At 36.1% G+C, this 144,179-nt stretch overlaps 1 protein-coding gene across 1 annotated transcript; it reads left to right on the top strand.

Annotated features, from left to right (window-relative positions):
* The first annotated feature begins 39,156 nt into the window (after positions 1-39,156).
* Positions 39,157-112,766, top strand: LOC150109687 (tumor necrosis factor receptor superfamily member 16-like). Its single transcript, XM_090409721.1, has 5 exons — positions 39,157-39,272; positions 57,811-58,318; positions 93,630-93,920; positions 106,716-106,832; positions 112,416-112,766. Exons 1-5 carry the CDS (start codon positions 39,216-39,218, stop codon positions 112,631-112,633), a joined length of 1,191 nt encoding a protein of 396 aa, XP_090265847.1. The 5' UTR covers positions 39,157-39,215; the 3' UTR covers positions 112,634-112,766.
* The last annotated feature ends 31,413 nt before the right edge of the window (positions 112,767-144,179 follow it).

Raw genomic sequence — 144,179 nt, 5'->3', positions numbered from 1 at the left:
AAGCGTGTTTTACAGTTGATTTTGTTGAGTAGCCAGATAGCAAACCCGAGTTTCCGTAAGGCAAAAACCCTTGAAGGACTGTTCCATTCTAGTTGAAGTTCCATTCTAGTTGCTCACTAGAGGAAGTTATCAAGGCATGTTTACAGCCAATTCCCAAGTCAGTTCATCATTTACACAGCCAAGTACGATTTTGCTTGAAGTTTTAATCCAACAACTCAAGACAAGTCGACTTAAATTTCTTTTTTCTTTTTCCCTATATGATAATAATATATTTTTCTCTATGATAATAATATGCACTGTTAGCAGAGCCGGCGCTAGGGTCTTTGTCGTCCGCATGCAATGTCTATCTAAGCGCCCTTGTAACGATCCGGGCGTGTGTGGTTCTTTTACGATAATACAAATTTAAATTATTTGAAATTTCTTAAATAAATTTTGACAGAACAGCCACACGTTGGTTCGCTAAATGTAACGAACCGAGGTTATTGACTAGGCAGGATAATCGTAAAAAACCGGAATATTCAAAAAATTCTCAAAAGTTATTCTCAAAAGGTAAAGCAAATTTTGATAAAGCCACTTCACTTTTATCGTTGAATATAATGATACAGGGATTATAGCCTTCTCACCGACCCGAATCGCTAACAAAATTAAAATGAATTTTAATTAAAGTTAAAATTTATTTTAACTAAAGTTTGCATTTTACTAAATTCTTAGTAAGTTGTAAAAAATTTTTAATAATTTTTATAAGTGGAACTATCTTTTAGGAAAATAAAAGAAACTCAAAATAGATGAGAAAATAAGAAAATAATTCAGAAATAATTAGAACATTTAATATAAGTATTCAAAAAATAATATCTTTACAGAATGACAGAAAATAAATTAAATTATATAAATATACCTGAATTTTTTTAAATTAAAATTTTAGGGTTTTTGGTGTAGCTCAGTGGAAGTGGTGCTTGTGTCCTCTGCGCTTGGAAGCTTGAAGTTAGACCTAGGTTCTAGTCTAGTCGCTGACTGGAGGAACTTTTTCTAAGCCTATCTTCGACCGTTTCCCGAGTTAGTCGATCTCTGGCACAGGCAAGCGGGTTTTTCCCCCCCGGAAACTCGGGTTTTTCGTCCCGTAAACTCAAGAAAATCGACCGTAGTACCCACATTATTTCAGACAGTGACATATCTTGTTAGGGTTAGGTACCAAGAGATGGCAGCACTTGCTTGCCAGCCTCTTCATCGGCGGCTGCTATAATTAGTGATAGACATGGGCCAGCTATCTCTGATTGGCTACCGGTGGAGATTGAACTGCCCACTCTGTCTCCAAAAGCTAGATAGGGTATAAAGGCCTCGCCTACTCCCTATTAGGGAATAAAAGGCGTTAGTTGATTTTTTTTATTTCATATTCATAAAATTAGATATAATGGTTTTAACATCTAATTCCACATATACATTGTTTTCAATAGCTATTAACGCCAAACTAACAAGCTTTTTTGTCACATACTTGTTCTTAAGTAGGTTTTAATCAATTTCAACTTGGAAAAGGAACGTTCACCGCTCACTACACTAACAGGTAAGGTTAATAGTAGTCTTAAAGCAATTGAAAAGTTAGGGAAAGATAAATTATTGGACACAATAAAATTAAGAATATCGGGAGGGTTTTGAATATTTAAATTATCCTTTAAATTTAAAAAAAAGCACACAACTCGTCATATAGTTCTATTGCATTTACGTTTTTATTGTCGCAGCCGTTCAAGAGAATCTCTAAATCATCACAATTTTTTCGTAAATCTTCGTTATTAATTTGTAGTAATCTATACAAGAAATTGAAGTTATCATAATAAGTTTTTGGCTGTTCAAAACGTTCTATTAACGAACACATTGCAACGTCTAGAAGTGTATAAAACACATTCACTCTAAATTTATTTTCTGGCGATTGTGGCGTTTTGTCATGATGCTCGTAGTCAAATTGTCGTGTCTATTTTCGTCATCGAACTTCCGTACCAATTTTAAATTCCTGTTCTCCATCCACCTCTTCACTCAGTTCTTTTGCCGTTTTTAGAATTTCTTTAAAATTTGTATCTGATCGATACTCTTGTAAGAATATTTTTAAGTTTTCGATAGATTCTAAAGCAAGTGTAATGTTCACATTTTTTCTTGAAGCATTTTACTCACAGGGTTTATTCTGTTAAGTAAATCATGCCCAGTTATAAGAGAGCAAATAAATTTGTAGTCTTTTATTTTAGCACATAATGTTTGTGCTACATGTTGAGTTTCTTTATTAAAATTTTCATTATTTAAAATTTCAAAAAGGGCATCGTAAATTACTCGTAAATGATATCGCAGAGGGCGGATTGCATTAATTTTACTTTCCCGTCGCGTTTCTGGTGGCTGTTTCAATGTTAATTTTTTTACCAACTCAGGATGAAGGACATTTCATTCTCTTACAAACGTTGGGCAATCCTTTTAAAGGATTGCCCAACGTTTGTAAGAGAATGAAAAGAAATTGTATATTTCTTGAATAATTGCAAAGAAACTAATTGTATCTGCATTCATTTTGGCTGCATCGTTAATGATTAAATTTAGAGTATGAGCAGCACATGGCACGTAAAATGCTCGAGGAGTTTTGTTTAAAAGCAAATTTTGGAGCCCATATTTTTTCCCTTTCATATTTGCCCCATTGTCATACCCTTGACCACGCATGTCTTCAATGGGAATGTTCCATTTTTCCAGTTGTTCCGTTATTGTTGAACATAAACCACGTCCTGTGGAATCTGATTATCTGCAAAACCTAAAACGTTTTCCCTGATATTGACCATTCCATTGTCACAGGAAACAAAGCGAATAATAATGGTCATTTGTTCTGTTTTACTTGCATCAGGTGTGCAGTCTAAAATTATGGAATAATATTTAGATTTTCGAATTGATAATACAGTTGTATCCCTGATTGCGTTACTTAAAGTTTCCAATATTTCATTTTGACTGTCTTTACTCAAATAGTGTACTCTATTGTTTCGTTGTGGGGTCCTTTCAACATGATTTTCCATAACGGGATCAAACTTCCGTTATTCCTGTTATATAATTTATCAGATGATCCGCGAAAAGCTAAATTTTGGCTACCGAGGGATTTTATAATTTCAATCAAGCGTTCTAAAACACTGGTCCATTGTTTCTTTTCCATTGAGTCTGGCAATCAATAGTAGTTTTGTTTTTTAAAGTTTTATCGACTTCCTTCCATTTTAAGAAATTTTTCATGTGAGTTAAACTAGTCTCATGTCTATGCAAAGTTGTACTTACATTTCTCCAATCGTTATAACCTTATACAAGACTACTTGATTCGGTAGGTGCGAAAGATTTGCAACAAAAGCAAAAAAAAAAAACAGAATTTAAAGTTTCGGAATAAATGAGCCATGTTCTTGGCACGAGCTCCCTGTTTTCTATTTTTCTATTATAATACGTGTCGCCAAATTTACGACCATATGTATCTCTGGGATATATTATATTTTTATTTTGAACAAGCCCCATTTCAATTAAAACAACTGGTAATTTTTCATCAATATTTCCCCATTCACCTGGATCTTCTAAATTTACAGAGACTAACAATGTGTTAGTTTCGTGGTCAACTACAACCAAATCTTCTCCTAACTGTTTTTCACTTAAATCCTGCGTCTTGTTATATTGTTCAATAGTTGCAAACTCATGCAAACTGGATGATGTGCACGGTTCTTCAACCCTGATTTCTGATGTATCGAGTTGGTTGCAATCTGCATCAGAATATTTTAATATTTTAACAAATTTATTAAGAGCCCCAGTTTGTTTCTTAATATCTGCTTCTTTCGCAGCATGACGCTTACGATTTTGTGCACCGGATAACTTTTTTAAATTTTTGATTCCATTTCTATTTTATACCCACAAGAAATTATTACACAACATCAGAGACGAAATAATAGTCCGTACTGCGCTACTGTCAGTAGCCTACTGAGATGCGTACCATATGACTGGTTAACTAGCAACAAATGTTTTGTACGAAAATTCGTTTCTGCACATAAAAACCGTTCACCATTTCTCTTTAGATAGACTGCACTAGACACAACATTCTGTAGGCAAGCATTTAGCCTGTTCTCGCTGCAAAACTGTAAACAGCTGGCTGATCAAAGAGGCGGCAATACAATTTTTTAAAAAGTTTTATTCGGTGTATCCGGCCTTATTTATTTTAATATTGATCATTCTGAGAATTTTTTGTTTTCATGATAAAAATTTTGTTTCTTAAAAATGAACTTATGAACGGTGCCTCGGTGGCGGTGCCCCCTTCGTAGCGGCGTTCGCATGCTCTGCATGCCCGCTTCCGCCGGCCCTGATTGTTAGAATTAGAGAGTACGAATGGTGACGGTTGTCTGCCATTCATCTTCCTGAATGCATATGAAATTGTCAATAGCCTTGAGCCATCCATCAGTGACTACTGAGAATGGAGGGTGGCTGCCCACAGTTTTCAAAAAGTTACGATTTAATAGCCTTTCTCGCTTTTGGGGTGGGGGGGGGGGGAATAAAAGGCGTTAGAGAATTTATTTTTATTTTTATTGATATTGTTAATTTTTTTGTCAACAGATGGCAGAAGTAGCAAATTCCCTTTCCTCTTGCAGAGATGTAAACTTGTTATATTCAGGAAGTACAATACTTAAAACAAAGTAGTCCTGAATATACAAAGCATGTCCATGGAGAGGGCATAAAATCACAAAATCAATTACCAACAACCATGATTTTAGAAATTTAAAAAATAAATAAAAATATATTTTTTTAAATATTTAAAAAAATAATAATTAACACTACTGTGAAAAAGTTATAATTAAAATACTGCATTAAAATACTCTCTCTGCGAGTCCAGTAGATTGGTCACTGACAGCGAATTGGCTATTGCTTTTGCATGAAAATGCAATTGCTTTTCTGCAAATCCAGAAAAGCAACTGTGTATATTTCGAGAACGGTGATATGACCTTCTCCCTTAGTTGGGGAAAATAAAAGCAATAATAATAATATTATTAATTAATATTAATAATAATAAAATAACATTTATTATTATTATTATTATTATTATTATTATTATTATTATTATTATTATTATTATTATTATTATTATTATTATTATTATTATTATTATTATTATTATTATTATTATTATTATTATTATTATTATTATTATGTGTAAACCAATGTACGTAATGTAAATATCACATGTAAACAAATGTAAGTAATGTATCATATATAAACAAATGTATGTAATGTATATAATAACTGTAACAAATGTATGCAATGTAAAAAATAAAAATAAAAAAATAAATAAAAAAATTTCTTTTAAAAGTAAATCATGAGTTTACACCGTATTTTTGTGAAAATAAGGAAACATAATATTTAGATTGCATATGTGTAAATACTGTTGTATAATCACACCTTTTCAAACTTGGAAAAAAAAAAAAAAGTAAACCACAACATGTAATATTATACAACTAATGTAACTCTGAACAATATAATTGTAAATTATTATTATGATTGTTATATATATATATATAACTGTTATCATCATTACTATTTAAATCTCATTATATGTAGCACAAAGTGCTGAACCTTGTAAAATAATATACTGAATAGCTGATCATTGTACATATGTAAATATTTGAAAGAACAATATATATATATATATATATATATATATATACACATATATATATATATATATATATATATATACACATATATATATATATATAATTTTATATTTATATATATATATAAAATTTACGAACTAAAGATCAAATCCTTATTGATAAAATGGTTCTCAGAAATTCAAAAAGACGAAAAACTAACTTAAACATCGCATGGATAAACTATAAGAAAGCATTCGATTCCCTCCCACACTCCTGGATCCTAAAATCACCACAAATATTAGGAATTAATATGTTCGTTTCTGGCTGCTGCTATGAAATCATGGAAAACAACTTTAATAGTCAATAATGAGCGATTCGGAAATATTAGCATTAAACGTGGAATTTATCAAGGTGATTCCTTGTCAACATTGCTCTTCAACATTTCTTTTGCCTATGAATTTGAAGAAAACAAAACTTTGATATGAAATTCTTAAATGTAATATTAAAATTTCTCATCTGTTGTACATGGATGACTTGATGTTATATGGAAAATCGGCCCAGCAAATAGATTCTTTATTGAACACGGTTCACATTTTCAGCCAGGACATCGAAATGGAATTTTTTTTGGATAAATGTGCAATTTTATCTACTAATCAAGGAAATATTAACGACACTGACAATTTTAATTTTGATCAAGAGAAATATATAAAAACAATTTCAGCTGATGAACACTATAAATACTTAAGAATATTAGAAGCCAATGATATTCTCCACTTGAAAGGGTAACAGGCAGCAAGGAAATGAGTAGTAGTATGGGAGCCACTAGTGACCAAATGCTTCCGGTGGGCATGGCTTCCTGACGGCATTGTGAGTGACGTCATGAGTTTGAAATGTTAGGAATTTCCCTGTGGGCATATGTGTGAATGGCTTCAGGTCTTGTGTTTTGGTTCACGTATGAGATTATGGGTGATGGTTGAGATAAGGATTCGTGTTGTGATTGGTGGGACACTTTAAACCAAATGCTTCCGGTGTGCATGGCTTCCTGAGTCAGGAATTTCCCTGGGAGCATATGTGGTCAATGGCTTCAGTTCTTGTGTTTGGTTTGTTTGTAAATAAAGTGACGTTGTTGTTTTGAATGGAAAAGGGAGATATATTAGAGATAAGGATTCGTGTTGTGATTGGTGGGACAGTTTAAACCAAATGCTTCCGGTGTTCGTGGGTTCATGGGTGTGGAATGTTTGGTTGTTGTCAGATGAATATCAGTGACGTCATTTGTTATTTGTAAATAAATGTCATCATTTGTTATTTGTAAATAAGTGACGTTGTTGTTTTGAATGGAAAGGATGATATTAGTGGATAAGAAATCGTGTCGTGATTGGTGGGACACTTCTGACAAGATCAAGATCAAGATAACATTAGGATTCGTGACATGAATGTTTGTTGTTATTGAGTTTGGAATGATAATTTAATTTAACTATATTCTATGTCACACAAACATACAGTTTTTTTTCTTCTATAGATAGTTGTACTAATTTTCCAATACATTTTGGGTATTTCTTTCCTGTTAAAGTGTGGAAATTCTTAGAGAAAGTCGTGATGGCTCTCGTGTTTCGAGTTTTTCTGAATAATTAATTATATACTTAAAGTACCTGTCCTTAAACACACACACACACATACAAATTAGACATAAAAAATCGCTAATGTGTCCATGTTGATACTCTAATATATACCCTATGATTATTCTTATGGAAAAAAAATACTATTCAGTATTATAATTACGCTTACCAAACAACATGCGATCAGATATGTTTAAGTTAAAAAAGTACTTACAGCTTTCCAGATGACTCTTCTAAATACGAATATTCCAAAATAGTTCAATTTTATATCCACAACACAACACAAACACAAAAACCACAAAGAATGAAATTTCTGTAAATACTGTAACCTGAACTAGTTACTTCGTCCTTTAGATTACAGACCGTAGATGCTGGGGTTTCGTCATTTGCAATATCCCCGAGCGAGCGGTTTTCTTCAAAGGGGATGACATGAGTCACATCCATAAATTGGGGTATTGTTCAGAAGGTAGCATTTCCTCAAGTTTGGATATTTCTCAAATAATTACATATGACTAAGGACTTAGTATCAAGATGTTTGAATAACACATATCCTAAAATTATTCATTCTTCGTTACCATCGGGATTCATTGGTGTTGTTAATTAATGCTTACATTTAATTTTAATTTAGAGTAGTATCCGATTGGTTGACTGTATTAATTCTTTCCCACTTGGAAAAGTCTATGCGCCGTTTTGTTTAGGGTAAGTGTTATTTCCGGTTTCGAATTCCGATTGCTGTTAGAGTATGGAATTCAGACAAGTGAAATTTTTATTTTATTTTTTTTCAATTGATTCGTTATTTTCTGTATTTTACTTTTACAGGTCATATTCTAACAGAATAACTGAGCAAAATTAATAAATATATAAAGTATATGAGAATTTATTTTCCAACACTGTATATTTCTGATTAAGTCTTACCTTTAAGTATCTTTAAGGTCGCCTTTTATTGTACGTAGGTGAGAAATCGTGTGTTTTGTTTTGAACTCTTGGTTTCCATTGGGAAATTACCAATATAACTATTAATTTTACCTTCGATTCCTTGTGCTCTTAACCTATTTCTGTAAGTAGAATTTATTTGTGAATTATTTTCCCATACTGTTAATTTTCATTCATTAACCTTGTTTGTAGATAACGAAGAAATAAGACTTTTAATTCAATGAATAAAAAAAAAAATTCTCTGGTTACTTTGTGGCATGAAATTCACAAGGAAAAAAAAAAAAAAAAAAATGTTATCTTCCTTCTTAAATTTGTATAACACATATACGACACCCAATTTGTTCATTTAAATTTACACATTTTATTGAACGAAATATTATTTACAAATTGTATTTACTGAATCTAACAATACAGAAAATAAATAAATTAAAAAATACATCAAAGGTTCTTCCATGGTTGTGGAATTGCCATTGTATGGTTTTGACAATGTGACTCTCATCTGAAAGTTAATTTTTCGTTTGGCGTTCGTTGGGAATTTATTACTGTAGTAAAATTAAGGGTTGTGTATTTATTTCTTTGAAACCAATACGTATACTTCAGAGAATTATTAAAAGCACAGAATCTTTCATTATGTTTCCAAAAGCATTTAAAAGTACACGTTATGTTTTCACGTTTCGGGCATCCAATTTTATTTAAATCAAGAACAGGCCTCCCTATTAACTTCGTTAATGTTTTTGATTTTTCTCTTCCTTTGGTAAGTAATATATGATATTTGCATGTTGATTCTATCATCCAATCTCTTAATTTGTCCAAAGCTATTGAACCAATTTCCCACTTCAGCTGATGGTTATATTTTATTAACCAAGAATTCTGTTTTTTAACTCTTTCAGGTAATTCTTTCCAACTACAAGGTGATTTTGTCACTGCATATCTTACACTAATTCCATCAGAAATACAAATTTCTTTAGGAAATAAATTTGAACTCTTATTCAACAAAAATTGTACATCAATTATCCCAATGATAACTGAAAATTCGTATTTTTCACCCACTGTCGATTTTTCATAATCGTTTTCCTTCATTCTTCTTCTTCGATTACTTCATATGGCACCACAAATAAATAGTTATTTATTATTATTTCACTGATTATTAGCTCTGATCGTATACTTTATGGTAACATTCGTTTACAAAATTCTAAACAATTAGAACTTTTCACAAAGAAACTTTCAAAGAATTTGTGGCTCACCCATTATTTTTGCATTACCAAACACAAATCACAAAACAGCAGCTGCAGTAGATGAACGATTACCTTAAGTCCAAAGTCACTTGACTCTCTGGTATTTTCTTATAGTACTGTTGACACTTACCATCCCCTACCCTGACTGTTCCTTCAAAAATGAACCTTTTGTACAGATGACTCAACGACATGTTTTCACATGCTGTTGGATATACTGTTGGTGTGTTTTTATCTTACTTTGTGTAGGGAAAGGTAAAATTTGTATATGTGTTATCTGGAGAGTACAAACATTTTCTCTATGCCAAACTTTAAAGAAGTGTTAAACTCACGTTTTGTTAGTTTAATTAGGTGCTTCTCTCTCTCTCTCTCTCTCTCTCTCTCTCTCTCTCACTCTCTGTAAAAATAACCAAATTCTAACAGTTCGGATTTTCGATTATGTGAACGATTTGTTTTCAGATAACTCAAATAATGTCAATAGGTAGCATTAGACAATTTCTAAAATAATCAATACATGGATTTTCGTTTTTAACACTTTTTTTTTCCTGTCCTGGCATTAATTTCACAGTTGTGATTTTTTTTAAATAATTAAACAGAATTGCATTAAGATATAAAGTTGTGGATTTAAATATCAAGATCTAATCAGAATAACTGAGTAAAAATTCACTGTGGAAAAACACAACAACAAAAACACACATCTTTGTTCATTTAAGTTTACAAATGCACATTTTATTTTGCTGAAATACTATTTACAAGTATATTCACTGAGAAAAATTCGAAACATGTAATTACCTAAAAGTATTTCACAATATTTAGTTTAGACTCTTAACATTTTCCAAAGAGTTCAATGAATAAAATTTTTGTACTCACTGTTTCTTGGTTACATTACATCAAAATAGCTGGTCACGCAAAAGAATTTTTAAATCAGATACCATGGTAACCACACTTCCATACGTTTGATATTGTGTCAGTCTGGAAATGACAACATGCCTCGCTAAACATTCTGTGTATTCTTTTGTCAGCAAATATACACAAACAGTTTTTGTAAAATGTTCGTAAATGTCCCAAAATAAAGAATCTTTATCGAATTGGATAAAATCTTGAAAGTCTAATTTTACCATTGATGAATTTAAATGTTGGGCAATAATTTTTCCCATTATACGAACAGATGGTAATTCAGTTTCCAAAAATAGTAAATGATTATCAATGTCGTACATTTTTGTTGAAAATCTCTCAGCTTCTTCACAACTAATAGAAAAAACCTTACTTCCATCAGCTCCTGTATCATCAAGTATTAGTTCCACATCTTGGCATTTCAGAATATAACACTCACCGAGGTCCATTTCGTAGTCAACTCTTCTTTGCAAGTAGCCGAGGATATCAGACCACTTCCTGCGTAATTTTTCCCAAGTGGTCTGGGATAAATACATCACAATGTACTTGTCTTCTAAAATAATAATCGGTTTCCATCGTTTTAGAGCTAGGTGAAGAGTTTTGTTTCGTGCTATTTTCCTGAAGAAAGAAAATTTCAATGACTTTTGTGGCTCACCCATTATTTTACTTTACTTTACTTTCCTGGATACCAATCACCACAATCACCATAATGAATAATTTTAGGATATGTGTTATTCAAACATCTTGATACTAAGTCCTTAGTCATATGTAATTATTTGAGAAATATCCAAACTTGAGGAAATGCTACCTTCTGAACAATACCCCAATTTATGGATGTGACTCATGTCATCCCCTTTGAAGAAAACCGCTCGCTCGGGGATATTGCAAATGACGAAACCCCAGCATCTACGGTCTGTAATCTAAAGGACGAAGTAACTAGTTCAGGTTACAGTATTTACAGAAATTTCATTCTTTGTGGTTTTTGTGTTTGTGTTGTGTTGTGGATATAAAATTGAACTATTTTGGAATATTCGTATTTAGAAGAGTCATCTGGAAAGCTGTAAGTACTTTTTTAACTTAAACATATCTGATCGCATGTTGTTTGGTAAGCGTAATTATAATACTGAATAGTATTTTTTTTTCCATAAGAATAATCGTAGGGTATATATTAGAGTATCAACATGGACACATTAGCAATTTTTTATGTCTAATTTGTATGTGTGTGTGTGTGTGTGTGTGTGTTTAAGGACAGGTACTTTAAATATATAATTAATTATTCAGAAAAACTCGAAACACGAGAGCCATCACGAGTTTCTCTAAGAATTCCCACACTTTAACAGGAAAGAAATACCCAAAATGTATTGGAAAATTAGTACAACTATCTATAGAAGAAAAAAAAACTGTATGTTTGTGTGACATAGAATATAGTTAAATTAAATTATCATTCCAAACTCAATAACAACAAACATTCATGTCACGAATCCTAATGTTATCTTGATCTTGATCTTGTCAGAAGTGTCCCACCAATCACGACACGATTTCTTATCCACTAATATCATCCTTTCCATTCAAAACAACAACGTCACTTATTTACAAATAACAAATGATGACATTTATTTACAAATAACAAATGACGTCACTGATATTCATCTGACGACAACCAAACATTCCACACCCATGAACCCACGAACACCGGAAGCATTTGGTTTAAACTGTCCCACCAATCACAACACGAATCCTTATCTCTAATATATCTCCCTTTTCCATTCAAAACAACAACGTCACTTTATTTACAAACAAACCAAACACAAGAACTGAAGCCATTGACCACATATGCTCCCAGGGAAATTCCTGACTCAGGAAGCCATGCACACCGGAAGCATTTGGTTTAAAGTGTCCCACCAATCACAACACGAATCCTTATCTCAACCATCACCCATAATCTCATACGCGAACCAAAACACAAGAACTGAAGCCATTCACACATATGCCCACAGGGAAATTCTTAACATTCCAAACTCATGACGTCACTCACAATGACGTCAGGAAGCCACGCCCACCGGAAGCATTTGGTCACTAGTGACTCCCCTACTAGGAGCTGAAGCCATTGACACATATACCCTCAGGGAAAAGCCACGCCCACCAGAAGCATTTGGTCACTAGTGGCTCCCATACTACTGAAATGTACCAAAAGAGTCAGAAAGCATTACACACAATTAGAGCAATGAACTCTTGGACTATACCTGATCCGATAGACAGTTGGCATAATAGATTGGAAGAAAGGAGACCTGCACAAGATCGCAAAACTAGAAAATTAATGACTATACATCATGCAATACATCCACAAAGTGATGTTGATCGGTTGTACCTACCAAGGAGAATAGGTGGATGGGATCTTTTGCAAGTGAGACAGACTGTGGAAGAAGCGGAAATTAGTTTAAAAAATGACATCGACAATAGCTCTGAGTAAATGCTTCAAGCCATTTTACAAGGACTTCTAAAAGTAATAGGAAACAAATCAGATTACAAAAAGGAACAGTAAAATAACTGATATGTGGGCTGGAAAAATAAAACCCTTGGATGGCCAATGTCTTCGAGATGTTGAGGAAAAAACTTGATGTAAACAAGACGTGCCAATGGCTATAACATGAATATATTAAAAAAGAAACAAAAGATTTATTCTTGCCTCTCTGGAACAGGCGTTACAAACTAATGCAATTAAAGGAAAAATTTTTCAACATCAATAATTGCATAATCAGCAAATGCAGATTATACAATCAGAAAGATGAGAATGTAGTCAGTGCCTGTAGCAAGATAGCTCAAAATGACTATAAATACTGCCCTGATCAAGTGGCCAAAATAATTCATTGGTATGTATGCAAAAAAAATATGGTTTTCCTACATCTGATAACTGGTGGCAGCATAAAATCAGGAGCGGCTCGAGCATAGGCACTGCGGAACTGCAGCATCCCCAATTTTTCTTGATATATAACTATATTTATTAATTTATTTATATTTGCTTGTAATATTTCATTTTATCATCAAAAATCCTATACAATTCTCTTGTTTTGTATGAAAACAATAAAAATCCATCTTATAGCACTTAGCAGGGCGCTAGCAGCACTGTGTTTACCACAGTGTCATATTGCTACGCGCGCAAGCACGTCATAAGAGATGCGAGCTATTAACGTAATGCGGCGCTGTCCGTCGCGCAGTTCCACTGTTGTTTATATGCAGTTTGCGCCAGTAGTACAGTGTTCGTAGTGCTTATCGTGTTTACTCTGTCTCTTTAAATATTTGGACATCACAATTAAAGACATAACATTTGTTATAGTTTATTTTAGAACATATTGGGGTTATGATAATGGATTTTATTTTTAAGTTATTTTGAATTATACTAAATTGTATAATTTTATCAATAATAAACAATATTTTTCATGTTTAATTTTTTTTTTAATTTTTACCATAATTTTGATATTTTATCCAAACACGTCGTATACACTGTACTTACAGTGTGTATGAATAATTCAAAAGTTGCAGCAGCCCCACGATTTCAAGCCACGAGCCGCCACTCCATAAAATAGAGACAGTATTGGACAACGAAACAGCAAAATTTCTCTGGGACTTTAGAATACAACGTGATCCGCATTTGAACACAAGAAACCTGGCATCAGTTATCGAACATCAACATGTTTGGATTATTGATTATCGATATCTCAGTACCCAGTGATAACAACATCAACAACAAAGAACTGGAAAAAATGACTAAATATCGAGATCTGGCAATTGAAGTTGGCCGGCTGTGGCTTAAACACACCAAAGTCATCCCAATAGTTATCGGTGCAACTTCAAAGAAGCTATCCAACTATTTACAGCAATTAAACATCAACGAAGTGACCCCATATGACCTACAAAAAACAGCATTACTTGGAACAGTCCATATTTTACGACGCTACCCGACAGATCATTCTTAGATTCTTGGGTATTGCGTCAGATGACTTTGAAAAATTTTCAAAGTCATCTGACGAGTGCAACATCTTTGTTTCGTCATTTAAAATAATTTATTTTATCATCCTTTTATCGCAGAATTTCCATACGGCTTAGGATTTTCGCTATCCTCTGGGTTGTTTAAGGTGTGCAAATACATACATCTTTAAAATTTAAATATTTTATACTTTTGTCATTTCAAATAATAAAACACGGCGCAATATTTTAAACCTATATTACAGTATATAAGAAATGGTGGAGAGCATAATATGAAGACAGATAGAAAGGTATACAGGCATTGTTCGGTGTACAGCGTTGCTCTTAGATAAGTCCTTGATGATATCACGTAATAAAATACAACTCATTTTGAATTATATTATAAAACTAGATTCTGTTCGTATTAAATAATTTCTAAAATGTTTATATATTTTTAGAATGTTAAAATGTATTACGATCGTACGTTTATCATCTAAAAAATTCAAAATTGCCGTGAAAATGCTTTCACTTTGTAACTTAGATGATTCCGGAGATAATCTCTTGCCTTTGAGGAAAGTTCACATCTGGATGAACCCTTCACACTGATTGAAATAGGAAGCTGAAATAGTTGCTATTCAACAGTAATCAACACGAAGCACGCCTTTAAGTGGACTAATAAGTATTACAACTAAAATTTCGGGAAGATCTACCTCTCCCCTCAGCAAACGTTTTTGTATAAAGGTTTGTTGAGGAGAGATACCGCTTTGTTACTTGACTTGATACCTTTCGGCAATCAAGTGATTCATGGCACACAAGAGGCCAAATATATATTAATGGGAAACTAAATCAGGCCAGTGAAACATTATCAAAATGGTTCAATGAAAGGTGAATATACTTGGGCATATAGAAGACATGATCTTGTCTTCTATATGGTCCGCGCTAGGGTAACGCGTAAATGTCGGCGAGTGTATTCCCGTAAGCTCTCTGGTAGACTTTTTTTTAGGAAATTTGCATAGTTTCTACATTCGGTTTTGAAAAAAGCTGGATTTAATATCCACTTGATTTATGTAATTTGGCATCGCCGAACTGAAGCCTTTTGGCTCTTTATTTCAGTAAATAACGAATGCTAATTTCCACGGAGGAAGGCGCGCTAGCGTGTTAACTAACGAAAAACTTTCGCTTTCGCTTCGGAGCTACGTTGAATTCAATATTTCTGCACATCGAAATGGTTATGGTGGAGTATTATTAGCAAGACGTATGTCAGAGGTTACCTCCAAATGTTTTTGAGAAAAATAGATGTTTTTTTTAATGTTATCTACTAAATTTACTACATAACTTTTAATGTATATTTGAAAAAGATCACTTGATTACTTACTAAACATGTCAGTCTGACTGGCCGAGTGGTGAGCATATCTGCTCTCCAGCCAAAAGGCTGTGGGTTCGAATCCTGCCGTTGAGCATGGATGTTTGGAATTGTCTGTGAAAATGTTAGTGGTGGGCGGTAGATGGCGTTGGTTTAGATGATTAGTTGCGGTTCGTTGGCAGATTGAGTGGTGGAGGCAGAGAGTTATAGAGTAGGTGCCCTCCCTCGATGAGTCTTTGGACTCCTTGGAGGTGTCATGAAATAACAATAACATATTTCCACGTTATGTACAAATAATATTCATTGTAGCTATAATTAAGTGCGTCAAATAATTATACTTGAGGTGATCTGATGTGAAAATCAAATATTGAACGCTTAGGCAATCTTATTCCAAAAGTAGTTCGGTTCATTTGCCGATATTCGTAACTTTCAAGTCATGAAATAACACTGCCTGAGATTGTTGTTATAGTCTAGAATTTGGATATCTGTTAATGAACGAGGTGTCCATGGCGCACCTAGAGGGAATGGCCAAGGGGCCCTGCCTCTCCCCCCAAAGAAAAAGAAGAAGAAAAAAAACACTAGAAAATTTTCCAAAAAATCTTTTGGAAAATCCTAATTAAAATTCATTTTTTATTTATGTTGTGTCGTGTCTTCTATTTCTATACTACTTATGAATTAGCGATCATTGCAGATGCTCAGTCATAGGTCGTATGTGATGCTTAGTGAGTATTCTCAAATCGTCTGCTCAACTCGCCCCTCCCCCCAAGATTAAATCCTGCGTATGCTCTGATGTGTGTGCGTGTGCGGGGGGGGGGGGATTACCTCCTTTTTCTTTAACGCAATGGTAATCGCGGAAGTACCATTACATTAGTTTTACAAGCATGGTCGAAAGGGTAGAGTACTCGTTCTCCAACCAACAGAACTGAGGATTCGAATTTCCTTCAAATAGCAAAGTATTTCACTTTTCTCTCTATATAGTGGGATCTTGGAATATTGATAATGGAGAATCGAAGTTTAAAGGATCTATTATAGAAATGATTAAAACGGCAAAAAGAATTGCTTCTTACTGTAGTAAGAAGAACGTTGACAACTGAAGATAAAGAGATTATCATTCCAGTGTAGAAGGCTGTGATTAAATCATATCTGGACTATTGGGAACAGATTTAGTCTCCTGGATTTCTAGGAGAACAGCAAGCTATGGGAAAGGTTTAGGCGGATGGCAAAGGAAGTATCAGGTTTGTAGAATACTGGCTTTGATGAAAGGTTGAGGGATGTAAATGGTAGTTTGGTAAATAAGCGAATGAGAGATAACATGATTGAGACATGAATTGTTAAGAGGAGTTTATCAGATAGATACTTGGAATGTTTTTCTAAGGGATGAGGGAGAGAAAGGAATAGGGATAAGAGTCATTCTTGGAAGTTGTATAAAGTTATGGTGGTTTTTTTTTGTTGTTTGTTTGTTTGTTTTAATGGCGAGCGATTGGTGAGTTAATGCAGAGAAATTGAATCAATTTTAGTGGAGTCGTGATGTACATTATCCCTGTTGAACTGCTTCATGGTGTTACCTTTCTGAATGAATCTTGACACTGGGAAGAGTTTATTAATAATAATAATATATAAAAAAAGGTTCCATTTATGAAATCCACAAGTTTGTTCCATGAAATCCACAAAAAAAAAAAAAAAAAAAAAAAAAAGAATATAGAGATCCTCACACTTTCAGACTCCTAGCAAATCCGGATCTGGTATAATTGCTTGCAGTTTTAGTTAAGAATGTGCACCTCAATTTCCGGTGTGATTCAAATAGCCAAAGGGTCTGTTGCATGTCTACCTATAACGTGGATCTGACCGCGCAATTGCGATGGAAAAAAAAAAAACATTGTTGCATATGTTGAGTGCATTCACTATAGCTGTCGTTGAAGTTAGACTGAAAAAATGAACCAACTACTACTTTCAAGAAAAACGAAAAGATTTTACTTTGGAAGATCAAATTTTATTGCTAAAGGATTTAGACAATACAGCGTACAACTATTTTAAAGATGCTATAGAGAAACATACCAGCTTGGAACTACTTAGATTAGTAAATCTATTTAATAAAATTTGAAAAATCAGAATATCTCCCCCGGACTGTTATATCTGGGGATAAATCAGTGTTGAGTATAGAGAAACAAGTCTACAAGACTCTGGATACAAAATAACTCAGCACAGTTGAAAAGAAAATGAGAAAATCATCCAATATTGATTAGTCTTCGCGCTAAAACAGTTTAATTGAAAAACACAAAAAGAATTCAACTTAAATACTCTCCTCTTCATGTAGTACATGTTTAATGAAATATTAAAAGAATGGTAAAGTGTAAATATCACAGGAATGAAGTTAGAATCAAATAACCTGCTGGATGCATTACTAGATGCAGATTTAATATTAATTGTTAATACTAAAGACGAACTACAATCAGCACTTCACAACTTTGACAAGATTGTTATCAAACACAATATACTGTATATAAGAATTCTTCTGATGAGGAGATATTCTTATACCGTTCGAATAGGGAGCTAGTAAGAAGCAAACTGTTTTTAATGTTTTTAGTGATGCAGATCGTAACGTGAGCTGTATTAAAGACAGTTCAAAACCCAAAAATGACAAATTTATCTAATTATGGACAGCATTAATGATTATTTTAAACCAAATGTAATACAAAGAAATGCAAGGTTAAGGGTATTCAGTTATATCTAAGCTGTTACATTATATGGAAATGAAACATAGAAAATGAATTGGGAAAAAAAAAAAAACATCAGCTAAATGAAATACTGTACTTTTATTTATTTCATGTCGGCTCACACTCACGAAAGGCTATTTGCAAAATTATAGTACATTTGAACCGTTGCGTGAGCTAAGACTTTTTTTTTTTCTATGTTTATATATATTTTTCAATAGTCCGACAAACCTACAAACATGGAACTTTTTTCAGTATATTTCAGATCTGCAACAAGCAGGGCGATTAGAGAGCAGATACGCTAACCATTCGGCCAACCAAGCTAAGTGAAATATGCATACAGTAGTACAACCAGAGGGCGGGCCAAGGTCCTTTGTCCCCCAAAGGAAAAAAAAAAAAAAAACTAGAAAATTTTCCAAAAATCTTTTCCTAATTAAAATTCATTTTTGTGTCGTGTCTTCTATTTCTATCTATACTACTTATGAATTAGCGATCATTGCAGATGCTCGTCATAGGTCGTATGCGATGCGTAGTGACTTATTCTCAAATCGTCTGCTCAACGGCAACCCCCCCCTCCCCCAAGATTAAATCCTGAGAATACATACATATGTATTTAAAAAAAAGAGAGAGAGAGATAGGTAGATGATAGATAGAGAGAGAGAGAGAGAGGGAGAGAGAGAGAGAGAGATCACTGTCAAAATTTAAATTTTGGTTTCTATATTTCGAATCTTAGGGGAATTCATACATCATTATCATCAAATTCCTGACATTCACCCTCAAAGGGTGTACAGGATATGATCATTACTAATTTCCTACCTACAATTTTCTGCCAAATCAATCTGTTACCTATCAAATTTACAACGTTGTCAGATCTTATATTTATATATCTATCTTTTAATGCACTTTTTACCGTATCAATCCACCTATATCTTGGTCTTCCTCTGGGTCTTTTTCCTGCCAACCTGGCAGAGAACACTTGGTTTTGCTAAACTTTCCTCGGCGAGGAAATGCACGAGGAATGCTCGCCCATTCTGTTTAAGTGACCATACCACCTGAGATTAGCTCTGCTAACGCATCCCTGGATGCTGACAATGTCAAGTTCTTTCCTAATATCCTCGTTTTTAATATGATACTGCCATTGATACCATCTATTCACACCTCTAATCTTTCTCAGGACTCTCATATCTGCGGTCTCTAGTCTTTGGTCAAGCGTTTTACTTCTGACCCAGCTCTCAGATCCATAAATTAAACTTGGCTTGAATTAGAATCTTGTATGTAGCTAATTTAGTGTTCCGACTAATTTCTCTCTTATTCCATATGAATTTATTCTATTGACTTCCTACCATACCAGCTTTGCTGATTCTCTTCTCTATTTCCATATTTAATTTACCATCTTCAGTAAAAATCGTGCCTAAGTAGCTGAAATGTTTTACTTGTTCCACAGGTTGCCCGTTCACAACACAGTTGACATTTTCAACAATTCTACCTATTTTCATTGTCTTTGTCTTTTTAATGCTGACCTTCATACCATATCTATTACAACAGCTATTCAATTTAGTCAGAGAATCTTGCAGACTTCTAGCGGATTTATTTAGAAGTATAACATCATCTGCATAAAGCAAAGAGCTGACATTAACATCTCCAATTTTGATATCAGGTTTAATACCACTTTCCTTCATAATGCGATCCATATAGATAATGAATAACAGAGGGGATAATGTACATCCTTGTCTGACACCAGATTTAACATTAAACCATCTTCCTGTACATCCTTCAATTCTAACTGCTGACTTACAACTCAAATTCATACTGACATTATTCAAATTAAGGGGATATTAAATCCCACATTGTTTTAAAACCGAATAAGAAACTCAAAGATTGGAATCAGAGAGTTTCATGCCGAATATAATAAACTATAAAAGTATCGGCGGCCACTAGCGTGAGCTAATGCAAGTAGTCCTAGTACGTAGTACAAACTCGGGCAACTCGTTGCAAAGGTGGGGAAAGTTCTGATCGCTAATCTTGGTATTTTCCATAATGTAAAAACACATTTCCTAGGAAATCTATGCTGTTATTACATTATGGTAGGAGGTCGCTACCAGACCGGTTTCAGCCTTTTTTGAGGCTTCATCAGTGAGTAGCTAGACCAAATAGATACCCCCGAATATCGCCGAAATGAAGCCTATTGGCTCTTTATATTTAAGTAATTCATACTGACGTTTGAAAATCCCTTGTTTTAGAAAGCAAATTCCATAAAAAAAAAACAATGCAGCAGTACTTCTGGCCTTTCGACAAAAAACAGGAACTGAAAGAAGTGATCCTACAACTAAAACTAAAGACCACTCCAGGAATAGACAAAATACGACTCACAGACCTTATAACACACTTTGAACAAATAAATCCAATACTTTTGAAACTCGTGAACATAATATTCGACACAGACATTATTCCACAACAACTAAAAACTGCAGTAATTACGCCAATATACCAACACGGCAAAAGAAACGATACTCAGAACTACAGACCAATAGCTACACTACCAGTCATCTCAAAAATTCTAGAAAAAATAACACGCACCAGACTACAGAACTATTTACAGAAGTACAACATCATCTCATAAAACCAATACGGCTTTCAGAAAACAAAAAGCACCATTACTTTATTAGAAGACATCGCCGACACAATAAACAAAGCTCTCGACAAAAGCAAGTACGCCGTCCTTATACTGCTGGACCAAACAAAGCATTTGACACACTTGAACATGAAATACTACTCACCAAACTATACTCAATAGGTATAAGAAGAACACTGCATACATGGTTCAAGAACTACCTCTCAAACAGAACACAAGTAACAAAAATAGATACATATCACAGTCGGAGTATACAAGTAAAACACGGTGTACCTCAAGGTGCCATATTATCACCCACTCTATTCAACATATACATTAACGATGTTCATAACATATCCATAAGAAGTCAAATATTTCAATACGCAAATGACACTGCACTACTAGCAGTCCACACAGACATTAACACAGCTCTCTGTGTTAATGTCTGTGTGGATTGCTAGTAGTGCACAACAAGACCTAAACGAAATCATAACATACTTCCACCAAAACGCAATTCTAATCAACGGCACCAAAACACAGATGTTGATAATACACAACCCAAGAATCATACGCCCTGCATCACTATCGATACATTGTCACACATACCGCTGCATTAACAGCAAAAATACCTGCAAGTGTTCCGAAATCAAACCTGTAACACACGGAAAATACCTCGGTCTCTATATAGATTCCCACCGTAAATGGACAAAACATATAGAATACCTACACACCAAACTCTGGATCATCGAAGCGAAACTCTTCCAAGTTAAAGACATTATTCCACCCAACATAAAAAAACTCCTATATCACGGTATCTGCGAATCCCTACTCAGATACGGAATAACAGTCTATGCAAATACATCAAACAGCCACCTAACAAATTAGAAACACTATACAGGAAAATCGTGTCAACAGTGATCTGGACACCTTACACGCAACAACCAATGTCCGACAAGCACATGGCGATACACAGAATTCTGAGCATTAAAAACCTGAAACACTACAGGAATTATTTCAACATCACCTATCGAAACACATCTACAACCTATCTACAACAACTCTCTACATCCCCACACCCTTCAACAACTCATACGGTTCTTTTGTGAGATCATATCAGATACCCACGCAACTCAACAACCTACCAAGAAAGTTAAAACACGTAGATAACAAAACTGAACATTAAAAAACGAACTCTGGAAAATATACCAACAAAGTTAAGAAACCATTAACACTAATATACACATCACAAATCACTAGCATCCAATGCCTACATCCCATACATAAACAGTAGCAACAACACAAAGAGTGAAGGCTAAATCCCACTCTCTTCATAAAAGCTAACCCAAGCTTCGAAGTAGGTGGGATTAACTTGCCTCACTCATCTACAAGTAATCCTTATAAGCAGATGCAGAAATTCGTATGTATAATCACTCTTTCTCAAACTTCAAAAGATAAATAAATAAAAATAAAATAAAAAATAATAAAATTATACAAAAAATTCTGTTTAATCTTCATTGTTAATATTAGAAGAACATGTGTTGTAAAAACATAATATAAAGGCAAAAAAGTATTACTAAAAATTTTAATTGAAATCCAATGTACGAAATGCAGCACTTAGTGCTGAACTCTAAAATTATAAGGTGCAATTCACACAAGATGTTTATTGTGTGTATAAATATTTTAGCAATCAATAAATATATTATTAAAAAAATAATAATAATTCGTGACACCTCTAAGGAGTCTGAAGGCTCATCGAGGAAGGACCTTCAGACTCCTTCAAATTCCTCTACAACTCTCCGTCTCCACCACTCAATCCACCAACTACACCGAACCGTCATCACCATCATCATCTACACCAGTGCCATCTACTGCCCACCACCACTGTATTTTTTTTTTTTTTTTTTTTTTTTTTTTTTTGTCTGTGAAGTGCGTGTGTTTTGAAGGCCGATTTGCCTGTATGCGGGATCAAAAACCCGAGATTACAGTTTGAGAAAAATTCCTCCGACCTCCATGTGAGATCGGCTAACTCACCTTCAATTGAAAAAACCATATTAATGTTTTTTTGTTTTTTTTTCAATTGAAGGTGATGGAATATAATGCAATCGGATTGCATTATATTCCGTTTAGGGACAATTAGTTGTTGTACGTTTACATTATCGAAATCAAAGTTGTGTCTGCATTTTGCAGGATTTAGTTAATGAATTATTTGAAGGTTACAAAAGGAATCAACTATCCCAATGTTAAATGCCTACTTGGGTACGTCAATCCGGAGATTGCTTGAGGTAGCAATGCCACTTCACTAGAATAGACATTACAAAACAAGGTGGTTTCCCGTTGAGTTCCTTACTCTGGTTTGCCTATTTTGAGGGACGAAAACCCTGAGTTCCAGGGAGATCCCCCAGTATGAGAATGTCCACAATGCTTCTATGTCGACACAGAAGCATTACGGACACAAAAGGAACTTTTATAATATAATATAATATCAATAATATTTAGAAGAGTGACTGGTGGTAATTGAACTACAAAAGAAAATAATTTAATAAAAAAAATAATGTAAAAAAAGTAATAATTTATGGATATAAATTACATAATGTGGTAATTGCTTTTACACTAAAAAAATATCGCACTTCTTCAAAGCTGCTCTGGACATGCTGACATTGTTAAATCATTAAAGAAAAACCCTGTTAGAGGCCATAAATACACCTTCATTACCCAACAAACAGGTTTCCAAAAAGCTTCAGAAGCCAAAGTTAAGGAAACTATATTTGCTCGACTAAAAATTAGAGAAGTATTAAAAAATAAATTCGAGACATGAGAATAGTAGCTGCAGATGCCAAAGATTCAGCGACGTAAAAAAAAAAAAAATCTTCAGCCTTGGTTAAATTTGAAACTAAATAACGGTAATGGAATTCAAAAATTTAGATTATGAGTTTAATTTTAGTGAAGACTTTTTTCTTTATTGTGTACGATAGAGCAGTCATCATAAGACAACAATATCAGTCAAAATAAGACCAAAAAAAAATCATCTAAATAATGTTTACATCGCCGAAATGAAGCCTATTGGCTCTATATTTTAAACACATCTATTTTATTAATTATATGAAGAGCCAAAGGCTTCAATTCGGCGACATGAACTTATTTCAGTTAAGGGATATTACATCCCATATTGTTTCATAGCCGAATAAGAAACTCAAAGAGTTTCATGCCGATTATAGTAAATATATAAAGTTCGGCGAATCCAAGCGTAAGCAAATACCTGGATATCCAGGTATTTGCTTACGCTTGGACTCGCCGAACTTGATATAGTTTCTATATTCGGCATGAATTCGGCTATGAAACAATATGGGATGTAATATCCCTTAACTTAAATAATATCTCTTTTATATTTTAAGGTGACTCAGTTCGCGGTTGGTGGTCTCAGTCAAAAGATCACCCGTGACCCTGTATCACAGCGCCCTCTATTTAAAATCTCTAATTGCGTCCAGAAGAACTGTAGTAAGTAGTCATCATCATCATAAAAGTGGATTATAAACACATCAGGCGCCGTTCTACAGATCCGACTTATTTTCACGGTCACCGCGACCTGCCCACCATTGTCCTCGCGAGGGTATTGACTACGCCCATCGCCAGACGCTTTCGTTGTCGGTCGAAAGGGACAAAGAGTGCCGCTTGGGCAGACAGGAAGTCACAGTGTTCTCGGAGACCAATAAAGTGATTTCGTGAAACGGTCAGGTTATAAAACGCGGTTTATGGGGGGGGGGGGACTGCTGTGGGAGTGGGTAGGAGCCGGACAACGAACACGAGTCTCCATACCCCAACGGACGCGAAATAGTTTACGACGACACATTTCACACTGTTCTACCACAAAGGTTAGAACAGGTCAGCGAAATAAATGGATAATTTCCTACTTTCATAGTCCGAACATTCTGGTATCAACGTGTTGCGGAACTCCTGGCCACGAAGTTATGATTTCGAATTGGTATGCATTTACTGTAGGTGGGCGCACGGTGGGTGGGATGGTAAGAGAATGCAAATCATAGGTCCAATGATTTTTTATAATTAAATTCCACGTTGATGTTTTTTACGTGCGTCATTAGCGAGGTGGCGCTCAAGTGTTTTGGTTGCAAGAAACATGCTGGAAGGATTAACACTGTGCACAAAAAAATAAATAAAATAAAATAAATAATAATAATAATTACATACAAATACGTCAACTAATATTTTGCGTAGTAGGGAGAAAGGATTTGTATTATTAATAATGTTATTCGCCACTATCGTGGCTAAGTGATGGTGAGCTATAGTTATTTAGTTTCGTATGATGATACAACATCCGTGAGTACCTTTTAGGGGAGGTACGGCACCACCTCAATTCCCCCAAATTTTATCAGGACTCGGGACCGGCATAGCTGACGAATTAGGCCTATGGCTGGGTCCTGACGGATTACAGTGAGGATAGGATACACATCCTATCCCATCCTTCTTGTCCATCCTAGGGCGGGTTGAGTCCCTCCTAATGAGGGGTTACTGGAGTATTAATGCAGCAGGTTGCCACTCCTCTGCTGCATTCCCCTAAAGGGGATTTCATGCTTGAATTTCAGCAAAGGGGATTTCATGCTTGCGGGATGAAAAACCGCAGATAAACTAGCGGAAAAAATCCTGCTGTTCACGCCCAAGACTATGACTGAGGAAGATCCTTAAGCTCCTCAAGTCATCGACGGGAATCGAACCTAGGACACTCCTTCCCCAGGCATGTGGTTGCGAAGCGCAAAGCCACTAGGCTAACCGCGCGGACTCAATGGTGCGCTATAAAAATACACTATTAATAGGAGATCAAATACACCAACCACTCGGCCAACCAAAAAGGCTTTTTGGCACCACACAAAACTTTTTGATAATGAGAATTCTCGTACAGAAACTAGAAATGGTTAAGAGTATGAAGAAAAATAGAGGACTGTTTCTTAGACTTCGTGAAAAAAGAGAACTTATAAAAATGTAGCAACAAAAATTAAGATTGACTATGGATTACAAGGGATTATTTTTATCGCCATACTTATTCACCATTTTTGTAAACTACGTATTCAATGTACATAGTCAACTTTATTAGTATGCAGATACCACATTACTTATCCACACACGCACACATGCGCACGCGCGCTTGTGCGCGTGTGTTAATCCTTTCGTCTCCATGTATGAGCAATATAAAGGAATTTGGCATTGAATAGTTTGTGCCTAATCGGATTTAAGAGAGGATTTATGAGGGTTCGCTTCCTTTGCAGACCACACAGAAAGCGATTTCTTATTTAAAAAAAAAAAAAAATCGAATGTAAAAAAGTGCTAGAAGAATGAACACTCTTAAGTTAGATACAATTTAAAAGCCACCTGCTGACGATGTTTTAATTGTTAAATTTTGTGGCTTCCTCTCTGATATTCGAGCATTGCTATACGACCAATAACAACAAAAATATCAAGTATTAAAAATATAGTGCCACACTGATATTTTTACTCGTATAAAGCAACTGCTGTTCAATCAGTCGACCCCTTCAGTGCGTGACTGTACACGTTTCTTCTCGTTAGTTTTTCTGTTTTGAGGGATAATGAGCCAGAGGCGATGGTATTTTCCTTTACAATATATATATATATATATATATACAGTATATATATATATATATATATAACTTGTAGTGTTGACTTAGAATTGGGATATGTTCATGCTTTTTATTTACTGACTGAGATCCGAGAATTAGAATAAATAATGAAATTTATTAAAATATGCAACGTTTCATCGGAGTAGCCGACTTCTTCAGGCATAAGAGAACACAGAAAGCCAATAAAAAACACTGTAAAGAAACATTGAGTCACTATAAAATCATAAATTATAAAAATATAAAATCGACTATAAACTACAGTTATTTTGAACTGGAGCTACAGTCCGTGTTAAAGTTCTATTGCGAGAAACCTGTGCGCGTGTGATTTCACGAGTGCACCAATATCTGACAGCAGAGCTAAAAGAGTCAGGCAAATTATAGCTGAGGTGACTGTTTAAGTGAAGAGGGTCCATGACAATCTCTTTAGACTCGATTATGCGGCGTTCCATCTCGTCGTGGCATATGTGCAGGTTTGAAGTTGTTGTCCAGTTTATCTCATGTTGACGGCCTTCATTATTTGTGTTAACCAAAAACAGGACATGGCTTGAGAGGGCACGTGCTCTACTTCTTTTGTAAGCGATGTCTCTTTGGTGTTCCTCGAGACGTAGGAGGATGGGGCTTTTCCGTTTGGCCATAGTATGGTTTCCCGCAGTCACACGTGATTTTGTACACACCTGGAAATTGTAGATGGTTGTGAGCTTGTTTGTGATTGCTTAAACTTGATCTTAATTAAGGAAGAGTAGAGAAGCACATTTTTATGTTAAACTTTCTTAAAATTCTGCTCAGTTTCTTGGAGAGCGTGCTGATGTATGGCAAGGAGATATAGCCTTTGGGGTCGTCCTGTATTTCTATGTTGATTTATTGACGGACATCCTGCGTTACTACGTTGTTTTGTTGACGGTGGTATAGTTGTTTATTGATACTTTTTGAAAAGTATCCATTGTTTTTGAAGGTCCTTTTGAGATGTTGTAGCTCATTTTTTTAGTTCCTCTTCATCTGACATTACAGATTTACCACGATGGGCTAGAGTTGAGATGATACCCATCTTCTGTGCCCGATAGTGATGTGAGGACGCATGCGAGTATCTGTCTGTGCGTGCGTGTTTTCTAAAGATGGAGATTTTTATGGACTCAGATTTTTACTCCCCTAGGGGAGTAGGGGGTGGGAGAGAAAAAGAGGGACATAATTTGTTCTTGTTAGTAGCTTCTATTAAATGATCTAGCTAATAGAAAGTAATAAAGCATTTTCTAGGGAAGAGCTAATTTTATAGAAAATTCTTACCTAATAAGTGTCTGCAAAGGAAGTGAACCCTCATAAATCCTAGTCCGATTGGACACAAACTGTCTGCATACTGATACTGATAAATTTGACTATGCAGGTGTACATTGATTACGTCGTTTACAAAATTGGTGAATAAGTATGGCAATAAAAACACTCTCTTGTAATTTATAGTCAATCCTAATATTTGTTGCTACATTTTTATAAGTTCTCTTTATTCACGAAGTCTAAGAAACAGTTCTGTATTTTTCTTCATACTCTAACCATTTCTAGTTTCTGTAAGAGAATTATCATTATCAAAAAAGATTTGTGGGGTGCCAAAAAAAAACAAAAAACTCCTGGTTGGCTTAATGGTTCGTGTATTCGATCTCCTATCAAGAGGCTATAGCTTCGAATCCCGACTTATTTTGGATTATCTTTAGATGGGAGATGAAATTCATGGTCTAATAGATCGCGATAGCGAAACAGCTTAGCTTATAAAAATATAAATAATGCCATGATAAGCTTTACTCCATAGGCTGTTGTGCCCGTAACCCATGTGTTCTTTGGTCGATTATTTATTTCTTTCAGGAGGAAAACCAGAGTTACCTCGATATCTTGACCTCTGACTTAACTTCAGCTGCAAAGATGTGTTGAATATATCCATCCTCGTAGATGCGATTTGAGCACTGGTCTTTTCAAACAGTGGACATCCTCGCTACAGACTATTCTACGGGGCACCTGTTTTTTTCTTATTATTATTTTTTTAATAAAAATAGATTCGAAATATCGACAGCAATGGTCGGCTCGATGCGTTGAAGGATCTGTGGATGTAATACAGAAACTTACTTGTTTGCTATTTGTGAATAGGGCGCTGTCGTGTATGCATAAATCATGTATCCACTACCAGTCCTACGCGTTCAAACAGATTCCAAATTCTGGTTTATCAAAATGTATTGGTTCCTGGCACGAATTTCACGCGAATTACAGACAGCACATGATTTGGTCTCTGTGATAGACGACTTAACTTTTCTGAGTATCACTTTTGAAAAAATAAAAAATAAAATAAAATAAAATAAAGTGGGGTCTTCTTCAGAGAACAGCTTATGCGACCAAGCATCTACTATACTTGCATGACATGTGAATATCAAGGGAGACACCATCATTAATCAGTGGCGGCTCGTGGCTTGAAATCGTGGGGGTGCTGGAACTTTCGAAATATACATAAACACTGTAAGTACAGTGTATGTGTTTGGATAAAATATTTTTACCAAAATATTTATGGTAAAAATTAAAAAAATAAAAATAAAAAATCAGTTTGTTTATTATCGATAAAATTATACAGTTTGGTATAATTGAAAATTACTTAAAAATAAAACATATTCTTCTTGTTTTGTTTCATGAAAAAATATTGTTTATTATCGATAAAATTATACAGTTTGGTATAATTCAAAATTACTTAAATTACAATTTTTGGACATTACAATTAAATCCTTTAATTGTAATATCCAAATATTTAGAGACGGAGTAAACACGATAAACTACTGGCCCAAACTGCATATAAACAACTGGCCCAAACTGCATATAAACAACTGCGCTACGGACAGTGCCGCATCATGCTAATAGCTCGCATCTCACTATGACGTCCATATGCTTGCGTGCGTAGCAAATACTAGCAATATGATACTGTGGTAAACACAGTGCTGCTAGCGTCCTTCGCCCTCGTAAGTGCTACAAGATGGATTTTTATTATTTTTATACAAAATAAGAGAATTGTATAGGATTGTTGATGATAAAATTAAATATTACAAGCAAATATAAATAAATTAATCAATATATTTATATATCGAGGAAAATTGGGGATGCTGCAGTTCCGCAGTGCCTATGCTCGAGCCGCCGCTGTCATTAATTATCTGCATCTGAAACAAAACAAACAAAAAAAAAAAAAAAAAAAAGCCATTTAACTCACAACACGACAAGAAGTGTACTTAAAAATACTTTCCACCTGGATTTCCAAATACTGTTCCTGATTGCAGAAGAATAGATATCGCCTCCTCCTTGAGTACGCAAGAATTAGCTACAGATCTTTAGATGAAGATCCACACCACAATTTTTAATGAAGAAACTAAACTCATTACAAAACAGACCGGCACCAACAGCAGCTTAAATGGGGCAGTAAGAGATGCACTCAAAGCTCATAGAGACCAAGTATGGGATGAAAAGGTATCCTCCATTTCACCTAATGATCACTCCATCTGGGGACTACTGAAAAATATCAAAAACAAAGACAGATCTCTTCCCCCAATATTCTCTGACCAGGGCCTTGCTCACACAGATGTAGACAAAGCAGAAGTTATAGCACACAACTTAGAGGAGCAATGCAGGCCTTCGTATGGAAACCTTGACTTTGACCACATATATAAGATTCACAGCAAGGCCAGACACTCACTCAAACTTCCTCTCACCAGCACTGACCATATTGCACCAACATCACCTGCTGAGATATATGACATTATTAAAAAATTAAAGAACAAAAAAGCTCCTGGGCCAGACGGCATTACTCGGGTGATTAAACATCTGCCCCGAAAAGCAGTAGTGCACCTGACCAGTATAACAAATGCAATTTTAAGATTTCACTATTTTTCTTCCACCTGGAAACTGGCTGACGTAATTCCTATACATAAGCCAGGCAAAGACCCACACCTACCGCAAAATTATCGTCCAATCAGTCTCATCTCAAATCTGGGTAAGGTTGCAGAGAAAGTCATCCTCTCACGACTCCAAACCTCAGTAAATGACCTAAACATCCTCCTTAAAGAACAGTTTGGTTTTAGGCAACACCATAGTACTACCCAGCAAATCCACAGAATTGTCGAATACATCACCACCAGCTACAACTGGCGCCAGTGCACAGGCGCTGTTTTCCTAGACTTATCCAAAGCATTTGACAAAATCTGGCATTTTGGACTCCTGTACAAACTTATCTCAGCCGGTATCTCACTAAAAATGGTTCATTTAATCCATTCATATCTTCAGAATAGATCAATGCAAGTAAAAATCAACGGTTCTACATCCTCCCAGCGCCACATCTTTGCTGGAGTGCCGCAGGGATCTCTACTGGCTCCATTGCTGTTCTTTATATACATGTCAGACATCCCGCACTACCCAGCAAATCCACAGAATTGTCGAATACATCACCACCAGCTACAACTGGCGCCAGTGCACAGGCGCTGTTTTCCTAGACTTATCCAAAGCATTTGACAAAATCTGGCATTTTGGACTCCTGTACAAACTTATCTCAGCCGGTATCTCACTAAAAATGGTTCATTTAATCCATTCATATCTTCAGAATAGATCAATGCAAGTAAAAATCAACGGTTCTACATCCTCCCAGCGCCACATCTTTGCTGGAGTGCCGCAGGGATCTCTACTGGCTCCATTGCTGTTCTTTATATACATGTCAGACATCCCGCACAATCCGATGACTTCCATTTTGGCCCTGTATGCGGACGATACGGCAATACTAACCAGATCTCTCAGACCCCATTTCATTACCAGAAAGCTTCAAGAAAACATTCTCAAGCTGGAGGGTTGGTTCTCTAAGTTCAGATTGGAAGTCAACCCCCAGAAAAGCTCAGCCGTTCTTTTCTCAAAAAGGCCAATGTCTCCTGCAGGAGATGTGTTACTATTCAATACTAAAATTCCCTGGCAGACAGAAACAAATTACCTGGGTGTAATTCTCGACAAAAAGCTATCTTTCAATCAGCACACCAAGTCTGAATGCACAAAGGCATCTAAAGCCATAGCTCAGATCTATCCGCTAATTAATAGAAATAGCAAGCTCAGCAACAGAATCAAATTGCTACTATACCAGATGACGATTCGTCCTATAATCACCTATGCCTCTCCGGCCTGGAGCCACACCTCTAATGCTAACATTATCAAAATACAGGAGTGCAGAACAAGTGCTTGAGAATGATTCTGAACGCCCCGTGGTATGTTAGAAACAATCAACTCCACAGAGACACAAATATTCCCTATATTTTCTCTTTTCTACAATCCTTAGCAACCAAGTTTTTCCTAAAGACGTCCACACATCCCAACGATTTGGTTCAGCAAGCTGCAGCATACGAGGCAACGAACATATTCAAATATAGAAGACCAAAAGCTATATTAGCCTCCTATAACGATGCATAATCTCCATACCCATTCAGGGCGAGCAAACTGCTCATAAATTTTACCCTCAGTGTAACCACAACAGATAGCGAGGAATATGAAAAGCATCTTGCTTCACCCCTAAAGACATAAATGGCAATTGTCAATTGTCAGTCAACAGCAGCTTTGAAGTGCCAAACCGGCATTTCTCTTTTCCGGTCGTCAACAATTGACTTCTGACTGCATCATATTATATCTTAGGCATTACTTTCAGCAAAATCCCAAACAACAATATCTACCTCATAGGAAATCAGACCTCAGCATATACATAAGTAATTATAGTAACACACATGGAAAATGAACTCGGCAATTCTATGTCCTAGACCAGTAAAACTTCTATACAATATACGTGGCTTCTGCGTAACCCTAAAGAGTGAAAGAATGCTTTAGAACCCCACTGAAGTTATTGCTGAATTTTTAATAGTAATGCCTCATATTATTATTATTACAAATGTTAAAAAATTATCATTAGGCTAATTATACAAGAAATATACAAGAAAGTGATGATGATGCAAGTGAAAAATGGAAGATTCTGAAGGAAAGCATGATAAGCAGTTAATACTAAAATAGAGGAGAAAAAAAGCAGTATAAAGACTTGAGTAGGGAAGATACAAACAGTGATAAGAAGGGAAAAGGAAGAGTTGTTGGATGAAATAAGTAAAGATACAACAGCAAAGGCAGAAACAAATAACATAAAAGGTGTTTATAGAAACATAAATATGATGACAGGAAGGAGAAAGATGCAAAGGACTAGAGCAGTCAAGAATGAAAGAGGTGAAATTCGGATAGAAAAAGAGAAGATATTACAGAGATGGGAAGAATATGCAAGTAAACTTGATGAAGACAGAGAAAGAGGAGAAATTCAAATGAAAGAACATAGTGGGAAGAGGCTGTACATCATGAGGGAAGAATTGAATCTAGCAATTCAAAAGCTGAAAGAAGGAAATTCCCCTGGAATAGATGGTTTACAGATAGAACTTATAAGGAATATAGCTGAAAAAGGTATGGAAGTGTTATGGCAAATTATTAACAGAATTTATGAGGGACAGGAATTACCAGAGGAGTTTAGAAGATCAATTTTTATCCTCATTCCAAAAAAGACGGGAGTTTTGAACTGTAACAATTTTAGAACGATAAGTCTTATAACTCACACAGCAAAAATTCTGGCAAATAATTTTGGAGAGAATTAAGAGTAAAATAGAAAAAGAAATGAATGAGGAACAGTTTGGATTCTGACCCAACAGAGGAACTAGAGAGGCTATAACTTGTCTAAGAATTATTGGGGAGAAAACACTAAACCATGGTGGAAAGTTGTTTTTGGGATTTCTAGACTTTGAAAAGGCATTTGATACAGTGAAACATGAAAGGCTTTTTGACATTCTAGAAAATATTGATATTAACTCTTATGACTTGGAAATCTTAAAGAGATTATATTGGGCACAAACAGCATCAGTATGTGTTAATGGAGAAGGAATAGGAGAATTCCCAGTGGAGAGAGAGGAGTTAGACAAGTTTGCAAGTTATCACCATTATTGTTTAACCTTTATAGTAAACAAAAGCTTAGAGAGGCACTTGAGGATGTAGAAGAAGGAATAAAAATAAATGGAAGAATCATTAATAACTTAAGACATGCGGATGATGTAGTGGTGATGGCAGAAAGTGAAAACGGATTACAACAAATTGTTCAAAGAATTGAAAACTCCTGTAAAGAGTATACGGAATTAGGATTAACACAAAGAAGACCAAGATAATGATAATGGGCAGGAAAATAGGAGATAATGTAAAGATAAGATGTGGAGGAAAGATTTTTGAAGACGTGGATAGATTTCAATATTTAGGTAGCTGGATCTCAGAGAAAGGAACTTCAGAGTTGGACATTAGAAATAGAATAGGCAAAGCTAAATCGGCATTTATGGAAATGAGGAGAATTTTAATAAACAAGAATATTAAAATAGGTGTTAGAGTTGGAATAGTTAAAGCAACAGTTTGGAGTATTGCAAGTTATGGAAGTGAGTCTTGGACACTCAGAAAGAGAGATATGGAAAGAATTAATGCATTGGAAATGTGGTGTTATTGAAAGATGGAAAAGATTAGCTATACAGAGAGAATATCAAATCAAGAAGTTTTAAGAAGTGTTGGGATGGAAAGAACACTGCTAAAGAATATTATGCAAAGAAAGACCAGATTTGCAGGACATCTTCTGAGAGGTTCTTCGGGACACCTGACAAGAACTATATTACAAGGGAAAGTTGAGGGGAAGAGAAGACGTGGAAGACCAACTAGACAGTGGTTCAATGACATCGTGGAATGGACTGGTTTAAGAATGATGGAAACGACAGACAGAGAGAAATGGAGAAGAGCTGCTCATCTGCTGCAACCCTCTTGCTAGAGGATGCTATCGGATGATGATGATGATGAAGGGCATCCGAAACTTCTTCAACCTAGTATAAGCCAAACACTGACTTCGAAAGATTCGAATATTGTTGCGTTTATCATCATCATCATGTGTATTGAATAGAAAATGTAAAAAATAACATTTTTCATATATATATACGTACATATTGTGTATTGTATATATGATGATAACTTCGTTATTATTAATAAATAAATAAATAAATACCAACTTAAAAAGAAATCTTCAGTTCACTAAGTGAACGGTTTTCCATGGCAACAACATAAAATCCACAAATTACTCAATTTCCACTGTACTTTTTGTATTTTTCAACTTTTATTTATTTATTTTAAGGAAGCTCCTAATATGTTCCAGTTCTCAGCCAGAAACCACCGGGAATGGCATTCGATTCTCGTGCCCAAAGGAACAAACGGATTGAAATTTAATTTTAAAAAATACAATGTTTTTTCTCTCTTCTGGTCGATGGGCTTTTGTGGGTACAGTTCCCCCCCCCCCTCATAAGAACGTATTCGATAAGCGAATGGTTCGTCGCATCTGTCCTAGGAGGGTGGGATGGAAAGATAAGAAACAATAAATCACCTCAAGTTAGTGAAAATAATAATAATAATAATAATAAAAAACTCCAATAACAAATTCTCATTAAAAATAATAAATAATAATAATAATAAAGACAAACTGACACCAGTCATTTGAAACATTCTGAAATGTTACTGACAGTTTTATTTGCATTCAGAAAGCTTAAAATATTAATTCATTGGGAAACAAACAAAAAAAGATCATTCTAAATCTAGTAGAGTCTCTCCTCATAAAACGTACGCTGTTCCGTTTCAGGGACCAAGAGTGCTTTGGATGTTAACTCTTCTACGAACGAAAACTGGTAATACATGCTTTTCATCATCCGGTGTGATGACATCCTATACTTCTACAGGACAGGTCTTTTTATATCGGCTCTGCGGTTATAAATACAAAATTAAATAAAATTAAAAAAATAAAGAATTAGTTCGAGTTCCTATTTTGAGGATTTTCCTGCAAACTCGAGTTTGAAGAAAACTTCTCCATCTGAGACCGTCAAGATTTTAGCAGCTTTCTCCAAGGACAAATGCACTACCGAGAAACTCATGCATGGAGTTGCAAAATACGAGAAAGTGCGCTGAAAAAAATGTGCGCAGGGGAAGCACACATGAATCCTTATATCCAAGCGTTATCAGTACGTCGTAGCGCGAGGTCGCCAATTTCTTACATGTGCGAATATGGTTTCTCAGATGCGTTTGTCAACATTGCATAAACACCGATCATGTTGTCTGCCTGTTTATAACAGCACTGCTCTGGATGGACGGTTTTAATGGAATGTCTTTCGATTGTCCACTTTTGGTAGACGATGGTATAACCCAGTGTTTCTCAAACTTTTTTCATCTACGGAACACTTCACAAATCCTGAAATTTTCACGGAACACCTTGCTTATTTTGTAATGTATAAATTAATAATTAATTGGTAATTTAGCTGATTTTTATTATTAATCAATAATTAATAATTAATTATTAATTAAAAATTAATTAAACATCAATTAAACCATTATTAAATTAATTTGTGCTGACAAATTAATTTAATAATTTAATAAAGACTTTAAATCTATAAATTTATTTTTTTATGTATCCATAATGGCTGGATTGAAATACTGAAACATGAAATATTTGGCTTAGAATGTTTCACTGATCTCCTCCCCCCCTCGTATATTCATATCGTTTATTGGTTTTTATTCTGGTAATATTAACCTCATATAGAAGATTAATAAAAATCTTAGGTTACTAAAGTTACATAAAAGATATTAATGAACAAAAATAAAGAAGCATGTAACACAGGTTCTAAACAGAATGTATCTAGCATTTCGTGTTATTTATTTAACTATTTCAGTTATAGGAGGCTTCTAATATTAAGCTTCACAAGTTAATTCTAATGCGCTGATATTTATTATATGGCTTCATATTATTGTTTCAGAATCTTTTCGACGTATTATTATTATTATTACTACGGGCGACTCCAAGGAGTCCTTAGACTCATCGAGGGAGGCCCTAAATATCATGTTCACACAACTATGCGATTACATTCTCACAGTATCTATCATACCTTGCCTTGAACTCGCTCACTGTCATAGCACCCACAACAGACTCTGGCAGCTTATTCCATTCATTCACCACTCTCCAAGTAAAGAACCCAGCTCTAACACCCTTACTAACCACGCTCTTTCCCAGCTTCCATAGATGTCCCCTAGTCCTCCCACCACCAGTCCTGATCTCAAAAATATCCTCTGGATTAATCCTATAGAAACCCTTCAGTAACTTCAGAATGACTCAATCATATCTCCCCTCTTCCGCCTATCAACCAATTTCTGCAACCCACAAATCTTCAATCTGTTCTCATAGGGTTCATTCCATAGACCTGCTATCATCTTGGTCACTAGTCTCTGGATCCTCTCCACCTCCTCCCCATCAAGAAGAAACCTAGGTGACCAAATCTGGGCACAGTAGTCGAGATGAGATCTTATCAAGGCTCGGTACAGAGGAACAACAACTTGTTTGTCTCTGCTCGTCAAAGTATTTTTCAACAACCAAGTGAGTCGATGAGCTGATTTAGCCACTTTTGCAATGTGCCCCTAAACTTCAACTCCCTATCCACCAACACTCCCAAATCCCTGGCCTCATTAATCTCCTGGAGTACGGTTCCACCAATGTGATATACTGCTACTAATCTTTTGACCCCAAAATGCATAACCTTACATTTTGTCACATTAAACTGACATTCATTCTCCTTAGTCCAGACCTCCAGTCTATCCAAATCATCCTGCAAGATTTTGACATCTTCTGCATTCACTATTGCCCTACCCAACTTTGCATCATCAGTGAACAAATGAACAGTTCCTCAGATCCTTCCCTATATCGTTAATGAACAAATTACCATCAAAGTATATTCAAAGTTTACCATCTATAAAAAAGGCAAGAGAGAACATGGTAGTTTTTCACATCACTTCAGGCTTCTAATAAGAATGGCGTGTGGGGGTTTCTCAAGGGGGTAATGAAATGCACTTGCCATCTAAAGAAATTCACAAAAGAAACGCTGCGATCCGAACAGACATTAACTTTTCAGACTGCTGGTTGAAAAGTTAATACACTAGCCACTCGGCCTACTTGGCCGAGTGGCTAGTGCTGAAATATTTCCCAAGTGTGTTTTTGTAATTTTTTGAAATTATATTTCTGATTGATCTGCAGAAACGAAAAAGTTAAGTAGTCCTGTCTCTAAAGTTTCTGCGAACCACTTGCACATTGCGATTGTTTTCCAGGAGAGATACACCAAGGGCCCTTCCTAAATGAATTCCCAACTTCCTGGTAGCGTCCATATAATGATAATAAAAGCATCGACCATGAAAAGATTCGAAAATCGTACTTGTATATTCTGTCTTCTACCGCTGGATCTAGTGTTAATACTGCCCGCCAACAAATGAAGTTCTTTAAGGATAATAAAAATGAACGTCAACAAAGCCTTTGAATTGCTATTAAAATTAAAACTTATTGAACTAAAAGATCCTAGCTTTAGTTAGAGATCCCAGTTTTAGTTTAACAAACGAAGTTTCGGCTAAGCCCATTCGAAGTCGCGTGGTATATTTATTATTTTTATTCTTCTCATATTTCTATAATATTAACAAATACTGTTTAATGATATTTCTTTAGCCATCTGCCATTTTACTTTAAAAAAAAAAAATTTATTCAGACGACTGGAATTTCACAGCAACGAATATGAGAATTCATTGAACTATGAAGTTTGCATACATCAACGATTTTATTTTCTTTTTCTTTTTATTTATTTATTTTCCATTATAGTGTTACAGCAGCACCAAAGTAACTGTGTGATTTGCGCATGGAGATTTTTATTTATTTTTCTCGTAGGAGTGAATAACTATGTATTTGAATATGATGTAATAAGTTTGGATTTCTTCGGTCGTCTGCTTTTAATTCTCTCTTCATTCAGACAACTGCAATTCACAAGTCAGCACACAATAACTTTTTTTTTCCTTCTACATTTGTCTTTCGTATTTTCTTTCTTTTATATCTTCGGCTGATGTAACTAACTGCATCTTTTACTTACCACCCATACCCTCAAAGATATTGTTTGTGCATATTTTTTCTCACCTTTTGACCTTGATTAAGTGACTCAATCAAGAGTTTTTCCCACCAAATAAAAAGGAGAAAAAAAAAAGAAAAAAAAATTCTGTTGAAGTTTTTCTACCAAAACGGTGAGAAGATTTCTTAAGAGAGTTTTTCTACGTGGAGTTGTGCGAAACAGGCGGGACGACCACAGAAACATCCCTATACGTTGGCTTTCCATCCCCCGAGGCAGTACAGCGTAACTCCTCATACTATCCGAACTGATAATTAGGGTCCTCGCGGTACGGCTGCCCGGTAGGCGGGCGAAAGAGAGAAACACGTGATTTGTGTCCAATGACGGCTTACGGAAGACAATGAACTGAAGAGACGGCAGAGAGCGAGTGAGACGGATCTGTTGTCTCGGAGATCTTCGAGCTTTCGCACTGCGTTTGACGGTCAGCTTTTGCTAAACGCCACTGAACTCTTCTTCACAGAGGGGTGGCCCGCCTCCTAGAGTGCGGCATTTGTTGCCAGTCGGGATCTCCTGATAAGGACAAAACGCAACTTTTTAAAAGTGCCTCGAACAAGAAAGAGCAGCAGGATGCGCGTGAGATTAAGTGATGTGTTTGGAGTGGTCGCGATGCTAGCAGCACTTCGGGTGAGTTCTTCATGTAAATTGTAATTTAAGTCGTAAGGTTCTTGTTCGTGGTGGCAGGCATTCTTCGAGTTGGTTAGTGGCCGAAGAATGGGTGTGATGACCATGGAAAGGACCCTTAGGTGATGGGTGGACACAGCAACTTATTTCCATAGCAACTGTGGTACATCTTTCCATACCTGTTCGGTACCTTTTCTGCATAGCAAACATGAGGTCCGTCTTGAGGAGTGGTCTTCGCTCACCAATTTCGTCTCCAGTTATTTCCTTCAGATGTCTCAGTGTTCGAACAGCATTCTTGTAGTTTTCCCTTTTGTCGTTTCTTTTAATTTTTCATTATTTTATCTGCGTTATGGAAGATTTAATTCATTTTTCATAACTTTTTCTTCTATCAACCAAGTAAGTTGAACTTCGAGTGTGTCATAACTCATTTCCATAATTCTCTAGTTAATAATACTAAAAACAGAGTAGTCTATGATACAAGATTTGGAATTTGTCTTGTTTGTTGCCTTTACTTATATACGAATCCTCCAATCTTCCAGCGGTAACCAGTGTTGGAGAAGGTTATGTCCAAACCGCTAGAGTCCAATTCCCTTTTCTGTTCCTTTGCTTTTTTTTTTTTTTTTTGATTGGGCACATAATGTGAATCATTTCTAATTTGATTGTCTCTATTATTTTTAGCTGATTTTATTTAGTTAATTCGATGTTCCTATTATTGAAAGTTTTGGCAATTCAAGTCCAAATCAAGTAAACTCCGTTGATTCTGTTGAAATATTGTTACATTTTTAAATTCTGTGGAATAATGCCAAACGTTAATGTGTCGGAAGCGTCTGTAATACAGAAATGATCGTATTCTGCGTTCGAAATAAAAATCAGAAATTTAAAAAGATATATTAAATGCTAAACGATGTTTATGGAGACGATCCGATTAAATTCAACTTTTCATTTATTATTAAGATCTGCGGTTTTGTTATCAACAGGTGGATCATGGATTTTATGGCGCTGCTCTTTTCATGATTTTTCAAGGTTTCATTATTCGTTTTCTGATAATTATCACATCATCAATGTATTTCATAGGTTTATGTGAGCTACAGTGTTCACTCGAACTCATGGAATATCGTTAATTCCCGACTCCTCCTAAAATGATAAACAGAATTTTTGGCATACTGATAATTATCACGTGATCGGCGTATTTGATAGAATTTTTATATACTACAATATTAACTGTAACCTTAACGTGTAATATCTGTTAATATCCCTTCTATTTCCCCGAAAAGATTATAAACATATAATGAAGAAGGCCTTTCTTAATACATATTTCTTCTATTATTTATTTTCTGCTTTTATAATTGCTAATTTCAATGTATAAAAATTGGTAAAAAAAAAAAAAAAATCCAGAATATGCTCAAACGTCATCTCTTTTGCAATTGACAACAGACAGCATGCGCACAATTTCATCATTGAACATCAACGAATTATAAATTTAGCACAAAGTGAAAAGCATTCCGATCATCAGCGGCTTTTTTGGTTTGCCGCATGCCTTACTGATAGTTCTCGTACTATCCAAGTGTTCGAGCTTTTTTTTGAATGTTTTTTAATGTTAAATGAGTAATCGAAAAATCAGTGAACATGAACAGCATTCGGGTACGATCATTGCCTTCCCCAAATATCAGAAATATTTTTCATTGTGGTCCTTAGTTTTCGTGAATTAATTTTTACAAAAGATAATCATAAGAATTTCATTTATCGAAAATGTATTAATGAATTTTAGTATTAAATTTGAATTAAGATATATGGAAGATTAATGCGTAAAATTAGTTCACATACTTAGTAACCGAACAATAAGTGTGAATCCAATCCCTATTTGTCATTTACGTCATATAGAAATGCATTAATAATCGGTCATGTTTATCTTGATTTACAAATTCAAACACAGCTTGGACATGAATACAACTTTTAAAATACAAATTCCTGCGGATGGTGATGTGAAGGTTAAAATAGTGACCGACACTAATTTTGCTGTTAATTATCCGAAGTAACATGCTCACGACGCGAAATTTATCGCAGAATTTATACTAATAGTTATGGAATTACTGTTGAATTTCGATCGTATATTCTCTTGCAAGCGAGATTTTAACTTCACTCTGTTTATTTTAAACGACCTTCAGGGATAAACGGCAGTTGCATATTGTACTGTGGTAAACAATGCACATGCGCAGGACTATGCAAATTGCAGTTTGATCATGACTTTGCGCTTCTCCGCTCAACAGATTTGCGGTCCCTTACGGAGGCACACTTCATAGATTGGAAAAGTGGCACGTGGATCCCGATAAAGCTAAAATTTGAAAACAAGTTTCCTAATTACTTAATTCGTATTTCTACACGTAGTATGCTAAGCATATACATGTAGTAATACGAATAAAAACATGCTGACATGTATCACCGATAAACTAATTGATTATATCTTATATACGTTAGCTATGGTCCTTAGATCACAAATGCCCAACCTCTCGCAACGTGCCATTTATAGCATATTCTACATGTTAAATGTGCTTACTTCATTTGATAACACGGAAAAGCTTTACTAGTTTAAGTAAGTGATATTTCGTCGCGATTCTGAAGTACTGAAAGAAATTTTTTTAGCTTCAAACATTCAGTCTTGTTAGCAAAATTTTTAAAAGGAAATCAGGTATTTTATTTTTAATAATTTTAATATTTTCTTGATTATTAAAGTACATAAAACTGAAAGAAAAAATCTTTACCAATAGACCTTCAAATAAATCGTACGGTTTGTTGAATTTTGTAGACTTCAATCAGTCAAAATCTGTTTCAATTCTTGTCTAAAGTTGAAGAATTTAAGAATGCTAAATCGCGTTCACCCAAAATACTGAAAACCAAATATTCAGATCAAAGCCATTCAAATATTATTTTTATTATATTGTTTAGAACGGCAAGTCGTTCAAATAATATTCCACTATGAATTTCTCTCAAAAAGAAAGTATCCCTTGATTTAATAATTCGAAACAAGATTTTGAAGTTTTTAACAGGCTTTATATTTAATTATATGTTTATTATCTGTGGAATGTTATTAAAAGGTGTTCGATTTTATTGAACTTCCTGAGCTCAGTCGGTATGATGGAAAGACCCGAGTTCGATCCCATATAGGATACAAATAATCATTATAAGGGCTTTTCGAATGAAGATGTCATACGAAAGGAATGGGAATTTTTCTTTCTTCAAAACAGGCAAAGTGGCCTGCAAACACGGCCATTAACAGACCAAAAGTGCATTTGCCAAGTATGTAAATGTGGTTTGTTTACCTTGGATTTACAGCCGAAGCAACTCAGGCTATGAAGCCAGTGTATTATGTCCGTAAATCGCGCTTATTCTTTTAAGCTGTTTGCCTGTTTTGAGGGGTAAAAAACCCGAGTTTTCGTGAGGAAAACCTTTCCAACTCCGTACGAGAGATTAGTGTGGGGCAGTACGAGGTAGACTGATGTCGTCTGGAGTGGCTTCCTGTAATGAGTTCTGAAATCCAATGCAGGTGATGATAATAATATAAATAAAATCGACACTTGGCCGAGTAGATAACATTTACGATCTCCCACCAATTGGTTGTGAGTTTTTGCATGTTTGTGAATGATTTTGGATGGTAGGTGATTTTTCATCGCTTGGTGTGAGGTTACCATCTCACTTATTGGAGGCCTGAAGGTCTTAAACAATTACCGTGTTTGGTAGAATTCTAAAACAGGGTTCTGAGATTATCTCACCCTTAGAACTCAATAATACTTTATGTAGATATTATTTCTGGAAAATTTCCCATGTTACTCCTCTAAATTAATATTAATTTTTATGGCTATTTTGCCTATTTTTCTTTAGAAGTACATTCCCGCAGCTAATTTTTGATAATGAAATTTCGAATGGTCACTGAATGATTTTCTGCCAAAATGTCGCAGTCCTGTCCTGACGCGGCTCTTTCTCATTCACTTGTTTGGAGCCCACTCATATTCATCTCACTTGACTAACAAAACCCCATACTTAAGCACAGATAAAAGTTCTCATTCATCTAATACTACAAGTCTGTTTAATGATTTCAAATTATATTTTCTTTCTCTACGTCAAACTCTTTTCAAAATCTCTTTCAATATTTTTCAACTTTATTAGCGTAATGGAATCTTTCTATCCATAAAATAAAATAAAATATATCAAATAAATTCATCCCTTAAAAATTATATATATATATATTTTTTATTTTTTTCAAAACACGATCTCTGGCCGAATAACCCTAGTCTAAAGCATTCGGCATTGCTATAATGACCCGGTTCCGCAGAGGGACAGCTGAATTCAACTTCTTCGACATATGTAATGTTTGTTGTATTCACCTCCCTACAACTAATAAGACAGAAAGATACACCAAGAACACCCGTAAGGAAAGCAATTAGCGATTGTGTATAAGAAGGCATTATGAACAAGGTGCCCAATGAATGAACTGGAGCAGTGCAAATATGCTGAAGTGTTAATAAATCCAGTCGAAAAGAAGAGGAGGAAATAATAACACGCCAATCGTGTTATTTATATTTGAAAAAGCAGCTGCAGAAGCGAGAACTTTGAATGAAATAATAATAATAGCAATAAATAACCATGGAAAAAATAATAGCCATTATTATTTTTTATTTATATTTTAATTTATTATTTATCTCATTTATAAATATTAATTTATATATATTTAATAAAAATAAAACGGTCATTTTGCTGTGTATTTTTCCGTTTACACATGATTATTGTAGAGACATTTTGGAGTTTGTTTTCTTCCACTGTCATGAAATAGTTCTAGATTAGATTACTTTAGATTTCCTTAAAGTGAGTTAGATTACATTTGGCACGTTAGCGTTAGGTTAGGTCAAAGTACGATTATAATTAAATAAGATTTTCAAAGCTGTAATAACGGAAAACTAAATTAATCAAATCAGCATACGACAAAAACTATGAAATATAATCATTGTCGCCAAACTATCCATTACGAATATATTGAGCCCTTCCGCGAATGATTTCTCAACCCTCTCGTGGACTTATTAATAAATATTTATTAATATTTTTTCTATTAATGTATTTATTAACATTCTTAATATTAATATTTATCAATATCCATTTTCTTTAGAAAACGTTTTAATAAAATTGATTAGCTATAAAAATTAGAACTTAAAAATTCGCGAGTTTTTATTATTATTATTATTTATTTATTTATTTATTAAATTCTGGCTTGTGCTTATTTATTTTCCAATCGTTTGGGTAATAAATATTTTCAGAAATTTTAAATATTTCTAGTTGTATCCGGTCGAGCAAACGAAAAGTTCGCTCCTAGCGTCGGGATTTTTCGGACTAACAGTATGTTGTCGTAAGCCCCAACTGCCAATTATTGAACTGCAAAGCTTCTGTTACTAATGAGGGAGGGAGGAGGAGTGAGAATAAAAAATAGTAGAAAAAGATAGAAGAAGATGCCCGAGATGCTTCTAACTTTGGACATCATTTTTAGAGTAAGTTGGACTGCCACTATGTGATATCCCCTGACTGACGACACATACTGATTTGCCCCACGATGAGGATGGTTGTGGCCATTGGTCAAGGTGAACCAAGGCACATGATAATAAATTTGACTCTTGAGAATCTTAGAATCCTGACTACAAGTCTGTTAAATGATGTCAGGCGCTATCAGACACTGTCCTAAAATATGGTCTGTATAGCAACCGAACAAATTCCATTAGCAAATCACGATATTTTATAATTTTTTCAAGCTCTTTGCTGTTGGTGTTATTGTCACTGGCACTGCAATGCCAGTAATCCAAACTCGGCGATGTTCGATAAGTGAAATATCAGATCTGTTGTGGTCCAAAGGCTGATCAGTTTCTATTCTAAAATCCCAAAGAAATTTTGTAGTTTAAGTTTCCGATGCTGTCTCGATGTTATGCTGTCATTAGATATGATAGGTAGGAAAGCTGTACTGTTTGCATAAATACCAGTCTCTTGATCAAGTCGGTATTTGTAATCAGCTTGAGCAATTTTGCTGCAGGAAATGATCTGATGTTCGACGTATAATCTGCATTTATTGGTATGGAATAACAAGAAATGCATGTTATGCGTAGAACATCAGATCATCATATCAATTTTTGCTGTAATTGCTATGTTCTTGAGCGGCTAGGATAGATGTAGCCATTATCCTATATATTATCCATAATCCTATATATTAGTAAGCCAATTTCTTATACTTGAATAGTTTTTCTCACTTGCAGGCCTCGCCCGCGTGTTTTATATGACCAGTCAACATCACTTTGTGGATATAATGCATAGAAATTAATTCTTGAGTTTTGTGCTTCAATTTGTCCAGATCTTTTGTCCAATCCATTATGACAGCAGTGTTCAATCCATTAAGTTTTCTTCTCAGAATATTTCGATGTGTTCATCTGTTGTTTAACTCTCGAGTGGAGAATATCATTTGCTTCTAATATAGTATTTTATAGTATTTTTGTTGAAATTGCTTTTATACATTTCTCCTGGTCAGGAGCAAAATTGCTGTGTCATGAATTTTTCCTCGTTTCATAGATTCCCTCATCCAAATTCCATTTCGATGTCCTGACTGAAAATACAAACCGAGTTTTGTAATGAGTCTGTTTATAGGTTTATTTGCTAGAAAATTTCAGATGAGACTTTAATATTCTTTTTTAGAAATTTCATATCCGAGCAGTGTTTTCTTCAAAAGAGGTCAATGAAATGTTGAAGAGTCTGGATGACAAGAAATCACCTTAGAAAATCCTCCGTCTAATCCCACCATCTCTAAATTGTTTATTATTGACTATTAAAGTTGTTTTCCATGTTTTCTTCAAAAGAGGTATCAACGAAATGTTGAAGAGTCTTGGTGACAAGAAATCACCTTAGAAAATTCTCCGTTTAATCCCTCCATCTCTAAACTGTTTATTATTGACTATTAAAGTTGTTTTCCATGTTTTCATAACAGCCAGCACCCAGAAACAAACATATTCTTTCGCTAATTCGGAATATCTCTAATAATTTCAGGATTCAAGAGTGTGGGAGAGTCAAACTCCCCCCCCCCGTTTTTTTTTCTCTTTTATTCCTCTAACTTTTTTAAAATTTCCTTTTAACTCAGTCGGATAAATTTGATTGTTTGTTAAGAGTAAACGGAATTCCTCATGATTGCAGTAAACAGTTTAAAACGTAGTTGGAAGGAGTGTTGTTGAACGATAGCTACTTTAGGTGAACCTGACTGCAACAAAGATAGATTGTTACGTCATTCGGCTATGCTGGTTCGATGTTTTATCCAAAATTCACATAATTCATCTTTGCCAAGTGCGCTTAAGTGTTTCAAATTTTCTAGCTTGTACACTAATTATTTCTTTGATAAGAATTTTCGCATTTGTTTTTCTTTTCATTTGTGATTCTATTTCCTTTAATACATGAGGGATTTTATTATATTCAACAAGATTATTCCAGATTGACTTCCAAAATTCGAGTGTTTCTTCTTTTTCTGGAAAATTGATTGTGTACATTTGCCCGTCAAGACTGCGAGAACTGACGTTGGTTCAGTCAAAATGATGTTGTGTACATATTGGTTGATTCTTCCTTCATACATAAATATAAATACATAAATTCACATGAATTATAATCTTGTTTTTGATCTTATTATTTTATACCTGATGTTCTTTACGATTCTTTATGTAGCTAAGATCAGAAAGCAGTTTGTGGACTTTTATTCTCACCGGATCGGATTTTCTATAGTGTAGATTGCTTCATCTTCGTCTTCTGATCTTGCAATTAGCAACCTAGTCTGCTGTAATGATATACGCCGTGCTATACAACATCTGGATTTGTTTCCTTTAAACTTTCAGGTGTAATTGCTCCTATTACCACACGTGTTCCAATGTGGCAGACTTCCAGTTCACATTGCATTTCTTTCAATAGTCTGAGGTATGCCATCAACTTGGTTAGAGTTGTATTTCGAAACTATATACAGCTACGTAATGATTTCTTGCCACTGGAGCTATTGATTTATTATATTTCTTGATCTGTTGCCCGCCAAGGAGTGCTGGGTCCTGTAGCCCGCTTGTCTCCTGATGCCTAGGAACCCAACATTCGACGCAAACCGTGACGACTCGGCTGCCATCCGATCCACCATGGATTTTTTTTTTTCTTCACCATTCAGATGTGTGGGTGGAATCCCCTTAGCCAGACTTGGGTGCAGGACCACCCGAGTCAGCAAAACCTGTCTGAGCTTGTTTAACTTGGGTGGTCCTTCTGGTAGTTACGTTACCACCAACTTACCTCTCAACATCATTGAAGCAAACAAGCCCTCTCGCCATAACAGGGCCGTGTTCCTTGGGGGGGGGGAGGTATTATTATTATTATTATTGTTGTTGTTGCTGTTATTATTATAATCACGGATTTTCAGGAACTCATTAAAGCTTTTCAAATATTAGCTAATCATAATATAGTTTGGAAAAATTTACTATATAGATATTTAAGCCCAACCAGCCCATTCGAAGTCAAATTATATTACAGTATGGCTGTCGAAAGCTATATATTGCATATTTTAGACCATCGATGGCTGTCTTGCCCGTCTGGTTGGCAGAGTGGTTAGCGTATCCGTTCTCCAGCCAAGAGAATGTGAGTTTGAATTCCTCAGTGGGTATGAATGTTTGTAATTGTCCTTCTAGTTTGTGTAGAAAGGGCATCTGCGACCCTACCACTTCTTGTAATAGAAGGCTTCACTCCCTAAAGCCTATGAGGCACGGGAGTGATTATAGGGTGTCTACAGACGTCAAATGTGAATAACTAATTGCTGACTTAAATTACTCGTATTGCCATGCTTGAACTGACAACTTAAAATGGTTTTTCTCGTAAATTTGTTTTTCCAGTTCTTTTAATTAGCTTAATAATGCAAAGACATATTTACCGAATCGGTTAAATATTCAATAAAATGTACAGCAATATCTGTGAATGTTTTTTCATTTCTAGTCAAAACTATCAACAGTTAAAAAAAAATGGTGTAACAGTCTCTAGTTAATGTTAATTGTTATGGGAGGGGGGGGGGATACTGACCTTAGTGGATAGTCCTCAGGTCGGCTTCCAGTTTTATGTCTACTTCCCAGACACCTTCCTATTCAAGATCCCAACATTTTATGATCTTTCAATCCAATTTAATTCAAAACATTTTAGTCCCTAGATCATGTTAGTAATATTTTTTCAGTTTCCCATACTATACATATCCCCACTCCCCCCAAAAAAACCACCTGGACCATCTTAAATTACCCTTGAAACAATACTCAATCAAATGCTGTAAGACGCTTAGACGGGGAGCTTCCAACTACTCTTAAAAAGTATGCTGAGCTTAAGTTCCTTACAGATCATTATACACGTTAAGGTAATATGTTTTTCTAACATTTGACATCGGTAAAAATGCACTCAAATTAATGAAGAATAACAGAAATTATATAAACCTATGATAATTAATTGCTAATAGCTTATTTATCAAAGTAAATAACTTTACGGGGCTTTATTTATCTTAGTTTCGAAACTGTTCAACAAAAGATATCCCCGTGTTAATTTATAGTCAAATAAGGAACAGCATTTTCTTTGAAATTTGAAGTCTCAAAATGGTGATCAAATTTTAGTGACCTGACATGTTTAGAAATGATAGTGAATGTTATTATTCGCACTAATGGCAACAATCACCTCAAAACAGTAATAATAGTAGTGCGAATAATAACATTCACTAGCTTATGTCTGAAAGTTATTTATTTTTGCTCTCATAAATGTTCCGAATTAGTTACTAAATCGCACTCATTGAATTAAACCTCTCTGTAATCAAACCCTAGCAAACATTTCTTGATTGCTTGGTTGCAACAATGGATATTTATTATCATTTTTAATGATACCCACAACTGGGTGAACGCTGGCATCAGATGTTTTTAGTTGTTATCTGTAGTAGTGCTAAGAATAAATGTCTATCTCTTAAGATAAACGCAAATTTCCTGATGCATAAGCTTAGATATGAAGACAATAGCTCTTTTATCTTGAAGAGTTTGATGGGAAAAGGAGTAGTCGATATAATATAGCTTGATTAAAATTGTTGTTATTCCATTTTATACATTGTCTGAGTTCAGATATATTCTTGTCGAAACATTTCAGTATTGTTTCGACAAGATATAAGATCATTATAAGATTAATAAGATATAAGACTACAAGATTATTATAAGATATTACTTAAATTGGATCACTCTGTATAGTTCTTCTGTATTAAACTTTATTTCAATGACAGATTCACGGAGCAATACTGAAGATCACCAGCCTCAAAGAAACCAGAACGAATAAAAATGTGAATTTTTAGTTTTTAAAAAAAATGCATGCTTTTCTGATTTATAATAAAAATTAATATTTGAAACGTCACCGAAGAATTTAAGTACGTTTCAATGTAAAAATGCATATTAAAAAATATAACAAGCATTACTTAATTTGTTTCTGATTATCTTGATCGTCAACTTAACCTCCCTCAAAAATATATATATATATATATATATATATATATAAATCTACTAATAATGGCAACTGTCATAAGTTTCTTGTTTGTATTCCTTATCGCGTGAACATTCATACGTCGTATATCACAAAGAAGTACACGGATTTTAGGAACAGTCCATTTCAAATCTCAGAAAAAAGTATTTTATTTTTTATTTGGCGCACAGAAGCAAAAGATGTCCCACGTGACCACCATTTGCTTCTAGCCGAATGACAAATACACCAAGGTAAACTGCTAAATAAATAAATTCGGTGTGATGATACAGCGTTCCCACTTTTTACGGGAGTTCACGGAACCATCTATTCCCCCCCCCCCCCCCAATTTTATCCGGCCTCCGGAACCGGCATAGGCTGACGAATCAGACCTATGGCTGGGTCAATATTCCTGACTGTAATATCCGTGTGTCCTCGGACCGGTTTGCCTGCTTGCGGGATGAAAAACCCCAGCTAAACTGGCGGAAAAAACCATGCTGTCCACGCCCAAGACCGGCTAACTGGCTATGGCTGAGGAAGATCCTTGAGCTCCTCACGTCGTTGACGGGAATCGAACCTAGGACACTCCTACCCCAGGCATATGGTTGCGAAGCGCAAAGCCACTAGGCTAACCGCGCGGACGGTAAACTGCTGAGATTGGTACACATCACTTCGCTTTCTTTACTTAGTTTCGAACTTATTTAGTTAGTGGACTTATTCTTTTAGATAGCCTCACAAGTCAGGTTATTTGTTGTTGGTCATTTCCTCTGAAGCAATAAGGCTACGAGGCAAATGTTAATTTCCTGTTCTAAGGCCAGTTTGCATGTTTCGTAGGAGTGAAAAACCCTGCATATCCTTATGAGACCAGCTAATTCGCATTCCTCTAAAAAGTACTTATGAAGATTCTTAGGATGCTAAATGAAATTCCAACTGAGGTCTTTTCCTACCAAAGAGCATTGTCAATGCCTCCTTCAGTCTATCTGGGAAATGTTCAGCAGGATAAGCCCACATATCACGGATGGCAATAGAGCGATGATAGTAGACCTCCTTATCTCCATACATCTGACCGGCAGGCCCAATGGATACATCAAGCCTATCTGTGCAGGTACACAGCAGCGGTGTCTGTCTCGTAAAAAAAAAAAAAAAAAAAAAAAAGTCTGGCATTACCCTCGAGATGTACAAACTTGACTGAGTCTTGCTTAACTCACAGCTTTCTTCAAATGGATGTTAGAATTTCCAGGAAAGCAATAAACAAAACACACACATCACTGTACCACTGAGCTTGAATTTTGCCCCATCAGAATGATAAATCTTGTCCACAAACCGTGCATCCCATTCATTTTAACCTTGAAACCATTTAATAAACTCAGCTGTGGAATCGGGATTGTGTCCATCACTCCAAGTAGGGGTTTCGACGCCTAAAATTTCAATTTAATTGCTTTGATGATGCGATATGGAGATTTTGATGGATATTTTGTTGAAAATGAACATTTCCAGTAGTTTCAAACGATTTGCATTATTCGAACTTCAAGTATATCGCATTTTTTTTAATTTTTATTTTACAAATTACGTTGCATTGTGGGTATAGTTTCATTGTTTTGATGTGTTTTGATTTTGCGACTAACGCCAACCACACGAAGTGATTAATATAGCAATTAAACCATACAAGGTATAGTAGCTTACTAATTAGAGTATAGACTGCGTGTAGACTTTTCAAGACATGTATATAAGCAAAAGTCCTCTCAAAACAAACAAATAAATAAATTGTTTATTTATTTGTTTCAAAACAAAATATTTAAAATTTATTTGTTTCAAAACAAAACAAACAAACAAATTATTATTATTATCTAAGACCTCCAGGGAGTCAAGGACTCATCGAGGGTGACTGTAAATTACCCAACCCAGCTATCATACCTACCCTTGAATTCATTCACACTAGATGCACTCACTACCCGTAAGGGCAAATTATTCCACTCACTCACTGCTCTCTGGGAGAAAAACCTAGCTCTTACCCCCTTTCTTCACTGAGAACAACCTTAACTTCCATGGATGCCCCCCGTGTTCTCTCCCTCACCTCCCATATAACGAAAAATTTCATCATTGACCCTTCATCATTCACCCTTCTTTGCACCCTTTCCACAGCTTCTTCATCTCCTTGGAACCCGGGAGACCAAATCTGTGCACAGTAATCCAAGTGTGGTCTTATCAAAACCTTATAAAGAGGCAAAATTACTTCTTTATCCTTACATGTCAAGGTTCGCTTCAACATACCAATTATCCTCTGAGTTGTATTTGCAACTCTTGCTATGTGACCTTTGAACTTTAATTTCTTATCCATCAATACACCAAGATCTGTTGCCTCTTCTGTTTCTTGTAGCACAACCCCGCTGATATAATATGCTTCTGGAACTCTAACCACGCAAAAGTGCATGACTTTACGCTTATTAACATTAAACTGACAACCATTTTCGTTATCCCAGATTTCCGGTCTATTCAAATCATTTTGTAATTTCTGAATATCAGTAGCATCCCTGATTGCCCTGCCTATCTTCGCATCATCAGCAAACAATTGCAAATCTGATGATAGACCCTGCTTGATATACATAAAAATAAAAAATTATATATAAGGGCGTCTTAAATTTTTTTAAAAAAATATGCATATATAATCGGCATTATATATATATATATATATATATATATATATAATGCGTTACCAAGGCAATAAAACGTTTGTAATTTTATTATTATTATTATTAACGTCAGACTTCCATGGAGTCAAAAGACTCATAGCTGAAAGTAACGTATCTCTTGAAAGCTATCTACAGTATAGCTTATTTTAAAACCTTATTCAAAGCATAACCATTGTCTGCTGCTTGTTATTTAAATGAAATACATAATATATAATGTATTTCTTATGTTATATAATTGTCATAATATCATAATATATTTATATATATTACATTATAGCGTTTATGATAAATAACAACAACGTTAATAATAAATTCAGATGAAGTTATTATTACATGATACCTCCAGTAAAACTCTACCATGTTTAATTTATGAAAACAATGAAGGAAGCCATCAGATTTCATCAATTAGCAGACGATGCATCTTTTGCTTAATGCACATTTCTTTTAAAAACATTTACTTCTGGTTGCTAATTCAAGCAAGTAACTCGACTATCAAATAGTTCTCGTAGTATTAACTTAGCTAAATATGAACTCAAAAGAACAACATTCAAAGGAATCGCGCTCAGGTTTTCCCCTCCACCAACGACATTTTCTCGTGCTGTTCTTCTCCATAAATCAGCAAAAAGAAGAAAAGCAACTCACGGAGAATGGTAAAAGTCAACAATGGAGTTCAAACACTAAGACGGGAACCCCACCCAACAGATGACTATTTCCGCCAGCATAAGGTGTCGATCAAAGAAGCCGCCGGTTATCCATGCATGAAAACACCGACTACCTCGTCGGCTGAGAAAAATAATTAAGTCATTTTGAAATCAGAGGTGTGCAAAGAAGAGGAAATGAGTGTACGGACGGTTGATTTTGGCCGCGGATAACGACTAGAGGAGGTGCTTCTCGGTATATTAAAAAGAAGCATTAACGATGTTTTGGTGCGTACAACTTTAATGATTTTTCTGTGTGTCTATGGATAAGAATATAAACGAAACAAAAAAAAAAAAAATCCAATTACACAGTACTGTGGTTAAGGTTAAAGTTAAAAGTTTTTTGCCATTGGAGAGTATTCGCATGCAGTTTGAGGGATCAATGCGATTACTGAAACGTCATAAAAATATTGAATTATTATTATTATTACGTTTTGGCAGAATTGGCGAATCCGTTTTGAAACGGAGATTATACATTTCTGTTTAATAAGAAATAATAATATTAATGATTAATTTATAAATAAACAAATATTAATATGATCAGAGAGGCAATCATGAAAAAAAAAAGGATGCTTTTTTTTTCTTTTTTCTTTTTTTTTCCTGGGGATAACGAATTACGGCATTATAGAAGTGATGCTACTAACATGGAATAGCGATGAGAAGGGATGCTTTTAATAGAAAATGGAATTTATTCAGAAGTAAAATGGATAGAAACCTAAAGAAAAGACTAATAAAATGTTATGTGTGGAGTGTATTGCCCTCTATGCAGCTGAAACTTTGAAGAAAGAAGAAATTAAGATTTCGGAAAGCTTGAGATGTGGATTTGGAGAAGAATGGAAAAAATCAAATGGACAGATAAAATAACTAATGAAGAGGTCATCAAAAGAGTAGAAGACGAAAGAAGTCTGTTAAATAGGATAAAAAGAAGAAGAAAGGGAAACTGGATTGGACATATTCTGGGGGGGGGGGGGGGGGATGGAATCATCAGAGATGCCATCGAAGGAAAAATAGACGGAAAAAGACCCAGAGGAAGAGTAAGGAAAGCAATGCTAGATGAGCTGAATGGAGAGTGGAAGGAAAGTTTCTGCTACTAAAAGAAGAACCTGCTCAATTGCTGAATACTCAAGAAGAAGAAGAGAAGCAGTGATGCAATTCTTGTTCGCTGAAGTTCACTTCGTGAGATACTGCGTTTGCTCATTTTTCATATAATTTCACAGTTTAATTATTTTGCTTAATTATGAATCGTACTAAAACCATCCACTTTAAACCAAAATTGAGATGATTCACCAAATGTTAGCAAAGATCCCAAATGCATTAAATTCTGTCAAATTCGTGTGTAGTTAACCTTTTACTCTTCTTTGAAAGAGTGTCCCTGCAGATAGTTAGGTTTAACCCAAAAATCAGACGTTATCACATTGCTTAGTAGAGGCCCGGAGATAAATTTAAGGTTCTCCTGCTCTAGAACAGGAGAACCAGATCATCTAATCCCTTCGTCCATCCACAGTACTAATGTAGGACACATTACAACCATTTGGGTGGGATTCACATAAAAAGGCCCCTTGTCCAAAGGCCTCCTAATCCTATCTCTGCAATGTTCTGCGTCTGTCCATTGCGTTATCTTAACACTTTTTGTTTTACAGGAAGAGAAAAAGACCAAACTGAAAAACTCGCACATCGTGTGAGATCGGCTAACTCGCCTTCGTCTGAAAAACTCTTATAAATGAATTAAAGCAAAAGTTTGACTAAACGATGGCGTATTGAGGGAAGAAAAAGTTTACAATGATCTAAAGAGATTATTATTTCATTATTTGTAGACTTCTGTGGTGATCACACTCGTTGTCAGATGTTTCATTTCGAGTAACCAGAGGCTGAAAAAAGGGCGGAAAAAATCTTTGTTCGAGAAAGAAAAAAACAACTGCATTCTTATCTACCAGAACAAATTCTATCTAATGCGTGAAACACTTGAATTCTTTTTCTTAGGTTTAAAAATAAGTTGAAAAATAAACATTTTCAAATTATTTTAAAAACCATGCAAGAAATAATAATAATAAAAAAAAAAAGGATAATGAGGGACAGCATGATTTTTGAATGTTGAAAAGTTGCAAATACAAATAAGTTTGAAGCTTCCACAGTCTGTGATGATTTTTAAAAATTCCCATTTGTTAAAGTCTAGTTCCGTAAACATTAGCAAATGGGATGTGCATATGCACGGGGAAATGTTTCTTCAAACTGACATCACCTGAAACAGTTCATCCGCCCTCTCAGAAATAGCGTTACTTTTATTTTTCACAACATTCTAACCGTATTTGGTAAGAGTTTGGTCAAGAAAGTGTCCAGACTATGACAGGTATTATAACACGTCATGCTTTCTAAACTGTTCCTGATCCGTTTTACCTTTGTGGTATTCTGCGAGGCCAAGACTTGCAAGACATTTGACCCGAGAGAAAGCTTCCGCAAGGAATAAAAAGATCTGCTGTCAACTTGAAGTAACTTGTGTTTAGATCTGAACTGCGAATTAATATTTTGATTTAACTGTTTTGTCCTCACGTGGGACTAACGAGTCACTACAGCTTTCAAAATCTCTCGTCTCTGGAGCTGATATAAAAAAATGGCTAGTCCGAAATCTGTGCTTCGAATACAATAGGTGATGTTTCATGCTAGTGTGTGCGAGAGAGAGAGAGAGAGAGAGAGAGATGGGGTTTTTCCAAAAAAAGCCTAGCAGTGAAATGCCCCGTTCCCTCAGTTCTATACACTATTCTCGTTGAAAATAAGGCTTCGAAAGCTTAGTTGAAATAGCTAGCTAGTAATCTAAAGTAAGCTAGTAATAAAATCTTTGCAATAAATCACTTATTTACCGACTCATTCATCTTTGCCTTGCCTTTTGGTCAGAATCATTCTTGTAGTCGTTGCCTTCTGAAAGATGGAGTGATGTGGAGTATACAAAATATACCTTACGACACACTGAATTAAGCTTATGCCCATTTTCTATTTTCTGAAGAATAGAGAAAATGCAATGGAAATCATTAGCTTTGAATTCGAACCCAACTGTGACAATGATGCAAAAATCTTTGTGCTAATTGATTCACTGTCTGGTGTGAGATCATGCTTATCGGAAGCCTAAAGTGAAATGGAAAAGACCCGTTGGTCTCCGAAACTGACCACAGTACTTATTATTACCATATTATATTATTACCGACACATACACCCTCACTCACAACAGAAGGTCACTTCATTATTGTATGAGTTATCTGACTGGTTGCCTGTTTCTCAAGAGTAAAAAACCTGGGTTTCCGGAGAAAATCCCTGATATCCTTGTATGAGACTGGCTAAATCATCCTTCCTTTGGAAAAAATTTAAATCTTTCTTTGGCCATGAAAGTCGAACTGAGCTGAATGTGGTCTGTCGCGTTGTCCATGTCACTACAGTATAGACGCAATGCAGTATAGTTCCAATCTTTTATGGATAAGACCCATAAAATAATTTTAAAAAGAAACCTATAAAATATACAGAAAAGTGAACAAAACAAATCTATTAACGCGTTTTATTCGTGAATGAGGAGGTCGAACTCATTTATCCCCAAGTGACTTTTTGGAAATAGTAGCTGGTCGTCGGTAATTGAGATCAGGACCTCAGAGAACTTCATGAAATCGGAACACATTTCAGCAAATAATATTCTAATGAATATTTACGTCTCTTAATTATACTAACGAATATTAGTATATAATTTTTTTAAATTTACGACGTTTGCAGATTTTTTTTTTTTTTTTTTTTTACAAAACTCAAATTTTATTATATTATAATATACTATTTTAGTATAGTTTTTTTTATTAATTAAAATTTTATTAGTTTTTATTATTAGATTATTAGATTTTACAGGTCGGATATTAATACAATACTGGATCTTTACGTTTCTGAATTAAAATGTATTTATTTGAGCCATGTTGAACGAAAAACGAAAGACAATTATGAGAAATATTAGGAAAAAGTTTTTCTTCTTCGTCGTCTGCTGTCAGATTCGTAAAATAGCTTCATTCTTTTTCTTCCTTCCTTCCTTTTTTTTTTTTTTTTTTTTTTTGACAACCGTTTATCAACAAACACGGCAACTTTAAGAAAAATATATTTATTTGTGTGCAGCGTGGCACGAAATATAATCATATGCAGTATTAAAGCTTTTTTTTTTTTTTTTGTCTGCTGCGTGCTTCCCGTAAAAGTCACTTCTTATAAAATTTATTGCTATAATTACAGCAATCGAGAAAGCTAGCGAAGATTGATGAATAGCTGCTTAAAGGCAATAGCTTTTGGCTAAATGATAATTAACAGGTTATATTAAAATTTAATTGAAGCTGTGGAATGTTATTATCACACTCTCTTCTGTTCGATTCATTCGTCTGCTTTGACAGGCGACATTTAATAAATATGCATGACATACCGCAGCGCCTCTTGCATAATATTTGAGTGAAGTTTCAAAATATTCATTATATGGAAGAAGGAGGCTTTATGCAAATAATCAACTTGATTTATCAGGCTTTTACAATTTTAATTTTAAGGAATTTTAAGTAGAAAGGAATTTTGATTTGGATTTTCCCCCTTTATTTCCAGTCTCCAATGGTCTTCTGCGGGTGTGTCGAAAACAGTGAAGAACAACGAGAAAACGATACAACTACATGTTGCACATGTCCCCCAGGATACAGCGTAGTGAACTCTTGTACGGAAAATACGGACGCTACTTGTAGTCCCTGTGGTGTCGGCACATTTTCACCCGAGCCGTCCCGAAATATTTCCTCTTGCCGTGCTTGCTCCGTGTGTCCAGAAAACAGCCGTCTCATCCGTGAATGTAACATCACCCATGATACAACATGCCTGTGCGATCGTGGATTTTATCTCGATAACAATGACGGTCTGTGTAAGCCCTGTGATCTGTGTCGACATGGATGGGGTGTAGCTAGACAGTGTACTCCTATGCAGAATACACTGTGTAGAAAATGTCCGCCAGGAACTTATTCGGGCGTTCTAAGTGTTACTCTAGGTTGTGTACTTTGCACAACATGTAGGGATGATCAAGTGATGGTTCAGGAATGCACACAGATCCAGGATACCCTTTGCGTTGGTAAGTGGCTTGTGTGATTTGTAAAATAATAATGTTTGAACAAGATAAATCAACTTTCTCTCGTTCAAAATATTGAAATTTGAAAATAAACTAATTATCTTTAGTATTTTTTAAAAACTTTCTGTAATGATTTAAAAAATTTTTAACGCATATTACGTTTAATTTGAATAATTCAAAATTTCCAATCCCGTCACAGTGTTGCATTTTACCTCCCACATGGATGCTACACATTATTTAAGGATATGATTGACGTCGCTTATTGGACATCCTATGCTCACTCCTTATACCTTATAGAGTTTTTTGGTACTAAAGTTTATGCTTCTAGAAATTTGATTGGGTGGCAATTGTCCTTTCCATATAGAATTAGTAAGACAATTGCAAACATCTCAGCTCAATGTGAGATTCAAACCCCCCACAGCCTGTTGCCTGGAGAGCAGATACACTATTCACTCGGCCAGGCTGGCTAACCTCAGAGTGCAGGGTTAATCCCCCCAAAATTAAGTTCTCCCCGTATGTGCACGCATGTTCCAACTGCTGAAGATTCAAGGTTCTGTAAAATTCAAGACAAATCAAAAACTCATACAAAGAGTTGGTATGAGTTTTTGATTTTTGGGCTCCTGTATTTGGTCAATAGTTTAACCAATCTGTGCTACAGTTTGACCATTCACCAAATGTCACTACTGGGGAAGTATCTATACAGATGCATTGATAATACTCATGATGGTCCAGTCTTGTGGTATTTCTTACCAAAAACCTCACTTCCATCACCGACTTTTCTTTTCTAGTAGTTGAGGAGTTCCAAAAGACGATTGTCATTTTCAGCCCATTTTGAAGCACTCAAAAACTCTTAAAAATATACACCATTACAAATATCGAGTGTCTCCGTAGCTTAGTCTAAGAGGCTACGTAATAATCAAACAGGTCCAAAAGCAACGCACCTTTAAAGTTTGGTCAAGTGAAGGCCAGTTGTTAACAACTTTTGGAAGATGTAAGGGCTTTCTTGCATCGGAAACTCGAGATTTTTTTCTCAGCAGACCACAAAACAGCTGGACACGACACGACATCAAATTGCACACGATATTGTGTCCCTACACAAAACGATTAGGAACATGAACTTGTCAGCATTCAAGAATGTGCTAATCTCAGGTGGTATGGTCACTTAATGGGAAGAAAAGTTTAGCAAAGCATAAGTTTGATGACGGGATGGTACGGGAAAGACCAAAAGGAAAACTAAGATCTAGATGAACTAATTCAACCAGAAGAGCCTTAGAAGGCTGAAACATGAGATCTAACAATATTTGGAGTCCTGGCAGATAAGACTGATTTGGAAGCAAATTATCTTTAAGAAGTTAGTAATAATGTAACCTTTTCATGTAGTACTCCCATCATATGACAGTACTACATACTGTCATGATATGAGGATATATGTCAGGAATTTGATGATGTCATATGATATACCGATTTCATAATCGTAATTGAATCAGTAATAATTGTATTTATTTTTATTTATTCATATGGAGTTTCCTCCCTTCCCCCCCCGTCTCTATTGGGCGAGTTGATCCCCCTCATGGGGGGGTTAGGTATTTATGGCTGTAGATCCGTGTGTTCACCGGGCCGGTTTGCCTGCTTACGAAATGAAAACCCCCAGATAAACTGGGGAGGGGGAGAAAACCCTGTTGTCCACGCCCAAGACCGGCTAACTTGGCTATGGCTCAGGAAGATCCTTAAGCTCCTCACGTCGGCGACGGGAATCGAGCCCAGGACACTCCTTCCCTAGGTATATGGTTGCAAAGCGCAAAGCCACCAAGCTAACCGCACGGACGGTAATAATTGCACTAATACTCAATATTTGCTTTAATTCATAAGCGTCAGTTGTCGTTCGAGTTTGCAAGTCACTTCCAATTCTACGCCCAATTCTTTGACTTCTGGTGTTAACAGTAATGACCTTCAATCTTGATTACGAATACTGAAGCAGTTTAATGAGACGTGATTTTTTTTTCAGCATAATACTACAATTACTTCACTCCTGGGAAGCGTGCTTTATCAGAGAAACACACGCACACACAAAAATGCATCTCAAACTCAGATGCAATACTGGAAGATTATAGAATAGTGGCATCACATCAGTGCGATAATGTTGGAGGATCCTGAGATTTTTTGCACTGCAAGTCAGCGTGACCTGTATCTAAAATTATTTTTATTTATTATTATTTTTTTATAACTGAGGTATATTGTAACCAAAGGGCTTTTCGCTTTTTGACTGCCAAGAAGATTCTACTTCGGAATCTCCACCGCAATACAGTATACAGTCTGAATGCGTTTACCAAAATTGACTTTATAAATCATCAGTGTGTGTGTTATAATAGCATGGTCGTGGTGGGATTATACTCTCCATAAACCCGCCTTTGGCACGCCCTTTTCTCTCAAATGCTACACTTGAATGGAAGACGTAGGAGTTTTAATAACATAATTAGAGCCTCACCAGTTAGTTATCGTTGGAGCAACCGACAAATTAGCGTTGCGTGCAAGTCTCCGGTCTCTATCAAATAATTAAACTATGAATGGACAAAGTGGTTAGAAAGATTCGTATGGAGTTCAATAAACGATCGACTGATCTCTGATGATGAAGCTATAGAGTTTTTATTGAGTTAGAATTATTACTGCAAAATGTTTTCCATATCAAACTTACAATTATGGTAATCATCGCACAGCGATGTAAACGAAACAAAAAAAAAAGTTGTTTCTATTGGAATTTCATGAAATGATTAAATTTTTTTTTTTTTTTTTTTTGAAATATGATATATGTGCTTAATCACCTTTGAGGTAAATCACAAAGTTTAATGAGAGGAACTTACCATGAATGAATAACCTTCAATGTTGCAGCATAATCTGTACCACTGAAGGGGTGCAACATAAGTATTATAATTTCCGCTGGATAAAGACGCATCCTTATTTAGTTTTGGATTAAGACATGAAAGTGTTAGTGGGTTGGTTAAAATGGCAACTGTGAGGCTAGTAACTTATGTTTATTAACTGCGTCCTCTGATTGGTTTGCCTGTTAAGCAGGATGAAGAAATTCGAACCCAAGTGTTTCTATCTCAACGTCCTCGCAAATACGCTATAGAGACGCTGTGTTGATGGAAGGGAAGTAAATTGACCCTATAAAAAGGCTTAACATGAGTATTAAACAAGTTTGGGCTTATGACAGTGAAGAGTGTTTCTGGGGTGATTCCGATCAGTCGAATTTAGATTTTTGTTGCGCACATTATTTCAATACGAGTACGGCTTGGTAAGTTTCACTTTTTTCCTCCCTCTATTCGATTTCTCGGAAACCTGGCGCGGGGCTTTACTGAGCGAGAGTATTTAAAAATAAAAAAAAATTAAAGTGCATCTCACATGAAAACGCATCGTTTGCAAAGAGATTTAAATAAGTGAAGAGGATGTCTACATCTATTGTTTTCTTATATGATCACGGCATTACATGATATCGGCGTTGTGCGACCGCATCATCATTTGCGAGACTGATGTAACAAGAACAGAATGGAGGCGAACAATGTAATCCAATTCCTGAATATTAAGGGTATCACAGTAGCTAGTAGAAACTCATTTCGCCATGTCTTCCTGCAAGGGGAAAAAAAAAAAAACATAATCAGCAGAGATGATCATGACAACTGCATCATGGGATTAGGCAAGTTTTTGTAGGGTTTCCAAAACTGAGTGATTATGTTGAATGGCAAAAGCTGCTGATCATTCAAGAGTTGCCATTCATCCCAAACACTCCTGGATGATAGAAGGCATCGCCATAATATGCGGTAATGTAATACCACACAATACCTACGAAAATACGAGTTATGGCGCTAAAATTCGGCGGTTTCGGACCATTCGCCGCATATTCTTCATCTTTTCTTCTTAAAGATATTGACTTCTCAATACCAGAAAAGATGTCTTGGTGTTACAGTCGAACAAATGCACGTTTGATAAGCTGTGGAAAAGTGGTCTGTCGCATCTTCTGTGCTATAGGTGCATCATGTTAGAGTAAATTACTTCGTTACGAATAGTTCTTACCTCGTTAACCTTGTACACCACTGGTACGCTATTGGTCCACTTTGCTTCTTTGGCGCCTGAAATGGCATGAAAAACTGGACTATAAAACTCATACTATTTCACAGACAATAATATATAGTGTTGGGCACCACGAGATGGCAATTGTCTGCCCTATTCACTTCCCCGAATGCCTAGGAATATCACTGATAGCATTGAACCAGCTATAGTGATGGCTAAGGGTGAAGATTGGCTGCTCCAGTCTTGAGAAAGTTAGTTAATACAGTAAAACAGCCTTGTCTGCGATTGTATTAAGAAATGGTCTCATACGGAAATGGCAAGATCTTCTCTATCCTAGAAACTTCTGTAGTTTTTCATTCCTACAAAATAAGTAAAGTCACTAGGGAACATACTCAATGAATGGTTTTGTAAAACTGTCTTCACAGTCTTAATTCTTCAGCCATAATCTCAACCTCCAACCCCCCCCCCCCCCCAAAAAAAAAAAAAACTCATTACACCTTTCTCAGGAGGATCAAGAAGGAAGCATGTGAGAGATAGGGAAAAATACTACTGTGTACAAGTACTAACATGCAATTTCAAAGATAAACCAATATAGAGTATGTACAATTCTGTATTTGTTTTATTGAAATATTTAAACAGAATGAATAATAATAGAGATGCTTAAGAGTAAAGCTTGTAATTGGGAGGGGGGGGGAGTATAGCAGACAATTGCTGATCCTCACCTTCTCATGATTCTCCATCTCCTTTATTTCTCATTATCTCCCTGGATAATGAACAAATGAGGAAGGACTGGAAATTTGAGATTTAACTGCACAAGTTGTATTTTGTATTGGCTTAATCCACAAGACAATACAACACTAAAATTTCATTGGGATCATTGCCCAATTAAACAAGACCTGCACTATTTCATGGAGAACTAGGACAAAGAGTGAAAAGTCCACTACTAGAACAAATTCCAAATCAACATAGAATAAGAAGTATCAACAGAAAAGAAGTGGAATTGGCAGAATTTGAGAACTACCATGTGGCATACTTAGTGTTACAAAAAACAAAGACAGGTACAATTCTTCTAAATAAGATTCAGGCAGTAATGATTATGAAAGGAAGGTGTAACTATAGTGTTCGACACTAAACATTGAGAAAAATATCTTTACTGGCAGGCAAGTTTCAAAAAGAATGAACAGACATCATATCGGAAATTGAACAATAAGACTTGTTTGTGCATGTGGTTCCTCTACTAAGGAAGAAGTTGAAGAAACCAGCCGACAAAGAAAAAAAAGGAAATGTTGGTCCTTCTTGAAGATATAAATGGCAGAGTATAAATGAATACTACACATAGAAATGCATGGGAAAAATTTGGAGGAAAGTAGAAAACCAATACTAATGGTAAATAGCTGATGGATTTCTGTTAAGTGCATGAATTAGTTATCACTTACACCACGTTCAAAGATATCCACAAATTCACAAACAAGACAAACAGTCTCACCCACAGTTTTATTGTTAGCAGCGATATCTTCAAACTTGTTCAGAACACAAGAATATTGAGGGAATTTTATAAACAGAACTCCAGACACAAGAGGTCCCAAACTATGACATGATAGTACTATGTGTAAGCGATCTTTAAACCTCTCTGTTTAAAAGTAATTAAATAGAAATCACAGGAAAAATTTGGTAACAATATAGAACACAAATATCATAAAATATAGCAAAATGTTTTGGATGCTACAAGAAAAGCTGAAATATGAAAGAAAGATTAGTACAAAATAAATCAGAAATAATAAAATTGATCTGAATGCTAAAGAATATGATACTCTGAAAAAAAAACGTTACTTTGAAAAATTATTGAGAATTGAGAAGCAGTCACACAATAGTATCAAAAAATATTCAAGGCAGATGGAGTTGGGAACAAATAAATCAATATTTTATTTGTTTATTTTATAGTGGCTGCACTGTATAATTCAGAATGCCTCATTAGAAAGGTATGTATAAAAATGAAATAAAAAAAAAATTGTGGAAGAGAAACTTTGAGAAGAACAAGTTGTTGTCATTGTTATTATTATTATTATTATTATTACATGGCACCTCCAAGGACTCATTGAGGGAGGGCACCTACTCTACACTACAACTCTCTGTCACCACCACTTAATCCACCAACTGCAACTATGCCAACACCATCTACCACCCACCACCAATAGGATTTTCACAGACAATCACAAACATCCATGTCCACAGCAGGATGCTAGTTGCTTTGTTATATTCCAAAGTTGAAAAATCTTTGGAATATAACAAGGATTTGTATTTAAGATTTGGAGAAAACATATATTATAAGGTGCCAAGAGAAAGGCTGTTCAAAAGACTATTCTTTAAACTAAATATTATACAAAGAAATAGAGATTCCTTGTATTTAAGTTGTAAGTCAGCAATTGGAATTGAAGGAGGCAGAAAGATAGACCATAGATATAAAACCAAGTATATAAGAATCTATCTGTACTGTTAACCGCCATCTATATGGATCATATTATGAAGGAAAGAAGAATTAAATTTGATATGAAAATTGAAAAATGTTAATTTCAATGCTTTGCTTTATACTCTAAAATAAATCGAGTAAGAAGATCTGCAAGACTTATTAACTAAATTGAATGACTGCTATAACAGATTTAGCATGAAAATCAGTAATAAAAAGGCAAAGACTGTAAAAATAGGCCAAACATGAAAAACAAAAATTGCACGCTGAATGGAAAACATATTGGACAGGTAAAATACTTTAGGCATGATTTTTAATGAAGATGTCAAATCAAGCTACATATGAAAATACAAAACATAATAACCTAAGTAGGTGTAATGGGAAATCAACTAAATAAATTTATAGGAAATAAACGAGGAATGAGTCAAAACACAAAACTTGTTGTATAACCATGCTGAAGCCAGTTTTAAGTTATGGATCTGAGAGCTAATGTAGAAATAAAGTCATCATCAAAGACTAGAGACCATAGATTTGAGAGCTCTTCTGATGATAAAAATTAGGGAAGTGAACAGATGGCATCATATTTAAAATGAAGATATTAGCATTCAGGAATGTATGAAGGGAAATAATCTTAAGTGATATGGTCACTTAAACAGAATGGGAGGGAAGTGAACAAAATAAGTTTTTGCCAGGGGGTAAGAAAGAACAACAACCAGGAACAATCCAAAATTTAAGTGAATTGATGCATTTCATGTGTAAAGATTGAATTTTAAGATCTGATAATATTGGAGTCCTGACAAATAAAAATTTGGAGGAAAAGTGTTCATAGAAAGTTAGTAGTAATGAGAAATTATTGTGTATAATATCATCATGTATGCCCTTTTCAGATACATGTATGGAATATAATAATCATAACATGAAAATGAAAACTAGATTAACCTGAAAGTAGCCAATTCTCAATTAGTGTGCAGTGTGTTTATCAGGATTTTGTATGCTATTGGAGGTGATGTGTTTGTTGTACAGGAGAAAGTGTGAAATAAGGTTTTGGAAGGAAAAAAACAATATAATCATATCATAAATAATAAATCATATCAAAAATTGGATAACTCATTTTTTTTTTTAAAGTAGAACAGTGAAAAAACTCATACTGAGAATAATAATTGTAATATTAATGAACTCAAGAAGAATCACTCCCAGAAAATAATTGATTATATTATTTAGCAAGTCAGAAATGTCTATTTTATTTCTCTTTACCATAATGGTGCTACCACAATTTTTATTTTATTTTATTTATTTTTGCTACCACATAGAGTGAGCTAGTTATCGATCCCAAAGTTGTATTTTTTTCGAGTTCAACAAGCATGATTGATGTGAGAGCTTTGGGTTTTGCACATATATGTTTTTTATTATTATTACTGAACACCTCCAGGGAGGGAGAGTGTGCCAACAAATGAACGAATGGTTCCCTTCTAACTACTAACCGCGCTCAAACTTACTTAAGTGAGTCATTAGTAGCAGAGGCTCTACCAATCGACCAACCTTTGCATCTATTTGTGTTTCCTCGGTGAACTTATCTGTTCCATTTTGACTTGGACACTCAACGAACAGATGACCATAAAGTGAAATGAAATGTTAAATATTTCTTTTAGGCGCATCTAGCAAATTGTACTCTCGGCCCAGAGCTTTTATAAATTGTTATTCAATATGGAGAATTAGTAAAAAAAAAAAAAAAATGCAATCAGAAAGCATGAAATTTGTTTCCATATTTTTTTACAGAGGTAAATAACAGTTGGAGAATAAAACTTGTAACATAAAACGAATATCCTGATATTCGTTTTATGTTACTCTAGAGATGACTGCTGTTTCTGTGTTTATTATACCTTATTTTGCATAATAAATGGAACGAAAACAAAAACTATAAATTTTAGTTAGAAGCCACTGAAGGTAAATTAAGCCAGGAATGTAAGTTTTCTTAAAATTAATCGCATTGAAAAACTTCAAACTAATTCAATATTACAATTTCGAGTTTAAAGCGAAAACGTTTCCCCTCTGGTCGTTTGGTTGTTAAATCAAACGACCAAAGCGGAAACGTTTTCGCTTAACATTCGTATTCTTCAAAGTACAGAATAAATAAAAACTAAAATTTACAGACTACGTTTTTGCAATTTTTTTAAAAAATTTATATGAAAAGATAATTATGCAAAACGCAATTGTATACAAAAAAAAAGTGACGAGCATGTAAGGTGCTATAATGGTAGTCGACTGCAATAGTATATATTATATTATGTGACATCGGTAACATTTCGTGGTTGTGTTTATTATTATTATTATTATGTGACACCTCCAGGGAGTCCAAGACTCATCGAGGGAGAATGTGCCAACAGTATCGAACGATTACTAACCGCGCTCAAACTTAGTGTATGCACCGTCTAATAATAAATATTTATGAAATACTATTAAAAGTGCTTATTCGTGATTACTGCTTTAAAAAAAAAAAAGAAGTTTAAACAGCTGTGGATGTTCAAATGCAATAATTACTAAGTGGTTGCAAAAATTGATAGAGTTGGCTCTTGCATGCGACTTATTTTATATAGTTTAAATAGCATGCTTCGGAAATGTCAAGATAAGTATTTTGTTATTACAGTATAGAGAATTATTTATTTTGAATGAGATCATCACAACGATTCAGGTTAAACACACAAGAAGGAAAAATGTATCATATTGCGATGCGATTTAGAATAAAATACTCAAGTGGAACTAAATAATATACCATGATGTTCATATTATTACATTCACGGAATGTATTAAAATTTATCTCGGTGTCTACTTTTCGAAATATGTTTGTAAGCAATTTTTCACTGAGATGCAGAAAACAACAATATACAATGTTCTAACTTTTAAAATGTATTTTAGACATAGTTGTTTTGCAACTAATTGACGAACTACATCGTGCAATCTTCTAACAATTTTTCATTAATGTCATTCTTTTGCACTGTTAAATACAGTATAAAATAACGTCTCCAAGCTATTTTTTTTTCTTTTTGTTCACGCTTACAGAATCTTTGTCTCGTCACGTCGAAAAATTTACTGCGAGAATTATTATTTGCTATTCCAACCGGGCCTGTGTTAGAAGTACCGTCTAGTTCTGGAGGCTTCTTTCCCTCCCCTTTCTTCTTCGCTGGTCCCCCGTTGCCGACAGAGACTAATGGCAATCGCTATTGTGTTTCCCGGCGTTGCATCCGTTCTTCGGTTGGTATGTGCGTGCAGTATTCAAGGTCTTCACTCTTCTCACCCGGCCCGAGACACCTTCTCCGACCCACTTCACACCTGGAGCCGCTCCTCGCGACCTAGGCCGCCCGCCCTGGCACAGAATGACACCCTCGGGGCTTCTGAGCTCTCGTAATTACAGCGTTCAGAGGTTCGGCGGCGAGAGTGGCTGTGTCGTAATAATCATGCTGGAGCAACCGTAGTCGTAAGCCCCTGTTTAGATTCCACAGCCCGTAATTTGGCCAGAGCAAGACGCTTTACGGCGTTTCCTAAAGCCAAAACGCAGACAAACAACTTTGTTTGCCAACGACCGAGTCAAGGAAACGTAGGCACCGTCACAATAAAAATTAATAACTTCGGAAATTGCCATTGCTTTGATGTTTTTACACTTTCGAGTGCGGTAATGTGTTTCTGATGCGAAACGGAACTTGCAGTTTGTCAAGGTCGAAGGACATAAGTGTTAAATTTACTTTCGTCGCATTTTTCGCCCTTCTGCTCAGGATTGGCTCATTTTAAATTAATCCTTTCGTCTTGCAATTACTACCGTGCAATAAGAAAGATCGGAAAGTTCAGACAGATGCATCTCGGTTCATTCTTTTATTTTTCTTCCAGCCCGAAAGCAGTACTTATTAACATTTTTCAATATTCCTGTATATTTTCATTGTAGCGAATGCGTACTTGGTTTAGTCGCTTTTTTTTTGTTATTTTAATTTTCGCATAAAAAAGGTCATTTTTTCCCCTCTTTAATAACACATTTTTTATTTGTAAAAAAAGTGTTTCGCACACTCGGCTTTTGCAAAGGCTTAACAATTATAATATTAGGAAAGTTTTTTTTTTTTTGTTTGTTTAAATTAAGCTCGTATCTCGCACGAGCTTAATTTAAACCACATTTAAGAGAAAGGACATTTAGAAAAATGGTTATCAAGTAATTTTCTTAGTAGGTCCTTGGCGAGATCCAGAAACTGAAACAGTAGAAAAGTAATAATAAAAGGTTAAAACAGTATTATTTCAAAATATCTTAAATTTTACTTTCATTTTTATTAATTATTACTTAATAAACACAAAATGTTTATAAATTGTGCAAAATCAGAGAATCGGTTATTGAGAAAAATAACAATTATTCTGACGAAGTTTCTTCAAAAACGTGTGCTACATCTTTTACTGTCCGACGCACAAATATCAACTTTTTTTTATATCGCATCATCCAACATACGAGAACGTGCAAATTTTGCACGTTCTCGTTTGCACTACAAAACCTCAAAACCAAAATAATCACCACGAGTACAAATTATCGCGTTTGGTTCAAATCGTTTATTTTTATTAAATTCATTTGGCGTTTCGGATGGAGATCACAATTTGAGGATTTTCCAAAATATGAACGAACATACATAACTGCATTTTCGTTCTCCCCCCCCCCCCCCTTTTTTATCGCAGATGATATAACTCAAACTAATTAAATCGAATCAAAATAAATGAAGATAATAATTCATTCATGTCATATTTCTCACGAACTTTATTTTATTTTATTTATTTATTATTATTATTTTTTATGCATCCACTGATGCATACAGAGCATATACACACATTTTAAGAATAGGTAACTCTTTTGCTGGCTTTTTTTCCCCCTTTAGCAGTTTCCTCTTGGAAACTATGATTTTTCATTCACCACAACACGAACCGACTAGAAGAACACGCAATAATTCCAAATATCCTCAGCTTGTTTCCAATCTCCATTTTCTCTTTTCCCCTCTCCTTACCTTTCATTCCTCTTGATAACCAAACGGAGATATTTTTAGTTCATTTTAAATCCTTGAGAGAAGGCCTACTCATTTCCAGTTAGTTGTATTGTTAGAGCCTCCTTAGCTGAGTCTTTCCAACTAATGGGCATCTTTGATACCGACGAAGCCGCTTGGCTGGAAAGATCTGGGTTCCAGCCCGTCTAATAGGACGAAGAAAACGGCTAACTCTCCTTCAATGGAAGGAGAGTTAGCCGGTCTCATTCTAAGGTAATTCCGGGAGGTAATGTTTTTTCCTCCCGGAAACTAGGTTTTTCAGCTCGCAAAACGGGCAACCATCGGATTAGGACCTGCGCAAATAATATATAATGTACCGAACTGATAGCCTTTGTTACTTCGGATGTAATTCTAAACAACCACAACTACAGTAGATTGGGGCAGCTGCAGTAGGGGAGAAATTTTCCGAAGTAAGTTGCTGCAAAGGTGTCATGATAGTGCCACATCGAAAGTCACTGAACTCTTCAGTACTGCCCGTTTCACTGTTGATGTCCCTGACGAGTGCTAACGTGCATGCTTCATTTTACACCTGTACGAGCCGCCATAGTTGTGAGGTATATATATAGCCATATCCACTACTAAGAAGAGGTGTCCGGATATTTTTGATTAGGCAATATATAATGTCGTCCACGAATCTTAGTGGAAGATTTGCAGACGAGAAATTGCTTTCTATTTATATTTTCATTTCATCTAAGTCCACGTTGTTTTTCATTCAATGAGTTATCATTTGAACGTGGCTTTTTCCACCCCAGACTGAAAATCGAGAATATTTGTAATACTGGAAATCGACTTTGGTAAGCAAACTAGACAGACACTGCTAGTAAATAAACTGATTGGGCGAAAACGTTTTTGATATTTGTTCTCTATCTTTTTATTTTATACATATGATATACTGTATATAAATTAAATTATTTTTCTTTTTCCGCTGTTAAGAAAGTTTCTCCTCGACATTTTGCAAAAAATAAAAGGTTTTGATAACTGCCGTTTTATAATATCTCCCTCCGTCTTTCAATGTATATTGCCTAATCCCAAGAGCTTTTTTTAAATTTGTTCACAGTCAACTTTATCGTTATGGAAATCAATGCCATCTAGGACTGCTACAGCAGGTAGTTTGCCAACCATTTATTTTTTTGTGGTTTGTTTATTCCAGATCTTTCTGGATTTGTATTTCTGATGCTTTGTGTTGTATTATAATTAATTTTTGATAATAATGGTGTTTTTGATAGTTCATATAATTTTAATTGCTGAATTTTATTTCCCATATGTTCTGTCTTATAAGTTATCGAGTTTTTGTTTGTTTGTTTGTTTGTGTTTTAATTTCCGCTATTTCGTTTGCTTTCGTCATGCCTTCTGCTAAACAACAAAATTTGCCATTCTGGTTGGCAGTTGTCAATAACTTCTGCCCCATCAGCAGGTTAAGGATTCGAATCCAGCCAGGAGCAAGAAGGGTGATTGTCTTTAGGCGAGAGATAAATTTTACCGCCGGGTGCGAGACCACCGCACCTTTTTATTAGAGCTTTGATTTGCTTGCATAACGTTCTACGAGGGTGGTCTGAAAAGTTCTAGGCTTAACAATGAAAAAAAGAATTAATTTCCAAATTATTTTTATTTTTCAACATAATCTCCCTTAAGACTAATACATTTATTCCAGTAATGCTCCAGCGCCATTATCCCGTCCCTGTAGAGGTTCTCAGTAAGATCTGCAAAATATCCCTCTACAGCTGCAATCACTTCTTGATCCAAAGAAAAACGCTGACAAGCGAGGAAGAGTTTTAGTTTGGGGAAGAGAAAGAAGTCAGAGGGAGCCAAATCTGGGGAATAGGGTGGATGTCCCAACAATTCATAGTGGCGATCCCTTAATTTTCCCAGCCAAAACACCTTTATGGGCAGGTGCATTGTCCTGATGAATGATGATTTTTTTCTTCTGCAAACCGGGTTCTTTTCTCATGAATTTTTTTCGTATAGTCTGGTTAAAAGATCGGAATAATATTCCCCGGTTATTGTTTCACCCCATTTCAAGATGATTAATAACTTTTAGCATCCCAAAACACAGATGCCGTGACCTTTCCTGCTGATGGAACTGACTTTATCTTCTTTGGCGCTGAACAACCAGCTTCTATCCACTGTTTTGACTGCTGTTTGGATTCTGATGTGTGTAATGGCGAATCCAAGTCTCATCCATAATAAATCGACGCACAAAATCAGTTTTATTCTTGTTAAAACGCTCCAAGTACTGTTCAGAGATTTTCATGCGAGTGCGTTTTTGATCTGCTGTGAGCAAGCGCGGCACCCATCTTGCACAAAGCTTTTTCATATGCAACTCTTCATGCAAAATAAATCATACATGTTCTTTTGAAATGTCTATAGTCTCAGCAATTTCAAGCACCTTGACTCGCCAATCATTCAATATCATATCGTGCACTTCATCAATGATTTCTGGTGTTGTTACACTTTTTGGGCGTCCTTCACGTGGATCATCTTCAAGGCTGGTACGGTCACGTTTAAATTTGACAACCCATTTCTTAATTGTCGAAAACGAAGTGTCCATAAACTTGTAGGAACTTCGAATGAATTTCTTTTGGCATTAAACCTTTTACAAAGAATTTTATAACCGCACGATACTCAATTTTATCCATTTCAAGGGATACAGACAACAATTTTGCTTCAGATAGCTGTTTAAACCAAACTACTTGATAGAATGACTTGCACATGGATGCTTATGATAGATGTACCAACTCAGAAAAAAAAAACTTGCCAATAGTGTTGCCATCTATGGTCGAGGCCGAGAACTTTTCAGACGACCCTCGTATGTTTGGTCACTAGTGCGGGATTTCTACAACAGAATAATAATTTTTTTAAAAAAATCAAATAATACAAAATTCATATCCTGGAAGGAAATCACACTGGGAAAAAAGTTAGTGAATAAGAAAGAAAAAATATAAAAAGTGCTTTGGAAACTTCTGTGGATAGGAAAGCAATCGGTTTGGTTAGGATTTTAGTGGAAGTGCACAAAGTTCAACTAACTACTAAGTTACGTTGCGACCCCCCCCACTTGATACTGCCTCTGGCTTAAAAAGCATAAACGTGGTATGAGATCAAGGAAAATATAGATGTTAGAAGTGTAAGAAGAGATGGTACATGAAAGCATAAAGTGAGTGAAAATTAGAATGGTTTCGTAGTCATTGAAGAACGGAAGTGTGGAACCCAGATTTTAAGGACATCGGGAGAGTTCTGGAGTGAGTTACAGACAGTGCTCAGTGAGATTCAGAGTTTGGATTAAAAAAAAAAAAAAAGGCAGAAGGAAAAGTTAAGAAAAATAATGTTAGCGGATTCGATGATTCCCAATGTACAAAGCAAAATGTCTTGAAAGAATGTTTTGCTGGGAGGTACTTTAGATTGTGCAACTCGAGCGATGAAATGATTGTGATGGTTGAAAGAACGATTTAAGAACTATAAAAGTGTGGCAAAGGATTGAAAGGAGATGTTGGGGACTGTTAGATCAAAAGTAAAAGTACTAGGATAGTGATGGTGATTTATAGTTTCAAGGGTTATAGCAGCACACAAGGTAAGATAGCGGGTACGCTAACCACTCGGCGAACCAGGCCGGCCTAGAATAGTACGTGTGCTGCCTAGATACGAATAGTGGAGAATTGAGAAAGGTGTTGATAGTGAATGGAACGAAATGGTAGTTAGAATGAGTAGGTAGAGAGGTTTTATTATGTTGATGTATGGAATAAGTTTGATGGGGTGAAAAGAATTATATGCCAAAGATAGGCTGCATTTAAATACGAGTCAGCGTTTACAAAAAAATAAAAAATAAATATATTGTTTAATGGGAATTAGAGGGTATCACATCAGGAAAACGGGAGTTAATAGGATCGTAGAGAATCAGGACGAGAGAAATCACGTTGACAGGGATGACGAAAAATTGATAGGAAACAAAGAGAAAAGTCTAAAAAATACTCTCCTCTGCATATATATACCGATGCCAGAAGCATAAGGAATACGAGAGAAGAATTTATAGCCTTGGTTTTTTCAGTCCAGCTTGCTTCAGATGACGAAACATGGTTGACTGATAATATTATCTTGATTGGAATTGAAGTTGATGGGTATCATATTTTTAGAGGAGACAAAATAATAAAACAAACAAAAGAAAAAATGAGTTGTACTAACTGATGTGCAATTGAGCTGTATCCATTTAAATTTGAGAGCGATTTTGAAAGCAAGTGGTGTGAAATGTTACGCAAGAGAGAGAGAGAGAAATTCAGTGGGTCCTGTTACAGAAATGAAAGTAGTGAACGAGACAAGAAATGTTCAGGCAAACTATTTTAGGCAGTGAAAAAAATATAGTTATAATAATGAGGGAGGGGATTTTAACTTTCGAAATAAAAAAAAAATAGCATGTAGGAGAAAAGATAGAATTTCTTATTCTTAAGGGATCACTATCCCATAAAGTTGGTGATGATGGAAGGAACTCGTAGACAAAGATTTAATAATAACGTTGGAGAGTGTAATTGTAGACAAAATATCAATATTACTACTATTTGGTGACAGTGGTCGTATAGTCGTGACTTGGGAGGTGCGAATGCATTCAGAGGTATCCGGAATAAGAGGATCTATAGGGCAGGAATTAAGGATCAGAAAAAGAGATTGAAAGAGTTCTACTGAAAAGCAAACACGAAGGAAAAGAGATTAAAATGGTATGGGCTGGGAAATAGTTAAGAAGTATTTTATGATGCCAACAATAGACTGTGAGCCTAAATCAAAAAGAGTTAACAAACGTAGTGTTAAATGGATAAATAGGGAAATTAAGCAAGAATTACAGAAGAAGAAGAAGAGAAGATTATGGAAAAATATAAACTTGGAAGAAGTATACGCAATCTATAAAGTGTAGGCTAGAAGAATGACAAGTATAATAAGGAGGAAGAAGTCAGAGTATGAGAGAAGACTAGCAAAACAGGCTTGAAAAAATCCTAGGGAGTTTTTCTGTCATGCAGTTAGCAAGAGAAAGAAATTACTCTGGTGGATCAAGATACAAGATGATGTAAGAGTGACCAAGGAACAAATTTCAGTAGAACTGTTCAATGATGATTATTTAAAGGTTTTTCATACTAATGGTAGTGATATTCTAAGGAAGCAGGAAGTTGAGGAATAAACTCTGAAGATGAATGGGGTAGTCGCCTTGATGTGAATAAGGTTATTGGACTGAATACGATTTCACCACTTATGAAAGAATGTGTATGAATTGACATTTATGTAATGATTATGAATTGACATTTCCATTGACTTGGTTCTTTGATGAGAGTTTTGGATCTGAAACGATCCCTAACGAGTGGAAAGAGGGCAAGATTGTTTCCATGTGCAAAGGTGGAAGCAAAACATGTTTTTAACCTACCTGTTTACATTTCTAGAGTGGTTGATACGGGTTTAGGGAGACTAGGTGGGTAAGGAAAATATTCTATATAAAGATCAACATGGAGGTCTTGTTTCAGTAATTTGCTTACATTTTATAAGGTGATCACAGTTCTTGAGAGGGAAGGTTTATATAAAGTGATATTTCTGGATTTCGCTAAGACATTTGAGACTACCACATAATAAATTAGCGTATAAGTGATGGCAAATGGGTTTGGATAGTCAATTGGTTGATTAGATAAGAAACTGGCTAATAGATAACAGATGGTTGCGTATAGCGGAGCCGTGTTTCTGAGGCGAGTTACCAGTGGCGTCTCATATGGTTCAGTCCTAGGACCAATGCTGTTTAAATTTGTTAATGATCGTGAGTGGTTTGCATTGGATATTCGGATGATGCGAAGTTGGGCAAAACTATTAGATATAATGCTGATGTATTGGAGCTTCAGAGTGATTTCATTAGACTGACTGTGTGGGCAGAAAACTGGATCTATCAGTTCAACACCAGTAAATGTAAGGTTTTGAACTTTGGAACTCGGAAATGTAATGCTGTGTATCCTTGGAGGCATTGTATTACAGGAAGTGAAGGAAGCGAGGGATATTGGCGGATAGGGAATTGAATTTCAAAAGAAATTGCAAAAGTGATAAAATCAGCACAAAGAAATGCCACTAGGAGGAACTTTTGATAAGGTGGTCATTCCAATATCCAAGGGTATGATTAGACCACATCTGGACTACTGAAAACAGTTTAGTCGCCTGCGTTTCTGGGTGAGAAGCAAGCTCTGGAAAAAAGTTCAGAGGCAGATAACAAAAACAGTAGCAGGTTTGTGGAATACCGACTATGAAGACAGGCTGAATGAATATAATTTGCAGAGTCTGTAAATTGGCGGGGGAGGTATGATATGATTAAGATATATAACTTTTTAAAGAAGTGCTTGCCAGGATATTTTTGAAAGGGCCCTTTGAAAGGTTCTTTCTTAGGGTTAAAAATACGTTGAATCTGTTACAGAAAATATGAATTTATGGCTGGTCGATAGGTTAATTAAAAATCGATGTATAATGGTTATATAATTTAGCCCAGATAAACATGCCAGCACTGTTCTTTTTTTATTTTATATAAATATATTCATTAAAAATTAAATAAGATGAAAAAAAGTATGTTAGAAAGTAAAGAGAAAATTTACACATGCTAATCTATACATGAAATCTTGTGTTATGCGTACATCGGATTGACCACAATGGTCTAACATTACTCATCATATAATTTGCTAGCTGTTGGATTATTTTGTATTGAGTTATCCACTCTAGGGATAGAGGCTTAGCTTTCCTCCAGGAGGTCAGGTTTTCATGTATAAACCTAAAACCGACGTCGAACATATTTTAGTTTTATAGATGAACTGTTAAATTAGGTATATATATATATATAAAGTAGGGATGTGAATGGAAACGGCATGAACGTTACGTGTAGATGAAACTCCTAGTAAAAGGCCAGTAATAATAATTATATAATTAGTAAGAGATTATTGCTTCCTAAGTCTATTCTTTCACTCTTTTCGAAGTAGACCAATGAGGACATCCGTTTTCCCTTTCAGAGTTGATTTCCACTACCTGCCTTCTTACTTTTCTAGTTTTGGTTTGGATGAAAAGTTGCCACGTATCATTCTGTGATCCTTACAATTTTAATTGACTTATACTAAATGGCGCACTTAGTGAATCATTTATGGTTTAAATCAAAATAAAATGTATATTTCGTGATTCCATTTTGGCGACATCAGTATTCACTTTTTTTTTGTAATGAGTGTTCGGAATCATAAAAAATTATTTTCGAAAACTTTGAAAACGGTCGAAAACTTGCACCATGAGAAAACATAATAAGGGCTAACTGAAGGCAAATTAACCGGTTTCATATAGGTGATAAATTTCTAATCCCTCAAACAGCCAAACGGTTCTGAGAATACGCTCATTTAACAGATAAAATATATTTCAGTTGACTGGATTGCTAAGCAGTGCGGTAGTGGCAGTTTTCCCCTTTTGCAGAATGAAAAATCCGAGTTTCTTAGACGAGGATTGAGTCCGGCTAACTCAACCTTCATATGAAAAAACTTCTTTAAAGGTTCGTCGCGCCCTAGACGTTCAAACTCAGGTTTTTCAAACCAAACAGCTTTGTTGATACCGACTGAGCTACGGAGGCTACTGGAGTTACCTCGGCGATAAGTCTCAGACTTTCTGGAGGTGCGCGATAATAATGATAACAATTCTTAAGGTATGCGATCCTCTTTTATGCAGTGAGAATTCCTCCCAAGGAGGTGGCCTTCGCAGTCTAGTCTTGAGAACGCTTTGGTTTTATGAATGTCTTTAAACAATGGACGCTTTCAATACACAACAAAAATATTGGAAGCTTTCCTCGAATCTAGTAAATTTTAAGGAACTTGAAATGAACTATCACATTCATAAAATTCGATCAGTCAGTTATACCCTAAATTTAATTTAAACTATAACAGTATGAAAATCATTCATAGCATGAAAATGTTAATCTAATGAAAGTGACGATTTACAAAACAAAACAAAAAAAAGCTGAAATCAATGAACCCACCCATGAAATTTTCATTAATGAGAAAATTGTTGGATACGTATCAACATTGGGACCTGAAACTCAGTCTGTTAAAAACTAAGTATCTAGCAGTTGGTGATAACGCAACAAATAGATAGAGGTGGAAACTATATAATCAATGGATGACTTCAAGCATGAGGGCTCCATGATGGATGTCTGGCCAGTGTGGTGGACATAGCATTTCGAACAGCACAGCACGAGTAGCTATTAGAACTATGAATGATATTTTATAATCATAAGGTCTCCAAGAAAACAGATGCTGTGATCGTCTGAGGAATACACATATTCTAACAACCTGTTATGAAGAGGATACGGACACGTCCAGAGAATGATAGAAGAACGATGGCCATTGATAATTATGAGCTGGTCTCACCCTGGAAGGAGAAAACGAGGAAGAGCAAGGACTACGTGGAAAGCGACCATTGTGAGAGCGATCAAAAAAAGAAGAATACGGAATGAGGACTGGAGGAATCGCGGAGAGCAGTCAGCTGCTGAAGTGGAAAAAGCTTGAGAAAAAGTAAAACGACAGCAAATCTCTGAACCAGCATTTTTCAAACCAAGTATCGCCAAGTACTCCCATAGTGTAGTGAAATAATTGAAAGGTTTACTTTTTTTTTTTTCTGAAATATCCTCTCTTGTATAGGATGAGTGTATAAGTACGCCATTGATCACTTGTGAATGACTAAAAAAGCAAAAAATTATTTTTTTACTTTAAATTTTTATGTTTTTTTATTTCATATATTTTATGCCTGATATTTATAAAGAAAAAATTATTGCAATGTTTTGAAATAAAAATATTAAGTCGCATATTATATGTTGTGTGTATATACATTTACACACATGTATATACATATACATTTGTGTGTGTATGTGTGTGTGTGTATGTGTATATATATACATATATATATATATATATATATATAATGTAGAAAGTATTTTACCTTGGGTATAATAAATATTAAAGATGCCAAGCTATTTTAAACTTGGTTTTACTCCATTTCCCAAGTAAGCAAACAGACAAATAAGTCAAGTTTGCGCCTGCACGTATTGCAAGTCTAGCTGACCCTCAAAGTAGTGCAAGTCAAGGCAACTCATGGTAAAGGTAGAATAAGCTCTGATCACTATTCTTAATATTTACCCTTAATGCACAGCCCATCTCCTTGAGGAGATGTATATGATGCTATGTATTAAAGGAAAGGGGCCACCACCCAGACCGGTTTCGACCTTTATTGAGGTCGCACATCCTATCCTATCCTATCCTATCCTTCTCGTCCGGGTTGAGTCCCTCCATGAGGGGTTACTGGCGTATTAATGCAGCCGGTTCGCAACTCCTCTGCTGCATCCCTTAAGGACGATATTCGTGACACTGTAATCCGTGTGTGTTCACGGGGCTGGTTTGTCTGCTTGCGGGATGAAAAACTCCAGATAAACTGGGAGGGGGGGGGGAAGGAACACTGCTATCAACGCCCAAGACTGACTAACTTAGCTATGGCTGAGGAAGATCCGTAAGCTCCTCACGTCATCGACGGGAACCGAACCTAGGGCACTCCTTCCCCAGGCATATGGTTGCAAAGCGCATAGCCACTAGGCTAACCGCGCAGACATATATAAACACTTTTTTTTAGGTGGCCTTTTAAATTTTACCGCAATTTTCCCTGCCGGCTTAATCCATTCCTGCTTCTTATGGTACTTTTTTGTAGCTCAGTGATGGACAAAGCCTTTGGCTGGAAAGACCTGGATTCAAATCCCGTCTGGTATGCGAAGTTTTTTTCACCTGAAGGTGAGTTAGCCTGTCTCATACAGAGGTCGTAGAATTTTTCTCCCATAAAGCAGGCAAACCGGCCAGAACAGCACACACATTTAACTAACAATACACATACCGTAGCCTTAGCTGCTTCATCTATAACCTAACTGCAAACAATGACATTTTTAATTTTTAAGCGGTTGAGTTTATTTCCTGTTCTATTGTTGAAGTCTTCAAATTTATACGTAATCTATTTAAATATAGGTTTTCTTTTATTTTTTTTATTAAATGACATTTGTCTGTAGTACTCCTGTCACTCAGTGCCATGATACACTTCTGAACATTTTGGAGAAATTCCGGTTCGAATCCTATCCAGGATACAAAAAAATATTTATAATAACTACTTAAATGAAAGTAACATCGTTTTCAATTTGAAGATGGCAGGTTACGTCACCCAGAAATTCATGTTTGGTTTTCATAGCACGACATTGAGCTTAAATCGGAGTTAACAAAGATATGCAAAAAACGGTGTGTGTATTGATCGTCCAGTTTGAAATATTACACATACCACTTCTACATCATTCCAATCAATCATAATAAAATAATAAGCTAAAGCCTTTTATTCCATTATTAGTAGGCAAGGCTAATAGCCAATCAGAGATAGTTGTCCCTTGTCTATCACTAATTATAGGCTGCCACCGATGAAGAGACCGGCAAACAAGTACTGCCATCTCTTGGTACTTAACCCTAACAGGACAGGTTATTGTCTGAAATAATGTGGGGTATACGGTCGATTTTCTTGAGTTTGTGGGACAAAAAACCCGAGTTTCTGGGAGATGAAACCCACATGCCTGTGCCAGAGATCGACTAACTCGGGAATCGGTCAAACAAAGACTTAGAAAAAGTTCCTCCACTCGGCGACTAGACTTGAACTATGTCTATCTTCAGACAGGCTAGTGCAGTGGATGCAAGAGTAACTTCCACTGCGCTACACGGCTTTCTAATCTATCATATATTACGCATTTCTTATCACCACTTGTTGGGTAAACCCCACACAATAGAAAAACCTGTCATATTAATCAAATTCATAAATGCATGTAAGCCAGCTTGGTTGGCCGAGCTGTTAGTGTATCTGCTCTCCAGCCAAATGGCTGCGGGTTCGAATCTTGGCGTGGGCATGGAGGTCTGTGATTGTCTGTGGAAATACTAGTGGCAAGCGATAGATAGCGTTGGTGGATTTGAGTGGTGGAGACAGAGAGATGTAGATTAGGCGTCTTCCCTCGATGAGTCCTTGGACTCCCTGGAGGTGTCATGTAAAATAATAAATCCTTAATATTTACGAGAATACATTACTTTAAAGTCAGGTTTTAAAACAGCCAGTATCCTGGACAACTTATGCCATTTTTTTAAAAACCAGCATCATTTATACAGCTCTCAAAATCATATATTTAATTTATGTAGTCAGAATATGCAGTAGTCGTAACAAGTCCAAAATTTATCAAGAAATAAACTGACATTACCCAAATTAGAAATATTTCAGTTCTCTGATTTAATTGCGCCACGGCAGATGAAACATCATTTGCATACATACATACATACATCTTCAAGGCCCACCTTTCCTAATTGGGTTGTGGAGGAACAGCTGCAAGAGGAACTTCCAATGGTCACGATCCTCAGGTGTTCTGGTGGGATTCCCAAACGTGTCCACCCAAGGTTTTGGATATAATCTATCCAGCGAGTCCTTGGCCTTCCACGTGGCCTCCCCTCTGGCTTGGAAAAGAGGGCCTGCTTAGGGAGCTTCTCTTGTGGCATTCTGACCAGGTGCCCGTACCAACGTAACTGTGATCTCTCAACACGGAGCAGCAGTGGTTGAGTGTTGAGGGTTTCCCGAATTGCAGAGCTTCTGACTCTGTCGAGTCTTGTCAGCCCCGCAACCCCTCGAAGGAACCTCATTTCAGCCGCTTGGATTCGTGTCCGCATTTTTTCGGTCATTACCCAACTCTCATGACCATAGGTGAGGATGGGGACATAGACTGTATTGAAGACAGCCAGCTTTGCCTTCTGGCTTAACTCCCGCTTCAATACTACTGAACGGCCAAGCTCCCGCAATATTGAGCTTGCTAAGCCAATTCGAGTATCTAGCTCTACGTCCCATTTTCCATCATTCGTGAATATGGACCCAAGGTATTTGAACTTCTCCACCTGCCTCATTGGGACTCCACTTACATGTAGAGTGCACTGGGATGGTTGTCTTGAGACCACAAATGTTTCAGTTTTGGCCACACTGATCTCCATTCCGGCGTCTGCACAAACAGCTACAAACCTATCCAGGGTCCGCTGGAGGTCATCTGTGTAAGAGTTAAGCAGAACTAGGTCATCTGCAAAAAGCAGACGTTTTTTGCAGAAAAAAAATCATTTGCATAGTCCATATTTTGCGCAACCAGGTTTTATATTTAAGTTCATTAACGAGTTCGTCATTTCTGTTCAAGATCACCATAATACAGCAAAACAAACAGAAAAGAAAATATTCTAATAACAATAAACTAGGCCACAGATTTATTTTTTTATTGGAAATGCGTTCACATGGTATGCAACCCCCCTCTCTCTCTTTCAGACATTCAAATAGCCATAATAATCGATTTCCGCAATAGTAAAATACAATTACTTTATAAGTTCTGTCTGGTCATATAACTTTATTTGGCACATGTAACCATTTTTCACAGCCAAATATAATACATTATGTGCATTAGTTTCATAAAAAATACAGGATGATCAAAATCGAAGTATCTCTGTTTAAGGCCTTATGCAGCGCCACCAGAGGGCGATGTATGATGTACCAAATATAGATGTAATTTTTCTGTGTGCATAGGAGGAGAAAAACGACACTAGCATAAATATTTTTATTCACTTCCATTATGCGTTCACTGGCAGTACTGTTCAATGTGCTGCCTTTCCCGTTAAAAATCTTTTGCTGAAAAACAGCCCTGGCACGTTTTCAGGATGATTCCAATAAACCCTGTGAAAAATCTCTTAAGCCAGAAGTCACAGGGGATCAAGATGAGGCGAACGAAGCGAACGTGCTGTGGGAAATGCACGGCTGATCACTCTGGCTTCCGTGAAATGTTCTCAAAGAACCTCCTGTACGGATCGACCAATGTGTGGAGGGGCCCCATCTTGCATGAAAATGACTGAAACCATGCATAGGCACTGCTGTAGCTGTGGCACAAGTTGTTTATCATATCTAGATACTTCTCGGCAGTAACTGAGCAGGTCACAAGACCCGAACAGCGAATGTCCTCAAAGAAGAATGGTCCAATGATAAATGAAGCTGTAAACCCGCACCAGACAGTAACTTCGGGTCAATGCAAAGGAATTTTTTGGATTGCATGCGGTTTTATGATGACATAATTCAGCTCATAGTAAGTGCCCATGAAATACATATATACAGTCATCTCTCGACTTACGTCCTGCCGGATGGACGTAAGTCGATACATGAAATCAACAGAGTTACAGGAGTTAAGGACTTAAGCGTAATAAGTATACTGTCAGTTGAATTTTTAAGCCTTATAAAATTGTATTATGCGTTATTGCCACTATACAACAGGAGAATAATCTCCCGAATCTTTCTTCATAATCACATCTTCATTACCTCCCTATGTGAAGGACAGGCTGCGGCCCTTCTGCTGCAACTTTTTTTTTGATGAAAATGTCCAATGTGCTTTGCTTATTCATTTTCTTTTCACCATAAATTTGTTTATAGCAAACAAACACATCTTGTACTGTATTTTCTACAAATAAGTAGCGTTCCACATTGGGGTTCATGTCTTCAGCCATTTTGAGAACATTGCTAACTGCAGAAAGCATTTCTGCAAGATCCTTCACTGTGAATTGTTTAACCCACCTCTTGTTTCTCTTTTTTCCTCTCTTCCTTTTTTCGTTCCTCCTCTTCTGCAACATGTTGTTCCTCCAGTTCGACCAATTCATCCTTGGTCAGCTTTTCAGGGGCACTTACTATGAGCTGAATTATGTCGTCATCATTCACTTCGAGATTCAGATTGTTTGTTAGGCCCGCTATTTTTTTGCTGAATTTACAAAACTTCCAAAATCGTGCACAAATCTTTTTAATGTCTTTTTCCATATGTCACTCATACATTGAGAGGTCACTTCGTTCCAAGCCACACCAATATTTTTAATAGCATGATAAATATTGAATGCTTGCCAGAATTGCATGCGAGTCTGATCATTTCCTTCAGCGGTAGAAATGGCTTGTGAAAAAGTTCTCCATAGATAATAAGCTTTAAACACTGCAAGAACTCCCTAATTCATCGGTTGGATCAATGTAGTGTTTGGAGGGAGAAACATGACCTTGATCTTGCAGTGAAATTACCGATGTAAGGTGGATGACCTAGAGCATTATCTGGAATTAATAAAATTTTAAATTCTACATTTTCTTTCACACAATAGCTTTCCATTCCACTCGCATAACCAATTGTTTGATTAAGGCATCTTCAAACAATTTTTAAGTCATTCACGACTTCTTATTGCTCTGATAATGAACTAGAGTATGCATCTAATGTTTTTGAAGGCTCGTGAATTCTCACTGCCATATCACAAATGGTTTCAGATTATATCCAGCCACATTATCTCCTAAGATAATCTTAATACGGTTTTAGGAGCTTTGAAACCATAGATTTTAGCACTTTGTGGATGAATGTCCTCTCGAGCATTTTTTCCAAAACAAGGTCGTCTCATCCATATTAAATATTTGTTGTGGCAAATAATTTTCCTCAATAATTTTATCCAATTTCCCCACAAACTCCTTGGCAGCCTTCTTATCGGCATTTGTAGATTCACCATACACTTTCACATTATGCAGTGCAAAACGCTGCTTGTATCTCATGGGATTAAGCGTTGAATTCGTAGTTGGGCCTTGCTTCCTCGTTCAACATGTTGAAGATACTTAGTGCCTTAACAGTTATGGTATACTCCATAGCACTATGAAGTATGCGCTTTTGATTCAGGTCCTCTATCCATGATGCAAGTGGCTTTTTCATATCTCCGATAAGACCTTGTCGTTGCTTCGTCACTATCGTCGATTTAATGGAAGCAGATCCTTTCACAGCCTCTACGATTTTATTCTTATTTTTCAAAAATCAGCGATCACAATGATGGGCTTACCAGTTTCATGCTACTTTATAACTTGCAACTTCGTTTCAAGATCAATTGCTCGTCTCTTTTTCTGTGATCCTTCACTACTTTTTTGATTGGGCATGTAGAGGCCATGTTTCACAAAATCTCGCGAGAATATTTAACGATTCTCAAAGACAAAATCAACAGAGGAACTGTTGAAGGACAGATGCCGATTGCCTAGACAGGTTTCTGCAGATGCGCTGTTGCCACTGCGCATGATGCATTGTTGCTAAATAGAAAACTTTTTATGTTAAAAAAACATTTAATTTTCTTGACCAAAAAGCTCTGGAAAAACTTTTATTGGGATTATATTGATCAAGTGTATATAATAAACAACTAAGTTATACCAACTAGTTTCACCAACTAAGTGTTGGCATCTTCAGGGTACATAACTGATGTAAGGCAATAAAAAGTAAAAAACTGTTACAAACTAAAATCAACCGATTCCAATTATGTTAAAGAACAGAGCGCATAAAATACATTCATAGAGCGTGGATGATCTCACTTGTTGTTATTTAGGAACGTTCTATAGTTGGCACTATAATTCAGTTCTGGCGAGTTGAAGGATCTGATAAGGGTCTTCCAGATCACGGGCAAGATTAGTCCTTGGTTCCTGTTAAGGTTTTGTATACAGCGGGCAACTGTTGTGGCCTCCTTAAAAATTCGGGAATGGAAGTCCTCGTCCATGTAAGGAATTGTGCTTCTATCCCACTCTATGGTATGGTTCGTTCTTGAGAAATGAAAAGCTAAACCCGATTTTTCTTCTCTGTTATTATTGACGTCACCTATGTGACGTCAATAATAACAGAGAAGAAAAATCGGGTTCATAATTCTCTGTTAATAACAGAGAAGAAAAATCGGGTTTAGCTTTTCATTTCTCAAGAACGAACCATACCATAGAGTGGGATAGAAGCACAATTCCTTACATGGAGGAGGACTTCCACTCCCGAATTTTTAAGGAGGCCACAACAGTTGCCCGCTGTACACAAAACCTTAACAGGAACCAAGGACTATCTTGCCCGTGATCTGGAAAACCCTTATCAGATCCTTCAACTCGCCAGAACTGAATTATAGTGCCAACTATAGAACGTTCCTAAATAACAACAAGTGAGATCATCCACGCTCTATGAATGTATTTTATGCGCTCTGTTCTTTAATATAATTGGAATCGGTTGATTTTAGTTTGTAACAGTTTTTTACTTTTTATTGCCTTACATCAGTTATGTACCCTGAAGATGTCAACACTTAGTTGGTGAAACTAGTTGGTATAACTTAGTTGTTTATTATATACACTTGATCAATATAATCCCAATAAAAGTTTTTCCAGAAAACTTTTTACTTTATGCTCGCTTGCGTATTCGAAGGTATAGTCAAAAATGTTATTTATTCCCTTACGGCAGTGGTTCCCAACTTTTTTTCCACTTGTGTACTCCTTGTTTTTAAAATAGCTGTTTTTAAATACTGACACCTTTGTTCAGTGCCTATCTTAATATAAAATAGTTTACTTTTCCGCCATTACTGATTATTTTTCGTGTACATCTGAACGGCCCAGCATATACCCTCGCAGGTACGCGTACCACCGGTTGGAAACCGATGCCTTATGGCATTGGTTTCTCAAACTTTTTCTACAACGGAACACTTCACAAATCCTGAAATTTTCACGGAACACCTTTATTAAGTAGTTATTTTGTAATGTATTAATTAATAATTAATTGGTAATTTAGCTAATTTTTATTATTAATTAGTAATTAATTAAACATCAATTAAACCATCATTACATTTATTTGTGCTGATTTTTATTGACATTTCCCATTCTGATCGCCAAAAATTTATAATGTTATTATGAGTACTTACGAATGAATGCAGACTTTTTCTCCTGTGTGCTGGTAGTTTTCCCCTCCTTTTGTACATCCTGAAGATCGCTTTGTAGGCTGGTGGTGGATGACTCACTATCTGTTGCGTCATAAACACCTTCAATAAGAGATTTCTTAATACCAAAATTAAACAAAGTCCCTTATCTCTTATTCATATTAAAATTTAAATCTGCAGGCCTATTACTTTTAAAAAATCACGGCACTACGGTTTCGAAACTTTCACCCTACAATACGAACTTGCGAAGAAAGTATTCAGTATTACTTGATTTGAAAACCGGATACAGACTACCTTGATCTTCAATTTCAGTGGAAAAATTTTCTTTATATTACCTTGCTAATTGGTCCCTGACATTTGCAACACAGATGTTATTTCGTTCAGTTTTAAGAACACGCCACCCATTGTTGCAATTGGCTTGCAGGCAATTTTTGTGATCGGTCATAAACGGCGGTATTCTCTTTCCCAACTGTTGAAAGATTTCGATGTGTGAAAATTAACGATAATTCATGAATATTTCCATGTTCATGAATTATCGTTAAAATATGCCGCTTGGTCACTGACATTTGCTACACAGATGTCATTTCGTTCAGTTTTGAGAACAGAGGATATGCCACCCATTGTTATAATCCGATTGCAGGCAATTTTTATGACCCGACATAAACAGCGGTATTCCCTTTCCCAAATGTTGAAAGATTTCGACGTGTGCAAATTAACGATACACAGATGGTATTAGGCGTTCTGGGTCTAAGCTTTTCGACATATTCACGAATATTATTATTCGTGAATATGTCGAATATTATTCTCCTCAGAATATTTCTACTATAAAATATTTATTCATGAAAAATGCTTAGAAAACTAAAATGACAAATTCCAGAACTTTTCGCGGAACACAGTTTGAGAAACCCTGCCTTATGGGATCACGGACGTAACTCGAGGGATGACTGTATATGCAAAATTACTTTTATTTTAATCATCATCATCAAATGCCAATGCATGCCTCGAGGGGTGTACAGGATATACTATAATAGTACTACACGAAAAGTTTACATTATTACTAACTTCCTGTTAACAGCTTTTCTCTAAGTTCTGTCCAATCCAATACTTGATCTTTGTATTTTTCTTATTAATTTGCCATTTTTTTCCCTTCTTAAGTTTCACATAGTTCCCTCTAGAAATGAATTATTTTAACGCATTTTATCTTATATATGGGTTTTACGCTTAGTTTAAAATTAACTACTGCTTTTTCTTCAGAAGCATTGAAAATATCAACTGCATTGTGAATGGAGAACCTATTATTATTATTCGTGACACCTCCAAGGAGTCTGAAGACTCATCGCGGGAGGACACCCACTGTACAACTCTGCGTTTCCACTACCAATCATCTGCATCAACGCCATCTAATGGCCACAACCACCACTACAGCTAGTACATTTTGTTTGTAAATTGCGTGTGTTCTGAAGGGCCGATTTGTCTGTATGCGGGATGAAAAACCCTGCTACCGCCGTATGAGATCAGCTAATTCACCTTCAATTGAAAAAGTCCATATAAAGATTCCTCCCGAGAAATCGAATTTAGGCCTTTTCTAATCGAAGGGCGCAACGTACCGTCGTTCTTAAAATGTAGATAAAAATCAGGTTTTTAAAAGAATATAAACATTTCAGTTACTTAGGCATGATTTTTAGAGATGGTAAATTAAATATGGAAATATACAACAGAATCAACAAAGCTGGTATGGTAGGAAGTCAACTGCATAAATTTATAGGGAATAAGAGAGAAATTAGTCAAAACACTAATTAGCTGTATACAGGACGGTGTTCAAGCCAATTTTAACTTACGGATCTGAGAGCTTGGTTAGAAATAAAACACTTGACCAAAGACTAGAGACCACAGATGTGAGTCCTGAGAAAGATTAGGGACATAAACAAATGCCAATATCATATTAAAAATGAGGATATTAGAAAAGATCTTGACATTGTTAGCATTCAGAAATGTGTTAGCAGAGCTAATCTCAGATGGTATGGTCACTTAAACAGAATGGGAGAGGAAAGATTAGCTAAACAATTGTTCTTTGCCAGGATGGTAGGGAAAAAGACCCAGAGGAGGACCAAGATGTAAGTGGATTGATACAGTAAAAAGTGCCTTAGAAGACAGAAATAGATGTTGGAGTCTTGACAGGTAACAGTTTGATTTAGAGAAAAATTGTAGATAGAAAGTTAGTGGTGATGTAAGTTTTTCATGTAGTACTATCATATCCTGTAGGATACAATTTTCAACTAGTGTTTTGAAATGGACTGAATTTTTTACAGAAAAGGAGTTGCCAGTAAGAGGACCAAGCGACCTGGCAAACTGTTGGGCCAGTTTATACGTGGGACTATCTATGCTATCGACTATGGGGCGTAGGGTGTTATTAGGTTTGTGGATTTTTGGTAATCCATAAATAAATACGGGTTGGTTTAACATGAATTGGTTTTATTTTTTGATTATTTCTTTGGGGCAGGAAGTCACTTTTTTTTTTTTTTTTAGTAATTTTCGGACTTTTTCTTTGAGACATAGTGGGGTCTCGATCTATAATTTGGTACGTGGAACCGTCACATAGTGGATCTTGCATTTTTCTGTTGTAATCTTCTTGATCAATGATAACTGTAGTATTTCCTTTATCGGCTTCAAAATCAAAAATCAGCTAACGCCTTTTTATTTCCGTATATACAGGGAGTAGGCGAGGTCGTTTTTAGCCCTATCTAACTTTTTGGAGACTGAGTGGGAAGTTCAATCTCCACTGGTACCCAATTAGAGATAGCTGGCCCAAGGTTGGCACGCAGTAAAGAGAGACGGCTCTACAGGTGCCGCATCTCGTGGTCCCTAACCCTAACACTCGTATTTAATGTCTGAAATATATGGGATTCTACGGTCGATTTTCTTGAGTTTACGGGACGAAAAACCCGCTTGCCCGTGACAGATCGACTAACTCGGGAACCGGTCCGAAAAAGGCTTAGAAAAATTTCCTCTAGCTACTAAACACGTTGCTGCTATTACTACTACTACCTCTAGTCGCCAACTAGAGTCGAAACCAAGTCTTCCTTCGTGCGGCCAAGCGCCGTGGTGAGCAAACGCCACATCCACTGAGCTACACAGGCGTCTTTATCAGCTTTTGTAATAATAATATTTTTATTCTTATATAACTTTTTTAAGGCAGTTCTTTCATTACGTGGTATATTGACTTCCTGGCCCAAAGAAATCATCAAAAAAATAAAACCAATTCATGTTAAACCACCCCGTACCTTATGGATTACCAAAAATAATCCATAAACCTAATAATCCCCTACATCCCATAGTCGATAGCATAAATAGTCTCACGTATAAACTGGCCCAACAGTTAGCCAAATCGAAATCGTGGGGGGGGGGGGCTGCAACTTTCGAAATAAACATACACACTGTAAGTACAGTGTATACGACGTGTTTGGATAAAAAAAATAAATAAATAAACATGAAAAAATATTGGTGCGATTTTCTTTCTTGACTACTATGTATGATAACTACAACACTTTTTTTTGAATGTTAGGCAAGTGACTTTTAATTTATCATCCTACATGTTTCACCGATTCTGCTATCGGCATCTTCAGGGAATACAATTGGTAAGCATATATGAAGGTAACAGACTAGGTTTTTAACTGACAGTTCTAATTCATACAAAATTAGTATTTCCCGAGACACGCGCATTGTCTCGCACAATACTAATTTTGTATAAATTAGAACTGTCAGTTAAAAACCTAGTCTGTTACCTTCATATATGCTTACCAATTGTATTCCCTGAAGATGCCGATAGCAGAATCGGTGAAACATGTAGGATGATAAATTAAAAGTCACTTGCCTAACATTCAAAAAAAGTGTTGTAGTTATTATGAAAAAATATTGCTTATTATCAATAAAATTACACAGTTTGGTATAATTCAAAATTACTTAAAAATAAAATATATTCTTCTTGTTTTGTTTCGAGCGAAAATGTCAATAACTTTTTCCTTGATGTTTGTGTGACTGTTGAAGAATTTTTTCTCTGTTGAAATCATCGCAAGTGCATTTAACCTATCCTGATTCATAGTGCTCATCAGAAATGTTACCAATATGTTATCAAAAAGGACATTATAATTAAAGACATAACAAATGTTATGTCTTTAATTGTAATGTCCAAATATTTAAAGAGACAGAGTAAACTACTACTGGCTCAAACTGCATATAAACAACAGTGAAACTGCGCGACGGACAGTGCCACATTACGCTAATAGCTCGTATCTCACTATGACGTGCATATGCTTGCGCGCGTAGCAATATGACACTGTGGTAAACGCAGTGCCGCTAGCGTCCTTCGCCGTCCTAAGTGCTACAAGATGGATTTTTATTATTTTTTATATATAATAAGAGAATTGTTTAGGGTGGTTGATGATAAAATTAAATATTACAAGCAAATACAGATAAATTAATAAATATATTTATATATCGAGAAAAATTGGGGGTGCTGCAGTTCCGTAGTGCCTATGCACGAGCCGCCCCTGCTCCCCTTGCTGGCAACTCCTCTACTTTTGTAAAAAAATTCAGTCCATTTCAAAACACTAGTTAAAAATTGTATCCTAAAAACTTCAGACATAATGGTTAGTTTTGATGTCACCTCTTTATTTACCAATGTACCACTTATAGACACTTTGGATTTGATCAAGTCTAATTTCCCCCCGTATTTTTGAATTATTCAGATTTACTATGTATGCAGGTTACTTTATGGGAAGGAAAAATCTACAAACAGATTAATGGTACTGCTATGGGTTCCCCTCTTTCCTCCTTTAGCAAACTTTTACATGGAACGCTTTGAAAACAAAGTACTTACCACAGCTACATACAAGCCACTAGTTTGGTTATGCTATGTAGATGATGTGTTTGCCATTTGGCCCCATGGACAAGATACTTTGGATGCATTTGTCACCTACCTAAACAGTCAACACCCCAAAATCCACTTTACAGTAGAAAAAGAATCTAAGAAAAGAAAGCCAACACACAGAAGTTTATCACAATCCCGGCTACAATCCCTACAAAATAGATAAAATACTACACAGCCCCATTACTCCTCCCTCCCCTAATACACAGGAACACAACATGACCATCTCTATTCCCTATGTCAGAGGTGCATCAGAAAAGATAGCCCAAATACTGATGAAACATGGCCTTTGCACCACTTTCAAACTGCACGAAAAAATAGCAACTTTGATCTGCTTACCTAAGGTTAAACTTCACCCTTTAGCACACCCAAGAGTGTACAAAGTTCCCTGTGACTGTAACTTGGCCTACTATGGACAAACAGGAAGATCAGTCAACATCTGCCTGGAAGAACATAAAAAATACATTCATTACTATGGAAAGTCAGGACTGGCAGACCACGCTTTGCATACATCTTCTCACAGGATTAGATGGAAGAAAACGAATGTGCTATTTAGGGGTTGTTACAGATCTGAAAGATTAATTTTTGAGTCACCAATGGCTTTGAAGAATTCTCCTAATCTGAACAAGTATGGATGCATTAATTTGCCAAAAATTTGGGAGACTGTCATCCTAAGAGCAACTCTCACATCGCTGTAATGTTCCCCCCCCCCCCCCAACATTAGAGGGCACCATAAGTAGGACTTTAGATCTTTTGTACAGTGCAATTTTATTATTTTTTTTACTCACTGCCACATATACAAGTGTACTGTGCTCTGATAATGCTGATTTGAAATCCAGCAAAATATAAAACATCTTTTGATTAAATTGTTTAGTGTTATTAATACCGTTAAAAAATTAAGTCATGAATTAACTGTCAACACCTAAGCTTTTCTGTTAGATTAAAAAGTATGTGTTTTATAATCTATGTGATATAAGGGTTTGGAATATTTAGGGTTGCTCATTTTAAAAGAAGCTTGCTACTTTCTTTTATGTTGGTTTTAATTTTGTAGAAGTGCTGTATTTTTAATCTGCATGATCTATTTATCAGCAGCTAATCTTTAGGTATGCTTAATGTTAAAGCAATAATCCATCTGATTTAATTTACTTTTTGTGTATGTGTGGTTTCCACCCACAAAAGGTTATTATAAATCTATATTACACATTTGTATTGTGGGTAAGCTAAGGATTTTTTATTATTTTTTTTGTCATTTTTTATCAATTTTATATATATATTCTGTAATTTTGTTTATTTTTACATAGTCTAGAAACTCTGCTATAGAACCAAATATGGAACTTTTTTAAAGCCACTTCAGGCCTCTAATAAACGGGGCAGTGGTCTCGTACCAGGAGATGAAATTCATCTTCCACCTAAAGGCAATCACAAACATGCATGCCCATGGCAGGATTCAAACCTGCAACCTCTTGGTTGGATAGTGGGTATCCTAACCACTTGGCTAACCAGGCATTGCTTTGACTTTGAATATCAAGCAAGTCCAGTGATCAGGCAGACTTGCTAACATAGAATGAATTTACTATGGTAAATAAATATCACAATATTGACCAGTATGTTACAAAATGTGTTAAAGCATTGCATAATATCATTCTTCCAATAGTAGTTGCAGCTACCAAGTTTAACTCTGCCATTTCCAAGGTAATGTTTATTTCAGTTCAACACTAACATAAGCCATACTCCTCCCCCCTCATCCCAGGCAGGATAGTCACAGTGTCAGTTGCAAAATTTCAGTAAGCTGAAATCGTTGGTATGTTATATATTCAAAATATATTGCAATGGATTTCTAAGCTGTAATGTTACTTAGCAAAACTTTAAATAATAGAACACTCATTTATTATTATTATTATTATTCGTGACACCTCCAAGGAGTCCGAAGACTCATCGCGGGAGGACACTTTATGACATTTTTATTTTTGCTTTACAGATAAAGATTACTACAGATGGCAGTCAACAACAGGGCAGAAGCAGAAAATCGATGAAAGCAGCAACATACTGAGTTATTCTGAGAAGAATGTTTTACCTGTGTATTGTACTATTATGGTTGCTGTTATTTTGGGATTGGCAGCCTATCTGATATTGAGATGGCATTTAAGAAAAACAACAAAACCTCCAATTCGATCAGTGATAATGGATGGCTGTGATGTTCCTTTTTTAGGTAACAAATGCGTAATCACTGACACTGAGAAGTTAAAGAGCAAGTCACTGAAACCAATGTGTAAGTAACCTTATTAAGATTTTATTAATAACAAATTATTATTATTATTAGTGACACCTCCAAGGAGTCAGTAGACTCATCGCAGGAGGACACTCACTGTACAACTCTCCATCTTCACCACTACAACCAATCATCTACTGCCCACCACCACAACTAGTATTTTTTGTCTGTAAATTGCGTGTGTTCTGAAGGGCCGATTTGTCTATGGGATGAAAAACCTGAGTTTCCGGGAAAAAAACCCTGCTACCTCCATATGAGATCGGCTAACTCACCTTCGATTCATGTACTATATCATTGTAAAACCAAGATAAATAAATCCAGTTCACCTTTTTTATTTCTCAAAGGAATTAGGTAGAACTTCCTAATTCTAACTTTTGGACATTTCTTGGTATCAGGTCTCTATCCTTCCTAAGTTGCTAAAAGATTAGTGCAATCTACCAATAAATTCAGACCAAAGCACACAAGGATGTGAAATGCAACTGTCACACTAGTACTACTGTGTGCACTCTTCAGGCAATTTTTCTAAGTGTTTGGGTTAAAATCAAGGTTTCCTGATGGGTGAACCAATTTTATAGCACCAAAGATCAACTACCAGCCAACCAGGTTGGCAGTTTCAATTGTTCTTGGTGCCTTGTTGTTCACATTCATTCTCATTTCTTTTGTATTGCTTTTATTTATTTTCCAACCAATTTTCAGTGATTCCTCTTCTAATGTGGTTAGTTTGTTTTGGATATCTGCCTTTCTGTGAACAATTATACATACATCATCTGCATAGTCTGGATCAGGCGTTCCCAACCCTATGCCCGCAAGCACCATGCCACCCGTCGAACAATATGTGTGTGCCCGCCGCTGTTCAAACATGTGCCGTATAGTTTGAAATAATCACATGCACATCACGCAACAATTCATTTCACTGGCCAATGAAATGCAATGCCAAAGATCGCACTAACTTACATATATATATTTAAATTTTTATATAATGTAAACTTTTAAGTAATAAAACATTTGATTATGTAAACTTTGTATGTATTCATTTAACAAAATGAATTCAAAAAATTTGCTTGAAAAAATGGATGGTGCCCGTCGCCCTACCAGTATTTTAGAATGTGCTCTAGGAAACAAAAAGGTTGGGAACCCCTGGTCTAGATCATCCCAAGTTTTATTTATTTTCCATGATATTCCTTTGGCATGTTTCATTGCTGTCAGGCAGCACCTGGCATTGGAATTTGTTATATTTTTAATCTGTTATTTTCTGTGGCATTTCTTTGTTTTGAAGGAATTTCACACACAATTTCTGGAAATGGACCTGAAGGCTTTTTCATAATCCCAAACAGCAAATATAAAGGAGAGTTAAATTCACCCTACTGTTTTATTATTATTCTTGAGGTGTAAATCCTTATCTAAAATCTTAAAGATTCTTGAAAGAATAATTATGCAGAAAATTTTGCTGACACATAGTAGGTTTATGCCCTTCCAATTATTAGTTTCCCAAATCTCCTTTCTTTGGTATTTTTATTATCATCATCATAAAATTTCTGTTTCCTAAAGGCGTGTACAGAATATTATTATTACGTAACACTTCCAAGGAGTCCAAAGACTCATCGAGGGGAGGACACTCACTCCACAATTCTCCGTCTCCACCACTCAAATCCACGAACTACAGCAAACCACATAATCTACTGCCCACCACCACCACTAGTATTTCCACAGACAATCACAAACATCCATGCCCACGGTGGGATTCGAACTCGCAGCCTTTTGGCTGGAGAGCAGATTTTCTAACCACTCGGCCAACCAAGCTGGCCAATGATAGTACTACATGACGAACTTACATCATTACTAACTTATTATCAACAATTTTCCTCCAAATCAATCTGTTATCTGTGAAGAATTCCAACATTATATCAGATCCTATATTTTTGTCTTCTAAGACACTTTTTATTGTATCAATCCACCCATACGATGAGTCTTTTGACTCCATGGAAGCCTCGATAATAATAATATATCTTGGTCTTGGCAAGATCAGATATATAACATCCATTATGAAATAAATGGTTAAACATCTTACACCATCCTCCATGGATCAACTATGTATTGACAGTTTTTATGTGAGAACATGTTTCTGGAAACATGGGAAAAAAAATATTAAAAGTAATCATTTAGGCAGATTAATTAGGCAAGTGTGGGAAATGAGCGTCCATTATGGGAGATATCATCATAATCAAATTTCTGATATGTACCCTCAGGGAGTGAAAAGAATAATTATGATTACTAACTTCTGATCAATGGTTTTCCTCCAAATTAATCTGTTATATGTCAAGATTCCAATGTTATCAGATCTTATATTATTGTCTTTTAAGGCAATTTTTACTGTATCAATCCATCTACATCTTGATCTTTCTCTGGGTCTTTTTCCTGCCAGCCTGGCAGAAAACACTTGTTTTGCTAATTTTTCTTTTCCCATTCTGTTTAAGTGACCATACCACCTGAAATTAGCTCTGCTAACACATCCTAATATTAACATTGCCAATTCTGATATCAGATTTAATACCACTTTCCTTATCTTGGCACCTTGTCATATGCCTTTTACATATCTATCTTCTATCATTTTACATATCATTTTTTACATGCCTTTTTCAGATCAACAAAACTTAAATACAATTCCTTGTTATATTCCCAAGATTTCTCAACTATTTTAATTAAAGTAAATATTTGATCCTGACAACATCTAATTGGCCTGAATCCAGCTTGTTTTTTGCCAGGCTTCCCTTTCACAATTGTTCTTAGCCAATTCTCAAGTATACTTGAGAATTGGCTAAGAACAATTTTACATAACAATTATTGCATAAATTTTACCAGGAACACTCAGTAGGGTTTTACCTTTGTAATTCTCACATTCAGTTTCCCTTTTTATAGATGGTACTATGAGAGCTGTGCTCCAATCATTTGGGATTTGACCCTCTGACCAGGCTTTTTGAATTATGGAATGCAGTCACTATAAAACTTTTATAGCTCCATATTTGAGCATTTCTGGTCAAATCTCATCTATTCCAGCTGCCTTTCTACATTTTAGGTTTTTGATGACTTTTTCTACTCCAAGTATGATATGTATTCCTGACTGCATTCCTATTGTCTTCTACTGTGCTATCATTCCTTGTTTCATTTAGCAGTCTTTCAAAGTAATTACTCCAAATATCTAGAATATCTTTATCTTCAGTTTTCATGTCACTTTTATAATCTCTGATTTCTTTTACAGTACTTTTTTCCCCATTTCTAAGCTTTTCACTAGCCTCTAGAATATTTTGCCACTTTCCTGATATTTATTTTTTATGTTCTTTCCAAAGTCTTCCATGACTTTTGTTTAGCTAGTTTTATATAGTGCTTTGCTTTCTTACATTTTCCCCCTTATTCTCTAAGAGCACAGACTGACTTACTTGCCAGGAACTTTCCATATGCTTTCTTCTTTTCTTTGACTGCCTCTTCAACTTCCTGAGTCCACCATGAAGTTCTGATTTTTCTATCCTTGCAGATTACTTCACCACATGCCTCTCTCTGGCTGAATCAGAGTTTTCTTTAGGATTTGCCACTGAATCTCCAAGGTTTGGCTGTTGTTTTCAAAGTTCGCATCAGATAGCTGTTCAGCTTTGATTCATCTTAAAACTTTCTTACACACCCTTCTTTTCAATATGAAGTTCAATTTTATTCTGCTCAACACTAAATGGCGATCATTTCCTGTTTCAAATTCTCTGTATACTCGTGTCCTGAACCAGTGGGAAAACATCACTGTTGACAATAACACATTCAATGAGACTTTTCTTATTTTTTGCATCTTCTTCTTTCCATGTGAATTTTCATTTTTATGGTGGATCATGGTGTCAGTAATAACTATTCCATATCATTAACAGAAATCCTGCAGGCATTTACCATATTAGCTTTGCTCTTTTCTACAAAGTTTCCCAAAACATTTCTATATGTCTGGTAATCATTTTCTATTCTGCTGTTTAGATCTCCAACAAGAACCAACTTTTCCTTTTTCATTATACTAGCTGCATTCTCTAATGCCTCAAAAAATTCCTCCAGAATTATGGGAAACTTTAAATATAAATTGAATAGAGAAAAGAGAATTCAGTAATAAGGCAAATGAATTTCTGGAATTCTTGAAGGACAAATGTTTTAGTCAGCATGTAGTGGAGGGAACACAATAATCAAAAGTTTTGAATTTGGTCACAGCATCAGATGATTCAATCATAACTGAGATGTCATACTTGTTTCCACCTGATTCTCACCCATTAAATTTTCTATTTCCTATTGCCAGCCAGACTGGCCGAGTGGTTAGCGTATCTGCTCTCCAGCCAAAAGGCCACTGGTTCGAATCCCGCTGTGGGCATGGATGTTTGTGATTGTCTTTCGAAATACTAGTGGTGGTGGTCGGCAGTAGATGGCGTTGGTGTAGTTGCAGTCAGTAGGTGCATTGAGTGGTGGAGGAAGAGTTGTAGAGCAGGTGCCCTCCCTCGATGAGTCATTGAATTCTCTGGAGGTGTCAAATAATAATAATACTTTTTCTATTTTTTTACATAGTCCAGAAACCCTGCTCTAGAGACCAAACATGAAACTTTTTCAAGGCGCTTCAGGCCTCCTATAAGTGGGGTGTCATCTCACACTGGATAATGAAGTTCATTCCCCACTTAAAGACAGTCGCAAACAATTGTGCAGATGGTGTGATTTGAACCAGTGATCAGTTAGTTGGTATCCACTCTGCTAACCAGCCCAGCAAATGAAAAGCATTCAGAAATTATGTGGAATTTTAATGATTATAACAGACTTAGAAACCAGATTGGGGCAGTAAAATGGATGGAAAAATTTGAAGGAATAGAGGTTAGTAGTGCCTGGGCTACTTAACAAATAACATTTGTTGAGTGCAAAAGATAAAGCAAAGTATAATAAATTTAGTTTAATCCTCTATCCAAGTGTAAGCAAACAAAGTTTGCACCTGAAGTATCTTCAGGACTGAGGCAACTCGTGGTAAAGGTGGGATGAAGCTCTCATCACTCTTCGTCTTAGTATATCTCATAATGCAAAGCACATCTCCAGTCTGGGTAGTGGCCCTTCTCTTAATGCATAGCATTATACATTAAGAGAAGGGCCACTACCCAGACCGGTTTCGACCTTTATTGAATGTTCAAGTACAGGTCAAACTCCAAAAACTCAGCGTTGTTCCCCTCAGTAACAAGCTCATCCTGCCACTGAGAAGAACTCTCAAAACATTACCCCCCCCCACACACACACCCAGGTGACAGCAACAGCCGAGGCTAATTAAAACTTCATGGGCTACAGCATTGCCATTCATCACCCAAGCTCCCAACCGGTTTTGACCTTTATTGAGGTCTCGTCAGTGGGAGCCAGACCCAGAGGTGGTGATATCAAGGTGGAAGCAACGGAGAAGTCATCTTTACCTATATGAGTTGCCAAAAGGTGTCTCACCTTATTATTAAATTACTCTAGATTTAGAGGATGACTTCTCCGTTGCTTCCCAGTGAACAAGAGATTATAGAAGACATAAACAAAAGTGGTGAGCATATGCATGAGAAAGATAAAGCTCAAGCCAGAAAGGTAACTAATGTAGTCAAGAGAGGAGAAATAGAATAGAGGCAGGACTGGACCTTCCATGTGAGGCACCTGTGTGTGGTGGAAAGACCCTCCCAGTGATGTTACTTGCCCTTTTTATTCTTCTTCTTTTTCTTTGCTTTTTTTCATATATTCTTCACTATACTTCTCCTGAATCTTTTTTTTATCTTCCAGATTACCATCACTGGGATCGAATGCCTTGCCACCAGGTTTGCTGTGCAGTGTGATCAGTGGACATTCAGGAAGGTGGACCCTGGTGGTCTTGAGAAGATGGGCAGTCCTGGATGACCCGGTCAGAATCAATTGGCTAGTGGGCTTGCGTGCAAGGGTCAAGGGTGTTGCAGTAATCTCTTTCCCCGTGGTCTGGGGACAAAGTTCAAGGCTTGCTGTGGTGCTCACAAGGTGTCTGGGGGGGGGGGGTAACCCCGGTGTTCCACTCCTGAGCACAGTCATTGCTTGCCCAGAATCTATGTGTGTCTCCACAGGAGAGAGTGGAGAGTTCTGGTGCTGAACCAAAAACTAATCGAGGATGAATCCTTTATCCTCAGTCATTTCAGGGGCACTACCAAAGTCCCAGCCAAAGGTGTATCAATAGATACACCTTTTGACAACACAAGCAAGAAACAAAAACACACTAATCATCTGTGCTACAAGTGAAAAGCCAATACGAAAAATTTCAGCCTTCTTCATTCAAAAAGGTACAGAAGGGTTGGCATGTTCTCTCTAAACAGTTAAGAAACAACATTCTGGCAATGCACTCGTAAAAGCATCATGTCAGAATGTTGTTTCTTAACTGTTTTGAGGGAACCTGCCAACCCTTCTGTACCTTTTTGAATGAAGAAGGCTGACATTTTCCATATTGGCTTTTCACTTGTAGCATGGATGATTAGTGTGTTTTTGTTTCTTGCTTGCTTTTCCAGGCACAAATGGCAGAGCCAAGATGGCAGTTTGGGTATGTCTGTATTTCTGGAATTTAAATCCCTAATCTGCTAAGATGCTTCAAATTCCTGAAATACAGACATGCCCAAACTGCCATCTTGGCTCTACCATTTGTGCCTGATGTGGTAGTAAAGAACATGATAACCAGTCTTGCTCTCCTTGTGTAAACTGACAGGGCAAGCCTGGTTATTATGTTCCATTCCACCCAGCATACTCACATGTATGTCAGAAGTGAAAAGATAGAACAAAATACAAAAAACAGAACAGAACATATATCAGGATGCAAGAAGAAAGTTAGCTGCCACCACATCTACTCTGACATCCTCTTATGCCGAGAAGGTAACAGTAATGAAAATGTCAATAGCAACTCAAACTCATATGTCTATTCCACCATTTTACCATATCTGAACTTTATAATCGTGCTTCAATTGCACAATGTATAGCCCACTGCCAAAAATGGTTCAATTCAATGAGAACCTACTTGTGAGGAAAAAATAAAAAAATGATGGCAAGGTTATCACTTAAAGACAGACCACCAGCCCTTCCACAGAAAAATTGAATACTTCGGTATCCACTGAAAGCAACTTGAACCAACCAGGTAATCCTGACACATCTGAAGACGTACTGAATATTTTTCCAGAGGAAGAGATGGACACTGATCGCCCACACTTCCAAAAATCTGATGAAAAATATAAACTTGATTAGGGCAAGTCTTCAATCTCCCGGAAACCAGACAAATCTACAATAGGAAATTTTTGCCACAGAACTGTCGTGAGTTTTGCCAGAACATTGTTGACATCAAGCACCTGCTGCAGAAACACAAATCTTTTTGTTTCTGTCTGAAGAAAACTTATTTAAAACCCAGTGAGGATCCTAGCATCAGGAATATCAGTCTTTTAGGCAAAGACAAAAATGGAGATGGTCCTGCACATGGAAGTTATTTTTATGAATAATCATACTCCATTCCATCATGTTCAGATTAATACTGCTCTGAAAGCAGTAGGGATTTGCCTGTCTGTGGAGTATCTAATCACAGTATACTCAATATATTTACCACCAGATTCTGAACTAAATGAAATGGAATTTGATAATCTTATATAATGCAACTGCCTCAGTCCACACTCCTAATTTATTTATTCTTATGGCAAAAGGAATACAAAGCAGCTACAGGTCAATGTCCAGTCTAGAAAGCCAATCCAGAGCCTCATCCATCACCTTGTGGATGTCCTGGAGGCCACCACCATGAAATTGGCACTTTGGGCAGTCATTCACAATATGAGTAATCGTCTGGGCAACAATCACAATAAGGGTGGTCTGACAGTCTCCATTTATGTAATAGGTAGCCACATCTGCCCTGCTTAGTTTTGATCCTGTTGGAAGAGCAAAACCAGACTGTGGAGCATAGGGATCTTCAACCAGGAAGCCATTTGTTGGACCAGTGTTCTCTCCACATGTCAGGTGTTGATGGTAAGGCAGCTGAAGAGAGTTCATCCATGGACCAGAAAGGGTTTCTTGATTTTAGGTGAAGACCAGGTGGATTTATGAGAGTCTGGTGCAGGGGCAGGAGTGGGTTGCTCTTTACTTTATTAAATTCTTTAATCGAGGCTTGTCTTCTCCATATATTTGGTGGAGCAATGTTAGATAGGACAGGCAACCAGGGAAGAGGTGTGCTTCTCAGTGTCCCACTAATTGTGCGCATGGTAGAGTTTAGCTAGGTGTCTATAATGTTAGTGTGCGCACTTCTTTCCCAGACGGGGGCACAGTATTCTGCTGCAAAGAATGCAAGGACTAGTGCAGATGACTCTAGGACTTCTGCACCACAACCCCAGGTTGTTCCAGCAAACCCTGAAATGATATTATTCCTCAATTTAATTTTGTTGGACAGGTTGGTGATGTGCCTTTTATAGGTTAGGCTCACTCCAAGATATTTCAAGTGAGGCTCATGTTCTACCATTTTGCCACAGAAAGAGGAGTTGAGGTGTCAATTTGCCTCTGCATTGTTCAGGTGGAACACTGTGGATCAGTTTTTGTTCGATTTGGCTTCAGGTACCACTGCTTGAAGTACTTCTAGGATGTTGAGTTCTGTTCAAGGTTGATTCGAGGTTGGCAAAGAAAGTAGATTGGTGTAGGATTGCTAGGTTATTGGTGTACATATATTTGCTTCAAGTAGTATGTGGTAAGTTGGAAATGTAGATGCCAAAGAGTAAAGGGGCTAACACAGAACCCTGTGGAGGAATCTGGGCCTGCTTCCCCCCCCCCCCACACACAAATATGGACCAGAATCTTTATGTTGGAGAGAATGGATTCAAAAATTTTTGCACCCTTTAATATTGCCTAGCTTTAGGAGGAGGCTCCTGATCCAGACTGCATCATAAGCTGATGTTAGGTCAATGAAGGTGACTCTGGATTTAACTTTCTTTTGGAAGCCTGCTTCAGTCTCTGTTGTTAGGGCCAGGACCTGGTCACAACAACTTCTTCCTGGCCTGAAGCCAGCTTGTTCAATCGGGTCTGAGGGGGGATGCCTTCTTGTTTTTATTAAGAACTTCCAGCTGTCTGTTACAAGTCTGAGTGGGTAGGAGCTGTTATCTCAACCATATCATCAAAAAGAAATGTTTCCTTAAGGCTCTGTCTTAAGTGTGACCCTCTTCGCTATTAAAATAACTCAGTTACTGAACAGCTTCCTCCCACAGTAGGCAACTGTTTTTATGTTGATAATTTCACAATTTACTGTCACTCCAATGTGCAGGTTATTGAAAGACAACCTCGACAAGCAATTGATCATGTCTTTTCATGGGCTCTTTGCCATGGTTTAGGTTATCTCCTCAAAGAAACTACCTGTGTACACTTCTGCCAAATATGCACTCTCCAACCTGATCTTGATTCAAGAATGGGACAAGCCAGTATCTCTGTAGTTCCAGAGGCCAAGTTTCTGGGATTCATCTTTGAAAGCTTTCTTTACACACATACATTCATCATCTCGGGGATAAATGCAAAAAAGCATTGAACATCCTCCACACTGTCCTTTAATGAATGGGGTGCTGATCGATGTTCCTTGTTCCACATTTATTGTGGACATGTAAGTTCAAAGCTTGATTATGGGCCCCAGGTTTACAGTTCTGCAAGGGAGAACATGCTCAGTTGTTGGACTCATTCCATCATCAAGGTCAGTTAATGATGATTTTTGCACATCACCCATTCAAAGCCTTTATCTTGAATCAAATGAACCCCCTCTATCACGAAAATGTCTCTTAATTATGCCCTAAAAATAATGTCCCTTCCAGGTCATCCTACATGGACTAGTCTTGTTTCTCTACATTGGGGGGGTCCTGTATCTCGCACACGTCAGACTGAAACCCAACCATTTTGGTATGTGTGTTAAAGAGGCTATTGGCATGAGTGCTGACAGCATATTCTAATGTTCACCTTCAGCTATTCAAATCAATCAATAGCAGCACATAGAGCAGCCCATATATACAGATGATTCAATATAGATGAATCAGAGATCTCTGTTGGCTGTGCTTCCTGACATTTCAATCTCCAACCAGATCCCACTCGATTGCAGTAACTATACAGCAGAGCATTCAGCCCATGCTTGTGCATATCTAAGAAAACTCCTACCAAAAGTGTATAATTTATACGGACTGAGTTCTTTACAGGCTATCTCCTCCCCAGTGCTTAGTGAGGTGCTCCACTTTTTATAGAAAATAGATTCTTAATTTTGATGTTTAGTTGTATTGGATTCCTAGCCACATCGGAATTAAGGGAAATGACATCACAGTTGCTAGATCAGCCCATACTTTTTCTTTCTTTCATTCATACTTTCTTTTTTAATTGCCCAATGGCAATACTCCTGGCATGAAGCAATGACAAACAAATTGCATGCGGTTAAGCCTGAAATTAAGCATCGGCAGTCTAGTCAACATAGGAACAGAAGAGAGGAGTTATGGACTTGTATATATGGAGATACTGCATTGTAAATACTAAACTTTTGTACATGTATTTTATACTATTCACTAATTTATCTCCTTACAACTATTTATTTACCGATCAACACCCTGTGTACTGCTGTAACCTGTGTCCTGGTGCAGTATGACCGTCGCTGTCCTTGCACGATAAAATGCCAAATCAATCAAAGCAGGACTAGACGGGATTTTTATCATGCTTCAAGAGTACGCTAATGAACTGACTGTACCACCGACCTAGATGTTTAATGAACCTCTTGCACACAAGGGCAGGTTCCTAAGCAGGATAAGAGTACTAAAGTGTAATAAATTTAGTTTAATCCTTTATCCAAGTGTAAGCAAACAAAGTTTGCGCCTGAAGTATCGTCAGGACTGAGGCAACTCTTTTACAAAGAATTTTATAACCACACAAACTCAATTTTATCCATTTCAAGGGATACAGACAATACTTTTGCATTGGACAGCTGTATAAAACAAATTACTTGTAATTTCACATGGATGCTTATGACAGATGTATCAACTTAAAAAAAAAAATCTTTCCGATAGTGTTGCCATAGTGGCGATAGAATGGAAGTATCAAGCTACAGACCACTTTTTCTTTCTCCTGTGCTTTAAGATTTTGAAAAAAATGGTAAGAGCACATATACAGAATTAAGCAGATTAGGTTAATATTATTCATGGATCTGTTAAGGGGACCTTCTTGTTTTAGTAATCTCTGGCTATTTATAATAAAGTAACAAGAGCATGGATGAGGGGAAGACATACAGTATTATTTTTCTGGATTCTTCAAAGAATTTGATAGGTGCCACATGATGCCACAAGTTGATATTTAAGTAGCAATGTATGGCTGTAAATATTGGGCTAGAAGATTGGAAATTAACTTTCTGATAAATATCAGTTGTGTACGTGGAGGTAGCAAGGTTAAAAGTGGGGTTTTCACAGGTTTCAGTACTGGGCCCCATTACTGCTGTCCAGTGGCACACTCAGGATTTAATCTTGGGGGAGGGGGGCGAATTGAGTAGATGATTTACGAATACACACTATGCATTGCATACGACCTATGACTGAGCATCTGCAGTGATCACCAATACAAGATAAGTAGTATAGAAATAGAAGACACAACAAATTAAAAAAATAAATTTTAATTAGGGAAAGATTTTTGGAAAATTTTCTAGTGTTTATTTCCTTTTTTTTTTGGGTGGGTGGGGCAGGGCCCCTTGGCCCCATCCCTGGGTGCGCCACTGCTGCTGTCTGTCAGTGATATTGTCACAAGATTATAGAGATATTTGTCTGCAGGTGATGTGAAGCTTACTAATAGTGCTGATATGATGGTGCTTCAGGAGGATTTGAATAAGTTGGCAAGGTAGAGTAAATGAATGAGGATGTTAATTAATGCATTCTACTAAATGCAAGGTTTTGAAATTTGGGATCCACAGATGGAGAAGACCACATATTCTCTTGGTGGAGCTATGTTGAAAGACATGGAGGAAGCACGTCTTGGAGTGATGGCAGATAGAAATCACAGATATACTGCAAAGATCAGTGCAGTACTGGGAATTGATCAACAGAGATAAGAAGATGGTAGCATCATTGTATAATGCCTTGATCAGGGCTTATCTAGATTACTGTGAACTGGTCACAGGAAGTTAGAGGGAATGAAGTAACTTTGAAGAGGTGCAGAGGTCAATAAGATAATGAAAATGATATCAGGATTGCAGAACATTATTTATGAGGGCATGGAATCTGTAGAATCTGGAAAGGAGATGAAGAGCCATTTAAACATTTCATCTATTATGATTAAGACATTTAAGCTGCTGAAAGATATTTAATGGAAACACCAGGACATCAGTGGCAGTTACAAAAAAGATGTAGCAAGAGCGTAAGAAGTTTTTTGCATGGGGAGTGGCACAAGCATGGAATGCACTGTTTGTGATGGTGCTGAGGTGTGCACAGTGAATGCTTAAAGAATGGTATTACAGACTGTGTTATCTAAGGTAAATCTCCTATGATGAGTTTATGACTCTTTGGAGGTCCAGAATAAAAAAAACCATCATAATTATGATTATTACTGATAATGAATAATTATTAATAATTATTTTCCATCTTCTAGAAGTTGGGTCTCAGGCATAATTGCTTTCATTAAATGATACTTATTATAATCAACAGGAATATACTATAGTACTGATTTTAAATGATGTATTAATTACAGCATTTTTTTTATTACCACAGAATTATTTGTTATGTTTAATTTTGAAATTGTTTATTTTAGATGCTTCAAAGATGAGGATTGCTGACTTGGCTAAAGACAAAAGGAAAGAATTAGAGGAAGCTTTGAATGAAAAAAGAAAAGATGGACGTGATTGGCAGGGACTGGCTCAACAGCTAGGTATGCCAATAATAGCAATGAATAAAAATGTTTCAAATAAATTATTTTTTAAAAAAAAAAATGTCAGTTGGTCAGTGTGAGATCTACATTGCTGCTTGGATAAAACAGATGATTCTCACTACAGCATACTTATAGGGGATAGCTGTTCTAGAAGAGTAAGCAAAGTTTGCACACCAAGTATCTTCACAATTAGGCTACCTGTATATAGAGGCTGATGATTTAACATTAATTACCATATAATACTATGAATTATGGGAAGCAGCACTACACACCTAGCTGATGGTAGGGAGGTAACCGAATCAGTTGATATAGTGGAATTACTGAGCGAGCACTTTCCAAGAGTATATCATCCAGGTGGTGACATTGCAGGAATGAATGAATGGACCAATAGCTTATATTGGAATTGCAGTGAATGAAGTGGAGGTGAATAGTCTATTACAAAACCTCAATGTCAATACATCTGTGGGATTGGATGGTATACCAGCTTTTGTGTCGTATGTGAAGCGGCTAAAGAATTGTCAGTGCCCTTGACCATTTTGTTTAATTTGAGTCTCGGGTCTGATTTAGTCCCGAGAGGGCGGAAAGAGGGGAAAATAGTTCCACTGCATAAAGAAGGTTCGAAGACCGCTGTTGTAAATTACCGACCAATCAGCATATCAGGAATCATTGTCTTGGGGAAAATAGTCAAGAGGAAAATACAGGATTGGATAGATGAAAATGGGATACTGTATGGGGGACAACATGGTTTTGTGAAGGGTAGATCATGCCTCAGTAACTTGCTCACGTTTTATAACACAGTGACAGCTGAACTGGATAAGGGTAAACCCATTACCCTTATTCTACTGGACCTTGCTAAGGCCTTTGACAAGATACCATATGGAATTCTAATCAATAAACTGCAGCATATGGGGATGGATATAGGGTTGGTGAGATGGATAGGAGGGTGGTTGATGGAGAGATATCAGAGAGTGGCTTATTCAGGAGCAGAGTCCAAAAGATGGCCTGGGACTAGTGGTGTGCCGCAGGGTTCTGTTCTTGGACCACTACTGTTCAATTTGTCATTAACGATATAGGAAAGGATCTGAGAGGAAGTGTTCATTTGTTTGCTGATGATGCAAAGTTGGGTAGAGCAATAGTGAATGCACAGGATGTCAAAATTTTGCAGGATGATTTGGATAGTTTGGAGGACTGGATGTCAATTTAATGTGGCAAAGTGTAAGGTTATGCATTTTTGGGGTGAAAAGATTAGTAGCAGTATATCACATTGGTGGAACTACTCCAGGAGATTGACGAGGCCAGGGATTTGGAAGTGTTGGTGGATAGGGAGTTGAAGTTTAGGGGCACATCACAAACGTGGCTAAATCAGCTCATCAAATCACTTGGTTGCTGAAAAATACTTTAACAAGCAGAGACAAACAGGTTATTGTTCCTCATATCGAGCCTTGATAAGACCCCATCTAGACTGCTGTGCCCAGATAGGGGCACCAGGGTTTCTTCTTGATGGGGAGGAGGTGGAGAGGATCCAGAGACAAGTGACCAAGATGATAGCAGGTCTATGGAATGAACCTTATGAGAACAGGTTGAAGATTTGTGGGTTGCAGAAATTGGTTGATAGGCGGAAAAGGGGTGTATTGATTGAGACATTCAAACTACTGAAGAGTTTCTATAAGATTAATTCAGAAGATATTTTTGAGAATAGGACTGGAGGTGGGAGGACTAGGGGCCATACATGGAAGCTGGGCAAGAGTGTGGTTAGTAAGGGTGTTAGAGCTAGGTTTTTTACTTGGAGAGTGGTGAACGAGTGGAATAAGCTGCCAGAGTCTGTTGTAGATGCCATGACTCTGAATGAGTTCAAGGCGAGGTATGATAGATACTGTGCGAATGTTGAATAGTTGTTCTTGACATGATGTTAGGGCCTCCCTTGATGAGTCTATCGACTCCTTGGAGTTGCCCGTAATAATAATAATAATAATAGATTGGTTTGATTTGAGGTCTCATCAGCGAGAGTCAGACCCAGAAGAGATACCAAGGTTGCATTAATCAGAATCAGCTTCTAAAAAAAGTAGCCTGGTCATGGAGACTTAGTTTGCTTACATATTGGATAAAGGATTAAACAAGAATTTCTTGTCAATTTTAATTTCATTTCTAACCAAGTGAAAAAACATTCTACAAACTATCTCTGATCTAGAGTATTCAATAAGGTGATACACCTTGTACCACTTGCCATCAACATTCATCCTCCTCAAATTCCTGATATGGACCCTCAGGGGATGTACAGGATACTATTATTACACGAAAAATTTACATAATTACTAACTTCCAATCCATAATTTTCCTCTAAAATAATCCATTATCTGTCAAGACTCCAATATCATGAAACTGAATTTATTGAGCTGTTGCGAGACAACTTCCTCAAGCAGCATGTGACAGAAGGAACTTAAGGTCAAACAGTGTTAGATCTGATGATAGTGTCAAATGGGGGGGGTCAGTTAATGATGTAACTATTCTGCTTCTGGTTGGTGACAGTGATCATGCAGTACTCACTTGGGAAGGCTAAGCTTATGAATGTTCCATTCAAAGAAGGTTACATGCTGTACTATAAAGCAGAAATTATGACCACCTGAGGGGTATGCTCAGTTCTGTGCCATGGTATCAATTATTGGATGGGAAGTGTTTTCTTAAATGATTCAATATTTGAACTCTGGGTACACATTCTGATGTGTACCCAGAGTTCAAAGAATAAATAGAGTAGAAGTGAAATGGATGTGTAACCTAATTAAGCAAGTGATTCATAAGAAAAAGATGATGTGCAACGAATATCATGTGCATAAGGATGATGTCAGTTATGAAAATAATAAGCAGCAGGAGAGAAGAGTCACAAATCTCTACATCATTCATACTCGGACTTAGCTTTCCTTGTTTAGAAAGCTAAGTCCGAGTATAAAAAGAAACTGGCTCTGCAAGTTAAAGACAACCCAAAAGAATTTTATCATTATGCTCCAAGTTAAAGAAAGAATGAATTTGAAAGAATAACTCTTCTGAATGCAGATGGTATGCGGGTGACTGCAGAAGTGATTGTTCAACTAATGAGTAGCCATTTTGCTGAAAGCTATCAACCTGGTATATGCAACATTGGACTCTCTGCTACCTCTTCTCCGTATGAGGAAACTCATGTGGATGAGGAGAAAGTACTAAAGTTGTTGCACAAATTGAATAAGAATTTTGCAATATGAACTCATATTGCAAATTCAGTTTCCACAAAATTGGCGAGAATGTTAAAAGCTCATAACATCAGAGTGGTTTTTAAATCAACTACCATGATCAGACAAATCTTAAGATCACCCAAAGATGAGGTACCTTTCTTCAAATGTCCTGGAGTATATGAAATTCCATGCACGTGTGGCCTTTCTTACATTGGTCAGACTTCTAGAAGTTTTGAAATAAGACAGAAGGAACATTTGGGGGATGTCAATCATAATAGAATCATCACATCTGGTTTAGCTCATAATTTCTCAACATCAAATCACGTTATAGATTGGAAAAACAGTTCTATGCCTTACATCGAGAATGACTACAGACTCAGTACTTTAAAAGAAGCAGCTGTGGTACTATGCACAGGGAATAATTTAAATAGAAATCAAGGTATTATTCTTAAAGGCATATGGACAAATCTCATAATCTCTCTCAGTTCAACAGAACTACAATATGCAAAAAACTACACAACACGTGGTCATGTACTGGATTTTGACTGAAGCATTCGAACACATGCACGCCATCAAACATGAATGATCAAATGCAACGGCCTAACAGTTACTAAAATGTATGTTTTAAATGTAACTTAATGCATTTGTTTTCACACCAGTTCAGCCTTGAAAATGCTAGACAGTGGCTAGTGAAACTTGTTGGCGCTTTGTATATTTTATCATTTATCTTCTGGTCTTTTAATAATAAAAGTTCTTTTATTTTAATACATCAGACCAAATATGTACAATTTAAATAGGCAGAATCGTTGAAAATGTCAACTGTGTTGTGAACGGGGGAACCTGTGGAACAAGTAAAACAGTTCAGCTACTTAGGCACGATTTTTAGTGAAGATTGTAAATTAAATATGGAAATAGACAACAGAATCAACAAAGCTGGTATGGTAGGAAGTCAATTGAATAAATTCATATGGAATAAGAGAGAAATTAATCGGAACACTAAATTAGCTGTATACAAGACAGTGTTCAAACCAGTTTTAACTTATGGATCTGAGAGCTGGGTCAGATGTAAAACACTTGACCAAAGATATGAGAGTCCTGAGAAAGATTAGAGGCGTAAACAGATGGCATCAATGACAATATCATATTAAAAATGATGATATTAGGAAAGAACTTCACATTGTCAGCATCCAGGAATGCGTTAGCACAGCTAATCTTAGCACTTAAACAGAATGGGCGAGGAAAGATTAGCAAAACAAATGTTCTCAGCCAGGTTGGCAGGAAAATGACCCAGAGGAAGACCAAGATATAGGTGGATTGATACAGTACAAAGTGCCTTAGACGATAGAAATATAAGATCTGATAATGTTGGAGTCTTGACAAGTAATAGACTGATTTGGAAAAAAATTGTAGATAGGAACTTAGTAATGATGCAAATTTTTCATGTAGTACTATCATATCCTGTACACCCCTTGAGGATACATGTCAGGAATTTGATGATGTAGTGAGGAAGTGTGTGTGTGTGGGGGGGGGGGGGTTTGCCAACCATTTTGGTGTGAGAATGCAGATATTTTTCTTGAGATAGCTAAAACAGAATGCACAATTTGCATGCCTAAGGCTAAATGAAGTTTATGTTCTGGCTATGACAATGTGGATGTACTGCTGAATTTCATTGTCAGTCTTCAATAATCAAATGTACATTACCCTCACATACAGGCCAGCAGAGTGAAGGAAGATCGCTTAATACACAGGATGGGTTTCATTACCAGGAGCCCAACCCTTTTCTGGTAGGCTGAAAAACCATCTTGCTACTTTTTGGAGGACTAAACCATTCTTCTGCTTTGAGGAATGTTTTTTCTTTTCTATTTTTGTTAATTTTACAGACTTTCCTTAACTTTTTTTCTTAATCATAGTTCTTTACTACCATGTGAAATACACTATTTTCTTGTTTTTGTTGGTTGGTAGCTAAAATAATTTCCAGATATTTCAAAATAAATGAATATTTATTTTGATAGTAGGTGAGCAATATGAATCTTCTTTTAGAGTTTCAATTAAAACTTTGCTTGATGAAATGTGATAGCATTATTTCTTTAAATTTCACATATACAAGCTGAAATAATTGTAATAATGCAATAAAATGAATTTACTAAAAGGTCAATGAAAAGTTTTCATATTTTGTGTGGTGAATTTAGACAAGATATGAAACCTTTTTTTTTATTGAGAATACTGACTGCTCAATTTTTACCCCTTTATTGTTTGATGTGCTGGAATAGAAAATAGGTAATTTACTATAATAAGGTTTACTGTAATAAACTTATGTGCAGAATTCAATATTTTGTTAAATTATTAATATTAAATATTTTACTTTTTTGTCCCCTATTAGGTTATAACAGCTCAAGTATTTTATCCATTGACTGCCTTGGAAAGCAAAATTATGGACCAATGTGCCATCTTCTGGCAGAATGGAGTAAATCAGAAAATGGAACCATTGAAGTACTGATTCATGCACTGATTCGACTAGGTCGAATAGATGTAGTTCGTATTCTTCAACCAACCTATGAAAGACTTTATCATCCTGTAAAGACCGGTGAATTTGTGTGAACAGCCATTAAGGGCATTTTAACAGATTCATATATGCTATATATGGTTCACTGTTCATGTTTGTATATATATATAATGTAAATAAACATTGTAATAAGCAGCACAACAATACTAACACAAATAAATAGCTTATTTGGAGATTAACTTGTATTTGATTAGTTTCTGATATTGCTGCTCTACTGCACTATGTTTAAAAAAAAACTGATATTTTGAAAATGTAGCCTCAAGCATACCAACACAAAGAACTTAGGCAGGAAGAAGAGCAACAGATATGAAGCAGATAGGTCAAGATCATTCAGAAGCAACTTTGTTAAACTGTATTTCTAGATAGTAGATGAAAATCAGATGAATAATGAGAATAAGCAGAAACAGAAGAGGAAAATATTATGGGAGGTATAAGCAGATAAATAGTCATCAGTTGGATGAAGAGTATAAAGCACAGGTAAGAAAAAATGAGCTGTAATAGCACTTCACAAGGTTGGAATTCAGCCACCTGTTCATCATCAACATGCTGAAAACACTCAGGATTAGTAGGATGTTTGTGTATCAGACTATTAACCATTATATGGAAAAAAGCAATTGTGATTCCTATCTTTAAAAAAGGTAATAGATATGACCCTAAAAACTACAGAGGTATCAGTATACTAAATTCCTGTTACAAAATATATAGCAGAATTTTAAATAGCAAACTAACAAAATATTCCGAAAACTTTATTTTAGAAGTACAGAATGGATTTAGAAAAGGACGATCATGTATAGACCCGGCCTTTTGCCTAAAATTAATAATAGAAAAAAGAATATACAATGAAACACATATTGCATTTATTGACTTTAAAAAAGCATCTGACAAAGTTAAAAGAAACATATTATTTAACATATTAAAAGAAAGACAAATACCAAATAATATCCTAAAAGCTATCACAAGTATATATAAAAATAATCAAATACAATTAAGATTAAATCACTCGCTATCATATACAAGAGAGATAAACTAAGGGGCCCAATAGGGATGTCCCCTCTCAGCAACTCTTTTTAATATTTACTTAAATGAAATAATAATAAAATGGAATAAAAATTTACATCAAGGAATTAAACTTTCTCCTACAGTTAACTTAAACACTCTCCTTTTTGCCGACCTACCTAGGATGTATGATCACATATGAAAATGAAAAAGATATAAATGTAAAATTTGCAAAATATTTCAAAATAACAGGTGTAACTCTATATTTAAAGTAAACCTAGTTCAAAAACAAACCAGACTAAAAGTATACAATACATTAGCCCTACCAGTCTTAATGTATGGAAGCGAAAGCTGGACAATAAAACAAAAAGACAAAGATTAATAACAGAAGAAATGAAGTTTATGAGAAAAACTGCAAAGTATAGATTACAAAAGAAACGAAGAAATAATGAAAGAATTAAACCAAGAACCAGTAATAGAAAAAATTAAAAAATATAAACATAAATGGATGGAACACGTTCAAAGAATGAAAACAGAAAGATTACCAAAACAAGCCTTAAAGCACAAGCCATTAGGAAAAAGAAAACCAGGACGTCCTCTTAAACGATTACTTTTAAGGCCGGAACAGGCCATGCTAGGCCTAAATCCTTGATATGCATGATGATGATGATGAAGAAAAAATGTCAGGTATAATAGGGCAGAATGAAATGGAATAAGTGATGCTCACAGAACAAACCAAGTACAATTCTATGGTATTCTTTATTATGCTGGAAGAAGAATCAGTATGGAAGAAAATCTACATAGTTGCTGAAGGTAGTGTTAGGGTAACTACAGCAGAAAGTATAATGGAAATGTTCCATACTGGATATTTTGTTTTTTGTCATTCTCACTCAACAAATTATGTGATAACCTGTAGAGGGCATTTAGTACCATGAGCATGGTGACATCTAGAAAATCTGGAAACTGTTCTGCTCCAGAGATTATGCATGGTATCTCCCCTCCCGAAGTATAATATACACAGTTTTGCCATAAATACTGTTACGACTTATACACACCCCATGCTGTCCACAGAATTGGTAGAACGATTCTATTAGTGATTTGCTTGTTTATCAGTAGAGAGTTATCTACCTGTATGGGTTAACATACACTGGGGAGATTATGAGAACCATGGAGCTGTAATAGCACTTCACAAGGTTGGAATTCAGCCACCTGTTATCTTCAACATGCTGAAAACACTCAGGATTAGTAGGATGTTTGTGTATCAGACTATTAACCATTATAACAATAGAGAAGATGTATCTGAACGCCAAAGAACAGGTCAACCATTCTGTGTTAGGAAGCAACAGCTTGCATCCTAACACAGCATAATCCTATGAGAACACAGAAAGTGATGTTGTGGAAGATGAAAGTTTTGAAGAGAACGATGTGTACTAACTGATGACCTGGAGGTAAGAACCTATCATAGCTCTACTGGACACTTCCTAACACCACAACTTATGTGGCACAGGGTGATAAAATCAAAGACACTTCTGGAAGTATACAAACAGACATCTGAATGGAGAAATCCTATTCAGAGAATATTTTCATTCCATTTAAGAGTTGTTTAACTACCAAAACAATTCAGTATATGCCCTGGATAGTTGCACAGCACTTGCCATGGCAACCAGAATTCAGAGAGGTCATCCCCGTGTCGGGGGGGGGGGGTTATCACACCGTATGTGTGATGAAAAACCCAAGTTTCCAAGAGGTAAAAACTCTTCTACCTCTGTATGAGATCAGCTAACTCACTTTCAATTGAAAATACTCATCAGTGGTGGCCGGTGAAATTTTAACTGGGGGTGCTGCCTATAGAAAATAAAAATAAAAATAAAAAAATTCTTTTTTTCCTAATCAGTAACTAATTTATTAATAAATAAATCTACAGATTTAATAAAAGCATAAACTAGTATAGATAAGACTTTATAAAAAAGTCTATGAAAAACAAGAGTAAATACGTTCATAAAACACAAAAGAAAAGCCTGTATTACAAAAATATTGTATAAATAAAAATAATGTAAATTTATTCAAATTAAGTGGATATTGAATCCAACATTATTTCAAAGCCAAATAGAGAAACTACAAGAGTTCCATGCTGAATATATATAGAAACTATAAAAGTTTCAGTGATTTATTTATAATAAATAAATCTGTAGATATATTTATTAATAAATTGGTTACTGATTAGGAAAAAAAGAATTTTTTTTTTTTTTAAATTTTGTATAGGCAGCACCCCCACTTAAAATTTCACCGGCCACAACTAACACTAATATAAAGATTTTCTCATTATGAAAACAACTGAACTGAGGTCTTTTCCAATCGAAGGATGCAATGTCCTGTTGTTCTTCGAATTGCACTATGGAGGCAATTAAAAGATGACTAGTCAATGTGGTAATAAGTGTGCAGTTCTACTAATATCTAATAATGAGTCCAGTTAGTGCAGAAACTCATGAAAGCAATAACAGTAATAGTGCTTCATATAGCAGTGAGTTTGAGGTTATCTCAAGGAAGAAGTGGAGGATTACAGGGTGTTGCTAGAGACCTGAAAGTTTAGATGCTAGAAAAGATGAAATGCTTCACAAAATTACCTTGACAGGCATGAAATGAGTAATTATTATGGGTGACTTCAGATACCTGAACATTGTTTGGGTAGCAAAGAAATCTCATGATCTCATGATAAGAATGAAGGAGAATTTGAGCAGTTGCAAGAAAACTTTCTCAAGCAGCATATGAAAGAAGGAACTTGAGGTCAAAGAGTGTCAAGAAGGGGTCTCAAGAATGTAATTTTGCACTACTTGGCAATGATATTACCATACTATCCAGAGAAGTGGCTAACAATATGGAACATCATGGCCCACTTTGCCCATGTACTTTATAAAAAAGTCTATGAAAAACAAGAGAAAATAAGTTCATAAAACACAAATGCTCTGGGTATTTCATGTGGCGAAATTTTTACCTACAAAAAGAAGGTAATGCCCTGAGCTCACCACTTTCCCCTCCAATAGCTAACTTTTACACAGAAGACTTCAAGCAACCTAAAGCCCAAAGTCTGGCTCAGATATGTTGATGATATTTTCGCCATTTGGCCCCACAGCCACGAAACATTAAATACATTCCTAAGCTACTTGAACAAACAACACAAACGTATTCAATTCAAAATTGCCAGCCTGGTTGGCCGAGTGATTAGCGTATCCGCTCTCCAGCCTAAAGGAGAATCTGCTGACTTACTTGTTAGGAACTTTTGATATGCTTCTTTTCCAGCACTTTCACTTCTTTTTTTTTTTTATCTACCACAGAGTTCCAATTTTTTTTTTATCATTGCAGACAATTCACCACGTATTCTCTCTCTCTGGCTAATAATCAATCGATGTTTTTTTAAAGTCTGATGGAAAGGTTTGATTATTGTTTGCTGCATGCTACAAGGTAGGCTCAATTAGATGCTAGAGTTTTGTGTTTTCCAACCACTTCAATATGCTGAATTCTTTTTCGATTCGCATAAAATCAGCAGTGAGCCTAAGGAAAGGAGTAATAGAAATCATGCAGGTTATCCCATTTGGCATTATCAGGGCACTCGCCAGATTAGATCGTGCCCTGAGGCAAACAATTAAATATCGCCCTGATGGATTATAAGACAAAAATATAAAATCTCTGATTGCTATTTTGTTTTTATTACAAGAGAAACATTAATGTAAAATGATTACATAATATTAATTAAATGTTTGCTCTACCGGGATATCGCACAATAAAACTTTATAAGCTCTTCAAAATTTAAATTATAAGCTATGTCTGCCTCTATCGATATAGTTGCTAGACAAACCAAGCTTTCTTGGGTCATTGCTGTTCGTAAATAATTTTTAATCAGTTCTTTCCGCACTTGCTACGCTAACAGGAATTGTTAACAAAATCCTTAGGGTAGTGGTTATAGTGGTTATGTTGGGATAAATTTCTACAAGATTTTGGTTATAAATCTGGTAAAATTTAGTAAGGACCACTTTTCTCTTGTATTATTTTTGAGAGAACTTTTAATTCTTCAAATAAATCTATTGCATCTACATCAGATGTTGTAAAATATCTCGTTGCCCTAATACGGTGCCTGTCGCAACATGGCTGAACAAGAGCCCTTAATTAAGCGGCACTGTGAGGCAGGCTGCCTCTATGCTATACCCTGTCGTCGGTGCTGGGCATTATTGAAGTACCAAATGACATGGAAGAGAGTGTCTGAGTGCTCTGTAGGGAAAGGAAACTTGGATGAGGTTATGGTTTGAATTACAAAGAGTAAAGCTGGGTGTGTTTATCAGGAGAGAACTGGTGCTGGCCAAGTGGTTAGCATATCTGTTCTCTAACCAACATGCTATGAGTTTGACTCTCCTGGGCATGTGGATGTTTGTGAATGTTTTTGGGTGGACAATAAATTTCATGCCTGACGTGAGTTCACCATCCACACTATACTTATTTGAGGCCTGCCGAAATGTTCAAAGGTTAGTTAATCCAAAAATCCTGCTCTAGAGTAGGGTTTCTGGATTATGTAAACAAATAAATAACTGAAATGAACAAAAAGAAATCCTTCCCCACTCATAGTACTAATGTATTATAGGTTAATAGCTTATCATGGGTGGGAGTCACAAGAAAAAAAATCAAAGGGAATTATCAGTCAATTTGAGAGGAGGATGAACCATTTATGTAAGATTGTTACTAATTCCCTTCCAGCTTGATTGTAAGAAAAGGGAAGCCATTATGAGTTGCAAAGGCTGAAATCCCAAAGGAAGATGTTGCCACTGAATATTTGAACTGAGAATGACCAAGCTTCACAGACAAACAGAAAAGGTCAGACCGGTTACCCGAATTTGGAGGGTGATAAAGACAATGATAAATGAACTGTAAGAGGCCATCAAATTTCGAAACAGTAGATTGCGAAGGGGAGGATTTGAGATTTGGTATTATATATCACTTATGTGTGAGAGGAGTTGCTATAAAGATATAGATGGGATGTTGCATGCATAACATGAGGACCATATGTGCATGCATGTATATACACACACACCAGAGGCTCCAAAGCTTATTGTGAACAAAGTGCATATATTTCATTAATAACTTCCATTTTGTTTCATCTTTTCAGCTTTCTAAACTTTGAATATACGATTGTTTAAAATATGTACTTCTAAGGAATCCGCTGAAATGACTTACTACTGTTATTCCTTCTTGAAGACGTTTTCTTGTGAGAATCCTTTAATGATATGCAGCATTATTAACAATTTTCTGTTTATTATGATCCACAAGTGGAAACCAATATAAGACACTTAGAAAGGCACACTGAGTGCATGTTACACTGAAGAACACAATAAAAAAAAAAAAAAGAAAAAAGTTAACGATAAAAATGGCTATTTCCAATCTCCACTTGCTCAACACGCTTTTAAGATGCCAATTTCTATTTACTTTTCATCCTTCAACAAAATGGTATATTACCATAAATTAAAGATACCAAGAAATTATATACTTGGTTTAATCCTTTATCCAAGTGTAAGCTAACAAAGTTTGCCTGAAGTATTTTCAGGACTGGGGCAACTCGTGGTAAAGGTGGTATGACTTCACATCACGTGCCTTAGTATTCCATAATGCAAAGCACAGCTCCTTGCGGACATGTATAATGCTGTGCATTATGGGAAAGGTCACTACCCAGACTGGTTTTGACCGTCATTGAGATTTCATCAGTGGGAATCAGACTAGTGATAGTGATACTAAGGACGTAGGACACATATGGCGCAAAGGGTAAAGCTTGATGCTTTTCATATTCCCTGTTGTCTGTTTCGGGAGCAGTGATAGGAGAGATTTGTGAGCTATTTTAGCTCACCCTGAGTGGGCAGAAGTGATTATTTGTCGTTGAGTGTTAGGATGGCTTTTGGTCTTTTATGTTTCCAGTGGTCATTACCGTCATAGTTTCCGGCTTGCTGTATTAGTTGGTTTGGATGTGTGGATGTCTTCATAAAGAAGTTTTCAACTAGGGAGCATAGTAGTGGAGAGATGTAGGGGATATTTATGTCCCGGTGGGCATTCCTGATGAACCACGGGGCGTCCAGTATCATTCGCAGGCACTTGTTCTGTAGTCTTTGTAGCTTGAGGATGTTTGTCTTGGAGGTATGGCTCCAGGCTGGGGAGGCATATATAACTGTGGGACAGATCACTGTCTTGTACGGTAGAATTTTGTTTCTTGAGCTTAGTTTGTTGTGTGTGCTGATCAAGGGGTATAGCTGGGCGATAACTTTTGAAGATTTGGTGCATGTGCTCTTGATGTGGCTGCTGAAGCATAACTGCTTATTGAGAAGTATTCCGAGGTATTTTGCTTCAGTTTTCCAGGGAATTTTAGAGTTGAACAGGGTGATGTCTCCTTTGGGGGATGCTCGTCTTCTTGTGAAGAGTATCGTTTTGCTTTTCTGGGGGTTTAATTGTTGTCGCCAGGCTTTAAACCATTTTTCTAGATTCAGGATGGTGTCTTGTAGTTTTTTGGTTACAAGATGTGGTTGGCGGGATCTGGCTAGTATAGTCATGTCATCTGCATAAAGGGCGATGGTGGATGTGAGAGGATTTTGAGGGATATCTGCCACATAGATGTTGAACAGGATCGGGGCTAACAGTGATCCTTGAGGAACTCCAGCGAGGATTTTCCGTTGGGTTGAGACTGTTTCATTGATTTTGACTTGCATCCTCCTGTTGGAGAGGTATGATTTGATCAGGTGTATCATGTTTATTTAGTGGAAGGTTAGCGATGATAAGTTTGTAGAGGAGACCTTGGTGCCAGATCTTATCAAAGGCCTTTGAGATGTCTAGGAAGATGGCTCCAGTGTGTTGATTCCAATTAAATCTGTGGTGATGTATTCTACCAGTCTATGGATCTGTTGGGTGGTGCTGTGATTTTGACGGAAGCCAAATTGTTCTTGTGGAATGATATTTAGTTGGTTGATATGATGATATGATCTTGAAGTCTGATTTTCTCAGCTATTTTCCCGAAGTTGGATAGCAGGCTGATGGGACGGTAATTTTCAGGTAGGTCTTTGCCTGGTTTGTAAATTGGGATGATGTCAGCTATTTTCCATGACTGGGGGAAGTGCTGCCATTTGAGGATGGAGTTTATGATGTTTGCCAGATGTGCTATGGCTTTGCGTGGTAGTGCCTTGATGACTTAGTGATGCCGTCAGGATCTGGAGTTTTTTTGATCTTGAGATGGTTGATGATGCCAATTATTTCAGTAGGCATTATAGGGCTTGGATTGACATCGGGACGATTTACTGTGAACCTGACTTTATGATGGTTCTTGTATACATGGCTGATGTTTAGGTTCTCTTATGAAGGACTGCATCGTTTCTCTAGCGTCGGCTTTGTCAGCATCTGTGTATGCAAGGTGTTGTTCTGCTTGCAGGGGGGGGGGGATTTGCACTTGTTCCTGAGGTTGTTTAGGAATTTCCATATGGAATGATCTGCTGTGGAGATGGAGGTGAGCTATTGTTGGTTCCTGTGGTTCTGAAGAACTCAGACAGATTTGTTTAATCTGTTGAGGGCTGTTTTGTCCTGGGGAGCATGAGTGTTGGGATATCTTTTTCTTTGTCTGTTTTTTCCTCTTATTAAGTCCATGACTTCCTCCGGGAGACGATTCCGTTTGTGGGTAATCGTGGCTGCTGTTATGGCTTTATTGATTTGATTGGTGGGGTTCTTTATTGCCGTGTCTATTTCTTCCTTGGCTTTTATATGGGGAACCGGACCAATGTGTTCTGGTAGCACTTTCCTAAGTTTCTCCCAGACAATGGAGGTTTTGGGGGGGAGGTGACTGGTCTTTGTTCCCTAAGTGAAGTGGGACTGGGTTGTGGTCTGATGATAATTCGTTCAATGCTTGAATGCTGTGCTGGTATTTGATGTGCAGAAGATGGCAACGTGACGTTTGCCGAAATATCGGAAAGTATATATTAAAGTTTATTTAATTTATATTTCTAGTGTACGCTGTCAATTCCTTAATTATTAGTTATCATGTATAACCGGCGTATAAGCCTCTCAACAAGAATAAGGTATTTGATGTTGTGTAGGATGGCGATGTCCAGGATGTCGGCTGTGCCAGTTGGGCTGTGGTGGGTTGGTTCAGTGGATCCTGTTATGACAGTGTTGTTTAATCCTGTGTAGCTGAAGAGGATAGGCCATTTTTATTTGTGGTTCTGCTGTTCCAGGAGGGATGTTTGGAGTTTAAGTCCCCAGCGATGATGATGGATTCATTTATGCCTAGTACAGCATTCAAGTCAGAAAATAGCAGGGTCTTAGCGGGGGGGGGGGGGGGGGTAGTAGGTGGCGTAGATTTTAAGTCTTTCAGTTGAGTTTGTGTGGACTTCGACACCGGTGAGTTCTAGGTAGGAGGTTGGGGTGAGTATTCCATTGAGCCTGATGCAGTTCCTGATAAATATGGCTGTACCACCACCTCTGTAGTCCAGTTGGTCATTTCTATATAGTGTGTAGCCTCTCAGTATTGGATTGGCTGCAGGTCTTAGATGAGTTTCATTAATTAGGATGACGTCAGGGTTGTACCTGTGAGAGAATTCTTGAGACTCCAGTGTCTTGTTTTTTAAGCCATTGGCGTTCCAAGCGGCAATCTGTAGTGAGTCTGGGAGTAATCTAGTTTTATTCATTAACAAGCATTGATAATATGGTTCGAGTTTCTTTTAGAAATCTTTTTGTGGAGTTTGATGAAGGGTTTGACTTACTGAAGTCTGTCTTGAAGCATGTTCGTTAATGAGGCTGTGATGACTATTGTCATGTTTGGAAGAATTTGGTCCTGCTGGATATCTTTGGATGAGCGGGCTACTTCGGCATATGTCCTGCTTCGATGGTGGCTTTCCAGACTGTTGGTATTTTCCATTTGTGAGAGCTGGTATTTTGTTGTCTTTTGTTGGGTGTCAGGCAACTGTGGAGCCGGCAACTCTGGTGCCTGTTGGCAGGGTTGAGAGATCTGTTTCCTTTTGTTGTCTGTTTTATTCTTGGGGTAGTGCCTGCAGCCTCTGTCGGGTGGGGGACCCTGCAGTTCGCACATTTGGCTGGTGAGGTCCTGGGTTTTGAGCAGGTTGCTGTGGGGTGGTTTTGCCCACATTTGAGGCATTTGTAGTCTGCTCCGCAGAGTTTCTGTGCATGTCCGTACTTCTGACATCTGTAGCACTGGCCCGACGAGGCTCTTTTCCTTAGTAGTTCTGTTGTGATTTTCAGACCACAGATCGTTATGTTGTATATGTTCTTGTGTATGTTGGGTATCTCAATGAGTACTAGGGGCAAATAATAATATTTGGTTAACCGATCAAGTGTTGATCAATTTTATTATTAACTGAACCAACTAGTTTTGCCACACTTATCTGTTGGCATCTTCAGGGCACTTACATATAGGTTTAAACACTCTCATAATTATGCGTAACTGCAAAACTGACTAGAATAATTACAAATAAAATAGTATCGAACGTGAGTGAAACACGTATCGCGTGTACAAGATCAGCTAGCTGTTGCTGAGGAACTTTCTGTAGTTTGTATTAAAGTTCATTTCTTCCGTTTTTAAGGTTCTGATTAGGGTTTTCCATATCTCTGGGAGTATTAGGCCTTGATTTCTGTTAAGGTTCACAGTAGAACGGGCGACTGTGGCTGCTTCTTTGAAAATTCTTGAATGGTAATCTTCCTCTAAGTAAGGGGAACAGCTTTTGTCCCACTCGATGACATGGTTAGTTGTGGAGAAATGAGACGATAGGCCAGAAATGTCCTGTCTGTTGTTTTTGACATAGCCAATGTGCTCCTTTTGCCTGATTTCGAGGCTTCTCGAAGTCTGTCCGATGTAATTAGAGCCACATGAGCATGGAATATTATAAACTCCAGCATATTTATAGAAAGGATGGTTGTCTTTTGGAGATCTTAGTAGTTTACGAATAGATTCTATAGGTTTAAATGTTACTCTTATTTTGTGTTGTTTGAGGAGATTGGCGAGCTTGTTGGAGATGCCACTTACAAACAGAATTGCAATCGTTTTTATATATTGAATCTCTTCTTGTTCTCTTTGTGGTGGTTCAGAGAAAAGGATTTTATTGACTAGTCTTCTTGGATAGCCGTTCAAGTACAGATTGTTGGAAATAAATTTTAACTCATCTTGAGGGGTCTTGTTGTCCGTTGTGATGCAAATAGCTCTTTTCTTTAACATGTGTATAATGCTGAGTTTATGTGATATGTGGTAAGAGGCGTTAAAATGTAGGTAGCGACCTGTATTGGTCGGTTTTCTGTACACCGATAGATTTATACTGCCATCACTTTGTTTTTTGATTAAGATGTCTAAAAACGGAAGTTGTTTTTCTCTTTCAAGTTCCAGAGTGAATTTAATAGAATGATGGAAGGCATTGATCTTTTTGAGAAAATTATATATGTCATCTTTGTTATTGTTCCATATGATGAAGATATCGTCCACATATCTAAACCAAATTTTAGGTCTAGGAAAAATTTGTGATAAGATTTTGTTTTCTAAGTCTTCCATAAAGAGGTCAGCACATGAAGGTGAGAGTGGGCTTCCCATTGCCGATATCTTCATCATATGGAACAATAACAAAGATGACATATATGATTTTCTCAAAAAGATCAACGCCTTCCATCAATCTATTAAATTCATTCTGGAACTTGAAAGAGAAAAACAACTTCCGTTTTTAGACATCTTAATCAAAAAACAAACTGATGGCAGTATAAATCTATCGGTGTACAGAAAACCGACCAATACAGGTCGCTACCTACATTTTAACTCCTCTCACCACATATCACATAAACTCAGCATTATACACATGTCAAAGAAAAGAGCTATTTGTATCACAACGGACAACAAGACTCTTCAAGATGAGTTAAAATTTATTTCCAACCATCTGTACTTGAACGGCTATCCAAGAAGACTAATCAATAAAATCCTTTTCTCTGAACCACCACAAAGAGAACAAGAAGAGATTCAATAGAACAGTTTTTTGAGGTCGAGCGCCAGCTTCTTATACAACGATTGGATAAAGTCATCGGGACTTAAACTGTTCATGTTTAAAATATTCAAATATATGCTTACCTGAGCTGGATCTCAAGGACTTCCGTATAGCGTATGAACACAAAATACATCACACTAAAGGACTATCGCGAGACCGCAATCAACACTCAAAACACACTCGAATGACAATGAACAGAGCGACTTGGAAATAGACTTTACGGCGAATTCTCACGAGAAATGGAGTCTTTACATGTTCCCACGGTAGCTATTCTGTGATCACACTCGCAATGATCAGACCTATCTGAAAAAATCCATAATCTACCGATTCAATCAGTCGTGATACTAAGATTGAAGTAACGCAGAAGTCATATTTTGATTATATGAGTTGCCAAAAGGTGTCACACCTTATAATTAATATCCTCTGGATTAGGGATAGTTAGTTGTTGAAAGTTTTTTCACTTGGTTATACTTTATTTATTCATATGGAGTTTCCACCCCCATCCCTATTGGGGTGAGTTGAGCCCCCTCGTGGGGAGATTAAGTATTTATGGCTGTAGATCCTTGTGTTCACGGGGCCGGTTTGACTGCTTACTGGATGAAAAACCCCAGATAAACTGGGGGGGGGGGGAACCCTGCTAAAAATTAAAGATACCAAGAAATGACTTGGTTCAATCCTTTATCCAAGTGTAAGCAAACAAAATTCGCATTGGTATATTACCATAAAAAAAAAAAATAAATAAAATAAATAATTACATATTTGCATAAGTTGTTGATCCATGTACTCTACAAAGTAAGAAATAGAGAAAATTTTGTAAAATATTTTATTTAAAAACACTTTACTCAAGCGTAATTGAAGAAAAAAATTACATCACTAGATAAAGACCTTTCCCATTTTCTAGTGATGTCCTGATCATTTTATATGTTAATTAAGTCATTTCTGCAAAATGTCATTAAAACTGGTTATTTTTAATACATTCCAGCCTGTTTTTATACACCCTCCCTTTCTTTTGTTTATATCATTTACATCATTAAGAGAAATGACAACCACTTTGTCAATCAATTTCATAAATATTTTAAGAATAATATGTACAAACAGATGAGTGCAACTAAGATCTCAAATTTATCACACAATGCATATTTAAATGTTAAACATATTCACATTAAAATATACCTTGTTTTTTTTAATTACTTCATCTGCCAAAAATAAATAAATAAATAAAAAATATCAGATGCACTTAACCTAAACTTCAGTCAAATAAAAGGAATACTAATTTTATGTCTTCTATAGAATTAGTCTTTTTACAGAAGTTCATTTATAACCATTAATTCAGAACTTGGCACGATCTCTATGAGTGCTTTTTTTCTTGTGCAATTATTATTTTATTAAATATCAACTTATATTCTGTTCAAGAGCTTTATCACAGTAAATAAATATAATTTTAATATATTTAGACTTTTCAGTCATAATTTTTATTTATACAAGCAGATTATATCTACAGCCATGATTAAAGAGTTATGCCATTAGTCTGATGTGCCTATATAACTCAAACTATCTAGTTATATTAATCATGTTAACGTAAAGAATTAAAAGAACATTTTCTTCTCTAGTATTGTATTAAATAATCCTTAATGCAAAAGGAGAATATTTATGGCCTTCTTGTCGAAGCATGTCTTACAAATCTACAGAATTAAAGAACATCCATCCTTAAGTGTATGTACAGTAATCTACCATTTATCTGACCTTCAATTAACCAACCCTTGCATGTCAACTCACTTGTGGTAAAGTACCATGTAAATGTAACTCAATTATCTGACCCTTCAGTTATTAGAAAAGCAAGATGCCATCCTGATGTGGCTGAATAAATGGTAGATTAGTGTATCACATTTACGTATATTCACATGAATGGAATTTTAATCACAATCTTTAAAATTTCAATAACTCATGTTTAGCATACTGAAAATCAGAAATGCAATCAAAATACTTGTATATTACTGTAAATTATAATACAGTATTAATCTTCAAAAGTACCGATGTGTTCAACATTAAAATCTGAACACAATCAATTGAATTCAGATATATGGAGATGTTTATGTCCACATTTTGTATACATATTTCAAAAATGACATGAAATAAAAGGCATTTATTGAATGAAATGAGGAATGATTTCTTTTTTCATAGTTAAACATCTCATCACACAAGTATTCAGATAACTATCTCTAAGAACATCCCAACAAAAAGTACAATAATTTTTGAATGTACTGGGAAAAACTGACAGTAGGCATTTAACTGAAGGCATGGATATATGGTGCTGTACCAGAAGTTAGATGATATGCTAACTCATTCAGAGGGTTGGTTAACCAAGGATTTCTCCTTTGCAGGTTGGATAATTGAGAGATCATTGTATTTGCATATAAATAATTCTTCCTTTTATGCTCTCTAATTTACAAAAGTTAAAGCAAATGCAAGCAACCAAGACTTATTTACATTTGTCCAATAATTATTGCTCATCAAGCCTAACCATATACATGACTTCTGCACTAAATGTAATTATTATTATTATTAAACAAGACCTCATGGAGTCAAAGACTCATCTAGGAGGTCCTTTTATCTCACACACATCTCATCATACCGCGTCTTAAACACATTCAAACTCCTTGCAGACACCACACTCTCAGGCAAGGCATTCCAATCACTCACAACTCTGCACGAAAAAAACCTGCCTCTCACTCCCCTACTCACACCCTCTTTATATACAGTTTCCAGGGATGACCTCTGTTTCTCCCCTAATAGATATCTTTGGGACAGAATTCTGTTTTGAAGGCAAGGTATCATGTGTATTTTGGTTTGTAAGAGTAGCCTCCTGTAATAAGTTGCAAGAGACTATGGAGGCCATAGTCTCCTGCAAATTATATTCTGATAATACTTTATCCTGCAAAACTAACAGGTTCTGAGAGTAGATTTTGCAGTAGTATATCTTGTTTTCTTATCTGAGTACTTTATTTTTGTGGGGTGGGAAATTAGTAAAAGTAAATTACACATAATGTGAAATGGAAAGACATTGTTACAGTCTGCTTCATTTTGGATTCTTACAGAGTTGTTTGTCTTGCACATCATCACAGGACTGGTGTAGTGCTTGTGTGCCTAAGGTAATTAGGTATCTTAAGGTAATTTTTCTAGACAACATTGAAGATACTGAAGCTTTCTAACTTTCAGCTCTTTTATAACTGTCAGGTGGCAAGCAACTTTTGTAGCTATGGATATTTAACAGTACGTTCTCTCATGTTCACGATAACGAAATACTATGTTGGCTTTATGAGTTATTCTAAATTTTACTAAGCTTAGGTGAGTAAAAGCATAAGGTTATGAAGGGGAAAATAAACATTAAATAAATTTCATTTCTAGAATAACAGAATTCCCAGTATTCAACGATGTGCAATGTTAGGTAAGTACTAGACAGGCTATGCATTATTGCACTACAGTTTACTATACCAGCGAAAATAATACAAGCTAAAGAAATGTCCAAAATATGTATGGAGATGGTTATTAAAAAACCCATTTAACTAATCTTTATCCTAAACCCTGCATGCAGATTTAATATCCTGATACAAACACCATGTTGGAGGCTTAATGGATTTTTTACAACACTCACAAAGAATTAAAATAGAATTTAATACTCCTATATTTCGTCCTAGTCACTAGGACATCTACGGGGATTACAAAATCAATTAATGTAACATATGCACAAATAACAAACAATACTAAGCCCAACCACGTGGGTGACACTAAAGTCCTATCTAGGTAGAGCGCCCTCTAAGGGCAATAGTAGGTGGCCTGGAATGTAAGGTGGGAACTCTGGTGATGAGTGTTTCCCAAATCTTTGGAAGCTTAATGCAACCATATTTATTGAGATTTGGTTGGTTTTTGAGAGCTGCTGCTGCTTCTAAGAAAAGTCTCTCTTTCTTGAATTTGCTGTGGTGGAGCATGGTGGTTTTCTTCCATGATACTCTGTGGGTGGTGTCCAAAGCATGGTCAGCCAAGCCTGAATGGCCATAGTTGTGTTTGAAGATGTAAGACTTGTGTTCCTCTAGACGGATGGATGCTGATCTGCCTGTCTGTCCAAAGTACGCCAGCCTGTCCAAAGTTGTTCCTGTAAGCTGGCGTCCAAAGAACGCCAGCTTACAGGAACAACTTTGGACAGGCTGGCGTACTTTGGACAGACAGGCAGATCAGCATCCATCCGTCTAGAGGAACACAAGTCTTACATCTTCAAACACAACTATGGCCATTCAGGCTTGGCTGACCATGCTTTGGACACCACCCACAGAGTATCATGGAAGAAAACCACCATGCTCCACCACAGCAAATTCAAGAAAGAGAGACTTTTCTTAGAAGCAGCAGCAGCTCTCAAAAACCAACCAAATCTCAATAAATATGGTTGCATTAAGCTTCCAAAGATTTGGGAAACACTCATCACCAGAGTTCCCACCTTACATTCCAGGCCACCTACTATTGCCCTTAGAGGGCGCTCTACCTAGATAGGACTTTAGTGTCACCCACGTGGTTGGGCTTAGTATTGTTTGTTATTTGTGCATATGTTACATTAATTGATTTTGTAATCCCCGTAGATGTCCTAGTGACTAGGACGAAATATAGGAGTATTAAATTCTATTTTAATTCTTTGTGAGTGTTGTAAAAAATCCATTAAGCCTCCACCATGATGTCCTCACAGCACTTAAGCCTCTACACACGTATTCTGATACAAACACATAAGTCCCATGGCTTACTACCAAGTTTACACCTTACTAGTCTGTTCATTAATCTGTAGAAAATGATAATAAAATAGCTATTTTTGCACAGTATATGCTTATTATCATATCAATTATACACCAGCTATCTTAAGCCTCATGTTTAAAGAAATAGATGTCTAAGGATAACTAAATAAAAGTTAGTAATTTTTAAATTAGCTAATATTTCACCTTCTCCACCAAGGTATTTTCATAAGCACAAAAATGTAAGACAGTGCACATAGCACAACAGCAGGAAGAATGTAATCCTAGAGTCCTAACTAGGACCATCTATGAACACAATGATTGGGTCTTGATTATTCAGCTGATAGTAAGTGTGAGCCGAGCCAACCATATGTATTCAGGTTAAGAGAATGCTATGAGCTGCAGAAGACTCTAAAGCTAGTCTATCATAGTTACACTTACATCTACAGCATAGAGGTCTCCCCCCCCCCCCCACCTGGATCCAATGATCCACGATACCATCAGAAAAGTCTGTCCAGTGTCTACTGTGTAGACACTGGACAGACTTTCCAAATTCACCCAGTCAAGTAATGGCTATTCTTCCAGTTCAATCAAAATCTCAATTTGCAGGAGAATGGGATACTATAGACCAGTGTTTCCCAACCTTTTTGAAATTGCAGACTCCCTGTAGCCAATGTTAATATGTCGCGGCCCCCATAAAATCCAAAATGGAAATTTTTTATATTTTACATATCATAAAGATGAAGTAATAAATTATAATTTTACAACACTAACTGTGTCATTTATGACAATGCAATACTGTTATAAATGGAGATATTTGGAATATGAACATATCAATTAGACCAGGAGTAAACAACATGATAAGATAAAATTTAATGAAAATAAATATTCCACGGACCCCCCTTTGAATTACTTGTGGGTCCCCGAACCACAGGTTGGGAAACACTGCTATAGACAATAAAATAATTGAGTGATGGAGAGAATATTGGTTACATTCATGTTACACACTTTAATGGAATAATTACAGTGCAAAGAGAAATAATTAAACAACAGAAACATTTTCAAGGAATATTAAAGTCCTATGGGGATGTTCGCTATGAGTGCTGTTGGCTAACCTTAGATGTTGGGCAGGAGGCCTAAGAATTAAGTTTCTCAAATTTCAGGAAGTTTATAATCATATTTATTAAGATTAGGCTGTTTTTTTAAGTATGTGTGTGTGTGTTATTACAATTTTAACACGTATTCCTGAAGATGTCTGTGACAAAGATGAAATACTGAAACGATTAAACTTGTTGTTTAATTATTTCTTTGTGCTATAATTATTCGATTTAAGTGTAACATGAATAGTTACAGGGACAGAATGTGATGGATTTGGTATTTACAAGGAGGATAGAGTAGACAGGAGAGGGGGTGGGGTGCTACTGATGATAGCAGATGAATTGAATCCAACAAGATTAGGAGTCAGTCAGACAGATGGAGTCAATCTGGATTGAGGTCAATAGGACAAAATATAAAATTGGTTGCTGCTATAGGCCAGGGATGATGTGGAAGATAAGCATCAGCAAATTAGTACGAGTGCAAGTTGAGTAATTATCATGGGAACTTCAACTTCAGAGACAGATTGGAGGGAGGAAAGATCACATGGCAGGAAGGAAATGGAATTTATACACTTACTGAGAGATAGTTACTTGAAGCAGAATGTGATGGTGCATACTCAGTAAGGTCTTGTTATAGGATCAGAAGATCTGTCCATAACTAAGGTGGCTACATTGCCTCCGATTGGGGAATGTGATCACATGGAACTACAAGGTAGATGATTACGAGATTCTCAGGAGGTAGCTTGAAGCAATACTATGGCATAAAGATCCGCAAGGAAAGGATGTTCAGAAGCGTGTGTGTGTGTGTGGGGTGGAATAGTAAATATATATATATATACTAAGTACTTCCAGTTCTTCAACTTCTGTTCTCATATCAGTTCTTTTCACCTCATAACATCTTTGCTTGGATGATATATCCTTGCAAAATGATAACTCTCAGTAGTAGCTGAACAATTTTATTTGACCATCTGCACTCATGACTATGAAAGGCTTTCTGGTCATTTTTTTCTCCTACTTGCCACAAAGAAAAAACTCTTTAGGATTTCCTTTCAATTGTTATGGCATAAAGATCTGCAAGGAAAGGATGTTCAGAAGTGCATGTGTGTGTATGGGATGGGGGGTGGAAATAGTCAAAATATATCTGGAAGAAGCAATATCACACTGTATACCCAAGGTCAGGAGGGTAAACCAGGAAAGAGTTAGTATCATTAAGCATGAGCTGTAAAAAAATAAAATGCTGTGGAGTGTGTATAAAGGGAATGGTGACCAGCATGGCAAAGAAGACAAAATCAGATTATGAGAAGAAATTAGCTAAACAAGTGAAAGGAAATCCTAAAGGTTTTTCTTTATGTGGCAAGTAGGAAAAAAAAAATGACCATAAAGCCTTTCAAAGTCATGAGTGCAGATGGTCAAGAGGTAACAGAAGCAAATAAAACTGTTGAGCTACTACTGAGAATGATCATTTTGCAAGGATATATCATCCAAGCAAAGATGCTACGAGGTGAAAAGAACTGATGTGAGAACAGAAGTTGAAGAACTGGATGTACTTGGCATATATTGCAGAATCTGAATGCAAATACAGCTGTAGGATTGGATGGGATATTGACTCACATTTTACAAGAATGTGCTGAGGAAGCATTTGACTGTTTAAATCTCAGCTCTGGCAAAATAATAATAATTATTATTGTCTACTCCACGGAATCAGACTCATCGAGGGGAAACCCTAAACATCATGCCAAGCACTATTCAACATTTGTGCAGTATCTATCATACTTTGCTTTGAACTCATTCAGTCATGGCGCCCACAGCAGCAGTTGAGTAATTTTATGGGAACTTCAACCTATTCCACTCGTTCTCCACTCTCCAAGAAAAAAAATCTAGTTCTAACACCCTTGCTCCGTTTCTAAGGATGGCTCCTAATTCTCTCACCACCATATCTGTTCCAAAAAAATTTCTCTGTATTAATCTCGTAAAAACCCTTCAGTAATTTGGATGTCTCAATCATATAACCTCTTTTCTGCCTTTCAACCAGTTTCTGTAACCCACAAATCTTCAACCTGTTCTCATAATGTTCATTCCATAGACTTGCTAACATTTTGGTCATTCGTGCCAAGAAACCCAGGCGTAGATCTGCATGGAGTAGTCAAGATGCGGTCTTATCAAGGCTTGATAAAGAGGAATAATAACCTGCTTGTCAAAGTATTCTTCAGTAACCAAGTTATCCAATGAACTGCTTTATCAAATTTTACTATGCACCCTCTAAACTTGAACTCCCTATCCACTAACACTCTCCAATCCCTGGCTTCGTCAATGTCCTGGAATACAGTTCCATCAATGTGGTATACAGCTGGTAACCTTCTCACCTCAAAATGCATAACCTTACACTTTGCCACATTAAACTGACATCCATTCATCTTTGCCCAGTCTATCCAAACCATGCTGCAAAATTTTAACATCATCTGTATTAACTATTGCTCTGCCCAATTTTGCATTCTCAGCAAACAACTGAATAATTCCTCAGATCCTTTCCTATATCATTAATGTACAAATTAAAAGTAGTGGCCCCAAGAACAGAGGCATGTGACACACCACTAGTCACAGGCTTTCTTTTGGACTCTACTCTTGAATAAACTACACTGATACCTCTTACCAACCCTATATATCCATCACCACATGCTGCAGTTTACTGATTAGAATTCCATTTGGTATCCTGTCAAAGGCTTTTGCAAAGTCCAGCAGTATCACTGTAAACTCATTACCTTTAGCCAACTCAGCTGTTCTGTTTTATAAAATGTGGGCAAGTTACTGAGGCATGACCTATCCTTCACAAAAGTATGTTGTTCCCTATATAGTGTCCCATTTTCTGTCTATCCATTCCTGCATTTTGCTCTTGACCAACTTCTCCAGTACCTTGACAACTCCTGATGTGCTGCTCTATCGGTAATTTGCTATATCAGCTACTTGGAGCCTCCTTTATGCAAAGGAAAGAGGGATAAAGAGAGATGACAAAGTCTGTGGTAGCAAAGTCAAGACCAATTAGTATCTCAGGAGTGACAGTGAAAGTTATAGAGCATAGCTGGCCAAAAAAGAGAATTCAGGAATGGACAGATAAGAATATGATTATCTATGAGCAGTAGCATAGCTTTGTGAAGGGTTAGTCATGCCTAGTAATGTACTAACTTTTTATAATATTGTGACAGTGAGTTGGATAAAGAGAATGGCTACACAATGATACTGCTGGATTTGGCAAAGGAGTTTGACAGGATACAACAAGAAACTGTTATGCAAACTACAACAAATGGGAATGGATATGAAACTGGTGATATGGATAAAAGAGTAGCTGATGGACAGATACCAAAAAGTAGTATATGAAGGAGCAGAATCCAGGTGACTAGTGGTGTGCTATAGGGTTCTGTGAATATTGTGACAGTGAGTTGGATAAAGAGAATGGCTACACAATGATACTGCTGGATTTGGCAAAGGAGTTTGACAGGATACAACATGAAACTGTTATGCAAACTACAACAAATGGGAATGTATATGAAACTGGTGATATGGATAAAAGAGTAGCTGATGGACAGATACCAAAAAGTAGTATATGAAGGAGCAGAATCCAGGTGACTAGTGGTGTGCTATAGGGTTCTGTGCTTAATCACATTAAGCACAGGGCTGATTAATTTGTACACAAATTATATAGGAAATAATTTGAAGGGAGATATATTCAACAAGCAGAGATAAGGGAGTCATTATTCCTCTTTATAAAGCCATGATATAACCCCATCTAGATTACTGTGCTCAAGTCTGGTCAGCCCTGGGTTTCTTGGGGGATGAGGAAGTGGTGAAGAGGATCTAGAGGCGAGTGAACAAGATAGTGAGTGGTCTGTGGAATCATGAGAATAGATTGAGGGTTTGTGGATTGCAAAAGTTGGTTGATAGACCAAAAAGGGATAAAAAAGAGATATGCAAGTTATTTAAATAATTATAGGACTGATGCAGAAGAAATGTTTCCATACTTTGCTAGAGGGAGAGAACAAGAGGTCAACCTTAGAAGTTGTGTAAGAGCATGGTTAGCAAGGGCATGAGGACTATATTGTTTGCTAAATTAATGGCATATGATTGGAACAGATTGTCTGAGTCTGTTATGAAAGATTGTCAGTTAATGGTTTCAAGGAGAGGCATGATAGATATTGTGTTGATATTTTGGGTCTCCTACGATGGGTTTTAGGAATCCATAGAGGTGCCTGTGCAATAATAATAATAATCATAATTGCCACGTTTAAGAAGACCAGCAGAGTACAAATCAGTTCCTTGGTGGAATTATGCTTGGAGAAACTGACAAGGCAAGAGACTTTGCAGTTAGGGTAGATAGGAAGTTGAAGTTCAAAGGTCACATAGCAGAAATAAATATTGCAAATACAACTCAGAGGATAACTGCAATGCTGAAACCATGATGTATGGCCTACTTTGACAAAACCTTTACTCCCTGAAGGTCTCTGATGATGATAAGTAAATTCATCACTAATTAAGGAGCATTATGAAATTATTCAGTTCTTAATGAGGAAGGAAAGGAATAAATTAAAAAAAAAAACATTAAGATCAGTGATTTTTAATGAGTTGAGAAGAGATGCTTAAAGGTCAACCCTGGAAGACCTATACATAGCAGGTAAGGAAAGTGGCAAACTGACCACAGCAGAATCTGACGTAGTGTCCAATCTTCACTTTTTCATGATATGCACCCATCTGGATACTGAATGAAGTAGGATAGGCCTGACAATTTGACACTTAAAAATGCTCAGCACCAAGTGATTCAAAAGTTCTTGAGGCAAACTGGCCTACTCCTTCTTCAGAGCAAAGATTAAGTAAGGCCTTACTGGTTTTCTGGAGGGGAATTTCAAGCAGCAATGTTTCTCCCTATTGCATGTTCTCCCAAATGTGTTCTATGAGATTGAGACTGGGGAGCAATTATGGATAGGGAAAATGGACGTACAATCCCTATCCATAATAAAATGCACAAACAACACAATAAATTTAACAATTTTGGTGAAGGAGGGCTCTTAGATGAAGCTCTTAACACCCTACACCAAATTGGCATAGGGTGTTAAGTACTCGTTCGTTACATCATATAAAAACCTGGAATGAATGGAAATTTAAAGAAGCCTGTGAAATTTTGATTACCCACCCTAATCTTAACAATAATGGCAGCATAAAAATTTGGATGGCACACATTCAGCCCACTTAGTTTCCAGCAAACCCTGACTTTAGGACTCTAAGCAATTTTTCTGCTTTTATACCAGTTGATGGTAATTTTTATATATATATATATACTTATCTAAGTAATCTTTTATTCATTTTTTTCCTTTTTATAAACATGTTGCTCTCCAGCTTAATTTAATTTTGTAACCTAATAGATAACAATAATAGGACTCTAGCTTTGATGTAATAATTTTTTTCCCCACCAGAGGTCAGGCCAATAGCTGTAATGGTTGGTCAGTAATTTTAGCATGCCATGTAGATTGTAGCAGCTTGTTTCTTTGTATACGTGTACATTCCAGACAATGACTGTAATGTGAAGATCGAGGCGGCGTGTTTATTTTGGTATATATTAAACTAAAGTTTTACTCTAACATGGTAGTTGTTTCCATAATTTTTTTGATGCACTGTACACTGAGTTTACCTCATTTAATAGTTCTAGAAATTTTTGTTTATTTAAAGCATGTGCATATATTTATTCAATTTTGTTACAAGGCTCATAATATCTTCCAGTGGCTTGAAACTAGCCTTTGCACATGAAACCTGCTGATGTATAATGCAACGAAAATCCAGAACTGAATGTCCAATACGTTCGGTAAATAAATTGACAAAACCATTTTCTTCTCTAGTGATACTGTGAGCACCAGTAGTTACCAATACAATTTTGGAAATATCTATTTTTCTTTCAGCAAGTGCATTTACAACTGCATTGCAAATATCTATTCCTTTATTGTTGTTGCTAATTATGTTAAAGCGATCAATTCTTTTTTGATATTATTCCCAACACAATAACGAATAAAAATTGCTAAATGAACTGATCCAGTTATGTCAGTATCCTCATCAAGACAAAGAGAAATTAAACCAGAATACAGTCATACCCTGAAAGTACTCGGTAGGTGGGACCAACAAAAAGTGCGTAAGTCGAATTCGCATAACTCGGGGTATAATTTTGCATGTAATTTATATATACAAACATACAAAATATTAGTTAACTGGGACCAAAGGTTTACAAAAAAAAAAAACACCTATATTTTTTTTAAGAAATATAATCATAATTGTAGTTTTTTGTACATAAAAAAAAAAAAAAGTTATTTCGATGTCAATGGTTTCATAAAATCTAATAGATTCGTCTGACGGCATAATGTCTTTTTCTTGTCACGCAAAATTTCTTCATAGCAAGCTAATGAATTTTTTATTCCTTACCTTGTAGCTACAATTCGTTCCTCGTTAGAATCTGTAAACCTTTCTTTTATGATTGTTCTTACTGTGGATTCCAGTAGATCGAACTTCTTTACTATCTCACAAATTTTCATTCTGCCTTCAAAATCCTTAATAATGTTGAGTTTTATTTCCAAAGTCAATGTTTTTCTTTTCTTGCTGTAGAAGAATCGGACTTGCTTCCTTTGGACGACATTATTATTTTTTATGTGATAAAATTTTTATCAAGAACATAACATTAAACAATCGCAAAGTTTGTAGACTATAAAAATCGTGTATGAATGGAGACCGCGTGAAACACGTCAGTGCTTGTTCACAGCATGTGTGACACTGGCGAATGAGGCTGCCGCTGGAAAGATACGACTAGTGGTGAGGCATGAAGGGAATATACGTACGTATAAGAAACTGTGTAACTCTGGATTCGCGTAAGTCAGGGTATGACTATATTTTATATTTATTTTTTGCTGATGAGTTATATTTTTAGCCATTTCCAAGATTCAATCTTTCACTGTGTTTCTAGCCAAAGGAATATCTTTTATTCTTTGAATAATTTTTTCCTTGTTTTCAAAATCTTCAAAGAAAACTGGTGCACATTTTAACAGTGCTTCTTTTATATATTCCCCATCACTAAAGGTTTCCCTTGTTTGGCAATTACGTTTGAGGCAAAAAAAAAACTAGCAGCAGTTACATTTGAATGACTGCCGATAAATTTCATTAGAATTGTTGACTGAATGTTTCAATTTTTAATTGCCTGAGTAATAAATTCTTTCTATTTGTTGCTTTTCTCAAGGAGTGATTTATGGTTTGTCTCATAATGCCATTTTACTGACGATGTTCTGTATACAACTGTCTGAAACATAAAAGACATACCGCTTTATCGTCTTTGTTAATCATGCCATACTCTTCAGTCCATCACCTTTGGAACTCTCTGCTGCTTGATTTGGATAATTTTTGTTTTATTTTCACTAGCCATGTTAAGTAGAACTGTAACAAATTTATTCAAAACTATTTTTTTATAGTTTCAAAAAATGAACTTTTTATTATACGCCTAAATTAAATTATCTTTATAATTCACACTTACAGCAAAACAAAACACAGTGCACATACGCAACAATGCATTGCCATGGCTTATTTCTGCCTACTGGTGGATGCACGGTGCGAATATCATATGTTTAGATGTCACATGTTTTGACAAAGTTGCAGCTGGTGACTTTTCGTATGCTAAAAATATTCAAGATCATAAACTTCAGATAATTAATAAGCTTTTAAATAATGAAAAGTTTTTATATCAGTGATGGAAAAGTTTTGGTGACTAAACACAGTTGTTTTCCATCAGCTGAGTCATGTCATTATGCCCCTCAGCCACTGGCTAGAGGTTCTTAACATCAGCTGCCAGGCCTTGTTCCTATGGTGGGTGATGTATTTGTTGGTTAGTTTCTTTCATGTAAAACAAAATTTAACTTGCACTTATTGTAACAATTTAAATAAAAAAAAAAAATTGAATAATTTATAAGCGTATAAAATGATATCACCTGTAAATCATTGACATGCCAGCAAAATTTTCACATGTACCACCGCTGGCATGCGTGCCATAGGTTCACCATGCCAGATCTAGATATCTTTCAGACATTATAAGACATCCAAGTTTGCAACTTTATTCCTTCAAGGAAAGAGTTTCCTTCAAAAATAATTCGCTGTGCAGCCTTTTGCCTTTTATGCTGTTCAGTGCTACCTGTGATCCCTTTTTGCACACTATTTGAAAATTTTAATGTCGACCTGCTTTCTACTAAAAATTGTCACTTATACGAATTGCCTCAAGCAGATTAGTCTAAATCTGCAGTTGTAATATTCAGAAATAGTGATTTTGGACACCAGTGTATTTGCACGTGGAAAGAAGATAAATAATGACGTAGTGCTGCACAAGAATACTATATAAAAGCAGACACATTGCATTACAAAACATATTTTATTTCTGGAGTAATAATTAAGATATTTAAAGAAATATTTAGCCTAGAATAAGGATTGGGCAATAAGAAGTTTTTTTAAGGGATGATTATCTTTTAGTAATATAAAGATATATATATATATTTTGGATTTGACATATTATTATTAATAGACTTCCAGGGAGTCAAGGATCCATTGAGGGAGGCCATACATCACCAATAACAGCTGTCATGCCTTCTCTTAAACTCATTTGCATTCACTACTTCAATAGGCAAACTTGTCCACTCACTCATGGTTCTATGAGAGAAAAAATCTAGCTCTTACCCCTTTCTTAACCACATGGAAATCTATGATAATCACCATGAAGAAATTGAGGTAGAACCACGTAACTTAGATGTTATTCTATATATTCCACGAAGTGTTATACACCTGTTACAATGCTGATGCATCATTTGCAATCATCTGAGAAAAAAAGTCTTTCCCTTGTTGCACAAACCAGTCCTCAGCTGCAGATATGATTTCATCATCTGTGGTAAATTTTGTTTCTTTCAAGTGTTTCTTTAAATTTGGGAATAGGAAATAGTTAGATGGGGACAGGTCTGCCAAATAGGGTGGGTGAGGCATACATTGAAAGCCCAAGTTGTCTATTATCTGTTGGGTTTCATGAGCAGGTGCATTGATGTAATCAGAGTTTGATTTTTGACTTATGTTATGTTTGTTGTTGACATTTCCATCATTTTTTTTTTCAAGAACTACCATTACATCCACACAAAGAGAGCTGCTGAACAATGATACCTCTGAAAAAAAAAAGTGTATAGCTTATGAAACTTTGACTTGCTTTTAGTTTATGTACTACAGGAATAAATCTGTTTACTAAGAATGGTACAACTGAAAATGAAATTGAAGTGACTTGATTAATTTTAATACAAACAATACATATTAAATTGCACTCAGAATTATTTATTATAAATTTGAATCACATGGACAAACTCCAGCATACATCCTAAAGTTTTATTAAAATCTACCCCAACCAAAGTAGTTACGGCAATACATAATTTTAACACATTTTATCCTTTTGGACTCCCTTACAAATGATTCAAACAAAAAGAAAATTAAAGATTCTCAAAAAATTTTTGAAAGGACAGTGAATACAAAAGATTAAATGAGATATACCCAGCCAGACACAAAAAAATAATTAATAGGTGCTTATGCATTCTGTAAAATACACTTAAATGAGCATAAAATTTAGGAAATGATAAAAATATCTTAAAATCCTCATGCCCACCATCTTTCTATTCATGGATTGTATATTTCACAAAGACTATATAGTATTCATCAATGATAACTGAAAATAATCCATTCTTTTATACTGCATTAATGTGTCTGGTGCAAGGTAAAATTGCCAGTTTAAAAAATGCCTGACAAGAAATAACAGCATATCCACTCTTTGACCAGCAGCATGCAAATTTGAGTTCCACAATAAGCATGCCATTTTTGGACATGTCTTTATGTGGAGGATTTTCATGCTCAGTGAGAAACCAACACTTTGGTCTCTCACTGGACACAAAAGTGTGTGAAATGCAAAACTTCCATGTTTGGTCTCTTGAGGTTTTCAGATTATCAGATCCTTAGACCATGCATCCATCTTGAATAGATTTATGGACATAAGTTTCCAATCTTTTCTGTGGGTCGAATTCATATAAAAAGAAAAATATTATCTCAATTATCAAGAACCTGCAAAATTCCTCCTCCCACCTTGACAAAAAGACTAATAACCCCTTGCCATCTTTCAGATGTTACCAAAGACAATACAATTGATCCTACCATGCATTATGTAAAGATATTGTGTTCTGACACCCATTCTGACAACTGCTTAAAAGAATTTCAGTTGTTTATTTTGCAACGATATTGGAAGCAATCTTCCAATTATCCAAAAAGGTAGGTATCTGTTGTCAGGAAGGCACATACAAATATTCAACATCACTGAAAGGATAGAACAGACTTACATTACGTAGTTGCAATAAATTGTGTGGACTGGCATAACATTTGAATTTCATTCACACCAGAATATCATTCTTAGAGGATGGGCAAAAAGTCAGAGAGCATTCTGTCACATGGCATACTTCTTAAGTAGTTTCTCCAATTTGAATGTTAGTAATCATGGTACACCAGTGTCCATTCCTCTGCCATCCTTTGGATCTCGTAATAGTTCTTGTTATCCATTTGTTTACATCATCAACCCAAGAAGTTCTTGATCTACCAGGGGATCTTCTTCCCTCTAATTTTCCCTGCTGATCCCCTTAATGTGTCCTGCACCTTGCACTTTCTCTTTCCAAAGTCTTCCAAGTGTGCTCTTTGGGTTTCCATTAACTTCAATACCTCTTCGTTAATCCCATTCTTCCAAGAAATCTTCAGTGCTCTCCTATAGCACCACATCTCAAGGGCCTGCACAATTTCCTGATTATGGACTTTGTGTATGTCCATGTCTGACATCCATAATTCAATGTGCACTATACATAATATTTTATTATTCTTATTTTGGCCTGTTTATTTATTCCAAGTCATCAGTAATTTAATGGTATACTTAATCATTATAATGAAGAAGACATGCCTGATTATGATTAGACATTTCACACATCAAGAAGTGTGGAATGTCTAATTAAAACAGGGCAATTTCAGATTAAAGGTACATTAGACTATATCCAAAGATGTGACAACCAGAGTGGGTAACATGAGACATACCTGGCTGGACAACTCTTCTTTGGGTGTTACTACACAAGGTGGTTAACATTTTAATTTTGTGATACTTTTTAGATCTGGCATTCCTGAAGCAGCCAAAACAATTAAAAAGTATGGCAAAACCTGCATATATGCTTTTTTCCCCCCAGAGTTTCTTTCATCCATTTTTTAGATGTTATTTCTGCACAATATTATATCCTTGAAATGAAAGTTTCACAGAAAGAACTCCTTCAAAACAGCATGGTTAAAATTCATCAATCCTTTACATTCTGAAAACTGTCAATTTGTATTTCTCTGATCTTGCATGGTGAGGATACAGCACAGCACACAATGGCTCAAGAACTCCAGCCTCTCACTCAGCTTATACTATTGCTCATTAACTGCAAAAAAATCATCAGCAAATCTAAAGCAGACTTTGTAAGGTCCAAATGCATTAAGCCTGCCTCCTGGGTCAAATGGCAGTCAAGCATTCTGGTGCTTTTTCAAGGCTGTGGGTGAAACTTCTGTATTGTTTCTACCTCTTTTTCTCTCTTTGTAACAATCCCTAAAGGTAAAGCAGACAGATCGCTTTCCATTTTATAAACCATTCACAGTTATGCCTTCTCTGATCTGTCAGAAGAATATCAGAAACATACTCTACAGTCGTGATACTAATATGTCTTCCAACCCAGATGGTATCTGTCCATTTGTACTAAGTGTTTGTATTCCAGAACTAACACCCATCCTTTATCTCCTTCAAGAGCTATCACACTCAGCTGGCAGGTAACCAACAAGTTTTTATCCAACCTATTCCTAAAAAGGAAGATAACATCAGCCATCAACAACCCTCTGCTTAACTACCTGGAGATTGGTTAATTCCACCCATTCTTGTTCTACAACAGAGCCTGCTTGCTAACTTACTCAGCAAGTACATAAGTCATGGAAAGATCTGGAGAAACCTGTGATCATTCTTGATATTTCCAAGGCATTTGATCAAGCCTGACATCATGGCCTTTCTTTCTGAACTACCACCTTATGGTCACCCTCTTGGCCTTTGTGAAAGGATTGTCTCCTCACTGCATACCATGGTGGATGGTTACCTCTCATAGCAACATCCAATCCTATTCATAAATTTGCTGATGATAGTACACTCCATTCCTCTTCATCATTTACAAAAACATATAATGTTCAGATGAATTAAGCTTCAAGTCTTCTTTATTAAGACTTTTCATTCAAAACATTCTTCTGCTAAACTCCTAACACTTTATACATCCACCCACCCAACCTTAGAATATTGTTGTCATATCTGGAGTAGTGCCCTAAAAACTCTTACAGAATGCCTGCAAGGATAGAAAAATCAGAACTCCATGGTAGACTCAGGAAACTACAAGAGGCAGTGAAGGGAAAAAAAAAAAAAAAAAAAAAGAAAGCATATCAAAAGTTCCTGGCAAATAAGTCAGCTTGTGCTCTTAGAGAATACAGAGACGTATCCAGAAGGCTATTAATTCTTCTGGGTAGGTAATTCTCCCTTTCACTCTCTCTCACATTGACTAATTCTTCCAATAACTTCCCCAAAGATGCTATTTCTGCATAGTATCTGTTCTATAGTTATTCCCACAGATTCTGCTCCACCAAACTGGCTAGCACCATTCTTCAACTTGTCATTCACTGGATATTCATATGCATTGTGTTTATATGCAATTATAACATTTTAAAAATAAATGGTTTCTCTCATTTTCTGCTTGCCCAAACTCAGTTCAATAAAAATTCAACTCATGAAATAATTTATGAAACAAATCAATAACAGATAGTGAGTGAGCATACTGCATTTAAGTTTTACTATTGTACACCAAATCTAAGTGGCAATCTTGTAATAGTGAACACAATATTCAACCATCAGAATGACAAAAGATTTTATTACATAGTAATACCTAGGATATATGCCGGTCTTACCTGATACTTGCATTCCATTTAGAATAAATATTACTACAATAGTACTGGAGGAGTTGAAGGAGATCATTCCATCACACACTATGAGATGACTCTGTGTTATGTAGAAAGTCTTGACTAAACAGGATATACCCTCAGAGATGTGGGCACAACTCAAGCATATACTGATAGGCCTGCAATGTAGAGAAGTCCCAAAACTGAAGAGTTCTAATCCTCCAGTCATATGGTGAAGTTATCTAAATCGGGACAGATCAAGCATATGAATTTACATTGCCTACTGTGATACAATCCAAAATATTGGAGAAAAGCAAGTCAGTATCGGATCTTTTTCTATCTCTTTATCTCAATTGTTAGCAGCAACATATACCACATTTCAGGGTCACGTTTGCAAAAGCAAAAGAAACTGCTGAAAAATGGCTAATTCATGGGGAACTGGGTGGTGATTTTCACAAGGCATAAATTTCAACAAGAATGTATTTTGATGCAGTAAACAGCATCATTCCTTTACACTTCCATTTTGGAGAATTTGAGGAAACCTTTAATATGTATGTATTCTGTACCTGTCCATACTGCTACAGTTTTATCTGAATC

The sequence above is a fragment of the Typopeltis vanoorti genome, chromosome 2 (assembly GCF_054136105.1).
Source record: "Typopeltis vanoorti isolate ZY-2024b chromosome 2, IOZ_Tvanoo_1.0, whole genome shotgun sequence".
NCBI lineage: Eukaryota > Metazoa > Arthropoda > Arachnida > Uropygi > Thelyphonidae > Typopeltis > Typopeltis vanoorti.
Note: the sequence above shows the minus strand (reverse complement) of the source record. Positions and strands in the feature narration are given on the sequence as shown.

Excerpts from the sequence above, each read along its gene's own strand:
- LOC150109687 (XM_090409721.1), top strand. The coding sequence starts at position 39,216 with ATGCGCGTGAGATTAAGTGATGTGTTTGGAGTGGTCGCGATGCTAGCA. Across the intron at positions 39,273-57,810 it reads CGATGCTAGCAGCACTTCGG|TCTCCAATGGTCTTCTGCGG; the intron begins GTGAGTTCTTCA and ends CTTTATTTCCAG. Across the intron at positions 106,833-112,415 it reads GGGACTGGCTCAACAGCTAG|GTTATAACAGCTCAAGTATT; the intron begins GTATGCCAATAA and ends GTCCCCTATTAG.